The 144,179-nt window shown below is 38.2% G+C and overlaps 1 protein-coding gene and 1 pseudogene across 1 annotated transcript; both read left to right on the top strand.

Annotated features, from left to right (window-relative positions):
- The first annotated feature begins 42,696 nt into the window (after positions 1-42,696).
- Positions 42,697-142,505, top strand: SLC38A1 (solute carrier family 38 member 1). Its single transcript, XM_049783893.1, has 17 exons — positions 42,697-42,832; positions 80,667-80,774; positions 83,717-83,848; positions 90,263-90,341; positions 90,715-90,830; positions 108,228-108,301; positions 110,232-110,324; positions 111,829-111,910; positions 115,353-115,435; positions 122,387-122,445; positions 122,564-122,680; positions 124,053-124,132; positions 126,547-126,647; positions 131,943-132,061; positions 133,037-133,178; positions 133,267-133,364; positions 140,119-142,505. Exons 3-17 carry the CDS (start codon positions 83,730-83,732, stop codon positions 140,218-140,220), a joined length of 1,464 nt encoding a protein of 487 aa, XP_049639850.1. The 5' UTR covers positions 42,697-42,832; positions 80,667-80,774; positions 83,717-83,729; the 3' UTR covers positions 140,221-142,505.
- LOC126023743 (uncharacterized) lies at positions 77,310-77,409 on the top strand (annotated as a pseudogene).
- Positions 142,506-144,179: the final 1,674 nt, after the last annotated feature.

Here is a 144,179-nt window from a genome sequence, read left to right as displayed (position 1 = left end):
GAATCTAATAAGAAAAACTGACTTTTTTTTTTTTAAAGTGATTGTCATTTCTATTCAAAAGTATAAGGTTTTGATTGATTGTTCGTTTTGGTCACACTCTGCTGTGCTCAAGGCTTACTCCTGTCACTCTCTGCATTCAGGGATCACTCCTGGTTGGGCTTGGGGAACCATATGTGATGTCAGATATCAAACCCAAGGGGGCCATCTGCAAGGTAAGCACTGTACTATTTTTTCAGCCCCGAGTTTTTTTCTAGTTACAAAATTGATACATACTTAGAAAAAAGAGAAAGATAAATATAAAGAAGAAAATTAAACCACCCAAATCCTTTCAATAGAAATAGCCACTGATATTAGTCATATATTTCTGCCTTTTATGAATATTTCAAAATGTACATTTACATACATTTTTATCACTTAAAATCCTTCTGACTTATTGTTTGGTTTCTTATTATATTATCAGTAAACATTCCTTGCTTCTCATTTCATTAACTATGCTGCAAAATTCTTTTTTTAGGGGGTGTCACACCCGGCAGCCCTCAGGGGTTACTCCCAGCTATGAACTCAGAAGTCACTCCTGACAGGCTTGGGGGCCATACGGGATGCTGGAATTAAAACCAGGTCTGTCCTGTTTGGCTGCATGCAAGCCAAACACCTTACTGAGGTGCAATATCTCCAGCTCACCAAATTCTTTTTTTTTTTTTTTTTTTTTTTTTTTTTTGGTTTTTGGGCCACACCCGGTAACGCTCAGGAGTTGCTCATGGCTATGTGCTCAGAAGTTGCTCCTGGCTTGGGGGACCATATGGGACACCGGGGGATCGAACCGCGGTCTGTCCAAGGCTAGCGCAGGCAAGGCAGGCACCTTACCTTTAGCGCCACCGCCCGGCCCTGCCAAATTCTTATTTTATATTCATTATATCATAACATAAGAATTATTTTCTTTCAACTTGGTTAGAATATTAGCACCATCTAACCTGGGAATCTAGAGGCAAGCTTCATGCCACCCTGGCAATAATTTGCAAACTAGGGCATGCTTCATGATGACCTGACAATGACACAGGACTTGTAAGAACCCAAAAGACTCCAGTGCTATGCCTGACTTTATGCCGTGAGAACTTTTCCCAGGACCTAGAAGAAAGACTTTCTGGGGTTAGACAAACTTAGACTGTTTGAAGCCTGCAGTTGGAAATATGACCAAATGCTTCCTGGGAAAGGTCATCCTGCTCTTAGGTAAAAGTTTTCTTCCTTTTATTTTCCCCCTTTTTACTATGCCTATAAAAAATAACAGCCACTTTTTAAACTCCTATATAGGGGTTCCTGCCTCTTGTAGAGAACATTAGAACACAATCTATTCTTATTTTTCTCTTATTTCTACATTTGAGTAAACAGACAAGAGAGTTGTTAGGTTATACCTGGTTTCACCCTAAACAAATGGCTCTTTCCCTGCCATCACCAAAGACTCAAATAGGTGAGATAAGTTCCAGATAGGCCCTTCACCTTTTCTTCCCCTGTCAATGGGGGTGGTCTTAGTTCCTAATAAAACTGTAGTTTTGGGAGCTACAAGGTGGAATCTTCTGGACCACAAGTGTTTCACCCTCATTGGCTTGGTTTTATTTATTTCTTTTGGTAACCCCCACTCCGGATCCATTCTCCCTTGGGTGGGATTATTCTCTCTGGACCTTTACTTCTTTTTTTCTTTTCTTTTTGTTTCTGAAGGAGAATAATTTTTGTTTTGCTTTGTTTTGTTTTGGGTCACACCCGGCAGGAGCTCAGGGGTTACTCCTGGCTCTGTGCTCAGAAATCACTCCTAGCAGGCACAGGGGACCATATGGGATGCCGGGATTCGAACCAACACCAGTACTGGGTCGGCTGCTTGCAAGGTAAATGCCTTATTGCTGTGCCATCTCTCCGGCCCCCGCAAAATAATTTTTACTGAAAAAAAGTTACTTAGAGAAATGTGATGTGAGAGAAAAACATAAATTTCTCCAGAGTAGAAAAAGCACACTCTTTCTTTTTAATATATGTCCTCTGATTCCCCTACCCTCTTCCAACTATAATTGAGTTTCCTATGGGAGAAAAAATAATACTAAGTAGATAACTTGATAAAATTTTATAAACAAAAAGTAAAATTTCCTGCTTTGATTTATCATCTGGTAAAGAAAATATATTTGATGTTGGCATGTTTTTACTGTCCTCACAGGCAAAACCCAGTATGAATGGAACTCAACCATAAACTGGATAAAGATGTTAAGGAGAAGGGAAAGGGACAGATGAATTGAACCAAATAAACAGTACCTCCCTCCCTCTTCTCCTTAAAAAATAAAATGGGGGCCTGAGAGATAGCATGGAGATAAGGCATTTGCCTTGCATGCTGAAGTGGTTCGAATCCTGACATTCCATATGGTCCCCCGAGCCTGTCAGGAGCGATTTCTGAGCACAGCGCCAAGAGTAACCCCTGAGCTCTGCCGGGTGTGACCCAAAAACCAAAAAACAATAAAAAATTAAATGCCCCTCACCAGGAGGTTTCATGTATGACATTATCAACTAGTATCTTAGAGTTTTTACTTTAGCAAGGATTCTGCTGAAATTCATGCAAATATGGATTGGACACCGAGGAGAAAAGCCCTGAGAGGAAGTGGGAGACAGGAGTAGCAATGAATAAATAAATAAATAAATAAATAAAATAAAATAGGAAGGAGGTTGATATGAAAAGTGAGGAAGACATCAGGGATACCTTTGAATTGGGCTACTTCTGTATATACTTGCTGTACATTCCTCCTGTTTTAACTTGCCCTTAGATTCTACCTTTCCCAGAAAAATTCTGCTAGACTAAGTGTACTGCAGGTTCTCTAGAGAAGTAAGGGATTGTATTGCTTAGATCATTTGTAGTCGTGTGTGTGTGTGTGTGTGTGTGTGTGTGTGTGTGTTTGGAGTATGTCTGAGGGTTTGTGCATTTTTAAATATCAACTCACTTATGAATAAATATAGGCTTTAAATGGGTTTACATAGCTCAAAGAGTGACAATGGTGATAGTTTATAATTACATGTTTTTTAGTTTCTCTCCTAGAGGTTTTACATATACTAACTAGTTCAATCTCTCCAAAAATGCTGAGTAGACACTTTACTGAGTAGAAGATCACCGTTACTACTGCAGACAAGGAAATTGAGGTATTAAGGGGTTAATTAACTTGTCTATGGTTTTTTTTTCTTTTTTCTGGGGGGTCACACCCGTTTGATGCTCAGGGGTTACTCCTGGCTAAGCACTCAGAAATTGCCCCTGGCTTGGGGGGACCATACGGGATGCCGGGGGATTGAACTGCGGTCCTTACTTGGCTAGCGCTTGCAAGGCAGACACCTTACCTCTAGCGCCACCACGCCGGCCCCAGGTCTTCTTCTTTTTTTTTTTAATAGTATCTTTATTTAAGCGCCAACAAACATGATTATAATTGGGTTTACGCTGTTAATACTACTATTACAAGGCAGGAAGTGAATTTGAATTCAGTCTTTCTGGTTCCAGAAACTCTTTTCTTACACACGGATATGTGATATTGGGAACAAAACAGCTAAAATAAGAGTTCTAGTAAAGAATATTAAGTATTAACATTATGATAAGCACTATCAGGCTCTTTTTAAGTAATTATTCAGATACTCCACAAACTATTTATAGGGTACTCTATTTTCTAATTAAAAACATTCAAGAATAGGGGCCAAGAGGTAGGGAGTTTGCTTTGCATGCAGCCCACTCAGAATGGAAGGTGATTCGAATCCTGGCATCCCATATGGTGATTTCTGAGCTCAAAGCCAGGAGTAACTCCTGATCACCAGCAGGTGTGACCCCCCTCACCCCCCCAAATAGATTCAAGAATAAATAATATAAATAACTTGCCCACACAGAAATCTTGAAAGTGGAGTTTGCATCTGACCCAAGCTATAACTTGGACCCTATAGCAAAAGAAAAAAATAAATGACATCTAATTTATATTCTTCCATTTTCTTTGAAGTCAACAACTCAATAATGTTCCTTATATTTCAGATTTTATACTTCTTATATTACCACCCACCTTAAAAATATACACATTTTCTCCATCATAAAGTGGGTCTCCTGTCCATGTCAAGATATCTTTCGATCATTTCCAGATTCCCATTTCAGGTCATAATTTATGTTTTCAGGTTTTTTTTTCTTGGTTTTGGTTTTTGGGTCACACCCAGCAGCATGAGGGGGTTACTCCTGGCTCTGTGTTCAGAAATCACTCCTGGCAGGCTCAGGGGACTATATGAGATGCTAGGAATCCTATCGAGTTTTTTCCGGGGTTGACCACATGCAAGACAAATGCCATACCACTGCGCTATCTCTCTGGCCACTGCTTTCAGTATTTTAAAATGCTAGTTTGGCATGCAGTTACTTTGCCACTTGAACAGTGTTGACATAATTGCTACACTATAATCATTAATGGAACTAATAACTTTTCATCATTAAATTCATATTTTAGTCACATCTTTACAATACGAACAAATAATAAAGTGACTGACATGCAATAAATACATATTCATTAAAACAAATAATAACACAGAATTATATGAGAATAAATAAATGGCTAATTTCTATTCTATTCTTTATACTTACAACATGAAGCATATTGAGAACAGACAGAACTGAGTTTAAATTCTATCTCAACTACTACCTATAAAATGTCAACTAAATAAAATTACCTGTATGCCATCCAAATATTCCAAAATTAAGAACAGTTTTAGGGGCCGGGCAGTGGCGCTAAAGGTAAGGTGCCTGCCTTGCCTGCGCTAGCCTTGGACGGACCGCGGTTCGATCCCCCGGTGTCCCATATGGTCCCCCAAGCCAGGAGCAACTTCTGAGCACATAGCCAGGAGTAACCCCTGAGCATTACTGGGTGTGGCCCAAAAACCAAAAACCAAAAAAAAACAACCAAAAAAAAACACACAAAAAACAGTTTTATCCTAGGAATCATTCAAAATTATAAAAGGTAACAAACAAACACATGACTGACTGATTGGCACAAACTGATTAACCGTTTGTGCTCTCTTCCTATGCATTCCCCTTTTCTACCTGCTGTCCTCTCTTTTTTCTAAATGTAGAAGCAGTAACTAATATTAAGGACACATTACTCTCAGTCAACAGTAGCTATCTGTTTAAGAATGATATGGCTTTATCCCTCACTCTTCCTCCTGATCTCCTGGTGACTTTTTTGGAGACTGACATGTGATGATGCTCAGGGTTTATTTCTGGCTCTGTACTCAAGAATCACTCTTGGTGAGTTTAGGGGACCATATGGGATGTTAGGGGTCAAATACATTTTAGCTATATGCAAGACAAGGACACTTCCTGCTGTGCTATTTCTCTGGTTCCTGGTGACTTCTTTTATATTTGGCTTTTTGTTTTTGTGCTTCACTAAACAACATGGAGAAAAAAAGAAATGAGATTCAAATTCTTCCGTTCTAGTTTTCATATCCAGTCAGACAAGTCAGAACAATGGCAATCTAAAATAATTTTCTATTTCTTATGACTTATTTTAGTTAATCACACAAATTAGTAGGCTGTTTATATTTAAAAATACCTGCCTCAAGAATTGTTTTCTCTTTTATAAATGTTTCTTGTTTATACCTGTAAGAATTGTATGAATTCCTTCATCTCTATACCATAGAGTACACTGTCTATATATTTTTGAATTTGGAAAAGTCCTAAATTCAAATCTTTTTTGTTCTTCTTTTTTAAGGTTTTTTTTATTAATATCTTTATTTAAACACCTTGATTACAAACATAGTTTGTAGTTGGGTTTCACTCATGTAAAGAATACCCCTCTTCACCAGTACAACATTCTTATAACAAGTGACCCAAATCTCCCTCCTCCCCACCCTACACCCGCCTGTACTCTAGATAGGCTTTCTACTTTCCTCATTCATTCACATTGTTAAGATAGTTGTCAGTGTAATTATTTTTCTTACTGCACTCACCACTCTTTGTGGTAAACTTCATGTCATGAACTGGACCTTCCAGCACTCATCTCTTTTGTCTTTGAGAATTATTGCAAAAATGTCTAGGAACACAAAAATATAATACAAAAATTTCTTTATCATGCCTATATTCATTGCAGCACTATGTACAATAGCCAGACTCTGGAAACAGCCAAGATGCCCTTCAACAGATGAATGGCTAAAGAAACTGTGGTACATATACACAATGGAATATTATGCAGTCGTCAGGAGAGATGAAATCATGAAATTTCCTATACATGGATGTACATGGAATCTATTATGCTGAGTGAAATAAGTCAGAGGGAGAGAGATTGTTTTTGTTTTTGTTTTTGGGCCACACCCAGCGTTGTTCAGGGGTTACTCCTGGCTGTCTGCTCAGAAATAGCTCCTGGCAGGCACGAGGGACCATATGGGACACAGGGATTCGAACCAACCACCTTTGGTCCTGGATTGGCTGCTTGCAAGGCAAATGCCGCTGTGCTATCAGGAGAGAGATTTTAAGAAAAATAAAAGACATTTTTGCAATAAATCTCAGATACTTTCTATATTTAACTCCTCCTACTTTCCCAATCCACAGTACACACACAACCATCATCATTGCTAGAGAAGTCCTAGCTTATGCTCCTACTTTTGGAAGTATTACAGCCAAAGAAAGCAGCTTCACTCAACATCACACTCCCTTTCCAAGATAGCTTGAATTCCATGGCTTAAGTGGACACATGACTCTGGTCCTTCATCAGAGCTCAGGGGCATCAGAGCTCAGCTCTGGAACTCCCTGCTGAAGCCTTTGCTGCAAATTGCAGCTCAACATCCTTCCCTTCCAAGATCTTCTTCATTTCCTAAGAGCAATAAATATAGGTATGAGGAAGGGCTTTTTGTATTGTATTCTTGTATTCTTAGGGTATATCCCAAGGAGTGGAATCGCTGGGTCGAATGGGAGCTCAATTTCCAGATTTTGGAGGAATCTCCATATCGCTTTCCATAGAGGTTGGACTAGACGGCATTCCCACCAGCAGTGGATAAGAGTTCCTTTCTCTCCACATCCCGCCAACACTGATTGTTCTCGTTCTTTGTGATGTGTGCCAATCTCTGTGGTGTGAGATGGTATCTCATCGTTGTTTTGATTTGCATCTCCCTGATGATTAGTGATGAGGAGCATTTTTTCATGTGCCTTTTGGCCATTTGTATTTCTTTTTGATCAAAGTGTCTGTTCATTTCTTCTCCCCATTTTTTGGTTGGATTAGATGTTTTTTTTTTTTTTTTCTTGTAAAGTTCTGTCAGTGCCCTGTATATTTTGGAGATTAGCCCTTATCTGATGGGTATTGGTTGAATAGTTTCTCCCACACGGTGGATGGCTCTTGTATCCTGGGCACTATTTCTTTTGAGGTGCAGAAGCTTCTCAGCTTAATGTATTCCCATCTGTTTATCTCTTCTTCCACTTGTTTGGAAAGTGCAGTTTCCTCCTTGAAGATACCTTTAGTCTCAATGCCCTGGAGTGTTTTACCTACCTTTTGTTCTATATACCTTATGGTTTCAGGTCTGATATCAAGGTCTTTAATCCATTTGGATTTTACCTTTGTACATGGTGTTAACTGGGGGTCTATGTTTGCTTTTTTTTTGCAAGTGACTAACCAGTTCTGCCAGCACCATTTGTTAAAGAGCTTTTCCCTACTCCACTTACGATTTCTTGCTCCTTTGTCAAAAATTAGGTGTTTGTATGTCTGGGGAACGTTCTCTGAGAACTCAAGCCTAATCCACTGATCTGAGGATCTGTCTTTATTCCAATACCATGCTGTTTTGATAACTATTGCTTTGTAGTACAGTTTAAAGTTGGGGAAAGTAATGCCTCCCATTTTCCTTTTCCCTAGGAGTGCTTTAGTTATTCGAGGGTGTTCATTGTTCCAGATGAACTTCATAAGTGTTTGATTCACTTCTTTGAAGAATGTCATGAGTGTCTTTAGAGGGGTCGCATTAAATCTGTATAATGCTTTGGGGATTATTGCCATTTTAATGATGTTAATCCTGCCAATCCATGAGCAGGGTATGTGTTTCCATTTCCTTGTGCCCTCTCTTATTTCTTGGAGCAGGGCTTTATAGTTTTCTTTGTATAGGTCTTTGGTCAAGTTGACTCCAATATATTTGAGTTTGTGTGGCACTAATGTGAATGGGATTGCTTCTTAACGTCCATCTCTTCCCTATCATTATTGGTGTATAAAAAGGCCATTGATTTCTGTGTGTTAATTTTGTAGCCTGCCACCTTGCTATATGCATCTATTGTTTCTAGAAGCTTTTTGGTAGAGTATTTAGGGTTTTCTAAGTAGAGTATCATGTTACCTGCAAACAGTGAGAGCTTGACTTCTTCCTTTCCTATCTGGATGCCCTTGATATCTTTTTCTTGCCTGATTGCTGTAGCAAGTACTTCCAGTACTATGTTGAAGAGGAGTGGTGAGAGCAGACAGCCTTGTCTTGTACCAGAATTTAGAGGGAAGGCTTTTAGTTTTTCTCCATTGAGGATAATATTTGCCATTGGGTTGTGGTAGATGGCTTCAACTAGATTGAGAAAGGTTCCTTTCATTCCCATCTTGCTGAGAGTTTTGATCAAGAATGGGTGTTGGACCTTATCAAATGCTTCCTCTGCATCTATTGATATGATCATGTGATTTTTATTTTTCTTGTTGTTCATGTTTTGTATTATGTTGATAGAGACCAACTTGCTCTTAAACCACTTAGCAAACACAATTACATTTTAATTTTTATCTTTATAAGAGGAATGTCCAAAGATACTTTGTGAGTAGTAAAAATATTATCACATAGGTAGTTATTTATTATTCATTAATTATTAATAAATTTATTTTGTTTTTTTGACCACACCCCATGATGCTCAGGGGTTACTCCTGACTATGTGCTCAGAAATCACTCCTGGCTTGTGGGACCATATGAGACCCAAGTTCATCCTGGGTCAGCCTCATGCAAGGCAAATGCTCTAATGCTGTTCTTTCGCTCCAGCCCCCAAATAGGGAGTTTTTAATTTATCCTTTTGCCAAAACAATAATATGGCAATTAAAATGTCCATGTTAGTTCTGGATGGCTACCATAATTTTAATTGGACTTTTTATGCAGTTGACTTTAAAATTTTTTATTAAATCATTATGAGATACAGAATTAAAATGTTGTTGATGATTGAATATCAGTCATATAATGTTCCAACACCCAATCCTTCACCACTGTTCATGTCCTACCATCTATCTCCCCAGTTTCCAAATTTCCCTCCCACACTCTGCCTGCTTCTGTGGCAGACACTTTCTTCTCTCTCTCTCTCTCTCTCTCTCTCTCTCTCTCTCTCTCTCTCTCTCTCTCTCTCTCTCTCTCTCTCTCTCCCTCCCTCTCTCTCTCCCTCTCCCTCTCCCTCTCCCTCTCCCTCTCCCTCTCTCCTTCTCCTTTTCTCTCTTTTTTCTTTTAGAGAATATGACTTGCAATATTATTTACCTTAAGGATATCATGCATATCACTTTACCTCTTTTTAGTACCCTGTTCTTGCCAGAGGGATCATTTCCAACATTTATTGTAATAGTGGTCTCTTCTCTGATTTTTTTTTGTTTTTAATGCAACTCAGTTTTTTTTTTATTTTGGCTTGGGTGCTACACCCAGTGGTGGCACTCAGTGGTTACTGAGTTCATTACTCAGAGTTCTATTTCAATAGTTTCTTAGAAGATTACTTAGTGATGACGATCAAACTAAGCTGCCCTATCACATGCAGATCTTATGTTCCAGCCTTTTGAGGCAGCTCTCTAGTCTTTTGTGGAAATCTTTTTTATGAATTAATATAGAAAAATTTAGACTCAAAGTCTTTTTATATTTTTATATATTTTCAAAAGTTTATACTTCAAAATATATAAAGAAAGCCTTTTGTCAAGGAAATGAATAGATATTTAGTGTGGACTTGTTGTAAATATTGTATGTATATTCTTAATTGATTAACATGTGTTTGACTTATTAATAGCATAATAAAAATCAACTTCTAATATTGTGGTGACTAAAATTAGTAAAAAAATAACAGATAGATAAAATAACTAAAATTTTGAAAGGGCTTGCACTCTGGTTAATATTAAAACATCTAGCAAGTTTTCAACATATAAGTATAAGTAATAAAAGACTTCACAGATCAGAGAACATAATAGTTATATCAGTATTAAAGCCTTGTTAAATATTTATCTAAAGTTGTAAACACATTCAATAAAGGAGGCATGGCAATTGAGAAGAAAGAAAAGGAATTTTTATAACTGTTTCTATAATAATTGGTTAGCTATTTGGAACAAAACAATTTTTACACAAGATACATTAAAAATTAAATGGGGGAAATGAATATGTCTTAAGAATTAGAACCAAATTCATGTAACTATTACTTCTGTATAAAAAATAAATTTGTAGGGCTGGAGGGATAGCATGGAGGTAAAGCATTTGCCTTGCATGCAGAAGGACAGTGGTTTGAATTTCATATAATCCCCCAAGCCTGCCAGGAGCTATTTCTGAGAATAGAGCCAGGAGTAACCCCTGAGTGCTGCTGGGTGTGATCCAAAAAAAAAAAAAAAGAAAAAAAAAAAAAGAAAAAAAAAAAAAGAAAAGAAATTTGTAGACCTAAAGAAAAAACATCAATATATAATTGACACAAAATATAAAACTTCTGAACATAAACAAAAGGCAAACTAAAATATTTAAATGCATCTAGAATTGGGACTTAAAATATAAAAACATACAAAATGTATTTTAAGACTGTTAGGAACAAATGACTAATGCATATGTAGTACTGTTCATCAAAGGAGTAAAAGATCTAATAAAAACATTAAAATGTAATAATCTGGGACCAGAGAGTTAGTAAAAATGTTAAAGGATTAGTAAAAAAGAATTAGTAAAACAGCTACCTTACATGCACCTGACCCCAGTTTGATCCCCAGCATTTCATTTGCCATTTGTTGTAACAAGCACTATGAAGTTAATTTGTTTGTGCATTCTAAGGTATGCTTGGGTGGAGGGATGGAAAGTTGGTAGAAGGAAAGTTACAGAAGTGAAAAAGTTGGTATTGGAACATTAAGTGCCTGAAACTGTATTTTGAACAACTTTGTAAATCAAGGTGTTTAATTTAACGACATAAAATGATAATGTGAAATAATTGAGGATGATGAAATGTATCATACACATACATAAATTCTGAGATTAATGAATATGATGCAAGACAGTTAAAGGAACATTCTACAGCTATTAATTTTGTTTTTAAAATGATTTTAATGCTATAATAAAATAGTCATAATTTAATGTCACAGAAAAATACAAAGTTGGGGGCCAGAGCAGTGGTGCAGCAGTAGGGCATTTGTCTTGCATGCAGCTTGACCTAGGACAAACCATGTTTCCCCAGCATCCCATATGGTCCCCCAAGCCAGGAGCGATTTCTGAGCACAGAACAGGAGTAATCCCTAAGCATCATGGTGTGATCCAAAAGCCAAAAAAACAAACAAAGTTAGATAAGTTGAATAATATTGTGAACTCACATTATCAAATGTTATTTCCTATTAAAAAAGCATCAATACATGTAAAATTATTCCATGATATGGAATAAGATTCTATATTTATTTCAATTATTTAATCCCATTGACCAACTGAATGGAAGCAAAGAAAAATGGCATTACATCAAACTAAGAAATTTCTGAATTGCAAAAGAACAAGGACCAGAACACAAGGGCTCATCACAGACAGAGAGGATATTTTTTTTTACCATTCATCACATAAAGGTTTAATATCCAAAATACTTACAGCACTGATAGAACTTTATAAGAACAAAAAAAAAAAAAGCAGCACCATCAAAAAAGGGCAGGATTTGGGAGGGAGATGAACAGAAACTTCCTTAAATAAGACATACAGGTGCCAAAAAAAAAAAAGACATATGAAAAAATGCTCTACATTGCTTATCATCATGGAATGAAAATCAGGATGAGACATCACTTACCACCAATGAGACTGGCACATAGCTCTAAGAATAAAAGCAATGAGTGGAAGTGTGGAGCCTCATTTACTGCTGGTGGAAGTGTCATGGAAGTGTAGGCTGGTACAGTGTTTTTTGAAAACAATATGAAACAGCTCAACAAAAACGAAGAAGAAGAAGAAGAAGAAGAAGAAGAAGAAGAAGAAGAAGAAGAAGAAGAAGAAGAAGAAGAAGAAGAAGAAGAAGAAGAAGAAGAAGGAGGAGGAGGAGGAGGAGGAGGAGGAGGAGGAGGAGGAGAGAAGATGCAGAAGAAGAAGAAGAAGAAGAAGAAGAAGAAGAAGAAGAAGAAGAAGAAGAAGAAGAAGAAAAGAAGAGAAGAAGAAAAGAATAAGAGAAGAAGAAGAAAAAAGAAAAGGAGGAGGAAGAAGAAGAGAAAAAGAGGAGAAGGAGAAGGAAGAAAAAGAAAGAAGATGAAGAAAAAGAAATAAGAAAAAAAAAGTGCTCTCATATGAACTAGCAACTTCATTTCTTGGCATCTATCCCAAGGACAAAACCAATATGTACTATTGCTCTGACCCCAAGAGAGGAATGTTTTAATTTAAAAATTAAGTTAGAGGGAGGGATAGAGTGAGTTCTGTGATAGAAAACCTGCCTTGCAAGGCTATTTAATCTCTGATGCACCACATTCAAGTGTGTGAGCCCTCTAAGCCAGAAACATAGCCAAAGTATGTGTTACCCTCATGCCATTGTATAAACAAGAGAGAGAGAGAGAGAGAGAGAGAGAGAGAGAGAGAGAGAGAGAGAGAGAGAGAGAGAGAGAGAGAGAGAGGAGAAAGTAGCCAAGAGGTAGAAATATCAGATATTGGGATTGGGGCCTGAGCAATAACACATCAATAAGGTGTTTGCCCTACCAGGAGCAAGTTCTGAGCACAGAGCCAGGAGTAACCCTTCGGTGCTGCTGGATGTATACCTTTTGGATATTTGTATTTCTTCTCTGAGGAATTTCTGTTTAAATCTTCTCCCCATTTTTTTTTTTTTTTGGTTTTTTTTTTGGGCCACACCCGGTAACGCTCAGGGGTTACTCCTGGCTATGCGCTCAGAAGTCGCTCCTGGCTTGGGGGACCATATGGGACGCTGGGGGATCGAACCGCGGTCCGTCTCCTAGGCTAGCGCAGGTAAGGCAGGCACCTTACCTCCAGCGCCACCGCCCGGCCCCTTCTCCCCATTTTTTTATGGAATTGGATTTTTTTATTGTAAAGTTCTACAAGTTATATATATTGGATTTTATCAGATGAGCAGTGGGAAAATAATTTCTCCTAGTCTGTAGGCTGTCATTGTATTTAGGCCACTATTACCTTTAAGGTGTAGAAGCTTTTTAACTTAATGGAGTGCATTTGTTTATCTTTGCTTCTACCAATTGCTTGGCCAATGATGTTGCATCCTTAAAGATTTCCCTAACTTCAATGTCATGGAGAGTTCTGTTTTTAATGCTTTCAGGTATTTGTCAGAATGTTGCTTTCTATCACATATATAAGAACTTATGTTTTTCCTCCATGTGATTTATGGACTCACATCTTATATAGAGGACTTTATAATACTTTTATTTGGTCTTCTAAAGGGGTCTGAATTATTCACTTTTTTAGTCTATTTTTGCATATAGTTTACCAGTTTTCCCAACACCACTTATTGAAGAGACTTTTCTTGCCCCACTTCATATGTTTTGTTCCTTTATAAAAAATGTAGTGACCTGGGGCCGGAGAGATGGCATGGAGGTAAGGCGTTTACCTTTCATGCAAAAGGTCATCGGTTCGAATCCCGGCGTCCCATTTGGTCCCCCGTGCCTGCCAGGAGCAGTTTCTGAGCACAGAGCCAGGAAAAACCCCTGAGCACTGCCGGGTGTGACCCAAAAACCACACACACACAAAAAAAATGTAGTGACCATACACTTAAGATCTGTCTCTGGATTTTCAAGTCTATCTTAACCCAGTACCATTCTACTGGTACTAACATTCTACTACTTCTTCGCACTTACAATTTGAAGCTTTTCAAAGAGATGCTTCCCATCTGCTTTTCCCCTGAATTATTTTTGCTATTCAAAGGGTGATAATTGTATCATGTGAATTCCAAGAGTGTTTGATACATTTCTTTGAAAAATGTCACGGATACCCTTACAGAGTTTGCATTGAATATAGTTCTTTACTTTAGGGGAGCATGATCATTTTGACAATGTTTATTTTTCTAATTAATGACCAGGGAATTTGTTTTTAATTTAATTTTATTTATTTAAAAATATATCACATGGTTGACATAATTTATCATAATGTATTTATTTCAATATAAATGAAAGCAAAGTTGTTAAAAAAGAAAATAAAAATTAAAAAATGGAGGAGAAGAAGAAAAGAAGACAAAAGAACATATTTTGAATTATTGAATATTTGAAAAATTATTGAATCACCACTGAAGTTATTAATTCAATGGTAGAACATTTAGTAAGCTCTCTTTCTTACATGTCCAGTTTATTAAAAAGCTATGTTTTTTTTTAGGGATGACAGCATCAAAGAAAGATTGTCCAGAAATTCAAAACTATGATATTATGAATTTTAGGGGTATATACTCAACTGCAGGGCCTCCAAAAGAAGTCCCAGTTTGAACATGGCTGGCTGTAAAATAAAAACTATCCACAAGTAGTGAATCTGCTTAAGCACCATGTTTCTTGCCCCTTAGGTGGACAGGTCTGATGAAACACAGTAGCAGTGGAGAAATAATACCAAGCCAGTCAGGACAAGATTTATTGCAGTCAGTCTGCTTTTTGCCTGCTTGCTCTCTCTCTCTCTCTCTCTCTCTCTCTCTCTCTCTCTCTCTCTCTCTCTCTCTCTCTCTCTCTCTCTCTCTCTCTGTCATGTGCTCTGTCTGCCAAGTCCAAAGCCAGAACTTCTCTCTATTCTTCAGAACCTAATACACCAGGGTGAGGGGAAGATCCTGTAATCCAGGGTTTTTTTTTCATATCAGAGGAAGAGATTACGTGAAAGTCAGGGGAACACCTTTAATAAGGATTTCAACTAGGTTCACTTTTACACATGGCAATTGTGTTTGTGGGTGATGTAACAGCTGCCAGACTTATCTGGAAGAAGGAAAATATTTAGAGGAGGATATTCACTCTTATCTAAAAAATGCCCTGGTGATATCAGCCCAACAATCGACATACCTGAAATGTGGTCATATTGGCATCCCTGCACGGAATTGGAGAGGATCAGTAATGAGACAGGCCATTGGATAAATAGTGATTTTGAGTGATGGAGGCAGCAAGCATGACTTCAGCGTGATTGGGACTTGGGCCACTCTCTTCTAGGAGATGAACAACTTTGTGCTGCATGGTCTGGTGTAGCCATAATCTTTCATAGTTCTGTTTACATCTCATTGGAGAAAAGAGTGAGTGTATGGAGCTGGTCAGGTTCAAATATGGTGACTGTGTTTTTTTCTCTTTTATTGTTTTAGTAGTGGTCTTTTATTTCTTATTTTTGGGTCACACCAGTGATGCTCAGGGGTTACTCTTGGTGGTGCTCAGAGAACCATAAGGGAGATGGGATGCCAGGGATAGAACTAGGGAATGCTACATGCAAGGAAATTATCCTACCACTGTACTATTTCTCTAGTTCCTGTGGTTGTTGTTTATTTTTATTTTTTAAAGAAACTATGGTACATATACACAATTGTTGGTGTTGGAACAACCAGTCTTCATTCTATTCAGGTTAATTCTTCTTTGCTGGTGCTTGTCATTCTTTGAATAAAAGCACCTTTAGGATTGGTCCCTTACCCTACCTGTTCTTCACCCCAGGGTGTGGTCTTTCACTTCCCAATAAAGACCCCGGGTCTCAGGAAGAAACTGCTTGCAGTTCTGTTTTCTACTACTGAGCTATCCATCTTCTTGCCTTAGTGTTAGGAATGGAATGCTTATGGTGAAAATTTTCCTGGACTTGTATCATCCCCTTCAAATTTATGTGGATTATTTCCTGTGTTAGTATTTGCTCCCAGACCCACATCTCCCCAATTCCTGGGGATTGTACCATGAGGTTTCAACTTCACACAATGGAATACTACTTGCTGCAAGAAAATATCAAATCATTCCATTTGCTTTTTTGTGAAAGATCTGGAGGTTATACCATGAGAAGTTAGTCAGAAGAAGAGGGACAGACAAAATTACCTCTCTCCTATGTGGAATTTAAATCACAGTTGGAGAATACTAAATTTCCAAAGAAAAATTTAACAAATGGTCTTCCATAGGAAAGTCAGGAAAGGTAACAGTACAACAGTAATAGAGGGAGGTGGTAACTCTGGAAGAAATAGAGTGCCTACAAGAAAAGGAAAAATATAAATGAAAACAAACAAACAAACAAAAAAACGTACATGCCATAGAAGCATGCTAGGGGCAGGAAGGAAACTGAAGAGAGAGATAGAGGCATGTGGACTTTTTTTTTTTTTTTTGGTTTTTGGGCCACACCAGGCGGTGCTCAGGGGTTACTCCTGGCTGTCTGCTCAGAAATAGCTCCTGGCAGGCACGGGGGACCATATGGGACACCGGGATTTGAACCAACCACCTTTGGTCCTGGATCGGCTGCTTGCAAGGCAAACACCGCTGTGCTATCTCTCAGGGCCCGCATGTGGACACTTAATGAAAGAACTGGTATTGGGACATTGTAGGACTGAAAATCATGAAAAACTTTGTAATTTATGGTGAAAATAGGTCCTAAATAGAAAGTGATGATAATTAACTCTTATTGCTAGTGGGTTTGCTGCTCTGTTCAGCCTCTTTGGAAAATGGTTTTGGGACTTCTCAAAAAACTTAAGAATAGAGTTACTGGAGCTGGAGCAATAGTACAGTGGGGAGGGCATTTTCCTTGGAAGCAGCCAACCCAGATTCATTCTCCAGCATCACATATGGTCCCCCAAGTCTGCCAAGAGTGATTTCTGAGTGCAGACCCAGGAATAATTTTTGAGTATTAAAAAAAATAATAGAGTTTCTATAAGATCCTGAAATTGTACTCCTGACTATCAACCCCAAAGAAAAAAACCTTTTGCTCAAAGTGCATCACTGCATTATATACAATAGCTAAAAATAAGGAGACAACCCATGTCCTCAACAAGAGATGAATGGATATGTTGTGGTGTACATATACACATTAGAATGCTATTCATATTTGAGAAAAGATAAACATTTTTCATCTTGTTACAACTTGGATGACATTATAGGTGGTTGTGCTAAGTGAAGTGAGTCAAAAAGAAAAAGACAGAAACCAGATAATCTTGCTATATGTGAAGTACAAAGAAACAAAGCAAGATTTTAGACAATATTGCAATAGAAACAATGCTGAGATAAGTTTAGAACTATCATCTGAGGGTTTTGGGGTACAAATGGGGTGGGAAGAAAACTTGAGGTAATGGTGGAAGGATTCTGGCTTTCTGGTGAACATGGTGCAGCAACACTGCAAATATAAAAGAATAATATTGGCATTATCATAGAAAACAACAAAAATAATAAAACCCACAAAATTTGTTAAGGATGGGTAGCTTTTAAGTGCCTGGGCTCTGAATTTACCAGATCACATAAACTAGAAAATAAACTAAAAATATTACTTTTTAAAAACACTCAGCCAAATGTATATTTGATGCATATTTTTGGGGGGGCCACACCGTTTGATGCTCAGGGGTTGCTCCTGGCTAAGGGCTCAGAAATAGCCCCTGGCTTGGGGAGACCATATGGGACACCAGGGGATCGAACCGCGGTCCTTCCTTGGCTAGCGCTTACAAGGCTGACACCTTACCTCTAGCGCCATCTCTCCGGCCCCTTTGATAGATATTTTATATTCTTACATGCTTTGACTTTTTAGTACTACAAATAATGTAAAAGAATTAATTAGACTTAGCTGTACAGATTAAGTCCCTGTGAACCTTGAAAATTATTGGGAAAGATAGTTTTTCAATTAAATAACTTCAATATTGAGAAACATAAAAACTAGCTGTGTTGCAGAAGCAGTCATTTCCAAACAAGTATATTCTATGCTGCAATGGAGGAAAATTAGATGGCCTTAAAGTAGATTGAAGATTCCAGTCAAAGTTTTCATGGAAGGCTAAGTGGGATAACAAAGTGTGCCTAGAGGGGAAAGTACTGGAGCTCCTGTTTAGATCAACATATGGGTAGGACCCTCCCTTAATGCATACCTATTATCTGTAGCACACAAAGTATCAAGGAAGTCCATGCTAATTTGTGATTTTCCTATACATGGATGTACATGGAATCTATTATCCTTAGTGAAATAAGTCAGAGAGAGAGAGAGAGAGAGAGAGAGAGAGAGAGAGAGAGAAAAGCAGAATGGTCTCACTCATCTATGGGTTTTAAGAAAAATGAAAGACGTTCTTGCAATAATAATTTTCAGACACAAAAGAAAGAAGAGCTGGAAGTTACAGCTCACCTCATGAAGCTCACCACAAACAGGGATGAGTTTAGAGAAATAACTACGTTTTGAACTATCCTAATAATGAGAATGTATGAGAGAAATGGCCTGTCTAGAGTACAGGTGGGGGTGGGTGGGGAGGAGGGAGATTTGGGACATTGGTGATGGGAATGTTGCACTGGTGATGGGTGGTGTTCTTTACATGACTGAAACTCAAACACAATCATGTATGTAATCAAGGTGTTTAAATAAAATATATATACCATATTTTCTGGCATATAAGACGACTGGGCGTATAAGACAACCCCCTAATTTTGCATTTAAAACATAGGTTTAGGCCTATATTTGCTGTATCAGACAGAACGTTCCTGTGCTGCAACTCTATGTACCACAGTGAGCCAATCACAACAAGCAAAGGTTCAGAGGTTATACTGTAGTAGACTTCCTCTCCGACTCTGGCCAATCTGAGCAGGCTTTTGACAGAGTAGATTTGGGTCCAAAGCATTGTCTAATTTACATGAATAAAGAGCCTGCTTGGATTGGCTGAGTTAGAGAGGCATCCGAGCAGCCTGGCAGTGATTGGTGCAGGATCGAGTTGAAAAATGTGTTTTGTGGCAATATTCAGACAATTTGCGTTTAGCGGCATATTGAAACATTTTTTGGGATATACTTGGAGTATAAGACGACCCCCGATTTTCGGTTGACTTTTTTTTGCTTCAAAAGTCGTTTTATATGCCGGAAAATACTCTAAAAAATTTTTTTTTGACTTTTGGACTACACCCAATGGTATTTATGGAAACTTTTAGCTCTGCATTCATGAATTACTCCTGAGAGTAATCAGGGTAGCATATGAGGTGCAGGAATTGAACTCCAGGTCAGTAGCATGCCAGGCAAGTATTATCTGCTGTATTATCTCTCTATCCCTAATTTGTCCCTTTCCTATATGTTATGATTTAATAAAGTGAATTTATATTGTATTATTTTTTATCTGATAACTTTGTTCTCCATATACATATATTCATGCATTAAAAGAACCTTTTTTTGTTTTTGTTTTTTGGGTCACTCTCAGCAGCGCTCAGGGGTCACTTTTGGCTCTACGCTCAGGAATCAACCCTGGCAGGCATGGGGGACCATATGGGATGCTGGGATTTGAACCACTGACATTCTGAACGCAAGGCAAATGCCTTACCTCCATGCTATATCTCCGGCCCCTTAAAAGAACCTTAATAGAAATTAGGATTAAAATTAATTAATAATGCCTAAATTTATAAAAAAAATAACTTAAATTCTAACTAAATTAAATTTATATTAAATAATAATAGACACATAAGGATATGAAAATTGTATGTTGACACTTTGTCTCTTAGTTTTGGTCATTGTAAAGGAAAAACAATGACCTTATGATCAAGTGGGAAAATATATTGTCAAGATAAATTCAGAATTCTCAGTTTGTGAGTTCACTAACCATTCCAGAATGAGGACCCTTATCTAAGAGTACAACTATAAACTAACAATACAAACATTTTTTAATTAGCGTATGGAGATAAAGAAATGATGATGTGTTGCCTCCCAGGCTTCATGTATCTCTTTACAAATATTTCCTGCCACAAAAGTCATTAAATTCAAAACTCAAAAAAAAAATGAGATTTGGATTCGGATTTGATAATTTCTATATCATGCCTTTTTAGCAAAGATTTTACAAAGGAAAGAATTATGAAGTAATTTATAAATTTAATAAATTTATAAATATAAATTTATAAATTTATTTAAAGTAAATGTATCACATTGTTAACATATCTGATTATAATATATTTTTTTCAGGCTGACAGAAAGAAAAGTTATTAAGAAATAGAAAGAGTGGGGCCAGTGAGGTGGCGCTAGAGGTAAGGTGTCTGTGAAAGGTCCGGAAGTCCTAATTTTAGCTGCCCGGCGCAAAGAAATGAAGAGGCGTATGAGTTCCAGCAGATGCTTTAAAAAGTGCTTTTAATACTGACCATTATGAATGGTCAGGGTCTATGAATTCCCACCAGAATCAAAGACCTCGTGGGTCCCTCGTTACCCCCTTATATAGGATGGGAAGTGGGAGGGGAAGAAGAGTCCTTGAGGGCTGGACTTCCGCTACGATAACACCAATGATTCGTGAGGTAGGGGTAGAGGTGGGGCCGAGGCAGTGACGACTTCCTTAAGGGGCAGGGCACCCACCAAGGTTGGTGGGGGGGGGGGCTGATTTCCCTTTTCAATCCCCACTTCTTGTACTGGAGGCTTCTAATCCTAGAAGCCAATGTGATTTTGGGGCCTTTACTTTCTGATATTACTGGTCATAATTATTTGCATGAGCTAACCCTGCATGGGCCAATGGCTACCAGAAGTAAAAAGGCTTAGGAGGGGCCCCAGTAGGAGTATTAGATAGGGGAGAATTCCATGCCATAAAGACCATAAGGGACCATTTAATAGCTTTGTATCTTGGCCAGCTACTCTTGATGGTGCTTGATTTTGTTTTACACATTTGAAATTAACTTTTGTGAGAGTTTGTTATTTTTGTTTAGCCCTGCTAGTTTTGCTTTTCCAGTTATCAATTTTCCTGCAACTTCTGAGCCCTACCAGTAGAGTGCTCAGACCTAGGAGTGCCTAAGAAATGTATGCTAGGCAGAGGGATGGGCTCTGTTCCTGGGATGATGTTAATGTTGGGGAGCACTAATGCTGGGATGCATAAGCCAAATTTTTACCACATATTTATATCCGTTTCGGAGGTAAATACCCTGGGCTAGAGGGATCAGGCAGGACTTTTGAGCACTGAGTACCTTCTACCTGACCCAGGTTTACAGATTTGGTGCTGTTATGAATAGCAAACAGAAGATTTAAAGCTAAACGGGATTACCTTTTGACATAAGTACAGCTAGAAGAAGCAAAGGTTAGATTACCTAGTGAGACAGGGACAGCCAGAGGCCAATTTCCCCCACCCCCAAGAGGGAGTTAAAGGCTGAGGTTTTGCTTTACACACCCATTTCGGCTCCCCCAAACACACACATGGGAAGTAGAGGACCGGAGGTAAGCAGTTCGAGCCCTTCCTTAGCAAGTGCCAGGGAGAGCATTTTCAGAGTTAGTGAGTGCATTAGGGCTGAAGTGTGCCCGCCGGACCCGTATCTTGAGAGGATTCTCAGTGTGCTTCACTTTTCAGGTTTTAGATGGAAGGCGTGAACCCAGGAAGCATGCAGTTCACCTTGACAGCAGTTCTTCTCACATAGGCTGTGAATTCCACAACGAAAATAAGGAGGTTTCTGCTTTCTTTTCTTCATTTTTGCAACTTAAACAGCTGTTGGGGTAGAGAGCCCTAAACTCCAGTTGCCTTTCCTGCACTGGGTTAGACAGAGATGAAGAAATTTTATTTTTATTAATGACTGTTTTACTTTTTAACATTACCAAGAGAAGCATAATTTTTGCTACCTGCTTTAACCTCTGGGATAGATAGGCATAATGTTATTCTTAGTAGTTAACTTGGCTTATTAATTTCTGCGGCCTTTATTTTCCCCTTATAGTTTTTTTTTCTTTGATGACCATTTTGCTTTAGAGATTTCATTACCCTAGAAGTTATTAGAGGGAACGTGGTCGAAGATCAATCTTCTGTAGCTACTTCAGGCTGACAGGGGACTGCAGTTTCAATCTCTAGATAGGGTGAAATCTCATATTTCCCTAAAGGAGCAGTTAACTGGTTTACTTTTACAGTTTTAACACCTGAAAAGGATTAGATTAATTATACAGGGGAATATTACTTAACCCACTCAGGCCTTGGAGCAGTAAATAGCACAACTTGAATGGCATAGCTGTTCTTATTGTCTGTAATGATAGCACAAATTAATTAACAGAAAACAAAGCATAATAGCATTATGAATAAACAGTTTTGAGTTACTTCAGTTAGACTAACATTTGCATTTGCAATTTATGATTTGGTTTAATACAACTAGTAAGAGCATTTTTACATGAGTTACTTTAAAGAAGTGGGTTTTAAGTTAGGCCCACTAGAATTTTAATTAGCTACCAAAAATGGTTTTTCTCTCCACCTTTACCTTGTACCTTACCCGGTATTTGAATAACTTGGCTTTTTTCTTTGCACATATACAGCACTGTTGGAGAAATCTCCATCTGGGGCACCCCCATTACTTACAGAGCTTTTTTGAGGATAGGTTGTGGACACTGCAGGTTTTTCACAGTCACTCAGGTTTGGCTGATGAGTTGGTCGGTTCAGCATGAGGTTCTTCTGGCTGGGCATCTCACCCTCTGCAGGAATTTTTAGAGGTGACTTGTCTGTTCCACTCCTCTCCAGGTTTGGAAGAGACTGACCTCGAATTCTCTTCTGAGCTTGAGGGAGAGAGCAGGGCCCACAGGCTGTGATAATCTTCTAGGAAAATCTTCAATTTCCTTACTCAGGCCATTTATTTCAGTTTCTCGCCGGTGCCTGCTTGTCACACCGCCTCAACTCCAATTATTCCTCTGAAAGAGGGCTTTGGGGTTCCCTTACTAATTTTTTTGATTTTCTGTTTGCATGAGGACTACTCCCCATGCAGAGAGAAAAGCCATTTGCTTGTATTCTGTGCAAAGCAACATGATGCCATGACATAAATGGTACTAAAAGGTTCTGGGAGAAGAGAAAAAGCAAATATTACTTAAATTACTTAGATAATTTTAGAATTTTTTTTTCTGCAACGAAACATTTTATACATTTTCAAATAAAACCATGACCAATTTTATAAAACCTCCTGTGATACAAATATTAATGTTCTTGGTAACATATAATGAAAAATTGCAAAATAATATTTTAATTATGCTTAATTCTAAATATAGAAATTCACTTAGTTTTCTAAACAGAAAACACCAGGAATTTACGTTACACAAATTAATGTTGAAAACCAGAAAGAATGAATACTTACTACTTTTGGTAGAACATGCTTAAAAACATTTACATTTTTTTTAACCTAAAGACATATTAATAATTATTTAGATTGATTATACACATTTTTTATTACACATTTTTAATTTCTTTTACACCACTTTCCTTTTTGCATGCAAGGCAAACGCCCTACCATTCGGCTTCTTCTCTTTTTCCTCCCTTTTTTTTTTTTTTTTTTTTAAGCTTCGCCACTCATTGTTTTGCAGTGGTTCCGCTGCTAAAAATTTTCACGTGCACCGAAAAACAAACAAAAATAACAACAGTAATTTGCAACATTTTCTTATTAATTTTTTTAAGAAACCTTTAAGTTAGAAATTTAAATGCTTAAAAAAAAATTTTTTTTTTGACTTTCAAACCATTTGCTAGATTTTTCTTTGATATGTAAATGACCTACATTCCTCAGCCAGGTGGAGCTGGGAGGACAATAGTTTGCCCTGGGGCGTGGTGAATTTCTTCACCACGTGGTGAGTTAAAAAGCATTTTTTTTTTTTTTTTTTTTCGGCTAGAAAAAAAACGGCCAGTTGCTCTTTTTGGCCTGAACGCATGGCAGGATAGTTGGGGAATTGCAAAGTTCAGAAATTTTCCAGGAAAATTTATTCCCGATGGCCATTTGAGAAATCTGGGATTTGCAATTTCCAACACCCCCCGCCAAGTCCCTAGTGTGGACCTTGCATGCGCCAGCTTCCTGGTTGGGTGGGGAGCGGGTTAGGCGGGTTTCGGGCGCCCTCTCGCCGCGCCGCAGGCAGCGGGGGGTTGCGCGTTTCGCTGCTGGGACGACTGACGGGCGAGGGAGACGCGGGCTCACCGGCGGTCGGCCCCTTTCCCCAGGGGTCGGCCCTTGAGAGGGGGTCGGGCTTGCGTCCCGTGGTTAGACCAAAAAAAAAAAAACATAGAACACACAGACAAGAAACAGACAGACAAACAGACAGCGTGGCGCCACAAATAACCAAGCAAAATGCGTTCAAGTAATCTCTGCATTCCACAATAAATCCTAGACAGACAACTATGCCAATGACCAAGTTCTTGAGCTCCAAAAATCACAGACAGACAACCTCTTCAGCAGCTCGGAACGTCTTCCAGCTGCTCTTACTAAACCCCTGGGGTACCACCAGGGTCGTGACCTAAGCAGCCAAAGTTCGTCAACCTCTTGCCCATCTGGTATACGCATCAGATGGGGAACCACACACACCTGGAAACGCATCAGGTGGAAGATTCCTTAGTCACCCGGGGGGACTTTAACCCCCCTATGAAACAAAGTCTGCTTCTACTCGGTTTCCACATCGAGCAAAGAGCTCATAACATTTGCCAAACCACCACAAAGCTAGCTTCCCACTGGACACAGAATACAACATAATCTCAGACTAAGACAGACACGAAGCAAAGCGTGCTCACACACACACATACACACATCAGAACTCACCAGACACCTTTTCATAGCTTTGTGCCGGGCAGAATGAGTGAGGACTCCTGGTGGCTCGCCAAAATGAAAGGTCCGGAAGTCCTAATTTTAGCTGCCCGGCGCAAAGAAATGAAGAGGCGTATGAGTTCCAGCAGATGCTTTAAAAAGTGCTTTTAATACTGACCATTATGAATGGTCAGGGTCTATGAATTCCCACCAGAATCAAAGACCTCGTGGGTCCCTCGTTACCCCCTTATATAGGATGGGAAGTGGGAGGGGAAAAAGAGTCCTTGAGGGCTGAACTTCCGCTACGATAACACCAATGATTCATGAGGTAGGGGTAGAGGTGGGGCCGAGGCAGTGACGACTTCCTTAAGGGGCAGGGCACCCACCAAGGTTGGTGGGGGGGGGGCTGATTTCCCTTTTCATCTGCCTTGCAAGTGCTAGCCAAGGAAGGACCAAGGTTTGATCCCCCGGCGTCCTATATGGTCCCCCCAAGCCAGGGGCAATTTCTGAGCCCTTAGCCAGGAGTAACTCTTGAGCACCAAATGGGTGTGGCTCCAAAAAACCTAAATAAATAAATAAAAAGAGTAAAAAGGCCCAGAGACAATAGAGTTAAAGGCTGAAAGGGCCAGAAGGACCAGCTCACAATTTGGAACTCAGGACAAAGAGCGGTGAATGCTGTTAGGGAGATAAATACAATAACAACTAGCATGACAATGTTAAAGAATGAGAGAAATAGAATGCCTGTCTCAAATACAGGCAGGGGTGGGGGAAAGGAGCATTGGTGGTGGGAATGTTGCACTGTGAAGAGGGATATTTTGTTTATAACTGAAATTCAACTATAATCATGTTTGTAATCATGGTGCTTAAATAAATATTTATATATAAAAAGAATCAATATTTAAAGAACATAAGTATACATAAATAAAATGAGTATTGAGCAAAGAAGTTGTCATCTCTCATGGGAATGATGATACAAAGAAATAATTATCAAGCTCATTTTAATTTTTTGAAAAATAATTGTTTAATTTGTTTCAATGTTGATTTAATAATTTTTACGTTTTTACTTATTTTTACAGTTTTAACAATAGCACATAGTGCTTGTAAATTGTTTATTTCATTGACTAATATCATACTTATTAATAATATTATACAATGGGGCCGGAGAGATAGCATGGAGCTAGGGCATTTGCCTTGCATGCAGAAGGACGGTGGTTCGAATCCTGGCATCCCATATGGTCCCCCGAGCTTGCCAGGAGTGATTTCTGTGCTCTGAGTGTAGAGCCAGGAGTAACCCCTGAGCGCTGCCGGTGTGACCTCAAAACAAAACAAAAGAAAAAATATTATAAGAAAGAAAGAAAGAAAGAAAGAAAGAAAGAAAGAAAGAAAGAAAGAAAGAAAGAAAGAAAGAAAGAAAGAAAGAAAGAAAGAAAGAAAGAGAGAGAGAGAGAGAGAGAGAGAGAGAGAGAAAGAAAGAAAGAAAGAAAGAAAGAAAGAAAGAAAGAAAGAAAGAAAGAAAGAAAGAAAGAAAGAAAGAAAGAAAGAAAGAAAGAAAGAAAGAAAAAACAGATGATTAAAATATAAAGTGAAAAAAGAAGGGGAGAGAGTTCATTAACAGTTATATTTGTGAAAATTGTTATATCACCAATAAAGTAGTTAATATAATAGCCAAAGGTTTAGTATGCTCCCTTTTTTTTTCTTTAGAGATGGGAGATAAACTAAAAATAAAAGATGTGTGTGTGTGTGTGTGTGTGTGTCAGTTGTAATTTGTTAGGCACAGCAAAATATGGAAGAAATTGGAAAGACCTTTAGCCTAAAAATACAATGTAATTTTATAATGATTATATAAAATCAAATTTATATCATTAAAATCTTATTTTAGTAAGTGGGAATTTATGTTAGGGACATATGAAGAGAGCCCTATGGTTTAAAGCTTTTGTCTATCATTTACAAGACTGAGAGTTCAAATCTCAGTACTACCTGCAACAAGTATAGTGACTTTGATATTTCTGCCTTTAGTGATCCCCCATGAACTTAATAGCTGAGAAAGCAGCAAGGGTGAAATGCGATATCCCAAACTTAATCCCTGTTTCATGTATGTCCTGAATGGTATTTGATCTTCATTGAGAAAATAAAATAATTAGTAATATAATGAGGCCAACATAAGGATGGAGAAAAAGGAAAAGATGACAGAAATAAGTAGGGAGTAGAGTAATAGAATTGATATTTGAAAATGTACATATAGATGTATGTACACATACATGTAGATAATAGCTTTATTAGGTAGAGCATAGAATCTCAATAAAACTCATTCCACAAGGGAACTTTCCTTAATTCCCAGGGCAATGTGTCTTCCCCATTATTATCATAGACCTTTTCTCTATGTGTAATTTGTATTTAGAGAGGAAGAGCATTTGAGGAACAGTTGTTACTCAAATTTCAAGTTTTATAAAAAACTAGCATAATGCTTGGAATTAAGTAAATATTACTGCAAAGAATGAATTCATTAGACATGAAGAATGAAGAAAATGTACCAACTATCCTCAATTGAGCAATTGTACCCATGATAGTGCTGTTTCCCTAGAATCTGTGAGAAGAGAAGCTTTAGTTTAGAAAGAAAATATAAATTCAATTTTAGGACATTATATTAGAATACAGACTTCTGAATATTTTATTTTAGAAGCATATAAATAACCATAAATACTTATCAATAGATCAGCTTTAGGTCAGTTGTTAAAATTATCTCCTTTTGGTCATAGAATAGCTTTGCATGCTTAAAATATAAGAAATCTAACAGTTCTCCCTGGGACAAGAAATTGCTCAGTTGTTAAGCATTGCAAGCTTGAGGATGAAAGGTCAGCCCCCAGTACTGCTCACATGTACTGAACATGATTTTCTGGTCTTTGAGTTTGGTAGCTGAACCGATCACTGGAGTTACAAGTGATTTCTGACTACACCATAGAGCATCACCACAAAAAAGAGCATGACTATGACCTCTAGGGAGCATGTATGTGAACACTGAAACTAAAATTTAAAAAAAAATGGATGGCCGTCCTAATAAAAGCCGCAACTAGACTTGTATCACAGCCAAGACTTTGTGATTTCCAGCCATTGCAATATTAACAGAGGGAAGGGACCATTGAAAGAGGGAAGAGGTGGGCCCGGAGAGATAGCACAGCGGTGTTTGCCTTGCAAACAGCCAACCCAGGACCAAAGGTGGTTGGTTCGAATCCCGGTGTCCCATATGGTCCCCAGTGCCTGCCAGGAGCTATTTCTGAGCAGACAGCCAGGAGTAACCCCTGAGCAACGCCGGGTGTGACCCAAAAACCAAAAAAAAAAAAAAAAAGAGGGAAGAGGTAAGGTGAAAGAACAAGTGAAGCAGATATGGCATTTGCCTTGCACCTGGCTGATCTAGGATTGATCTGCAGTACCATATATGGACTCCTGAGCAACACCAGGAGTAATTCCTGAGCACAGAGAGGCAGGAGTAACCCCCTGAGCATTGTATTCCCCCCACATATACACAAAAAGGGAGGAAAAAAGAAGGAAGGAAGGAAGGAAGGGAGGAAGGAAGGAAGGAAGGAAGGAAGGAAGGAAGGAAGGAAGGAAGGAAGGAAGGAAGGAAGGAAGGAAGGGAGGGAGGGAGGGAGGGAGGGAGGGAGGGAGGGAGGAAGGAAGGAAGGAAGGAAGGAAGGGAGGAGGGAGGAAGGGAGGGAGGGAGGGAGGGAGGGAGGAAGTAAGGAAGGAAGGAAGGAAGGAAGGAAGGAAGGAAGGAAGGAAGGAAGAAGGAAGGAAGAGAGGGAGGGAGGGAGGAAGGAAGGAAGGAAGGAAGGGAAGGAGGGGAGGGAGGGAGGAAGGAAGGAAGGAAGGAAGGAAGGAAGGAAGGGAGGGAGGGAGGGAGGGAGGGAGGAGGAAAGGGAAACAAATAAAGCTGAATTGGAGCATATTAAAATTACTAGTGTTCCTTATTTTAAGCTTATTTAGTATGAAAACTTGTAGCAAAGCATGCAATTTTGCTTGAATAGGATTTTTTCTTCAATACAGCCAATAATATAATCTTTGCTTCTTAAAATTCCCTTTCAGTTAAAAAGACAAGTTATTCCCACCAGCAAGCATTCCATGAGTGTATCCAACCCCTAAGATGACCCAACCCTGCCCCAAACTGTGATAGCTCATACCTTTATGAGGTATAACTTGTTCCAGATAAGCCTGCCTTCTGAACTATCTTCATTTCTTCATTTTATCATCTATTTGCACATGTTCCTTGAAGCTTCTAATTATTACTTTCATTTTATTTTCACTCTTTAAGATTCTTCCTCTGGGGGCCGGGCGGTGGCGCTGGAGGTAAGGTGCCTGCCTTGCCTGCGCTAGCCTAGGACGGACCGCGGTTCGATCCCCCGGCATCCCATATGGTCCCCCAAGAAGCCAGGAGCAACTTCTGAGCGCATAGCCAGGAGTAACCCCTGAGCGTCACAGGGTGTGGCCCAAAAACCAAAAAAAAAAAAAAAAAAAAAAAAGATTCTTCCTCTGGGTATATTGCCTTTAGACACTCAAATTTATTTATAGCTATATCTATATCTATATAAAGCAAGAATAATCATACTAAAATATCTCTAAGTGGAAGGTTTGTAACCCTTACCAAATTCAGTTGAGTGTATAATTTTGAATCTATCATTTATATATCATTAAGATATCCTTGCTTTGTATGAATATTTTTAAACATGCTTTAAATGTTGGGGACAGATTTCCAGAAGTGACAACAATTTGATCTAAGTTCTCTCTACTTATTGCTTCATTGCTCTCCAGTAATAATTATTTAGGAATAGATACAGAATATATTAAACATTAATACATATTTCAAATAACTTTTAAAGTTGAGGAAGCTGAGGCATAGAGAACTTGAGTAACTTGCTCAACATCACAGGTCTAGAAGACTCTGGAGCCTTGATTAGATCTGGGAAAATCTGATCCCTAAGGATATGCTCTTAACTACTTAATTTTTGTTATTGTTTGGGGCCACTTCCAACTATCTTCAGGGGCTACTTCTAGTTCTGCATCAGGAATTATGCCTGGTGGTGCTCAGGGAACCAAAAGGAATGCTGGGGATCAAGCTAAGGTCAGCTTCATGCAAGGCAAAACTCTGACTCCTAATTTTCTGACTTATAAAGTTATACTCAGAATAATGGTCTTGCATGCATCCAGCCTAGGTTCAATCTTCAGCATTTCATATCCTGAACATCACCTAGTGTATCCCCCCCCACCTTCAAATTTGTGCCAATTTTCCCTGGCACCATTTGTAAGGGAAGATGGTATACTTATTTAGAAAACTCACTTTTTGTAGGTTTTAATTAATATGAATATTTTTTCTTCCCCTGTAGTGGTTAAGAGTGCCAGGCAATACTTAACCCAATTCTGTGGGCTGGGCCATTTAATGCTTGGGTTTGTGATTTGATGCTGTTGGGCTCAGTGTTGCTGGGAGTCACCAGGGCACACCCACCAGGGTTAGGGTTAAGTACAATGTGAGAGATAAAACTCAGGGCCTGCTGCCTGCCAGACATACTTGCTAGCCTTTAAATTCTCCCTACCTCTCTCTGTTCACTTTTAAAATTAGGGTCATTGCTAGTGTTTATAGTGGCTGAACTCAAGGTCATACACATGCTAGTCATCTGTTCCTATCACAAAAACTATTTCTCCCACAACTTAACTAATGCATTCTTTTTTGTTGCTGTTGTTTTCTTTGGCCACACTCAGTGGTTCTTAAGGGCCATGCCTAACTGTGTTCAGACAACATATATGGTGTCAGGAATCAAACCAAGGCTTCAGTCAAGTGCTGCAACCTATGTATTACCTTTCTGTTCTCCAAATTTACCTTGCTTAGTTTAAAGATCATATCAATGTTGGAGTTGAAAGGGAAGAAAATATTATCTAATTTGACTCCTTATTTCCACATGAGAGGAATGAAAGTAGAGGTGCAGATTTTGGGTTTGTGGATGCTTCGGATTGGAGTGAATATGATGTACCTAAAATATAGTAGTCTTTGTAAATTCACCATTGCACTACTATTCAAAGTGTACAGAAATAATAACAGGTATCTTTTGTTGAGTATGTATTTACAAGGCAATTTTGTGCATACTCTATAGATATTAAGTCATTATATTATCAAATACCACCTCATTTGGCAACAAGTTAGGGATATATATTCCTACTTGACTTACAAAATAATGCATGTCAGGTAAATTAGACACTGAACTTCCAGATCTACCATTGACCCTAATTCTTTTCTTTAATTTAAATGTGTAAGATTGTCTGGTTTAGCCATACTCACATAATATCTATTGAATTTTATTCCAACTATCCCTCAGGTAAAATGTTTATAAACTTACAAAGCTCATCCTGGCCAAAATCATAGTCAATACATCTTTTTAGAGACATACTCTGGAATTCTTATTTCACTTACATTCAGTTTAGAGTCAGTGGAGGTTGTTAATCTGTCAGAGCCAACTACAAATCTGGCATGGTAGAATATTTATCATCATGCTACAAGAGGCACAGTAATACTGCCAAAGGTGAGATAAGACTACAATACTACTAAAGTGAGAATAGATATACTGGATCATTGGGTTGAAGGATGCCCACAACTTGAATTTCCTTTGCATAAAAATTTACTTTTCTTAAAAAAAATTCTGTTGTTGCTTATTTAACTCCTAGTGTCAAGATGCTTCCATGTATGCATAAGATCCAAGAGACAAAAAGAATAGTAAAAAAAAAAATAGTAAAAAAAAATAGGAAATTGCATCTGTAATTGCATCATAAAAGAAAAACTAATAATTTAAAATTGACACATTATTTTAGAGTAGGGCATATAAATAGAAATAAAATAATTATTTTTAAATTAATATCATCTTCTAGTAAAGTCAGATTTGTTCATAGATGGACAAGTAACTTCTGTTTCAAGTAGAAAAATTACAAGGCATTTTATTTTTAAAATAGCATTCACCGGTTGACTTTTCTACTTTTCATCACTGTAAAAATTCAGAATGCTTTAATAGTCCCCTTACATATTAAAAACAAAACAACTATGTAAATATTCTTGATGAAGTTTTGATCCTATAACTCCAAGTTAATACACAATAAGTCTTAGTACAAACTTACTCGGAAAAAAAAATGAACACTCCCCAGGAAAAGCATATCTCACTGTCAAATTTCCATTTTGGACAATCAAGATGGGGAGTGAGCACTGTTATCCAGTCAGTCCAGGACAGAGCTCAGATGAGATCAGATGTGACTTAAGTTCAGGCCAAATATTCTTTGGGGAGTCATTTTCACCACAGAGTTTCTCCATTAGGCTGGAAAAAAGAAGATGGAACACTGAGCCATGAGAAAACTCCCAGGAGACCTGAAGCTACTTAATTCAACTTTCACAGTTCTTACTCTTTTGTTAGCTTCACTTTCGGAAAAGGTACAGAATTTTTATTTTCTTAATTCCATAATCACCCCCAATAAAGTTAGTATTCTTATCTTATTATTTTGAAAAACTGGCTTATTTGAGAAGGTTCACAAATATCTTCGATACTATTGATAATAGTTCTGGATCTCATGTATATGCTATTGAGCAAATATGCCCTCGTAGACACTCTAGAAAGAGGGCAGCAGTTCCATTTGAATAGTGACGGGAGACAGTATCACCTCCTGGTGTTCTAAAAAAAAAACAATTCAAAATCAAACAAAGAAAATGGACAGGAGTTAGGTCTGGTATCACAACCTGGATATGCCAATTAGAACAATATGAACTGTAATAAATTCTTAATCTCTCAATCAGATTCAAATGGCTTGCATCTGTTAGGAATGTTGTGAGAATTAAGGGAAGAGGTCATCTATAAAGCTCCTATTCCATTGCTTATTTGGACACAGTGAAAAAAGTAATATGCCTTCCTCCTACCCATTTTCCTCATTTAAGATCACAACAATAGGGATTTAGTGCTGAACTTTAAAAAAAAGTATCTCTGATAGAACTTTGACTTACATGCTCTGGCTTAAGTTCTCAGGCACTTACCCTAAACTTCTTCCTTCCACCCCACCAGTTCTCTAGAATAGCAACCTCCATGCTGATATTTATACTCCAAATCCAAGGTGTCAACTAAAATCTAGTGAGAGTGAAGGTGCTTTCAAATTCTAAGCACATGATAGCCTAATTACAAGTGGCTGAAGCATCCTGGATAGACTTCTTCCAGACTCTGACTTCAGATCTTAACAGAAACCATTTTCCTCAATTCTCCCTTTACTGCTTTCTGACTTAAGCGAATAGGACCAATTTCGCCTCTTTGAACTTGCTTTCTTGTTTATGCAGAATAAAAATGCTGAGTGGTTAAAAGGATAAAATGACATAGCATTTATATGTAAAGTGCTTTACAAAGAGAAGTAGTTCATTTTATCACTATTGAAAACAATTCATCTTATGCAAGGTAGCTAGTCTTTTGGGTGCATAGAAACTAGAAACTAAGCTGAAAATGTAAGCTTAAGGTCAGATGCTATCTATACAAATACAGGTGAGTAAACATCCTGTTTAGTATGACAAGCATTTTGACAAGCATTCAGTGATATTTATGTACTTTGGAGCACAGTTTAGCTACTTTGCCTATTCAGATTTCTTACCTTATTCATCAGAATTACTTATGCCAAGAAAATTGTGCTTTCTTAATTGCTTAAATTAAATTATTTTTAAAATTGCTTAAAAAAAGCAATTTCATACTAAGATTTGATACCTTTAGGAGAGGAGAATTTGCCTCCCCCTTATCTAAATTATGTCTTCACTCCCTTCTCCTTGGGTGATCCTAGTTCATGATCAATGTCCAGTTTTTTGTTTTTTTGTTTTTTTTTTTTGTCTCTTCAATTTTATATTATAATCCATACATTGCAGGCCAGGGTAGAAATTACCTGTCATTTGTCATTTCCCTACTCACTTATTTTCCTTCACTCTGAGTTCTTCCCTTTTGTTGCCAATGGCAAAATTTTATCTTTTAAAATACTTCAATACAATTCCGTTGTATAAATGACCACCAGTTCTTTATTCTGTCAACTATCTATAGACCCTTGAGTTGTTTCTTTTTTTTTTTTTTTAGTTAACATCATAATAGAGAAACAGGTAGGCAAAAACTTATTGTGTTCATGTTCTTGTTAATGTTTTGGGGCCATACTTAGTGGTGCAATAGGGCTTACTTACTGGCTCTGTGTTCAAGGATCTCTACTTCTGGTGCCTGAGATTGGGTCAGGTGTATGCAAGGAAAACTTATTCATGAGACTCTCTCCAGACTTTTTTTGTTTTTGTTTTTGTTTTTGGGCCACACCCGGTGACACTCAGGGGTTACTCCTGGCTATGCATTCAGAAGTTGCTCCTGGCTTGGGGGACCATATAGGAAGCCGGGGGATCGAACCGTGATCCATCCAAGGCTAGCGCAGGCAAGGCAGGCACCTTACCTCTAGCGCCACTGTCCGGCCCCTCTCCAGCCTTGTCTTTACATTTTTGTAAAACTTTTTGATGAGCTGTAGAAATATTGTTATAATGTGGATGCTATAACCCCCCTTTTTAAGTATTGAGAAAACAGAAGTAGGGTAAACTTAGCAGATAAGGGAAGTGGTCAGTCAGAATTTGGACATAGGTCTGTCTGAACTAGACAAACCTCCTGTTTATACTGACTTTTTACTTCTCAAATCAAGTTCATTGTTGACTAAAGGATTTCACTGTATATTGACCAAATGAGAATTTGGGTGGTGGGTGTGGGTGGAAGGGTACTCAGAGCCTATTCTTGTACTTGTATTCAGGTAAAGTGAAAGCATCATGCCCCATTCCCAAGGAATTGGGAAGTACAATTTTGGAAACAAAATATGACTCAGGAAATAATCTCAGAAAATAGAAGAGAATAAAAAAGTGTTAGAAAACTTCCACCCCAAGATATCAGCTCTCTAGCAAAAGATACCAGCAAATGAAGAGATTAGTTATGGAAACCAAAATCACAGGTAAAATTCACCCCGAGACCAAAAATCTTTATTGGGAAGAGAAAGACCACACCCTTCGGTAGAGAACAGATAGGGTAAGGGACCAATTCAGAGGTACTTTAAATCCAAGCAAAGAATAATTATCCTGAATAGAATGAAAACCAGTTACTCCAACAACTCCACCTTTTAATTTTACAAAAAATGAAGAAATATGAGGTAAAACAAAGTAATTCATGTCCCAAGGTTCTATGCAAAAGGTGAGAGCCCCTATCTAAAAGATAAAAAAAAGTTGACAGGTTTATTGCATAGGTGCAGCAAAAGTTGTGGAAAATAGAAAGGAAAAACCTTTGGCCTAAAAAAGGGTGTCTCCACTAGGAAGCATCCTATCATAAGACCAACTATAGGCTCCAAGCATACTAATTTGTCTAACCCCAAAGTCTTTCTTCATGGTCCCAAGAAAAGTTCTACTTATGACAGTTCTCACTGTCAGACTTTAGTAATTAAAGATCTTGGATTTTGCACTGATCTTATATTGAAGTCAGGGCATTATAAAGTGTCTCCTGGTTTTATCTCACCATTAGGTGGCATGGCAAGAAAACTCTCCCTGAAAGCAAGTTGTTGTTACTGATTTCAAAGTCATCATCAGGGTGGCATAGGAGCCCATCCTGGTCATGTCAATGCCAAGGTAGCACTAGGGCCTGCCTAGGTAGGAGGTCATATACGGGCTCTGGTGCAGAAACTGTACTTGTTCCAAAGATGGGACCCAAGGTTTAAGGGTACATGGCTGATGTCAGTGACTGAAGCCTAAGCCAACTCACTATGACAAATGCTCAGGATGAAAGGCCCCCTTGCAGCAAATACTTTTAGAGTTCCTATTCCTATTAGACAGGAACTTCTCTTTATGCCTAAAATATCTCTCATTTTATTGTGTCTGCAAAAAGGGAAATGCTCAAGAATACTATTGGTGCATCTGGGGGTAATAATAACAATCTAAACAATTCCTATAATCTGGTTCTATTTGAAACACAAAACCCAAGAAATACATATCTACTAGCAATTTTTTTATTAAATAAATCCAAAAAGGTGGGGGTAACTACATCTACATAAGGAAATACACAATAAAGAATTACAAACTTTAAGGAAATTCATCTAAATATATATACAAATGAGATAAAAATATTCCCTTTAAATCTTTTGAAATAGTTCCTAGAATCCATAGCATAACGTGACAAGTCAAGGTATTCTAAAGGAAAGACCACTTAGGTCTGTAGTTTTTTCATCCACTTATTGCCATAAGAAAAACACTTCATGGGGCCGGTGTGGTAGCGCTAGAGGTAAGGTGTCTGCCTTGCCAGCGCTAGCCTAGGAAGGACCGTGGTTTGATCCCCCGGCATCCCATATGGTCCCCCAAGCCAGGAGCGACTTCTGAGCGCATAGCCAGGAGTAACCCCTGAGCATTACTGGGTGTGGCCCCAAACCCCCCCCAAAAAAAAAACAACAAAAAAATAACCACTTCAAATGTGTTAGAAACACAGGTGGCAGTTTCCAAATTTTAAATATTTTCCCCTAAACAACTAATTCCTTTCATTCAAAAGCAATAAACGTGCGAATGGCAAGTGTAGAAACTTCTTTGGACCAACAGTCCCCATGGCTCTGATCCTAACCCCACACTCCCACATTGCTACAGATATTTTGCTTTGCATTCCTAGCACTTCTCAGGAATGGCTAAAATTTTTCAAACATTTTGCTAGTCTCGTTTTTCATACTTTCAAATTCATTCACACAATCAAATTTAAACATTTTAAAGAATCTAGCTGTGTGTTGCAATGACTGCAATAAAACCTATTACTGTCTCTCAGTTCTTTTTTGAAAATTGACTTAAGGAGATCTTTCAATGTGAATTTATCCATAGATGACAAAAGCAAAGATAAGTGAGTAAAAAATCTAAAATGTCCAAGGTTCTTTGTGACAGGTGAGACATTGGATTCTGAACTTAAACTGGCCTTGGAAAAGTGTAACAAAATAGATTCATTAAACTGCTTGTGTCTCTGCCAAGCTTGCTCTGTAGCTTTTAAGTCAACGAGATAATCATTATTTTCCTCTTTATGTCTTTTCTGCCTGTCAGCTTTGTTCAGGTCTTCATGGAGATCATCAGAAATAAAAGTAGTTCATGTGAATCTTGTTGACTGTACCCTGAAAACTAATCATTTAGCTTCCCAATGGTTATCTTAAAGTATTTTAGTTTGATAGACCTGTGTTGTCCTGCCCATGAGCTTTCATAATTTTACCAAATTCTTCTGCCACTTTGCCTTTATGTTCCAATGAATTTGTCCTGTTAATATCATCTTTGTAATGGTTCTGGTTAAAATAATCAGTCAAACTTGGAATATTACACAGGCATTGTAATATTGAGTTCACGTAACAAGTGTTTCCTAAATTATAAAGTCTGATGAGAACCAGGCCAGTTCCCTTATCTACAGAACTGAGATTCTGAAACTGGTCATTTCCAATCCCCATAGTTTCTGCCTCAGTATGAGGTATTAGCTTATTATCCCAGTTACCTATTAAGGTCAAAATTGGTTTCCTATTTTGGTCCTCTCATGTAGTCTGTGTTGGTTCTGGGGCTGGCATGCAGTCTTAGGTTTGGAGAATTCCTTACATGAACTGGTGCCTGATTTTTATTTTTATAAGATGCCTGCTTTTGACAAGGCATAGTAGTACTTAGAGTTTCTTGGCAGAGTTGCCATCTGTGGAAACATAAGAATATCCTTTTCCTCAAATGAGGGGAATACCAACAATCCATTCATTATCAAGTTTTACCCAAGTAGGTGATTTTTTTTTGTATCTGTTCATCCTCTTTAAGGTATCTTTCTGAAGCTGTGTAGGGGTGTCATTGAGGTAAATTAAAAAAGTTTAGTGAAAATAGTGTTAAGGATAAAATGTCCAACAGTGGCATGCCCCTTTTTCTGTAATTTAATAATTATGTTTTGAGGGTACTCTGAGATCTTTCAACTATACCTTATCATTGAGGATATAGATGATACTAGTGTTCTGTGTGATTTGTCATTCTTTGCAAAGTGACTGAAAAGTTTTACTGGTGTAGGTGGGGCCATTGTCCATTTTTATGTATTGGAAAATGCCCATGACGGAAAAATATAGTAGCAAGAAGGTGAAAAAAGCTTTAACTCATTCAGCAGTTATCAGAATTGCCATATAAAATTAGAGTAAGTATTCACAGCCACGTGGATATAGTGTGTAGAAAGAAGTTAACATGTGTAATATCCATTCACCATCATTCATTTGTCAGCAAACCTCGGGAATTGGCTTCAGCTACATTGTTCTTTTATAACAAGTTATGCACATGAGACATTTATCAACAATATTTCTGACTTGCCTCCATGGAATGTGATAGTCCATGTGATGGTGATGGGAATTTGTATGGAGTGTTGCATGTTATTCTGCAGTTGACTTAAACATTGACATGGCTAAATGGTCAGCAGTTTCATTTCTTGAACCATTGGCCCTGGAAGGCCAGAACGGATTTTATGAGCAATAAAATTGGCTCAGAATGCTTTTGTAAAAGGGCTTGTAATTGCTGAAGCAAATTTTGAACAACTTGGTTATGACCATTTAAAGAGGCAGTGACAATCACAGGAAAAAGGCTGAGTCACTTACTACTTTGCATTGTTATGAAACATGGGAGAGTAAGTAAATTAAAGTAGCAAATTTCACTTGTTGAGTGGTCTTGTAATTTGTAGACACTGTTGTGTTCAGTGAGGGACCAGTGATACTGCCTTTTCCTGATGATGATACATCAATATAGTACACAGAGGCATCAGGTGGTGGGAAGAAACGGATTATAGAGATTACAAAAATGCATCCTTCAGAAAAAAAATCTCAGGCCTTTCCATCAGGATAATGGGAGGATATCTCTCCTGAGAAGTCTGATAAAGCTCTTTGAAGGGACTCACTGATAGATAATATGCATTCTACTTCCTTATTTTAGAATTGGCAGGACACTTATTTAAAGATAAAAATCTAATGAAGAAACTGCTATTAGAGTGTGAACAGAGGCATCAAGGTTTGTACTTCCAAAACTTCCAGCCCAGGGATGATCTGAGTGGCCTGGCATAACATAAGCAAGTAATAAAATTTGAGCTATGTTTCACCTTTTTCTTTTTTTCTTTCTTTTTTTTTTTTTTGGTTTTTGGGCCACACCCGTTTGACGCTCAGGGGTTACTCCTGGCTATGCACTCAGGAATCGCCCCTGGCTTGGGGGGACCATATGGAACACCGGGGGATCGAACCGCGGTCCGTCCTACGCTAGCGCTTGCAAGGCAGACACCTTACCTCTAGCGCCACCTTCCCGGCCCCGTGTTTCACCTTTTCCAAAAGTCCATACTGTGGGCACAGAAATAAGAATGATTATTATATGGTCAGAATCTATACTTCCCTGATTGAAAAAAATACCTTTAATAGTCAGACTACTTCTCTCCATTATCAAGCCAACAGTTTCTGAAGGAATTGGGATAAAAATGATTCCTTAATTCCTTAACTTCATCTTTACTTGACTCCTTAATAAAATCATAACTTGTGAGGGCACTGTGCTGGTGTTGTACTTTTTTCAAGGCAGAGTATATTCAATGCACAGCTTCCTGCAGTAGCAGGCTTTAATGAGTCTATAGTTTGGAGCTCTCTTGGCCCAAATTGGGAAGCTTAATTGTTGATGAAAAGGTCCCCTGATATTGTGAAGCCTGGGATCGTCCTGACTCAATTTTCCAAGACTGAACAGTTAGGTCTTGACTTCAAGGAACCAGTCTTTGCTAATATTCCAGTTTGTCATAGTGAAAGCATCTGACCTGAACTCATGGAGCTGGGTTTGGAACTCTTCCTCAGTTACTCAAAACACAACAAAATGAGAAATAATCTCTGGCCCAAATTCCAGTTTATCTCCTTGTTTGAGGCCCACCATATCTACTAACAGGACAACTGGTTCCATTCTGGTTCCCTGGAATTTTCTTTGTATGGAGTAAGTCACTAAGGTGTCTCCCTAGAATTAATAGAAACTCTGAAACTGAATAAAGTGATGTTCCTACTAGCCTGTAGAAATCCAATGACATCTTCTTTCTCCCTTATATGACATATCATAGCCTGACAATCTTCACTGACATATTCAAAAACTAAAAGTTTTGTCAGGAGCTGTTTTATTTCTTTGCTTCTAACCTGCCTCCTGATAGCATCTATAAATTTCCCCAGAAAGTCTGTATATGTATCCAAAGAAGCCTGAAAGATTTTTTTAATCATGTCCTTTAATTCTGCATCCACATTAATCTACTCCTAAGCACATAATGCAATATCTCTGACCAGTTCTAAAACAGCACGGGGTAAAGTTGCCTCCTGTTGTGGGTCTTAGAAAGTCCCTTCTCCTATCAAAAGTTCGTAAGACACTGAACTCCAGAAACCATTCTTCCAGAATGATCTATTAATCTTGGGTTTTGCTCCATCAGAAAACCACATATTCCACTGCATCAGCTGGAGAGAACTTAGGCACGTCTTGATAACAGTATTACAGTCCTTCACTCCAGAAAGTGAGGAATTCAACACAAAAAGGAAAAGTGGACCACACTGAGAGCACGCCTTCTTAAATAGACTGAGAAATCTCATGTGTACTCCTATACAGGTTGAAGTTTGATTGTTTCTCTGATGGGAGGGAGCCAGTTCTAGATCTGTACTTGTCCCACACCATCTATGGAGTTGCACCAGAGGAGAAATGAGGATAATCTTATGACCCATTTTCTGATACAACATCAAAGTGGACTGTTGCTGGGTCATTTTTTCTTTCTTTCTTTTTTCATGTTTCGTTTTTATGGGGGGGGGGGTCACACCTGGCAGTGCTCAGGGGCCACTCCTGCTCTGAGCTCAGAAACCACTCCTGGCAGGCTCGGAGGACTGTTGGGGATGCCGGGATTCGAACCACCGTCCTTCTGCATGCAAGGCAAATACCCCACCTGCACGCTATCTCTCTGGCCCCTGCTGGCTCATTTTCAGCATTTGTTTCATCTGGTATATTCATCTCAGCAGCTGGCAATTCCTCTGGTCTTGCGCCAGTGGAGGGTGACTAATTACCAGCCTCAGATCTTTTGGCTTGAGCACTTGTCACTAGTGGGAAAGTGCTTTTGTTTTCCAAAGTTTGAGTCGTTTGGGAAGGTTTGGCTGGTGCATCCCACATTTCATGGTACACATAAATTATGCCAATTAGGATCAACACCAGAATAACCAATATGTAAATTTCTACTTTGGTATATTTTATATTTATTGTTGGAATAAAGAAGGTAGCAATATATGTGAAGATAAGCCAAGGTCCCTCAATCCAAAGTCAAGCCATTGTCAGAACTTTGAATGAAAGAGGAACTAGAATTTTTATCCAAGGTGGAATTATCCACTTGACTAACCATGAAATCACCCAAAGGACATCTCATTAGTAGTAGACAATGTCCAAGTTCTGGGTGTCAAGTGAAGGGGAATCCTCATGCCCCAATCCTGACGGATTGGGGGATGTGGGTCTGGAAACAAACACTGACACAGGAAATAATCCACACAAGACTGAAGAGAATAAAACAGGGTTAGGAAACTTCCACCCCAAGCTTACAGCTAACTAGTAAAAGATAGCAGCAGTCCAGTCCATGAGCGACAAGCACAAGCAAAGAAGAATGATCCTGAATAGAATAAATTTGGTTTCTTCAACACTCAGGGATCACTCCTGATCTAGAGGAGCCATTTGTGCTGCCAGAGATTGAACCCAAGTTGCAGACGCCCTACCCTCTGGAATCTCCCTGACCCTGGAATGAGGATTTGAGGAGTGGTGAAAGTGATGGCATTGAAGAGTCTCTCATTCAGGATGTAGTCTGCCTTCTTGAAATGCCCCAGGTAGCTTAATTTTTAAGTGATGCATTTTTTTTCATCCCTGTTTTGATGGATCACAGAGCTTGCACTGTTCCTGTGGAAAAAAAAGGCTGGTGTGTTTCCACCTGCAAATTCGCGCTAAACACTTGGGCACACATGTGGGTGATTTCTGTCACATTTTGAGGGAACCCAACTCCTCTGCAAAAGTATATATATATTATAGCTGGAAAGATGGGCTCAGAAGCAAAGAGCTGGCCAATGCAACCACCCTCAAGAGGCCACCTTTAGGCATGCTCCCTTGGTCCTTTGCAAGCATCACATCTGTCCTCTACAGCAGAACTGAACAGTTCGACGTCCGGGGAGCACTGGAACGGGAGCATGGCGTGTCAGGAACAAAGGTTTCCTATAGGTTCCGCTGGCTGTCACTTCCAGGTCACTTAGGTTGCTCTTCCTCTCACCAGAGCTGCAGGCGGAACCCGTCAAACGTTGCATCGCCACTCGGAACAGCCACTCCAGGAGTAGGGCCCCTTTCCTTTCCCACAATGCAATTTCCCATCGCTCCCTTCAAGTCCGGCCTGGGCTCTGGCGCGTCCTCAAATTGAGCCTTCCTTCACCCTCAATTTATGACCCTTTGGGCCACTTCTTGAGGCGCCTCAGCCGGGGTTATCCCCAAGAGCTCCCCAGGCTATTGTCACCGCTCTCACTGGTTTTGGGGCTCTGGGAGTGCAGGAGTGGGAGGTGCGGCCCGCGAACATCTGGGCGGCTGCTGGGTCTCCTATGAGCACTTCCGGCCCCGCCCCTCCCGCCCGGGTTCGCTACACACTTTCCCGCCAAGCTCCACTTCCGCCAGGAGGTGTCGCTGCTTCGTTTCCCGCCAATGCTCCACTTCCGCCAGTAGATGTCGCTGCCTCGTTTCCCGCCAATGCCCCACTTCCGCCAGGAGGAGTCGCTGCCGCGTGAGTGCAATTCGCCGCCACCTGGACAGAACAATTGCACCGCGCCGCGGGACTCGAAGCTCGGCTTGGAAGGCGGGCGGGCGACGATGCTCCGCGGGCGGAGGACGAGCCGGGGTTGCCCGCTGAAGCCTTCAGGAGCCATGCATGCCCCCGGGCGCCGCGCCTCCCTGTAGGAGAATGCCCCGGCTTGCACACTCGCCGGTCGAGGTAGGCGAGCGCGGGGCGCGGGGCAAGGATGGAGGCGGATGGGGGGAGATGCTGATGCAATAAGCCGGAACGCTGGAGCAGAGCCGGACCCGCCACGCCACGCCACGGGCATGAAGGTCGCAGGCCGCCAAAGCCCCTTCAGCCCCTTGCAGCCCCCCCCCCCAGACTGTGCCCCCTTTTTTGCTCTTTTTTCCTGATTCAGAGACAGCAGGGCATTGGCATCAAGGGCATCAGACATCTGGGGAGACATCTGGGAATGATTGAGGGGTGCATTGGGAAGGGGGGACCCCACCATGCTCGCCTCTCTCCACCTTTCCCTTTCTGGCCTGAAGAAAGGTGATTTTTATATCTATATCTATATAATTAATAGATATGCATTATATTATATATTATACTTTCATAATATATCACATTATGTATTGTAATATTGTATATACTTATTGATTATCGATTTTACACTCAATATAATTAATTTAATGATTGCATTTTTTCCTAATTTTGCTATTAAATAAGAAGCTCATTTTCTTTTTATGTCTTTTTAAATTAATCTCTTTATTTAAACACCTTGATGACAAACATGATTGTAGTTGGGTTTCAGTCATGCAAAGAACACCCCCCGCCTTCACCGGTGCAACATTCCCATCCCCAGTGTCCCAGATCTCCCTCCTCATATATATATATATATATTTCTGGCGAGAGGCTGGGCGGGAAGGCAAGAGACGTTTTCGATGGCTGAGCAAAGAGGAGGTCACCGGCCAGCCAGCTCTCTGGTGGCGAAGAAGGCATGAGCGCGGGGCCTCGTTCTCCTTTTTGGCTCAGAGGTGAGGACGGGGCTCGCTCCTCTCTGCTCCTGACCTCCCCGATTTCTCCTTAGAGGGGCCCTCGGCTTCCTCTTGGGGGGTCCAGTTTGCAAGGTGCCCGAGCGTGCCAGGCATGGGTCACGCGAGTCTGGAAAGGGATTCAGGAGACGTGAGGGTGCAACTGCAGATCTAAGGATTATTTTTTTTATTGGAACCCTGATTGTTGGGGGTGCATTGGGGGTTCCTGCGTCTCCGGGGTCTAGGAGGGAGCGTGTACTGGCCTCTTAGAGTGTGTGTGCATAAGGCCGGCTGGCTTTGGGGGGGACCCGGAGCAGGAACGCGAGCCACGCTGAACTCATTTGCAGCCCTGGAGGGAGCTCGGATCTTCTTGCAGGTTTGCGGGAGAGTTGGGGGGCGCGGAGCGAGGAGGAGGAGGAGGAGGCAGCGACTGAAGGACGATGGCTGGGGCTCACCGCCCTTTTGCCGCTTGCAAGAAGCTTTATCCCCACCCCAGTCCCCCCAAACCTAGAGGGGAAGCGCGCCGCAGCTTGCTAACAAAAGACTGTGCTTTGCCCGTACCCTCCTCTCCTGCAATTTGCTCCCGCAACGCATTGCTCGCCCCGGAAGGCTTTCAAATCGCAGGTTCAGGTTTAGCAGGAAAAGGGTTCCTTCACCGTTGCGCGAACCTGGGCCTCCCTTATCGCCCCACTCTGCGCCCCTAATCGGCTCCCCAATTGCGAGCCTTGCTTGATGCCGTCTGCAAACGTTCGGTTACGGGGCGGCCGGAATGCCGCGCCCTGCGGAACCGCCTGCTTTGGGCTGGGCTGGGCTGGCCCCAGTTGCAGGCTTAGAGGGTTGCAACCGGCGGAGTTTGGTTCTCTAGGCTCCTCGCCGCTCTTTTTTGCAGCCCGGATTGGCTTGGGAAGGGACCGGCTGCTCCGGGAGTCCTTTGTGTCTCGCTCGGCTGCGAGATAAAATACGTGGCGCTATTTGGCGAGTGGAATTCAGGTACCACCCGAATTCTGGACCGTCTCCGATGAATCCTCGCCCTTGTGCATAGCAAGAAGGTCTACAACCAGATCATCTTGGGGTTGCAAGGGAAATTAATGGAAATCTGGGAGCATGAGGGCAACTGGCAGAGCTTTAAGGACATAATTATGGGAGAGTGAAGGAAGGTGATGAAAAATTTCAGGCACACACAATAAAAAGGCCCAAATCACCAAAACGGAGCAGGTGAAGCAAAAACAGTTCAATGCAAAAAAAAAAAAAAAAATCCTTTGTTCTTCAAAGCCACATCAGCTTTAAGTGCAATTAAGCTTCTGAAAGGCTGCCTGCTTTCTTCCGCCTTTGACGACATCCGAAGGGACTGCCAACTTCTGGGCCCCAGAGTTGGCGGGTTACCTGAACTCTTGGTCTGGGTGAATAAACTTTCTCTCCCACCCACCTTAGGCTGCATTTTCAACCCTTGCATTTCCCTAACCGGACGTTTAGAAAGAAATCTGACATCTTTGCTGTGGATTTTATTATGATGCTTTTTAATGGAGAGGGAGGAAAGGATACGTGGCTTGCCGACTCCCAGGCTCTCCAAGTCTGTAATTTGTCACCTTGATAGAAGAGACTGTGCAGCAACTCGTGCCTTTGCTGACGTCAGAAAGACAATGGAAATAAAACCCAAGCTAGCCGGCAGGCTGGCCTCATTTGTTAAACATCTCTTGCCTGGGGAGTGCCCCAGAATTGTTGCGAGGGGCAGGAGTGGATTTGATTGAAGGACAATTTCAAGATGACTTGACTTTGGAGAATAAGTTAAATTCTCAGTAATTGCTTTAAGTATCTGAAATTTGTCGAGTTTAGTATATTGAGTTCTTTTCTTCCCTTATTCTGGTGTGAGTGTGTGTGTGTGTGTGTGTGTGTGTGTGTGTGTGTGTGTCCACACCAGCAATACTCAGGAGTTACTCTTTTCTCTATACTCAAGAATTTATCTTGGTGGTACTTGGAATACCATATGGAATGTCAGGGATCCAACCTGGGTCAACTACTAGGCAAGCCCCTTACCATGGCATTTTTTCATAGTAACTTTAATGATGTTGTTATATTCATTTATTTTCCACATTTCACCCCTTCCCCGCATTGTTTAGTAAATACTTCCTACCAAAGGCTTATTTGGAAGGCAATAAGTCATACTGCTGTTTCTGTGACCCTTCTGTTCTTGTGGAGGAGAACGTAAATATATGTATAAGTGAATTTTAGATATTGGTTGATGCAGCGAAGCAAGAAAGCAGGATCATGTGATGGGGTGTCTCATTTGAGTTTAGGAGGCCAGGAATCTATCTGACTATAACAGGTCTTGTCTTTTTTCTTTGACCGATTACTTGTAGTTGTTCTCATAATTCCCAGAACAAAGTAGCTGTTTAAGAAATGGATGCTGACTTGAGATCTTAGCCAAGATACCACCTTGTGAGAGGGAAATTGCTGGGAAACTGGCAGGGAGGGAACTTGGCATAAGGGGGAGTGAAGAAAAGATGATGAAGATTTATGGACATAGAGCAGCTCAGATCATCAGAGCAAAGTAGTCGAAGCAGAAGCAGTTCATTGGTTCTATGCAACCAAAAGCAGAAACAGTTGGTTAGTTCTTTGTTCTTTAAAGCCATATCAGTTGTTTTTTTTTTGTTTTGTTTTGTTTTGTTTTGGTGGGTGGGAACAACACCCAATGGCACTCAGGGGTTACTACTAGCTCTGTGCTCAGAAATCACTTCTGCAGGCTCAGGGTACCACATGGGATGCCGGGAATCGAACTCGGGTCTGTCCTGGATCGGCTGTGTGCAAGACAAACGTCCAAGGGCTGTGTTATCTCTCTGGCCTCTAAGCCATATCAGTTTTAACTACAGTTTAGCTCTTCTAAGCCTACTTGCTTGCTTCCACATTTAAAGGCATAAAAATGGAGTGGATCCTTTGTTCAAAGCTGAGGGGGCTGAGAGTCACAAACTTGGTGCATGCTAATAAACTTTCTCTGCTACCCACCTTGGGCTCCAGTCCTGATTCCTTGAACTTTTCCTAACATTTCACATCTTTGTTTTGTTTTTTTTTTTGTTTTGTTTTGTTTTGTTTTATTTTGGAGCCACACCTGGTGACACTCAGGGGTTACTCCTGGCTATGCACTCAGAAATCACTCCTGGCTTGGGGGACCATATGGGACGCCAAGGGATCAAACCTCTGTCCGTCCTAGGCTGGCATGGGCAAGGCAGACACAGCTTGAGCCACTGCTCCAGCTCCTAACGCAAGTACTTTTTAACAAATTTCCCTTTCTTTCCTACCTCCAGACTCTTATCATTGTTTAAACCTGTATTTCTATCAGCATTCCACTGCCCAAGTTCAGGTCACTGTCACTTTATCTCAATAGATATTGTAACTCAAATATTGTGTAGGAATACAGTAATCAAGAATAGACATGAGGGTACTATGAGGAAATCAACTGTTGGGAGACAAAGCTACAAGTTTAGGACATGTTTAAGAGTTAAGTGGTTTTGTATCCTAGTTATCACTTCCTTTGAGGTACAGAAGCTTCTCAGTTTAATGTAGTCCCATTTATTTATCTTTGCTTTTACTATCTTGGTCACTGGTGTTTCTTCCTTGAAGATGCCTTTAACTTCAATGTCATGGTGTATTCTGCCTACATTTCCTCTATGTATATTATGGTTTTAGGTCTGATATCAAGGTCTTCAATCATTTTTGATTTGATCTTTTTGTATTGCATTAAAAAGAGGTCTGAGCTCACTTTTTTGCATGTAGTTCACGTTTTTACATGTAGTTTTCCCAACACCACTTGTTGAAGAGGCTTTCCTTGCTCCACTTTGTATTTCTTGCCATTTTATCAGATTATTTGATCATATACCTGTCAGTCTGTCTCACAATATTCAAGTCTATTCCATTGATCAGAGGATCTCTTTACTCCAGTACCATGCTGTTTTAATAACTACTTCTTTATAGTATAAAGATTACCCACAGAATGGGAGAAGCTATTCACTCAATACCCATATGATAAGGGGTTAATAACTAAGATGTGCAAGGCACTGATAGAACTCACCAAGAAAAAATATCTAACCCCATCCAAAAATGTGGAGAAGAAATGAATATTTACAGATGCCCAAAAGGCACATGAAAAAAAAGTTCCACATAATAAATCATTAGGGAGATGCAAATCAAAACTGCGAGATATCATTTTATACCACATAAACTAGCACACATCACAAGAAAGACAGAGAGAAAGAAGAAAGGAAGGAATAAAAGAAAGAAAAGAGAAAGAAGAAAGGAAGGAAAGAAAGAAAGAAAAACAACCAGTGCTGGAAGGAAGGAAGGAAGGAAGGAAGGAAGGAAGGAAGGAAGGAAGGAAGAAGGAAGGAAGAAAAGAAAACAACCAGTACTGGAAGGAAGGAAAGAAAGAAGAAAAGAATAAAGAGAAAGAAGGGGAAGGAAAGGAAAGGAGAGAGAGAGAGAGAGAGGAGAGAGAGAGAGAGAGAGAGAGAGAGAGAGAGAGAGAGAGAGAGAGAGAGAGAGAGAGAGAGAGAGAGAGAACAACCAGTGCTGGCATAGATGCAGGGAGAGGGACTCTCTTTCACTGTTGGTGAGAATTCCAACTTCTCCAGCCTTTTGGGAAAACAATATGAACATTCCTCAAAAAAAGTGGAAATTGAGCTTCCATACAATCCAACAATACCACTACCAGGGGGTATATCCTACGAACCCAAAAAACACCATGCAGAAAAGCCCTCTTGCATTTCTATGTTCATCTAAGCACTATTTACAATAGCCAGAATCTGAAAACAACCACATGCTGGAGAACAGATGAGCAGCTAAAGAAACAGTAGTACATATACATAATTAATACTATGCAGCTGTTAGAAAAAATGAAGTCATGAAACTTGCTTATACATGGATGGATATGGAGAATATTATGCTAAGTGAAATGAGTCAGAGGAAGAGAGATAGGCAGAATATTCTTACTCATTATGGGATATAAGAAAAATAAAAGATAGTGTGGTAATAATATTAAAAGATAATAGAGAGGAGGGCCAGAAGGACCACTCCATGGTAGCTTGTCACAAATAGTGGAATAGTGCACTTGGGAAGGTGCACTTAGGCACCACTATGACAATGATAGTTGGAACTGATTACTTGGAACTAGAACTCGTTGTTGGATGGAGATAAAATGATATGCATTGTATCTCTTCATTAATAGAAGTGCAAACCATAGTTTCTAAAAAGGAAAGAAAAAGAAGAGAGAGAAAGAGAAGAACAAAATGCCTGTCCAGAGGCTGGCAGGGGTGGGGAAGAGGAAAACTGGGCACAATGGTGGTGGGAAATGTTCATGAGTGAAAGGTGGTGTACATTGTAAGACAAACTCAGTCATAAACAACTTTTCAATCATGGTGTTTAAATAAAAAAAAAAAAAAGCTAAATGGCTAACACAGTGTTTCTGCTTTCACTAATCTCTTCTATATCAAATTTTGCTGTCCCAATTCAATTTGATATACTGGTATGAGATTTGTGCTTTTAAACCTCAGACCACATTTTAAAATAACATTTCTTCTAAATACTTTCATTGGGTTCCCATTACCTTTTAATAAAGTGCAGATTCATTAGAGAACTCAGGACTCCCACAATATTTCTCTTGTTTCCCTTTCTTTTTTTCCCCCAAGTTTATCCTTTTCTCTCCTTTCATTTTTTTCTGCTCCAATATTGTCTAAGATCAGACTGGAATGCTTAGGAAATGCTATTTGTGAATGCCTAACCAAAGTGCCACACTTCTACTTAATCAGATCACCTAGAATTTTCGTAAACATTTATTTTTCAAGATATGTTGTTTTTTTTTTTTTTTACTCCGATTTTGAAAGGTGGAGTAAGAGGCCTTAAGCTTTGAATCAAATATAAATACTAAGGGCCAGAGAGAAAATACAATAGTAGGGCACTTGGCTTGCATGCAGCTGAATAAATTTCAATTCTTGGTCTCCCCATAAAATGCTGGGAGTGATCCCTGAGAACAGAGCCAGGAGTCACCCTTGAGCACTGCCAGGTTAGGCCCCAAAGTAAATACCAGATGTCAGCTTACTAGCATTAAAACCTTGCACTTTGTTTAGCATTTCTAAATTTCAGTTTGCTTTTATTTGTAAATGAAATGATGGTGATGGTAGCAGTGGCTCCCATCTTACTAAGTTGTCCTTGAATATAAAATTAAGGTAACGAGTATGAAGTACTTGACACTGTTTGCTTTCCAAAAATATTAATGAAAAGGGACTATAGTTTTTCTCCTCTATTAGAAGAGGTGGAGAAAGATGATCAGTAAAGTTGTCCTTTCCACTGCTAGTCTATGAATATTTCATCATCCAAAAATACTTTTCTGGCAGTACCTTAATGAAAACAATCTGATTGTTTTTAGTCTTTTGGAAACTATCCATTGATAAGAAGAGGTTGTGTGGCAGAAATCCATAGGAGTGTGGATTATGAAATCCTGTGATGAGAGAAGTAGGGAAACAATTCTTCCAGGAGTCTGCTAACTAAGTATTACCGGTAAGGGTCAAACCAAACAGCTAGTGAGAAAGGAGTGTCCTCAGTAGTACAATTCTGCATTTTGTGCAGAATTCTTTGTATGCCTCTAGCAAAACATAGAAAGAATTCTTGTCTGAGAACTTTAGAATTCTCGATAATAATCCTCAAAATCTTAAAAGGGGGTGAAGTTCACTGACAGGAGCAGATCCAGAAATAACTTACTCTACAAACCTCAGGGAGACCCTAAAACAGGCCACCCGAAGGAAACTGAAAATTGTGTCTTTGCTATGAAAAACAAGGAATGTCCAGATCTACAATAACTAGCCCTACCCTTGGCCCTGTTCTCAGCATCAAGAAAGGTCTGAGACTAGAATCTCTCTCAATCCTTTATTTTGCTAGGACATTCTTACAGAAAATGAGAGGCCTGATGTTACCTGTAGCCATTGTGTAGACCTGTTTGCTACATCTTCACACTGATAAAACCTGGATGATCCTAATGTGATAAGTGAAATGCCTTTATTAATATAAGTTAATGCCTTTATTGATATAATTATTCTGTCCTTGGACCTCTCAGAGAATAACAGTACCTCAAATAGAGTGTTCTCCAATCTTACTGTGTTTATAAAAAAGAACAATACAGGTTTTTAAGCCACCTGGCATATTTAACGTAAAGGTGTACTATGTAAATTACATATGTAAAGTAAAGTTGTACTGTGCTTTTGTAACTTGCCTTTTTGTAGAAATCAGAATCTAGTTCCATCAACATGATAGAACAAAATGTACCCTAATAGGTTACATTAAATGGTACCCCCTTGGATAATTCAAATGAAACCAGGTTTGCTGATTATAGCAGCCTCATTCATAAAGAGACCCTAAGAGGCTGCACATGTCACTAGTTTGATTAGAATAGTGAAAGCTAGGAACTTTTTGAGGGAGAATTTCAGCTGAAAAAGCAGTCATGTTCTTCCTTGAGCCTGCTAATAGACTGAAGGATAACTAAGTACACATCTATACTGGTTTTGAATATGCTTTCTTTGTCTTAATACATACTTATACTTAAGACATTGCTTTTCATTCTTATAGGACTAGGTATAGAACTATGTTGCTTTGGTTCTTGCTTTAACTTCTGTCTCTTCCCAGACTGTAAACGTCTCTGCTTTCCTAAGGATAGAGAAAAAGCATTTAACTCCTTCAGGTCTAGTCATGTTTTTCACTTTCAAGCTTTTATGCTGACAACTCTGAAACCCAATTAATCATTAGCTGGGCTCCATTAAAACTAAGGTGCATGAGGTTTTACCCCTTACGCAGATCTTTTTCTCATCATGAAGGAGTTAAAGGGAATTGACTGACCTTGCCCCATTTTCTGCTTAAAAGATTTTAAGGTGGTGAAATCTAGTAGGGAATGAAGCAGGCAGGTATATGGCAGGCAAGTTCCCTTTTTCCCCCATGGCAGTAAATTCTTGGGCTATAATGAAAGTTCTTAAGACATAATAAAAGGAAGAGATGGAATTTAAAGTTACTCTTGTAGTAACTCCTGTTGTGTTAAAGCTGCCAGCATACACCTTATGGATATTTAAACTAAGACTTTATAATCCAGCAGGATTAAAAGCCAAGAAAGGAAGGTCAAAGAAGATCAAAGGATCTCAATCCTTCCCCCTGACAACCACAGTAAGACTTCTTAGCCTAGGTAGAAAGCTCCAGTGGGGCAGGTTGGAAGAAATCCTTTACAAACCACTTTGGAACAAAGAAGGCATGCATATGTGTTCCTTGGGCCCATGAACATGTGCCCACATGCACATGTTGCTTGTATCTCTTTTGACATGTGGACTTTTCTGCTTTCATGCTGAATTGTATACTGGAGTCCTCTCCACCTTTGGAGAAGCCTGCACTTTCAAGCACATTACTCTTTCTCTCTTTCTCATCCACTCCTCCCCTTCCTCAGTACCTTTCAATAAAATCTGATTTTACTTAAAAACATAAAAGTTCTCAAAATCTGTGCCAACATGCCTTATAAAACTACTTCCTGAGGAAGCTTTCTTGTCTTAGTCTATTTTCCAAGCAACTTCCAACAGAGGGGCTGGTGGTGTGGGAGTGGGTGGTAGAAGTAAGCAACCTTGAACTACAGCCTAAGTTGAACACTTTGAAAGCATCATTGTACTTGCTGGTGAAATTTATAACACCATATATCTAATTTGTATAGCTAGTATCTCTGTGTTAGAATTGTTAACTACTCTAAAGGGATTTGGTGATTGGGAAGGCACTATGACTTGGGAAAGCTTTGCAAGCACTGGATTGTCATCAAGGAACTCAGCCTCAAGAGAGGTTCTAGTAGTGCTTTGATAATAGCTAGATATATGCACTTGGGAAAAATCATTTAACATTTTTGTTGGGTTCTTTTTTTTTGGGGGGGGTGGTGACTCACACCCAGTGACACTCAGGAGTTACTCCTGGGTCTAAGCTTAGAAATCGGTTTGTTCCTGACTCAGGGATCACATGGGATGCCGGCATCAAACTAGTGTCTGTCCTGGGTCAGCTGTGTGCAAGGCAAATGCTTTATCACTGTGCTACCAATCCGGCCCTCATTTAACATTTTTGTGCCTTGGTTTGCATCTGCTCAAAGCTAATAAGAATGTCTAAGCTGCCTAAATAAGCTCTGTGAATGAACAAAAAGAATAGAGTTGTGAAAATCATTTTACAAGTAGAAAAATTACTTAAGATGATAATCAGTGTGTTAAACACCCTTTGAATCTGCAAGTGTGGGGGTTAAATTGGTGATTCTTAACTCTAGCTTCATCTTAGACCAGGGGTCTCAAACTCATGCCCCGTGGGCCCTTTGTGGCCCTCCGTACAACATTTTGTGGCCCTGCCCTAGAGGAATCATTTTTTGTTTTGTTTTGTTTTAGTTGTTTGGGTCACACCCCCCAATGTTCAAGGCTTACTACTGACTTTGCACTCAAGGATCGCCCCAACTTTGCCTCCTGTGGCCCCCAGGTAAATTGAGTTTGAGACCCCTGTTAGACTCCTGGAGTCTTCTCTAGTTTATCTAGTGGTGGGTCCCAGAGAGGAATTTTAAAAACAGGCCAGGGTTGATTCTAAAAAGCAGTGGTTAAGAGTTAAAAGCAATGGGACCAGAGAGATAGCATGGAGGTAAGGCGTTTGCCTTGCATACATGCATACAGAAGGACAGTGGTTCGAGTCCCACCTTCCCATATGGTCCCCCGAACCTGCCAGGAGCAATTTCTGAGCGTAGAGCCAGGAGTAACCCCTGAGCGCTGCTGGGTGTGACCCCAAACAAAAACCAAAACAAACAAAAAAGAGTTGAAAGCAACAACACAGACTCATAAATTAAGTGGTAGTCTTCATATGTAGTTTGATAACTGATAAATTATAAGCTTAATGGACTGTTATTAAATTAACGGATGTTGACATCATGAAGTTGCAGCCTCAGGTTATAGTTTATAACCTGAATTTTCCCATGCAGAAAAACCTGTTTAGTGAGATAGAGAGAGCCATATAAAGATTTAATGTGTGGATTGTAGTTTCCATCTCTTAGGAGCATTGAAGAAGATTGGAAAAGAAAGAGTAGACAGGCAGGAGATTTGCTGTAGCCTGAGGTGTCAAAGAAGCAGCTCTGAGCATGAATACATTGTGGGTACAAAAATAGAATACAGAGGAACAAGTTGCGTTTGATTTATTGAAATGGTTTTGTTTATGTGTAATCTGGTGGGTATAGAACAAAATGAAGTCTGTGGCCACATTTTATGTGATCTGAACTTCCTGTTAAAATTGAAGACTGAAGTACATGGGTTAAAGTGTTTGCCTAACTTGTAAAATTCTGTTTAGACTCCCTTGCATTGCTTGGAGAGACTCCCCAAGCACTTGCTCCATGAAAACATAAAATAAGATAAAATATAGTTGTCTGAAACTAGATGTAGTGCTTACATACACAGTTTCATTTAAAACTTGACTCCTCCTGGTTCTCCTCCAGGCAATATATCTAACACTAGGGAGCATTTTCTTAGGAAGATTGGTAGTGTGACCTCACAGATGCCAAACATGCTCAGGGAACATGTATAATGCTATGATGCTTTGGTTTCTATTGTTTAACTTCTGTGTTATTATTCCAGAGGGAGCTCTGTCCTACCAAGGATAGAGAGGACCATTTACTTCTCCAGGGCCTGATTGGTTTAAGTAATATTCTCCAGTCTAATTGATTGGGCTATTTTCAGGTGTTAAAACTGCAGAACTGAACCAGTTAAAGATTTCACCACTTCTTATGGGTAGGGACCAGAATTTTTATCTTTTGCTAGCCTGAAGAAGTTATAAAAGATGGGTCTTCAAGAAAAAAAAAATGGGTCTTTATCCACACTCCCTTTTAATCATTTCTAAGGTGGTGGTGACATCTCTAGAGAAAATATGGGACAGGAAGGTCATCAGGAAAGCTTCCAGGAGAATAAGGGCAAAGAAAGGCTACAGGAATTCAACTAGCTAAGGCCATTGACATCAGTTAGAAATTACATTATGCTTATCTATTACAGAGGTTGGGACAAGTAGGAAGAATTAATGGGACACTAACATTTAAAGAGGATGGGTGGTATAAGAAAACAAGGAGCAAAAATTATGGCTTTCCCAATAATGTTAAAGGTAAAAGAATTAGGGCCGGAGAAATATCAAGGTATTTCTGAGCAAGGAGCCAGGAGTAACCCCTGAGCACTGCCAGGTGTGACCCCCACCCCCAAAGAAAGGTAAAAGAATTAGCACCAGGTGTGGTAAGCATTTCTTCATCTCTTTCTGACTGAATGCAAGGAAGGCAACTGGATTTTTAGGACCCTAAGTTGTTCTCTCCACAATAAGAGCTGTTTAAGTTGCAGGATTGAAGAAGCAAGAAACTCCTTTCTTTTCACGGTGGAGTCACAGCCTGGATAGGAAGGCCCCCTGCAGATCCAGCTGTGACTCATCTCTCAGGACCAGGACAGAAGGCAAATAGTCCTGGTGTTCCTGCTGACTGTGGTCGTGACTGCACAGTGACTGTGAGATGACCAGCAAGAATGATACCATCTTACTAAGACTATGGATGGGAGTTTGTGGGTCATACTGTCACCTCAAACTGTCATCCATCTCCTAAACTTTGACTTATATGATTGTTTGGGGTTTCTGGTTATGCTCCACATGATTTCCTACTGAGGTGTAAGTGTTAAAAGAAGTGTGTACCAACCCATGGGTTAGGGTTTCTGGACAGAGAAGTTGCCCTGAGAGCATTCTCATTTTATGCTCATCCAGGATGGAATTCCCCAAAATGTGGGGGAGAGAGATTTTATCTGAAGGAATGTGTCAGAGAAGCCACCTAGCAGCACTGAGGGAACCAGACCCTGTGGCTAAGGCTTAAGCAGAGTTTTGGAAGTATTGTTAACTAGAGTTTTCTGGCCCAAATATTAATAGGGCCTTTAAGAGAATGTGCCCAAACTAACTCTCTATTAGGGAAGCATAAATTAAGGCAAATAAGAAGTGGGGAGTCAGCAGATCAACATTGTCCTAAGGTGCCAGTATAAGCCCCACAACCCTATACTTCTTCTTGGCCCAATAACTGAAGGGGAAGAGGCACTCAGGACCTAGAAGCAACCCACCATTTTCTCAAAGCCACTAGGGCTAGGGCAAAGACAGCTGGTTGTGCTTGGACCTTGGACCCCCATATTTCATGAGAGTGGGAGAACTGGGAGTAGTGGTCCAGACAACAGACTCTGGCTGCCTTTAAACAGTCCCCTTGTCTATTGGGTACTGAATAGGACATGGCTTGCCATGTGTACCAAGAGACTGACCCCTGTGTGTTTGCCATTGCTTTTGCAAGACCAGGCAAGTTTTGAATCATGGTCATTTTCCCACCACAGGTGTCATACCTGGCTTAAGAAGGTGGGTGGGAGCAAGTTGAGCAGAGTTATCCTCACTATATGAGGGCAATTCCCCTTCTTATTCCTACTCTTATAGAACCTGGTATAAGATTGACCTCCAATGCAAGGGAGACATGCAACTTAAACAACTCTTCCAACAAGTGGACACTGATCAGGACATGAAAAGAACAAGTTGCCTCCTTAGCTGAAGTTGCTCTCCAGAACAGGCGGGAACTAGACCTATGCTCTGGGGGAGCAATGTTGTTTCTATGCTAACAAGTCAAGGGTCATCCATGAGACTCTGCAGTAGCGAAGTCTAATTTGCAGAGATGAGGAAGGTGATGGAAAAATTCTGCCTTCTGGTATGAATAGTGGGTCACTCAATCACTCTGGAAATCCTCTCTGGTAACAGCCCTGGCTGGGGCATTGTTCTTTTTTTTTTTTTTTTTTTAATGATTTTCTTAGTAGGTCCTTACATAATTAATTTCCTCACCTGTTTTATTCAGGCATGCATAGGTGCAGTTAAGATGCTTGTGTTAAGGTCTCAGTGTGTGCCCATAAGTAGAGACAAAGACTAGGAATCTCAAGGAGAGTCAAGGATTTGACTCCGGTTCATATGAAGAGGCGAGAATATGGGGTCCTGGATTCTGAGAGAGGGGGTACGCCATTTTGTAAAGGTCAGATGGCAGGCTTCTGTTCTGAACAGGAAGAGATGCCATTTTGTAAGAATCACATAGTGTAAGCCACAGGATAGGTTTCCTTTATTTTATTTTATTTTATTTTATTTATTTTTATATATATCTTTATTACAGGCATATTTGTAGTTAGATTTTACTCATATAAACAAAAAAAAGAACACCCCCCTTCACCAGTGCAGCACTCCCACAACCAATGTCTCCATGCTCTTCCTCCCCAACTCTTTGTCTTTATTCAAGACAGGTATTCTATTTCTCTTATTCACTACCATTGTCATGGTAGTTGTCCGTGTAGTTATTTCTCTAACTGAACTCACCACTCTTTGTGGTAAGCTTCATATTGTGGGCCAGAACTTCCAGCCCTCATCTCTATTGTCTCTGTGTATTATTACAATAATCTTTTACTTTTTTAAAAACCATAGATGAGAGAGACTATTCTGTGTCTTATCTCTTTCCTTCTGACATTTCACTCAGCATAATTGATTCCATGTTCATCCATGTATAGGAAAATTTCATGATTTCATTTTTTTTTGTCGGCTGCATAGTATTCTATTGTGTATATGTACTACAGTTTCTTTAGCCACTCATCTGTTGTCAGGCATCTAAAGCCTATTTCCATTAACACCACCCCAAGCTCTCTGGCCATACCAGGTAGCCTATCAGGGAAAGACTAAAGGGAGCAGTAGGAAGGTACCCCTAGACAATAGCCAATCATTTTAAAGATCATCAGAAAGCTAGAACCTCCCTATATCCCTTCCCTCTATAATCCTCTTTATGACCTTGCTTGGGGTTCATCTTCTTTTAGAGATGACCCTGTCTGGCCAGTTTGGAGGCTGTTGGCAGATGGATTAAAGTATTCAGCTTAAAAAAAAAATAACTTGACTCCTGGCATTACTTGTGGGAAATCCCAAGAAAGCTGCCTTGTTTCTACTGAAGTAGGGAACATGTTCTCTAGTTCTGTACACCTAATCACTTTGCTCAATTATTTACTTACCTGGGCCCGGACTGCATTTGTCTTAAATCTGGAGATCTTAATATTTATTTTATCTTGTAGTCCCCTCTATAGCATCTTAAAAATGCCTGTGTTGGATCAAAATTAAAATAAATCAAAATTATGTGTTGGGTTGTACAGGGAATGTATTACTATTTTGGTGGGAAGAGGCTAGAGGCTACACTTGTCATTGCTGATGCGATATGCCTGCCCCTATGCTCAGGGGATGCTTATAGTTCTGAATTTTGGGGACCTTGAGGTAGTAGTGGGAAAAATGCTAATTTTTTTCAATTTCCAGAGATCAGTATCTGTGGACTCAGTCACCTATTCAGAAGACTTTTTCAGTACCTATCATTTTATCTTTGAAAGTGATTCATTAAGAACAAGTGCATAGGGGCCGGGCGGTGGCACTAGAGGTAAGGTGCCTGCCTTGCCTGCGCTAGCCTTGGACGGACCGCGGTTCGATCCCCCGGTGTCCCATATGGTCCCCCAAGCCAGGAGCAACTTCTGAGCACATAGCCAGGAGTAACCCCTGAGTGTTACTGGGTGTGGCCAAAAAAAAAAAAAAAAAAAAAAAAAAAAAAAAAAAAAAAAAAAAGAACAAGTGCATAGAACCATAAATTTGGAGTAATAAAGAACAGGGAGAGATTTTTGAAAATTTTTAAGTTAATATGATATTTTTCTATTTTATGGTAGATGAAAGAAATATATATGGTATAAATAAGTTTAGAATGTCTAACATCATTTGGTACTTTATTATAATGTGTTTTATTATGTTTTCTCTTTTCAAATAAAAGCATGTGCTTAAATGTTTCTTTTTATAAATTATAGTTTTCCTTTATCTTTTAATAAATTATTCTTTTTTAAAGTCTTTTCTTTAAAGAAGTGCTTTAAAGTTTGCATTATTTCTGGGTTTTTTTTTAGCATGTTCTTTGAGGAGTGTGCAGCAATCCACAGGAGTATGGAATGTAAAGGAATATGAAGGCCTGTGGGAAGAGAAGAAGGGTATTCCAGGAGCCTAATAGTCTTATAAGGGTCTCTCGAATCAGTCAGTGGCAAAGGAATATTCTTATGTAGTAGAATTACATTTCCTATTTTATAAGCTTGCTTACTGAGGGTAAGATAGTTCTCTTGCTGAGTTGGTGCTAAGATTCTGGATAGGAATTCTTCAGACTGTATTGATACATTATAATAAAGCTGCTTCCTAAAAATAGCCTCGATGCCTATTTCTCTTGCCTGAGAATCCAGCACCATTTCTGGGGACTTATCTGGGGTCTTGAGATGGTGTTTTCAACTTCTTTTTTTTTGTTTTTGTTTTTTGTTTTTTGTTTTTTTTTGGGGCCACACCCGGTAACGCTCAGGGGTTACTCCTGGCTATGCGCTCAGAAGTTGCTCCTGGCTTGGGGGACCATATGGGACACCGGGGGATCGAACCGCGGTCCGTCCAAGTCTAGCGCAGGCAAGGCAGGCACCTTACCTTTAGCGCCACCGCCCAGCCCCGTTTTCAACTTCTTATAGCGAGGGTATGACCTATTCTATTGGAATGCTAGTTCCACCTGGCCACCATGAACTCTTATCTATGAAGGGCTGTGATCCATCTGCATGCTGGTATGACTTCCCCAAGTTCACAAAGAAACCCCAAGAGGGACCAGAGTGGTGGAGCAAGGCACCTGCCTTGCCTGCGCTATCCTAGGACAGACTGGATTTCGATTCCCCGGAGTCCTATATGGTCCCCCCAAGCCAGGAGCGATTTCTGAGCGCATAGCCAGGAGTAACTCCTGAGCATTACCGAGTGTCCCCCCTACCCCCCCCCCAAAAAAAAAAAAACCCAAAAGGTCCCAGGAAGCAGCAGAAGTGGAGTGCATAATCCTACCAGCAGGACTTAGTAGGAACCCAGGTTTCATAATGGACCCTTCAAAATTTACTATGGGAAGCCTGATCACTTTCAAAAAAATAGCCTTGTAGGAGATGAAGTTGTGTATTTCAGGTTTTAGGTTTGAGGTAAGGTTGTCTGTGGAGTAAGTATGAGTACAAGTGAGGTCAGAGTGTGAGTGCAGAGTCCTGATCTGTGGTTTTGTGGTGAAATCTGGCTGTTCCCTGAAGAGCCTCCAGTCTAGGATTTATCAGAGATGCATCTCTTTGAGGAAAATAACTGGAGACTGGCTGTGTTGTACTCCTGTACACTCCTGTGTTGTACCAATTAATAGGTGGAAATGGGAAGTAACTTACTCCCACTAGACTATATTCAAAATTTTCAAGGGTTTCTCTAGGTACTGTGAAGTCAAATTAACCCTGGAAAACTAAGAAATTTGTGAGATGGAATGACCCACCTTCAAAAGGGGTATCCTTTTGAAGAGTCACTTTATAAGGTCATAGTTGCCTGACTTTTTCCATATTTTTTTCTTTCTCTCCCTCCCTCTTTTCTGTCTTTACTTGTCATATATATTGGCAAGATGTAGTCCTTAACCAGACAAAATAGTTAACCCTGCCTCTAGAAAGCTTGCAAGGTTATGGTGGCTCATGTGACCATAGCCCATAATGGTCAAGAAACCAAGCAAGATGTTTCCCACACAATATGAGTGAATTTATTTACTTATGCCACCTCAAAAATGCTGTGCTATTTCCTTGGTCTGAGAATTTAAAATGGGTCGAGATGCTCTGAAGCCTCAAGAGTTCTGAGCCATCCACCTCCTTTTTTTTCCCAATCTAGTCAAGCAGCACCAACTACAAACATTCCTATCCTGATTCCTCCTTGGTATAAAAAAAGTCAGAGTTTTGCCTCAACTTTTCCAGACTTGCAGATACCCCTAAAGAAAACCTGCTAGTTTACTAAGACTTGCAGTATTAAATATTGGGAGGAAGATGAACTTTGATTTATCAAAGCCATTAGTGCCACTGATCTTTTGAATAAACCTCCACCCTTACTGAGGCACCCCTGGCTCTAATTGACCATTTACACTTAATCATCCAGACTCTTAAGCCTACTTGGACTGACTGCCATCAACTCCTTTTAACTAAAACTTAGGATTGATAAGACATTAATTCCAAAGGCTGTCAAATAGCTGGTACATCCTCTCTGGGAGTAACTTTCTGGAGGTATGTTCTGGGACTGTAAATAATCCACTACTCATTCCAGGGCAGTTCCCTGATGAAGATTCTCATTAGAATCTGAGTGATGCTAGCTACAATATTAAGGATACTTTGTAGGGGGCACTCATCTATTATCTAGCACTTGGGTTATTTCCAGATTCTGGCTATTGTAAATAGTGCTGTGGCAAACATAGGAATGCAGAGGGCCTTTCAGCATGTAGTAGTGTAGTTGGGTTCCCAGGTATATCCCTAGGAGTGGTTTTGCAGGATTATATAGAAGCTCAATTTGTAGATTTTTGAGGACTATCAATATTGTTTTTACAAAGGCTGGGGAAGATTACATTCCTATGAGTAGTGAATGAAACTCCCTTTCTTCTTGCATCGGTGACAGCACTGGTTGTTCTTGTTCTTGTGATGTGTGCCAGTCTGTATGGTCTGAGATATCTCATTATTGTTTTGATTTGCATCTCCATGATGCTTAGTGATGTGGAAAATTTTCCATGCACATTTTTGGCATCTATATTTCTTCTTTGAGAAAAGGTCTGCTCATTTCTTATTTTTTGGATGGTGCTAGATATTTTTTTTGGCTAAGTTCATTCAGTGCCTTGTATATTATAGAAATTAACCCCTTATCTGATGATTATTAGATGAATAGTTTATCCCATTTTATTTTATGGGTAAACTTTCCATTGAAATGTAGAAGCTTCTCAGTTTAATGTAATCTCATTTGCTTATATTTACTTCCACTTGCTTGGACAGTGGTGTTTCATCCTTGAAGATGAGTGTTTAATGTCATGGAGTGTGCTTTATTCCTCTAGGTAACTTATGCTTTCAGGTCTGATATCATGGTCTTTAATCCATTTTGATTTGATCTTTTGCATGGTGTTAAAAAGAGAGGTCTGAGTTCATATTTTTTTTGCATTCACTTAACCAGTTTCTCAACACCACTTGTTGAAGAGGTTTTCCTTGCTCTACTTTTTATTTCTTTCCATTTTATCAAAGATGAATTGATACTATACCTGGGGATCAGTCTCAGAATATTCTATTCTATTGATCTAAGGGTCTGTCCTTATTCTAATACCATGCTGTTTTAATGATCATTGCTTTATAGTACAATTTAAAGTTGCGAAACTGATGTCTCTCATCTCCTTTTTCCAACTATTGTTTCATTAATTCATGGACATTTATTGTTCCAAATGAATTTACAAGTATTTAATCCACTTATTTGAAAAATGTCATGGGTATTCTTAGAGGGATTCCATTAAAGCTGTTCAATGCTTTGGGAAGTATTGCATTTTTAATGATGTTAATTATCCCAATCCATGAGCTTGGTACATGTCTCCATTTTCTGTGTCTCCTTTTATTTCATGAAGTAGAGTTTTGTAGGTTTTTTTTTTGTGTGTGTGTGTAGGCCTTTCATCTCCTTAAGTACCTTGGAGTTAATTTTACTCCAAGGTACTTGATTTTCTGAGGCACAGTTATGAATGGGATTAGTTTTTTTTTGGGGGGGGGGACTTTTTATAACATATCTTTTTTTTTTTTTTTTTTTTTTTTTTGTGGTTTTTGGGTCACACCCGGCAGTGCTCAGGGGTTACTCCTGGCTCCATGCTCAGAAATTGCTCCTGGCAGGCACAGGGGACCATATGGGATGCTGGGATTCGAACCGATGACCTCTTGCATGAAAGGCAAACGCTTTACCTCCATGCTATCTCTCCAGCCCCTTTATAACATATCTTTTTGTCTGTTTATAATATAGAAAATCCTTCTTAAATTTGGGCCTGATTGATCTATCAAAAGATTATTGGGTAGTATTGAAACCTCCCACTTATAGCGATTTATGTCTTTAAGTCTATTAAAGGATTTTAAGGATTTTGCTGACTCCTCAGTGGGTGCATTAAGTTTAGGAGGGTAATTTCTTACTGATTTACATATTCATTCATTATTAAGAAATTATCTTCTCTGTCTCATAACCTTTTTAAACTTGAAGTCTGTGTCATCTGATATGTATAGTCTCCACAGCCTTTTTATAGGAAGTTTTTACTTGAAGGATTTTATTCTAACCTTTGACTTTGAATCTGTGTTTTCTCTGAGTATTCAAATGTGGTATTTTATAGGCAATAAAATCTTGGATTCAATTTTCTGATGCATTTGCCACTCTGTCTCTTAATTAGTGCAATTAGTCCATTATGTTGAGACATTATTGTTATGGGATTTTGTGCCATCTTTTTGTAGAAGTTTGGTGTGTTTGTGGGGCCTGTTTTGCCTTACAGTAGATCCTTCAGTTCTTTTAAGGTAGGTTTTGAGTCTGTAAAGTTCCTGATCTACTGTTTATTTGTGAAGCTGTATATCCTTCTTCCTTCAAACCTGAATGAAAATTTGGCTGGGTGAGATATTCATAGCAAGGTGTTCATTTAATTGAATTATTCCATTCTATTCTACCACTGTTTTTGGGTCTGAAGGGTTGCTTGTGATGAATTACAGTAATCTTAAATTTGCTTCTTGTATGTAATTTCCCTTTTTGATCTTGCTGCTTTTAGTATTCTATATCTATGGTTTTCATCCTTATCACTAGGATGTGACCTGGGATCATTTAATATATATCTCTTTTAGGTGGCATTTTGGGGCTTCCAGAATGTGGGTGCAAGCATTCTTTAGCTCTGGGAATATCTCAGCAATGATATCTTTGGCTGTTGATTCTTTATGAGGGTTTTCTTCCTGTTTTTCTTGGACCCTAATGATTCTTATTTTATTTATGCTGAATTTATCCCAAAGGTCTATTAATATTTTTTCCATCTTTTGTTCATTTATCTTAAACCTCTTTTCCAGCTTCTTCTATGTATGGAGATATTATTCAGCTCATCTTCCAGGTCACTAATTCTTTACTCAGCATCTGTTACACTGCTGACATTTTTGTTTGAAGTTTTGTCATTTTTATTCTCATATTCTCTTGCTGTCCATTACATGTTTTCTTTAAACTGTTTTAACATCCTCCACTTTTCCTTTCTAAATTCCTTATCACTGAGGCTTTATAGATGGCTGATATTAGTTAGATCCTAAGAAATATCATCTTCATTCACTGTTTGTGGGGTTCTGTGTTGCCTTCTTATGTGATCTTTGCAGTGTGGTGCTGTTTTTTATGTGTTATTATGGGGCTCCTGGTCTAGAAGAAATGTGCCACCACAGAGTATGGCAGAGTGGCTGCACTCTTTTCTTGGTTACTAGCCTGTGTTCAAAATAGTCTGTTGATTCCAAAACCTTCTCAATGTCACCATGCTGCTGGTTTCTGCTCTTGCCTGTTTTTAGGTTGTCCATTTCTCTGGGTGTGCAACCTTAGTTCAGAATGCAGGCTGTGCCTGAATCTGGAAGCAAAAGCCAGGCTGGACTAAAGGATGCTGGCAAGAAATTGAGGCTCCCAAGCTTCAGTACACTGCTGTTTGTCTGTAGTCAATCTCACAACCTGTATTTCCCTCTGTTGCTGGTGGTAAAGGCAGATCATGGGGCTTGCTTAGATACACTCCCTCAATGCCTCAGCTGCACTCAAAATGTTTGCATCCAGAGAGTGCAACCAATTGAAGGTACCTATGCTCACTGTGTCACTGCTGTCATGTTTTTCTTCTCCAGCAATCTCCCGAGGATTTATTTTACAATCTGATGATAGCCACTGTTTTATTTGGCACCGCATTTTTGGATTGGAGGGAGGGTGGTGTTTGGCACTCAGGGCCCACTGGGACAAGATGCTCTTCATGTCTCTGGATTCCCATGCTTCTACTGTGGCTGCTGCTATTGCTGCTGCTGACTTTCTGCCACTTTTGAAAGTCCCAAAGAGTTCTTTGTCTCTATACCTACTAAGAACTTAGTCCTTTCACTGGCTGAATGTTTCTTTGTGTTTCTTTTTTTTTTTTTCTATGATGGAACCAATTTGGGAGATTATTGGCCCTGGGAAGCTAGGGAACTGGAGTCTATTATCCTTAGCACTTACAGCATCTCCTTTCCAAAGGCCTCAGTAGTATATGATTTCCACCTGCTTAGGGGTGCACACAATTTCTAGAACCTCAAGGATATGCTGATCATATATAATCAACTGTCCCCTTTAATTAATCTATCTACCTGAAAGATATCTGGCTATTAGAATGTCAGTCACAGAGATACTGCATTTCTATGGCTTAGCAGCCATTTACTCTCCCTGTGGAGGATGTAACCTGTCTAGCTCAAAAATTCTTTAACAGAACTACTCAAGAAATTCAATGGCATGGGGGGGGGGGGACTAAATGAGCCAAATTCAAACTCTAACTTTTCCCACCTCCAAGAAACATGAAATGTTGCCTCTAATATAACTTAGAAAATTCCTAGGGGATTCTATTGGATCTGTGGGGAAGCTAATTTATACCAAGTTACCACAGAAACAATGTGAGTCCTGCATATGGGAAATATATGGCAGTGCTTTTTCTTACTACTTCTTTAGCAAGGGGAAGGACTGGGGTTACTGTGATACAAGTTTAAGCAGCAGAGGTGGCATAAGGGTGTGGGAATTACATGGAGGTTGCATACAGCCTACCATTCACAGAGTTTCGGAAAGATAGATTGAATGAACAGGATCCCTTTGAACCACTAAGGTCATGGTTGCTATAAGAGACAAGCCTTTAAAATAGGAATTTGGAAGGATGACGAATAGTCCTGTGAGAGAATTTTCAGTTGTGTTATCTGGTAGAGATAGGTTTTGAAGCTACCACACCCAAAAATGTATGCTGGATTGGATCATTCATCTCCAGGCAGTCATGGAGATGATGATCAGTCAAAAGTCCATGAATTGGGCTAGAGTGATAGTACAGAAGGTGGGCATTTGCCTTGTGTACAAGCAACCTACAACCTAGTCTTAATCTCTGGCACACTATATGCCCTCTCCCCCAAGCCTGCTAGAGTTTCTGAGCACAGAGGAGTAATCTTTGATATCAGTGAGTAAGGCCCAAACCCAAAAATAAAGTAGCAACAACAATAATAACAAAAAGCTTTTGAATTTTTAGCAAAGCAAAAGACGAAAGTGTAAAATGCTAACTATCTTCCATAGCCTTTTAGCTCTAGACTATTTGTCTAGACTATTTGTTAGCATCTGATGGGAGTATGATGAATTTATCTTAAACAAATTCTGCAAATAGAAAGGAAGGAAAGATCATAGAGGAAATTACTCATAAAGTGAAGTCAGTGGCCCATGCTACAGTGTAAGTGTGGAAAGGGTGAAGGCCCAATAATTTATTGGGAAAATAGTTTAATCATGGTTTTAATTAAAAAAATATAATGTACAGTCTCTCCTTTACCTAGGGCTACTAGTTGTTCTCATAGATTTCTGGAGTTTATTAGTATTTTATGTCTTAAAGCAGAGGCTCCCGGGCCCGGAGAGATAGCACTGCGGCGTTTGCCTTGCAAGCAGCCGATCCAGGACCAAAGGTGGTTGGTTCGAATCCCGGTGTCCCATATGGTCCCCCGTGCCTGCCAGGAGCTATTTCTGAGCAGACAGCCAGGAGTAACCCCTGAGCACCACCAGGTGTGGCCCCCCTCCCAAAAAAAAAAGACAGAGGCTCCCAAACTTATTTCATATGTCTTGCCTTTAAAATGACTCATTCTGGGGCCGGAGAGATAGCATGGAGGTAAGGCGTTTGCCTTTCATGCAGGAGGTCATCAGTTCGAATCCCGGCGCCCCATATGGTCCCCTGTGCCTGCCAGGAGCAATTTCTGAGCCTGGAGCCAGGAATAACCCCTGAGCACTGCCAGGTGTGACCCAAAAACCAAAAAAAAAAAAAAAAAAATGACTCATTCTGTGCCCTTGAATTTTACCTTCTTTATGCAAACAAGCAGGAAACAAACAACCAATTGCACTTGATACTATGACCAACACCTGAGTTTGGAAAATATGTCTTAGAAAAAATTATTGCGGTAGTTTCAAAACATCTAAATATGTATAGCTTAGTTCCCAGATGTCATAAACTTGGAAATTGATAGCAGACATTTGAGAGTTTTATGTATGAACCTAGACAGAAGAACAGAGAGGAAAGGTGTCAGGATACAGTGATCAGACTGGGAACAATGGACAATCTGTCCAAGGAAGAGACCAGTTTACCTCCATGTTCTTCACAGAAATGGTCACTCTTACTGAGGAATACCAAGTAAACTGTTTACTTTAGTCATTTTAAATCTTGCCTGCTGAAAGGCTATACAGTCAAAATAAGGTAATTGGAAAGCTGGGAAAGGGATAAAAGAAAGACTTCCAGTCAGGTATTACTTTCTTTTTTGTTTGTTTATTTTGGGGGGAGTTGGGCCACACCTAGCAGCGCTCAGGGGTTACTCCTGGCTCTGCTCTCAGAAATTACTCCTAGTTAAGTAATACTTTCATTTTGCTCTTGCTCACATGACTATGACCTAAGGCTAAGGAAAGACACAAGAACAGATAACACTAAAGTACAATCCTAAAATGGTCAAGGGAAAGAGCAAGTTTGAGCAAGTAGACACAAGATCAGGAACTTAGCTTCGGATTTCAGACTGGGAAATGGGACAGAAGAGAACACAGCACGTGAAGTTCTTGCCTTGCACATGGCCAACCGGATTCCATCCTGGGTATCCCATATAGTTCTTGAACCCTGTCAGGAGTGATTTCTGAATGAACCAGGAGTAATTCCTGACAGTAGTGGCCCCAAAACATATAACAAGAAAACAAACAAAAACACAAAACTGAACAAATGTTGGACTGGGAAACTGATCTCTCTCTCTCCCTCCCCCTTCTCCCTCCCCCCCTCTCCTTCTCTCTCTCTCCTCTCTTCTCGCTCTCTCTCTCTCTCTCTCTCTCTCTCTCTCTCTTTTCAGTCAGTCCTTGGTAGGTGGTCGATACGACTTGGCATTTTCTGAGTGGGCTTTTGGTCCCACCTGGCAGCCAGTTCCCATGGGCCCCTGACTCTGTAGCCTTTAGCTCTGGCAACCTTGGGCCCTTGAAGCTGAGCAGCAGCTAAGCAGCAGGTGCCACTTACTGCAGTAACCTGCAGAAGTTCAGCAACCTTGCAGTTTAACAGGTCAAGTGAACCCTGGGTTCTAAAAGGATTTTTTTATATGGAGAGTTATCCTCAGCAGTCAGTGGAGTTCAGTAGATGATGGTCTTCTGTAAAAGCCATGGTGGTTGTCTGCTCCATCTTTATTTTTGACAGTTCATTTAGAAGTTCCAAAACCTAGAGTCAAGTGTAGGGAAGAAATGAAACAAACATTAACTTCGTAGCTTTTTATAAAATCTATGCCTATCCTAAGATATTGAAATACTCCAATTCTTTAGGGTAAAGGGGTGACAAATTCTTTCTAGCTGCTTCCTGCTGATAAGGGGCAGTTGTGGGGTTATCAGAGTTTTTCTCTTTCTCTTTCTATTTCTTTCTATCTATCTATCTATCTATCTATCTATCTATCTATCTATCTATCTATCTATCTAAGAGGCAAATATCCTCTATTTAAAATTTTTCTTTGCCTGTCTCTGTCTCTTTTTCTCTCTATAAAAGAACTCCTTTGCTCAATTTTTCTTTGTCTGTCTGTATCCAAATATTTTTTCTCTATATAGTAAATTTATTTTTCTTTATTCTCAATTTTTCTCTTTTTTTAAGCACTTCTCTCTTACATTCATTTTTTTTATTCAATTTCTTTTTTCAAAATTCATCTTTTTACTTACATTTTTTTCCCTCCCTGTGCTTAGGGAGTTGAACATGTAATTATGGAAAATTTTATTCCTATGAAAAGTGCGTGCACACAGTCTAGGCGTAGGAAGAAATGTATTGGATTTTTTTTTTTTTATCAAAAGGTTTATGGAAGGGGTTGGAGCGATGGCACAGCGGTCAGGCGTTTACCTTGCATGTGACTGACCTAGGATGTACCACAATTCTATCCTCCAGCGTCCCATATGGTCCCCCAAGCCAGGGGTGATTTCTGAGCGCATAGCCAGGAGTAACCCTGAGCGTCACCAGGTATGGCCCCAAAATAAAAAAATAAAATATAAAAAAGTTTGGTGGGAGAGTATGTTTTGGGACTTGATAAGGAAGTGGTAACAGTAATAACAATGATGATCACAACAGCTTAGGATGAGTAGATCAGATACTATGGTTAATGTTGCACATGGACTCAATCTTTGTCTTAAAGAAAAACTCCTTGGAGGGCATTTCTATAGCAGTGTTCAGGTCTCCACCTTATGGTGGCCTGAGAGCTCTGCAGTGCCAGGGATGGTGCTTCTGGTTGTGTTCATGACACTTCGGCCCCTTTGGACTAGTTCCCTGGCTCCTTAAGCATGAATCTATAGTGACTGTAAGGCTGATGTTCACATTATCTGCATTTTATAGCTGATCTGAAGAAACGTTTTCCTGCTTTTCCAGGGTTACCCAACTTGAAAGTAGTAGAGGCAGAATTTGTCAGAGGATGGAAGCAAGTAGTTCCAAGATTATTGACCAAAAGAGGTGATAGTTTAAGATTCCTCCCACATTCCTCAAGGAACCTTAAAATTCCTTCCAGATCTTCAGCCTGATTGGTAAAAGTGGGGGAAGCCAAATGATGATACATGGCCTAAGTGGAGTAGAAATCTCTGGCACTAGTTAAACCACAAGCCCTGAGCAAGTAAAGAAAAATAAACTCTTTATCCTCCTGAAATTGGTTATTAGCTTCTAGCCTTCACTTTCAAAGGTAATTTTATTATTCTTCATCACCTCCCAATCCTAGTTTTTTAAAACGGTTAGTGTATAAATTTTAAGCTTTTATTTTAATTTTAATAAGTTCTATTTCAATAAGATTAAGTTAATTTATTTTAATAGAATTTTAATTCATATGCAATGAAATATACAGATACTTAGTATAATGTTTAATGCATTTTTTCTGAAAACTATAATGTATGATTTTATTTCCCATTTTTATTACTCCAATATGTGTAAATTGCCAGTCAGAATCTAAGATTTGATCACATCAAGTTAATACAGCCTAGCCAGATGTAATGGAGCCTAACTTTTTTTTGACAACTTTTTGAAGGTTGGTTGGAACTTAAAATTAGAAACAGTTAATATAACCATATTTGGGGGGGGTGTTTTTTGTTTGTTTGATTTTGGTTTTGGGGCCACACACAGTGGCACTCAGGTTACTTCTGGCCCTGTGCTTAGAAATTCCTCCTGGCAGGCTTGGGAGATCATACGGAATTCAGGGAATTGAACCGGCATCTGTGCCAGATTGGATTCTTGCAAGGCAAACACCCTACCACTGTACTATTACTCCAGCCCCGATAGAACCATATTTTAATTGTCAAAGAATTCTGTGAAACAAGAGCCTCAGTATATAAGCAGCTTAGTTGTTAATGGGAAGAGACGGTAAGAAGAATAGAATAGTTTTTTCCCTTAGGTTATAAACACTTCCTTGAAGCTTTCTCAGTTATAATACAGCTATTATAATCGAGTGTCAAGAGTTGAACTAAAACATGGTTATCATTATTTCTCATTACAAACAATGGTGATTTATAACATTTAAACATTAAATATACGTGGTTATATATCTAGTTAAATTAAGGAATTTTTGCTATCTTATTAGTTTGATAGGACTATGGTGGAATTGTTTAGAAAAGAATTCTTACCTTTTAGAGATAATGTGTTTATACATAGAGAGTATTACAGAAAATTGGATATCTGTTTTAAAATGCTGCAAGGATTGGGATAGGAGCAATATTGCAATGTTAGAGCATTAGCCTTGCATTAGCCAACCCTGAGTGGACATGGATTTGATCCCCAGCATCTTATATGGTCCCCCGAACCTTCCAGGAGCGATTTCTGAACCAAGAACCAGGAGTTACCCCGGAGCACACCAGGTGTGGCCCCCCAAACCCAAACTAAATAAATAAAATACTGCAAGGTGATAGATTAAACTCCATGATTGGCTTAAATTTATCATTTTACAGTTGGCATATGGGGGTTTGTTATACTCCCTATCTACTTCTATGTATACCTGAAACTTCTCACAAACATATTTAAAAGGAGGGGAAAATAAGACTATCAATTAGGCTTTACTTACATGTGTCTTACCTTTCTGTGTACAATAAGTGGAATATAAAGGGGAATTTAATAAGGAATATAAATTCCTACAACATGATTAGAAGAAATAATGGACCAAGTTCTAGGCTGAATGCCTAGGAATAATGAACATAATTCTGCCATTATTCAGCTAGCATGCTATTTTAATGTCCATCATGAAGCCAGGACACCAGGAATCACGTTCTTCTGTTGCATGTTCCATAAATATCGTGAGCTAAATCAGGTGACTGGGAATCTATTGTTGGCTCACTGTTGTTCCAGACCTCTCTGCTATACTTGCTAGAAATGCACCATCAAAATGCAAATTTTACCTCCACTATTACTGCACTCTGGTTGTTGGAATACAAGTCAGAGCCTCTTTATTTATTATTCGAAGTGCAAAATAAGAGGGAGGTGTAGTTTTCAATTTTCCATCCTCTGTGTAACTAAAATGGAAAATAATAGAAAAACAAATGAGTTAATTTTTACATGTATATTAACACTTGAAATTGTATTTTTGTTATTTTAAAAATAACTACACAATGTTTAATGTATTTCTATTTATTCATTTTTCTCTTCAGAATTTTCTCTTTTTTTTATGAGCTTTCACCTTTCTCCCCTCACCCCCAGCTTTCACTATCAAAGAATATGTAAAACTGCCAATCACAGAGCACATACCTTGTTTCTTCTACTCTAGTTAGGCCCATCTTAATGGTCATATAAGTTTCTTTTATATATTTGGTCTCTGTGTTTTTGCCTGTGCTTTCTTCAGGATAAATAATGCCTTTCCTACCCTCCTTACCTGCTTTTAAATACAGTGTAAGTCCTATTTATGTAAAGATTCATCTGATTTTTCCCAAGTCCCACCCTCCCTCCCTCCTTCCTTCTCTCCTTCCTTCCTCCCTCCCTTCCTTCTTCCCTCCCTCCCTTCTTTCCTTCCCTCCCTTCTTTCCTTCCCTCCCTTTTTCCTTCCCTCCCTTCTTTCCTTCCCTCCCTCCTTCCCTCCCTCCTTCCTTTCCTCCCTTCCTCCCTCCCTCCCTTCCTTCCTCCCTCCCTCCCTCCCTCCCTCCCTTCCTTCCTTCCTTCCTTCCTTCCTTCCTTCCTTCCTTCCTTCCTTCCTTCCTTCCTTCCTTCCTTCCTTCCTTCCTTCCTATGTGTGTTTCTGAAACTTTACTTAGTTATTCTTTTGTTTCATCATAAAGTTTGGTATCTATCCTACAAATGTTTTATAATGTATTTTATTATTTATTTAAATAGGCTGCAAGCAAATTAAGACAAGTTAATTTTTGTAGTCTGTCCTTTGCTACATAATGCTTTGCAGAGTGTAGAATAAATTTATGTATTTAAATCAATAAAATGCACTAATAAGTGTAATCAGATACCTCATACTCCCTTGGTGGCTCGTGGCTAGCCAGCTTTGAGGTTTTTCCTCTAACTGGAACTGAAGCCCCAGCCTCCTCTTAAGCCTGCCCAAGCATGTTAACAGCAACAACCCAAGTCTCAAAACACTGACTAATTGTTACTGGTAATCTAGATGCCACTACTCAGGCCCACTCAAATTCAATCCTGGTGCTATAACTAGTGCCTGATACTTGAGACCATAAATTCTTTGTTACTATCCAGTCCCGCTTAGTCTGGACAGCACTGGCCAGGCGCCTGTAACTACATTTCTAAATCACCTTCCCAGGCCTTCATGGAGAACCAGACATAATGAGGAAATGGAAGAATTCACCCACATGGTTGGACAAAGATAACAGCCTAGAAAGACCTCATAACACAATCGTGCAAGCTACCTGAAGAATATCCTTCCTTCCTTCCTTCCTTCCTTCCTTCCTTCCTTCCTTCCTTCCTTCCTTCCTTCCTTCCTTCCTTCCTTCCTTCCTTCCTTCCTTCCTTCCTTCCTTCCTTTCTTCCTTCCTCCCTCCCTCCTCCTTCCTCCCTCTCTCTCTTCCTTCCCTCCCCCCCCTTTTTTTTTTTAGTCCACCCAGTGATGCTCAGGGATTACTCCTGGTTCTAGGCTCAGAAATTGCCCCTGGCTCGGGGGACCATAATGGACACCAGGGGATCGAACCAGGGTCCATCCTAGGTCAGTCACTTGCAAGGCGAACACCCTACCATTGTGCCACTGCTCCGGTCTCCTTCCTTTTTCTTTCTTTCTTTTTCTTTCTTTCTTTCTTTCTTTCTTTCTTTCTTTCTTTCTTTCTTTCTTTCTTTCTTTCTTTCTTTCTTTCTTTCTTTCTTTCTTTCTTTCTTTCTTTCTTTCTTTTCTTTCTTTCTTTTTCTTTCTTTCTTTATTTCTTTTCTTTCTTTCTCTTTCTCTCTTCTTTCTTTTTTTCTTTATTTTCTTTTTTCTTTCTTTCTTTCTTTCTTTCTTTCTTTCTTTCTTTCTTTCTTTCTTTCTTTCTTTCTTTCTTTCTTTCTTTCTTCTTTCTTTCTTTCTTTCTTTCTTTTCTTTCTTTCTTTCTTTCTTTCTTTCTTTCTTTCTTTCTTTCTTTCTTTCTTCCTTCCTTCCTTCCTTCCTTCCTTCCTTCCTCTTCCTTTCTTTTTTTTGGTTTTTGGTTTTTTTGGGCCACACCCATTTGATGCTCAGGGGTTACTCCTGGCTATGCGCTCAGAAATCGCCCCTGGCTTGGGGGTACCATATGGGACACTGGGGATTGAACCGCGGTCCGTCCTACACTAGCACTTGCAAGGCAGACACCTTACCTCTAGCGCCACCTTCCCGGACCCCCCCTTCCTTTCTTTCTTCTTTCTTTTTCTTTCCTTTGTATACTTAATGGTACTAGGGGCCAACTACTCTACCTTTGGTGCTTAGTGTTTCTCTGGTAGTGAAATGACCATACAAGTCGCAGGACTAAATTCAGGCCTAAAGCAGCAGTTCTGATGATACTCATTGGAATTTGATCCGTGGGCTCTAAGTTTTACAAAGACTGATACTATATAAGAGGTTTCAAAAAGGTCCAAACAGAAATTCTAGAGCTAAAAAAAATATAGTAGCTGAACCTAAAAAGTAGAACAAAGCACCAGAACTTGTGTGCAGTTTTGCATGTAGGAGACTAAGGTTTGTATCTCTGATCAATATATCAGGAACATCTTCTGAGCACCTTGACATATGATCAAAAAAAATTTTTTTTAAATGATCTCAGGGGGCCAAAGAGATAGCACAGCGGCGTTTGCCTTGCAAGCAGCTGATCCAGGACCTAAGGTTGTTGGTTCAAATCCCGGGGTCCCATATGGTCCCCATGCCTGCCAGGAGCTATTTCTGAGCAGATAGCTAGGAGTAACCCCTGAGCACCGCTGGTTGTGGCCCCAAAAACAAATAAACAAACAAACAAGCCCAGGCACAGAATAGAAGAAGTTAAAGATAAAATCAGTCATCTTCAGAGATCTGAGAATAAAATTTTTGAGAAAAGAAAGCAAAAAGAACAGAGAATAACAATGACATTAACATTCTATGTGACAGAATCAAGAAGAGCAACTTTATTGGGGTTTCAGGAAGAGAATAATGAAAATGGCAGAATTCTTTTCTTAGGGGCCTTTTAACTCTTTTCCTACAAATTCACTAGAAGTTTTGTTAGAAGGTAATGTATTCTCTATGAAAGAGTGCTCCAACCTTAACTTATTTTGGCATCTTTCCGTAAACTGCATTAGGACTGAGACACTCCATATCCTACCTTATACTGCTGTTTCTGTTTTATTTTTCTTTTTAATTAAGTCACTTAAACATTATTAACTTAAACAACAATTATATAACTTATATATATATATATAATTGTTGTTTAAGTTAATAATGTTTAAGTGACTTAATTAAAAAGAAAAATAAAACAGAAACAGCAGTATAAGGTAGGATATATATATATATATATATATATATTATATATATATATATATATATATAGCAATTATATAACTTAAACAAGTGACTTAAACATTATTCATAATGGAGTTTCAAGCATATAAGGTTCTAACTTTTTCTTCTTTTTTATTGTTGTTGTTTGTTTTGTTTTTGGACCATACCCGGTGACAACTCAGGGGTTACTCCTGACTATGTGCTCAGAAATCGCTCCTGGCTTGGGGGATCATATGGTACGCCCATGATGGAATCTAGGTTCCTTCTGAGTCAGCCATGTTCAAGGCAAAAGCCCCTACCGCTATGCTATTGCCTCAGCTCCTTTTTTCTAACCTACCACTAGTGTCCTCTTCCCTTTCATGAGTGTTCCCAAGGTCCCTTCCACCACTAGCCTTTAATGTTACATATTTATCTTTAGTTAGTATTGCAATTTTGATCTCCTGTTTGCTGTGTTGTTAACTCTGTGATTTCCATCTCTGTACAGATACCTTACCTCTTCGTCACTATGATATGCTGAGATTTCTGGTCCCTCCCTCTGTTACCTCCTGCCTACTTCCCTCAATTTTTTATCTTCTTCCCTCAATTTATTATCTTCTCTCAATTTCTTTACTTCCCTGTCTTTCTCCTTTCTATAATCTAGGATCCAGAATAATAATTATCCCCTCTTCAATTCCAAACTTTTTCTCATCCTATATTCTATATATCATGGATGAAGATCATCCAATGTTTGTCCTCTGCTGACTTAACTTAACATAGTATTCTTCATTTCCATTAAGTGGAAATGAATTGCTTGATTTCATTATTCCTGTAGCTGAATATAATTCCATTGTGTGTATATATCAAATGTTAATTATATACTAATCTGTTGTTAGATACATAGGTTTATTTCTTGTCATAGCTTGTATGTTCAGTGCTGCAATGAATAAATGGCCATTACTATGTATAATGATAAATGTTTCTTCTAATCCTTTTGTGTTTAGGATTTTATCATAAATGGTGTTGGATCTTGTTGAGGGTTTTTTCTGCATTGATATAACTTGCAAATGAATCAATCTGGGTCAGAGGCTTTTGTTTATGGGGTGATTCTATATTACTATTGTAATTTTCTTTTTTTGTTGTTAGTCTGTTCAAGTATTCTGTTTTCTCCTTACTCAGTTTGAAACACTACATGATTCTAATAATCTATACCTGTCTTCTAGGTTCCCCATCTTAGCAGCATAAAGTTCTTCATAGTGAACTTTCATAATGCTTTGTTTTATGAAGTATCTGTTATGATTTCTTCCCTTTAATTTCTGATGTTATTTATATGGGCATTTCCCCCTTTTTCCTCATGAGTTCGGCAAAAGGGTTGACTGTCTTATTTATTCTTTGAAGAATCAGCACCTGGTGTCATTTACACTTTATTTCTATATCATTCATTTCTTCTCTAGTTATCTGATAGTTTAGGGAATCATTTGTTTTTTCCTTCTCTAAGTGTTAAGACATATGTTTAGGTTTTTTATTTGAGCTTCTTGTTTTACTCCCTTGTTTGAGGAAAAACACCAACAATGCTTTAGGTTTACTTCTTGCTCTATACTCAGTAACTACTCCTGGTAGTGCCATATGAGATGCCGGGTATCAAATCTGGTTGACCAACACTTAAGGCAAGTGCTTGAGCCACTGTATGATCTCTCTAGCCCCTTTTTTCTGCCTTTCTTATATTGGCCTGTATTGCTATGAATTTCACTTTTAATACAGCTTTTTCTGTATCCAATAGATTTTGTTAGTTATTTTTTTTGTTGTTGTCTAGTTTCAAGGAATCTTCCTATCCTTGTATTTTCTCTTTGATCTAGTTGTTATTCAGCAATATTTTGCATAGCTTCCAGGTATTGTAGTCCCCCCATCTTTTTTATGGCATTTTAATATGAGAGGGTGTTTGTTTTGATTTCTAAAATTGCGTATGCTTGAGTTATACTCTAGTTTGATCAATTCTGAAGAATGTTTTTATGTGCACTAAAGAAAAATATGTATTTGGTGTTTTGAAGATGGAGGTTCCTGCATATGTTCATTAATACCAGTTTTTCTAATTCCTCATTTAGGGAAATTAAATTTTTACTGATATTCAGTCAGGTTGCTCTCTCTAATGACAAAAGTAGAGTGTTGAAGTCTCCCACTGCTATTGGGTTTCTGTCAGTACTTTTCTTAAATCTGTGAGCAGAAGTCTTATATAATGTGATGTTCCTTTACTTGGTGAATGTGGGTTTTGTTTTTTTTTTTTGAGTCAGTACTTCTTGATCTACTATTATCTTAATAAATAATGTCCATCTCTATTTCTAATTACTTTCTTTAAATTGAATGTGATTTTGTCTGATGTAATATGACTATCCCAACTTTTCAAGTCTGTCATTAGTTTGTGTAATAGTTTTCTGTCCTTTTCATTCTGAACATTAATTTATCCTGTGACAAAAACACATGTTACTGTAAGCCACAAATAGATTGTTATTGTTTGATGATTCATCCAGTGACTCTACGCCTTTTGATGAGTTTATTCCATTGATATTTAAGCAAACTATTAATACAAAAGAGTTTTCTGTGCTCGTTTTGGCAGCACATATACTATATGTGGAATGATATAGAGAAGATTATCATGACCCCTGTACAAGAGTTTTCTGTGGTGATTTTGGTTATTTTTTCTACTTAGATAATACTTTTTGTTTGTTTTTGTTTGGGGGCCACACCCAATAGTGCTTAGTATTTACTCCTGTCTCTGCCTCAGGAATTACTCTTGGCAGACTTAGGGAAACCATATGGATGCCAGGGATCAAATCCATGTCAGCCACATGCAAGGTAAATGCCCTATTGCTATTGTATCTCTTTGCCACCCCCCTGATGTTTTTTTCTGTCAGATATCTTTTAGTATTCATGCAAGGGTGTATTAGGTATAGCAAATGTCTTGAACTCTTGTTTGTCTGAGGTTTTTTATATATACTTTACACAAATCTGAATAACATTTTTATATTGTACAGGACCCTAGGTAAAAGATATTTCTCCTGAATCTTTTTTTATTTTTTTTTTTTGGTTTTGGGGTCACACCTGGTGATGCTCAGGGATTACTCCTGGCTATTCACTCAGAAATCATCCTGGCTTAGGGGACCATATGGGAAGCTAGAGGATGGAACTGTGGTCTGTCCTAGGTTAGAGCATGCAAAGCAAACACCCTACCGACTGCATCACTGTTCCAGCCCCTCTCCTGAATATTTTGAACATGTCAGCCCATGATCTTCTTGCTTTCTCGGATCTCATATGAGAGAAATGTTGTGACATTGATTTTCTTTCCTTTGTGTATTTTAGACTTTGCCTGTCTCTTACCACTTATATTTGGTTCTTGCCCCTTATGTCTCCTACCACTTATGTTTTGTTCTTACCATTTTGATTGCAGCATGTCTTGGATATATATTTTTGGTGTCTTTAGACCTCTTAAATCTGTGCATAGATCTTTCTCCAATGATTTGGAACATTTTTTGCTATTTCTTATACTAATCTCTCAGTTTGGTAATACTCACTGGTAATTAACTAGAGGGAGATTTGGAAGGTATCTGCCATTTTTTCACTTGAAAGTCTCAGGGATGAAGATTCAAGATGACATAAGGAAGTTTCTGATCCATAGATGAAGTTTGGCATGGAAGTGGGGCTCCATCAGCTTTTGTTTGAACTAGGACTCTGCAAGTGATGTGAGTCCAAGATGGCACAGAGAGGACTTATTCAAAGCAGTAGAATTTTTACTAGAAAAAAATAATAGAAAGAACTTTTACGAAATGATAGAAGGTTTTAAGAAATAATAGGCAGAACTTTTATCCACATACACACATATACACACACACACACACACACACACACACACACACACACACACACACACTTGACTTTAGGGTCATATCCAATGGTGCTATTCTTAGTTCTGCTTGGCTGTGTTCCTTCATAGTGCTTGGGGACTGATGTGCAGTAGCAGGGATTGAAATAGGACTGACTACCCTTATACTGTCTAGCTCAAGAAATAATTGGGAGTAAGTGAGTGATGCCCAGTCATTACTCTTGGCTCTGCAGTCGGGAATTACTCCTGGTAGTGCTATGTGTACCATATGGGATGGTGGGGATCAAACCCAGGTCATTCATACAGATACCTACCTTTCTCATGCCCTACATGAACTAATTTTATTTCAAAAGCTGAGAAAGACACACCCAGAACCCAAAACCTCAGAGTTTCAAGTTAAATAACCAAACTAATGAACACAGAAATATTCATCAAGTTTAAATTGACAAAAATTGAAGACAAAGCAAGAATCCTCAAGACTGATATATTAAGCAGACTGATATATAAGGAAAATTTATAAGACTGTAAGAAAATTTTTTCATAGGAACTGGCCAGAAAGAAATGTGGCATGATGTATAAAAAATGCTGAGTTGAAAAGACTTCTAACCACAAATATTCTACATAACTAGTTAACACAGATTTAGGAGTGAAGAGTTTTTCAGAGAAACAACAATTAAGTAAATTACCAATAGAGCTACCCCTCAAGAAATCTGTAGGATGAATTCCATAAAAGGAAAGAACACTTGCTTGGAAATAGTAAGGATCACAAAAAAAAAAAGTTGGCAAAGAAAGAGAATAATAGTAGGGACTATTTTAATGAATCTTTTCATGTGATCATTACTCTTAGTTTCATAAATTTTGATTTCACATACTGTTTTTCAGTTATAAGCTTTGTTTTTTTTTTAATTGATTTTTATTTTCCTCTTAAATATTGCATTAGGAACACTTAAGGTTTTCTGTTTTATTTTGGGTAACTATTGATTAGTTTATAGTTTTATTTAATTTTTAGTACTGAATTGAACCTATAGTGAGTGCTAGTTTGAGTTCAGAGACTCACCACTTGTTTTATTTTCCTATTTTAGTCTTATTTGAGGTTTGCCAATTCTGTTGACCTCTGAAGTCTTTTATTTCATTGATTTTTCTCTATTGTTTTCTGTTTTTCAATTTTGTAGATTTTAGTTCTTATATTTTTCTATATTATTTTTTTTCTGCTTAAATGAGATTTGTTGTGCTCCTCCCTGATTAGATTCTTGAAGTGGAGACTTATATCATTCAGTTGGAAATGTGCCTTTCTAAAATGAAATAAATTGATGCTATGAATCTCTAAGTATTTTGTTTAATATATTAAAATTTCTAATTTCTAAGAATTTTTAATTCTTATTAAAAAACTTATTTTCTTTTTTACCCATGCAAAAGATAATACACACACAAATACCTTATACCCATAATTATATCATTTAATTTCTGTGTACCTAATTTCTTTGCCATATTTTCCTGTTACTAATTTACAGTTTAATTCTGCAATAAATAATCAAAGAATATATTTTGTGTGGACTAATCCTTTAAATAAAAATTAAATTAAATTTAAAAAAAGACCAACCATATGTTGCTTAAATTGAAAAATATGTTAGGGGCCAGAGCAGTGGCACTAGAGGTAAGTCATCTGCTTAGAACAGACCACAGTTCTATCCCCCGACATCCCATATGGTCCCAATCGCTTCAAGCCAGGAACGATTTCTGAGCACATAGCCAGGAGTAATCCCTGAGTGTCAGTGAGTGTGGCCCAAAAACAAAACAAAAAATGAAAACAAAACGAAAAAACATGTTAGAAAAACCTTTATAAGGTGGTTTTCATTTTCAAAAAGAGTATTAAAAAGATTTGAGCTAGAGACGATAGTACAATGGAAAAGGCACTTGCTCTTCAAGTAGCTGTAGTTGGTTTGCTTCCTAGCATGAAAGATTGTCCACTTCCCCTTATAATCATGTTAGGAATATGCTCTGAGCACCTCAAATTGTGGTTAAATAATATATATATATATACATGTTTTTAATTTGTATTCATGTTTTTCACTTAACAGATATTTATTGAGTGCCTACCATGTGCCAGGCGCTATACCTCTGTGCATAGAAAAATCCTGGAAGGTAATTTCCAACATATTGATCATCTCTACTTGCTGAGATAACAGGTAACATTTTTTCTCTTCACTTATTGGCTCCCCATATTTACAAAACTGCATTTTCTAGTTTTCTTCAAAGCCTATATTTCTTAAATAAGAAGCTAGTATGCTTTCAACATTTATGTTTTCTTCAAAATACTCAATGTACTATTAAGTGAAGCTAGATTAAAATTTTGATGCATTCTAAAATCATATATGTTACTGTATTGAATAAAATGGAAGGGAGAGGAAAAGGAAGATAAGAGAATAGAAATAAATTTGAAACTCATAGCAGTGCATTTGGATGAATGAATTTCTTTTTTTTTCTTTTTAAAATTTTATTGAGACCATTGTGAATTAATGTCTTTGACAGTTGTATTTCAAGGTATATAGTGACAGTGAAACTAGGGCACCTCCCCCCCCCCCCCCACTATCACCAGTGTTGACTTCCCTCACCATAGTTCCCAGCATGTATCACATATGGATGTAGGAATTTCTTTCATAGTGTCTTCCCTAAAGATTTTTGAGTGAGCATATGTTAGAATCAAAGCAATATTTTTCTTATTCAAGATTCAATCTAAATATATTTAAATGTAAAACTATCTAAGGATCCCTGAATTTCATGTGTTTCAAGGATTTTTTATCCTTTTTATCACAACACATTAAATATATGAATAATATTTTCTAACTGTGGTCTTCACTATAGTGACAGGTATCACTAACTTTCTAATTTTACTTATTTTCTAGTGTTCATTTCAAGGGAAAGTTAAATTTCAGGTAGATTATAAACAATAAAAGTTGATTCTATATAAAAAGATGAGACTAGGACACAAGAAAGATGATGTGACGACAATAAAAGGCACACAGAAAGAAGCTTCAGATAGAAACAAAGCTTGCTGAAACCTTGATCTTGAATTTCTAACTGTCAGAACTGAAAACAATAAAGGTTAATTTCTGGTTGAGTCAAAGAAAAACTTAATTTACATGAGTATCTTACTGTTGATATTTTCCCAGTTAAAACATTAAAACTATGTCTTAACTTCTTTAGTTCCAAGACTTCTGTTCTCTTGCTCATTTTACTCTTCCATATTTTATTTCTTAATTGACTATAGGGGGGTATATATTATTTGTATGAACTCATCTGTACAAAACACATATATTTGTTATCACTGTTTAAAATCAACAAAGAGAGATTTATTTAGCCTAACCTTTCTTCAGTAATCTTGGTTTAGTGTGCTAGTTCCCTTAGTTCCTACCAGATTTGTAGAAAGTAAAAGACTCCCACCCCCTAACTTCATTTAAATACAATGGAGAAAAACTCTTTACTGTAGATAGGAAATACTATCTACTGAATCAATTTTCTTTACTGCTACTACAGTAATAACCTCAGAGGGAATTGTATAAGAGTCTGTATAGCAAGATTTCTCTTGCCCAGTCTAGTCCATATCAGCACTTTCAATTAAATGGATTTAGTATGTCAGAATAGGGTATATGCATTTGAATTCACTTTGATTTTTGCAAATCAAATGTTACAGTTCTGTGAAAGCACTAAAGAACTAAAAGCAAGAAGAGATGACTAGGTTTCCTGCAGTACCACCATGAGTTGAAAAGTCCTTCAACTGGCTTTATAACACAAAAATAGCAACATCACCCTCCCCTTACCCCTTCCACATTCCTTTCTGCTTTCCAGTAGCAATCTAGACCTGCAGAAGCATGAAACTCTGAGATACCAGAAAGCATTTAAATGGGGAACTTTAATAAAGGACCTTGAAACAAAAGAAGTTTTATTTTAGATAGGAGACTGTCTATGAAAGAAATAATGTATGGTGTAGCTGTCAGGAAGAGAAGAAATTTTCTGGGAGAAAATAAAAGTGTAGTTATCTAGTTCTTTCTATAGCTCCCCAAAAATAATCTGGTAGCAAGATCTTTCTTGGGATGATTATGATGTATAGAGAGGTAAATTGGAATTTTGACTCAATTAGGCAAATAGTTATCATATGGAATTCAGGATCAGACAGAATATCAGGACTATCCAAGGGGTTTACCACTAGAAGGTTAAAAAAATCTCATTGGCAGGCTGCTGCATTCTCTGATTCCAGTGACATCACTCAAATTATTATGGTGAGGTTCTTTCCATATACAGCGCGCTTTGCTTTTGAAGTTGCTTCTCGTCATGTGCTTTTAGTTTGTTAGGCTATTGTCTGAAACGCTTCACCTCCGTTATGTACTTCAAGAATATAAATCACAATTATTATAAAATTGGAACTCTGCAATCAATCATTTCTGATGAGGAAAGGGAGTTTCAGGTGGATTAACATAAATCTCCTGAGTATGAGTTTTTAATTCCCTAATTCCCATGACATACAGCAATTTCACTGAAGAGATTGATTTAATCTCTTGCAACCAATGGATAAATGCTTTTGATATATTTCACATAGAGATTTATCCTTTGCTGCTTGACCTTATGATCCATTTATTAAGGATTTAGATTTTTATTCCATGGAGATTACTAAATTTGAAGGGCTTTTATGTTCATGTAGAGCATCCTGTAATATGTTATGTCCTGTGATTTGTCTCACTAAAATGACTGAACCACTTTAATTTTAGCCACACTCTTTCATTCATAAAATATATAATGGACAGAAGGTGACATGATATTTCTTTAAGTGTGAGCATAAATATTATGAGAAATGAATTAAAAATATTGTGAAAATTTGAAAGGTCATAAAATTTAGGGATAGCAAAAATAATTGGGACAAAGGTATTTTAATGAACATAACAGCAAAACAAAAATATTACCTTTTCAGTAAAATTATCTGCTTTTTTTTGTAATTACTTATTTTTAATCAGTAGCATAATTCATATCTTTATTTCTTTTTGTGCTGCATTTTAGGGGCATCAAGCTCATATTTTATTTCTATCCTATTGTAAATATACTTGGAACAAGAGTTTGTTCTAACTTTTGACCGCAGATCATTTCTAAACATGATGCATTTCAAAAGTGGACTCGAATTAACAGAGTTGCAAAACATGACAGTGCCTGAAGATGATAATATTAGCAATGATTCTAATGACTTCACTGAAGTAGAAAATGGTCAAATAAAATAGGTGAGTATTTTCCACTAACATTTTCTATCAAGTGAAAGAAAGGTTTTTAAATATTGTTCTGGTTTTTAGTTATTCTCCTGAATTATCATTACTAAAGTTATGCTCCATTTGAAGATATAATTTGAATTTCTTATGTGACATCTGTTGGGCATAGTCTGCAATAGCAGATAAAAAAATAGGAAAGTAATGTATTCATCCTTTCAAATCTTTCAACTGAACCTAATAAAAGTATATGTACATTAAATTTTAAACCAATCTTACTTCTTCAGAAGCTCTGTGCTTATGAATTAGATTGACTATTGGAATTTTACCAAATCTCATTACCTGGACATTAATGTGATAATTATATAATCTCATCAACATTTCAATCAAGTAATGATGAAAATTGTATTTGCCAATATCCCCTGGAAAAGCAACTACATCATTTATAATTATTATTTATGACATTGGCTTTCAAGAGATAATAACAATAGTTCAGTTCAAAGGACTATAGCAAGAAACTAATAGAGAAGTATATGAAACAACCACATATAGTATGAGTAAAAACAATTGGAGAGACAGGAATTGTATTGGTTTAAAAGCTCCTTGGCCTTGTGTTCTGAGTTTCTTATGAATTAAAAACTTCCCTTTTTTTGCTTCCTTCCTTTCTTCCTTCCTATTTTGTTCCCTTCCTTAGAACACCATTAGTACTGCATTTTGGAAATTTTTTGAAAGGAAATTGGGTGGAGGAAGTAACAATTATTAGGTAAAAATTATTAATAGCTAGCCAGGAATTTTCATTCTAATAAATTTTGTTTGCATCTTCATTATAGTAATTTATTTTAGTTTACTTTATGATAATGGTGATTGCAAGTCTAGTACAAAACTTAGCTGCTTTCAGTCCATGTTTGCTCAGAAATTTTGATCCTACTCTTTTTCCTTCTTTATTTTATTTTAATTTTATTTATTATTATTTATATTATTTTAACTTTATTTATTATATGTAAACCTCTCTCTACCATGTTCCCAGAGTGTATCCCAACCCATCAGTCTTTGTCCCCCTAGGCTGCCAGTATAACAGGCCCATTGAAAGTTTAGATTGTTAGATTTTGGGTTTCTTGATTCCATTGTTATTTACTTCTGTCCTTTTTTTAAAAAATTTTTTCCTTAATATTCTTAAAAATTAAGTATATCTCACTATCATCCAATTGTCATTTACTCTGTTAAGTATTGGATGAGAATGCATCTCTTTCACTGTTTCTGAGTTAATAATAACCCACTGTTTATTTTGAGTGGGTACTTTACATATAGTGCCACTTTTATAACATATGAAAAGTACATATTTTGCATATAAAGACAATTAAAGAAAACTATCTTTGCAAATAAGGAATCAAGGCTCAGACAAATAAATTGTGCCAAAACTAGTTTCTTTCTACTATTGCAACTTCTGATTATAATGCTCCTGACTAGTTTTGCACAATTTATTTTGCTCATGATAGTGGTGTGCATACATCCTTTTGGATAAGATTCTTTCTGTCCTAGGGATAGATACCTTAAAGTCACATTGCAATATGCACTTCAATATACCAGTTCAATTCTCAGAGTTTACTGAAAATGTTCCATACCATTTTCATAGGGGTCAGATGAGGCAGCATTTGTACCAGCAGTGGATAAGAATTCCTTTCACCATATCCCCGTCAACAGAAGTTGTTCTTAATATTTTTGATATGTACCATCCTCCCTGATGTAAGATGATATCTCATTGTTGTCTTGATTTAGATTTCCCTAATTTAAGTGATGTTGAGCATTTATAATGTGCTTGTTGACCATCCATCGGTCCTTCCTTCCTATGAGAGATGTCTTCAGATGATTGTCATTGTTATCTTGATTTAGATTTCCTTAATGATAAATGATATTGAGCATTTTTCATGTGCTTGTTGGCCATCTGTTGGTCTTCCTTCCTATGAGAGGTGTCTGTTCATTTCCTCTCCCCATATCAATGGGCTTTTTAATCTTTCTGACTACTTTGTATATCCTAGATATCAATCCTTTATCTGATGTGTTAAGTGAAAATATTTTCTCCCATTCAGTTAGCTGTCTTTTAGTTTTAGCCCGTTTCTTTTGCCAAACAGTAACTTTTTTTTGATGTAGCTCCATTTATTCATATTTGATTCTATAGCTCTTTCCATTGACATTTTATCACTGCAATCTCCTTTGAGGTCTAAGTATTGAGTTGTTCTGCTCATGTTTTCCTCGATGTACTTTATGGGTTCAAGTCTAATCTCAAGGTCTTTGATCCATTTTGAATTGACTCTTGTGTAAGGTATGAGATATGGATCAATCTTTAATTCTTACACATGGTTATCCAATCTAATTGTTAAGCACCATTTGTTGAAGAAACTATCTTTATATCTTTTTCATATTCTAAGTTCCTTTGTGAAAGATTAATTGATGATTTACTTGAAGGATTTTAACTGGATATTCTATTCTGACCCATTGGTTTGAAAGTCTGTCTTTGTTCAATACCATGCTGTTTTGATCATTACAGCTTTGTAGTACTGCTTCAAGTTAGGTAATGAGATATTTCCCAGTTTTCTGGTTTTCAGTATGGTTTTGGCTGTCCTGGGTCTTTTATGGTTTCCACACAACTTTTAATTGATTTTTTAAGTCCTAAAAAAATGATGTCTGAATTTGTAGAAGGATTGCATTGAATCTATATAGTAGCTTAGGTAACATGGTCAGTTTGATAACATTGATTCTTCTGATACATGGGCATGGAATTTTTTTCTATTTCCGTAGGTCTTCTTTGATTTATTTCTGAAATATTTTAAATTTTTCATAGCATAAATCGCTCTCCTCTCTTGTTAATTCCTATGTACTTGATTATTTGGGACACAATTTTAAATGGGATAGTTGTTTTGATCTCTTTCTTCTCTGAGTCATTATTTGTTTAAAGAAATGCAACTGATTTTTGTGTATTGACTTTGTAGCCAGGCACTTTGCTGTATTGATTTATTATTTCTAGGAGCTTTTTGTTTACTTTACTTATATTTTATGTGCATGAACTCTTTAGGGTCTTCAATTTATATGACATCTGCAAATAGAGATAGTTTGACTTTCTCTTTTCCAATTTGGATTCCTTTAATTTCCTTTTTTTTTTTTTTTTTTTTTTTTTGCTTGATTGTTACACTAAGACTTCTAATACTATGTTAAATGAGAGTGGAGACAATGGAGATCTTTGCCTTACCTCAGTGGAACTGCTTTCAGTTTTTTACCAATAACAATAATGTTGGCTATAATGTCTTTTTATGAGTAGCTGTTACTATCTCGAGAAAGGTTTCTTCCATACTGATTTTGCTGAGAGTTCTAATCATAAATGGGTGTTCGATCTTGTCAAATGCTTTCTCTGCATTGATTGATATGATCATATGATTTTTATCTTTCCTTTTACTGATGTGGTGCATAATGTTCACTTCTTTGCATATATTGAACAGTCCTTGTATTCCAGGTTGAAATCCACTTGATCATGTTGCACAATTTTTTGATGTGCTGTTTGCTAAGATTATTTTTTGAATATATTTATATCAATATTCATCAGTGAGATTGGTTGGTAATTTTCTTTCTTGAATTCTGTGTCAGCTTTAGGAATTTTAACTTCATAGAAGATATCGAGAGGGTCCTAACTCTGATATTTTGAAGGTTATAATTTGAACGTAACAATTCTTCCCTAAAATGCTTAAACAAACTCACTCATAAAGTAATCTGGACCTGGATTTTTATTCTTGAGAAGATTCTTTTTTTTTTTTTTTTTTAGAATTACATTTTTTTTTATTTTGATCATAGTGGCTTATATATTGTTGACAATGATATTTTAGGTACATATTTACATAAAATCAGGGGGGATTCCCATCACCAAATTGTCCTCCCTACACCTCCGTTTTTGTCCTACCTCCATATCCTCTTCCCTCACACTGTTTCAATTTTCTTTCTTGTGATTGGTCTGTTTAGGCTATCTACTTTCTCATTTAGTTTTGAGAAATTATATATTTCTAGAAATTTGTCCCTTTCTTTTAGGTTCTCTTGCCTATCAAGTACCAATTTTTTATAATAAGCTCTCCATAATGTCTTGGTCAGCTATGTGCAAGGAAAATGCCTCTCCCACTTTACTATCACTCTGGCCCAATTGTGTAATTTTTTAATCAACCCTATTCACTGCACTGAACCTTGACCTATATATCTATATCTTTTGTTTGCAATATTTTTATTCTTATTTTTCCATTCCTTTACTATTGCTTTTTTCAGTGCTTACATGCAATTGTACACTTGATTGTGGTATACTAGAGACCTGAACATTTTGATGAGTACTTGGGGGTCTCAACGAGTAAATTTGCTGAGATTACTCTTGAGTGGTGGCAGGAGACACACTCTCCATGATTATAATATATAGTATAGACTCAACTATTGAGCTGTTGGATGCACTTTTACTTTGTTTATGAATTAAAGACCTCCACACTCTAACTGTAGAGAATGGTGGAGGTCTGGCTTTAACTCAGAGTATACCTTTGCAGAGCCTTGCCCTGACTCAGCAGAAATAAAGACATTTCTTCTTTGGAGAAACTAAATCAGAGGGACCCTGTACTTAGAAACATTAGGTATGGCAGATGCAGATGCAGAGCAAGGACTTAAAACAGAATTATTTAATTAATGAAGGAAATGGCTAGGTTCCCTTTCATAGCCTAGAATAAACTGCCAACTTGATAGGCTCTCAGCCCTCATTCAGACTCTTCTAGTTAATTTGATTGTTAAAAGATTTTGAAAAGTGGAGCCAGTGAGGTGGCGCTAGAGTTAAGGTGTCTGCCTTGCAAGCGCTAGCCAAGGAAGGACTGCAGTTCGATCCCCCGGCGTCCCATATGGTCCCCCCAAGCCAGGGGAGATTTCTGCTTAGCCAGGAGTAACCCCTGAGCATCAAACGGATGTGATCCAAAAAAAAAAAAAAGATTTTGAAAAGTGGGGCCAGAGAGATGGCACAGCCCGAGACAGACCCGTTTCAATTCTCGGCATCCCATAAGGTCCCCCAAGCTTGACAGGAGCGATTTTCTGAGCACAGAGCCAGGAGTATCCCTTAACATCCTGGGTGTGGCCCAAAAACCAATCAATTAATAAATAAAATAAACTGCTTTAAATTTTTTTGAAAGGCCCTATATGCAGAGGAGAGCATAAAATGTACAGTACAAGGGTACAGCACCTGTAACTCCAGTAGCACACAAAGGCCAGAATATTATGTAGTGCCTGAGAGGTCACACGTAAAAATACATTTCATCCTAGTTAAGAGATTATCCCTTTATAAACACAGAATAGCAATTTCTGACCCCACAGTGCGAAGGAAAGGAAGTTGTACCATTGTGTTAGGGCTGAATAAAATCTGCGTTCAGCCTGAATTTCTGAAAAACTGGAGAAAACAGTAGATAAGGATACTAGTGAACCCTAAAAACATCAGGGTAGGCCCCAGGAGTGGATTTCTAGCAGAGGTATCAAAGGACTACTGATCACTGTGGATCTCTCCCAGATCCTAGGCCTCGTTCAGTCAGGATCAGAAAACTTATTGAAGTGAAGGAAGTGAGGGTATTCAACAAAAATCTTCCCTGCAGAGAAGGCAGGAATCTCCTCAGCACACCATCATGATCAGCCAAGTTGAGACAAGTAGCTGAGCTTGGACCACATGTGGTTAGATCATTCCTTCCTCAGGTGAAACAGAGTGCAAGGTAGTGGGCATGTTGGTGACACAAATCCCTCCATGAACCCACTGACTTCAACATCAAGCTCTTTTCCCTCCTTTCTCTTCATTATCATTCTGGCTAAAACTTCTTGGGGTGTCTTGCTCGCATCTTAGAGCACCTGCTTCTTGCTCTATCTTTTTTCTTCCAGACATTACTGAGCTTGTTGATTATAGTAGAGTTTTCTGTGTTATTTTCACTCATTGAGCTTGTGGTCTTCTATGCATCTTCCCCTTTGTGTTTGCTGTGGTGAGAAAACAAAATTTTAATATGTGGGGTGGTGAATGTTTAACCTATATTTATTATAGGGATCATCTTGCAATATATATGAATATCTTGTACAAATATCAAGTATTTACATTATATATCTGAAACTAATATAATATCAACTGCAGTTCAACAGAAGCAAAATAAAAATATTAATGAGTAAGGCAAAGTATTTTCCTTATTTATAATTTATTTGGTAAAACAAAAATATAGACTATTAACATGTAAAAAGAAAAATATAAGGGGATATTGACTAGGTATATAAAACATTAAATAACAGTTGATTACTTTTTATCTGATATTTGGGTAAGTAATAAGTTATTAATAATTATTATTATGTTATGCTTTGAATCAATTGTCATGAAGTTAAACATGTTACATGTGTCTTTGCAGCAAATTTATTTCTGACCGTGAAAGTAGAAGGAGTCTCACCAATAGTCATTTGGAGAAAAAGAAATGTGATGAATATGTAAGTGTCATTATAGAAAAATATGCTTAATATTTAATCACATGTGTTGAGATTTTTCCAACATGTGTAGCAGAGTACCAAGAGCATAGCTAAATATAGTCACCAAACTATTTCTCATATACTATGTACTTTTCTCCTAAAACCTACTAAAAAACTTGATTTCTTAGGAAGGATTTCTTGAAGTTTATTTCTATGTAGATTCCCTAATAGTTCTTTAAATCATAACTCATAAATCATATGGTATTCTTTAAATCATAACTTTATTTCATACTTTAAATTGTAACTATAATGTGAAAGTATGATGTGCTTTAAAGTGTGATCAACTTTCTCGAGTAAGAGCTTGCCTAATGTGAATGTTTGTCTCTTTGTTCAGATTCCAGGAACAACCTCCTTGGGCATGTCTGTCTTCAACCTAAGCAACGCCATTATGGGCAGTGGAATTCTAGGACTGGCGTTTGCCCTGGCAAACACTGGAATCCTTCTTTTTCTGTGAGTGTTGACATTTCAGTTCTTAGCTGCAATTTAAAATTTTAATCTGTATGCTTTTCTTTGTACTTATGACATTAGAAATATTTTAAGTAACTATATTTCTTTTTAAGTCTTTATAATTTTATCAGTACATATATTAATATGGTACATTTAAATACAAAGCTACACGTTTGTAAAAAGGATTAAAACATGTATTTAGCATTGTTTTTCTCATTTTGAACTCTACCCATAACTTAAAGTCCCAGTTCAGTAGTCAAAATCTTAAATGGTATTTATCCCAGTCATTTACCATCACCATAAACATAGCAACATGAATTACTATAGAGCATATATGCCATAGCCAAAGATAGTTGCAAGTTTCTTTGTAATACATATAAATAATAGGTTTTAAAAGTATAGGAGCATTCAGTGTTTTGAAGATGAGAAATTAGTATGCACTTTTACTGAGATTCAGTGAAAGGAATTCTTTTCTTTCTTTCTTTTGCTACTTAGGATGCCAGGACTTTTTAGGTAATTCTTGGTCATTTGGGCCAGTGGTTCAATACCAACACAAAAAGGCACAAGGATCTGGTGCTGCTCAGGCCTTTTTGGTACCAGGATCATCTAGCTCACCCCACTGGTGCTGGGGCTCTAGAATGCCAGATCTGGCTGTACTCAGAGGCCCTCCATTGGTTGTATCCTATGCTGCTTGGGCACTATGTGATTTTGGGCTTGAACCTTTCATCAAATGCATGCAAGACATGTGCCTTAACCCCTGAATTATCTCTTGCTCCATTAAGTAATTTTCCTTTTGAGCCAGAGAGAGAATAAAGAAGGTGCTTGCCTTGCATGCAGCTAACCTTAGTTCAATCTCTGGCACCAGTATGATTCCTTAGCACAACTAGGAGCCACCTTCAAGCACAGAACTAGGAGTAATCCAAGAGTACGGTGGGTTGGCTGTATGTGACCTATAATATGGAAAATAATTTAATATTTATGGCTTTAAATAATCACTTTACTGGGAGAGTAGGAAGAAGCAGAAATAAGTTCTTGTATTCAGTCTACTATTCCTAGAATTTAGGGATAAATGAGCTAACTTTTTGATTCTTTTTTTCTCCTTTTTTTTTCTTTTGCTTTTTGGGCCACACCCAGTGATGCTAAGGGGTTACTCCCGGCTAAGAGCTCAGATATCGCTCCTGGCTTGGGGGAACATATGGAATGCTGAGGATCAAACCAAGGTCCGTCCTGGATGGCCATGTGCAAGGCAAACACCCTACCGCTGTGCTTTTGCTCCGATCCCTCACTTATGTTTCTTATTGAAACAAAATAAACAGTAGATTAATGACTTTTCATAATTATAGAAAGACTTCTCCTAAATAAAACTGGTGTAGATTGTCTGGTTATTTGCAAGACATGTCAGCACAGTACACCAAATCTCCAGGTTAAGATTCAGAAAAGATACTGATAAGATGCGTAAAGAGCTAGATCACATATTTTACATATAGGAGCCCCGTATTCACTTTCAGGAGCCCTGGGTTCTCAATCTAGGCTAAGTACCATGAGCATGACCTTGAGCACCAATTGAGTATATTCCAAGAAGCAAAGCAATAAAAAGACTCATGTTAACTGTAAAAAAGAGCCAAATTTACAAGTTTTTCACAAAATGTAGGCCTCTCCTACCTCAGAACAAGGGCTCTTTCTATGACTGTTGTAAAACCAGCTGCTTTGCAGCTGCTAGGCCAAGAAGCAGTTGGCAGTCTAAGGATATCTGGGAAAAGGCCCTGTTCCAGGCACATATTGACCAATATGGGAAAGTAGTCCAACTTGTCTTTACTTCTTAAGAAAATCATCTGGAAGGCTCCTCTGTGTCTCGCTGAGGCTGAGTTACAAGTTCTTGCTGGACTTGTTGCTTTTTTGTTGGATGATTTGGGGACTCATTATTTTACCTGACCATAATGGCTGTCATCCTTGTTTAGCACACATCTAATTCAATTCCATTCAGTGGATTTTGACCTATATTTAAAATGCTCTTAAGTTTTGTGTTTTTCTAATTTTTATAGGCTTTTATGATTATTCAGAAGGTAAATGTTAGAGTACAGAGGCTGTATCCTGAGGGAAACAATTTGGGGGATGTGCTGAAGCACAAACTACTTTAAGTTAAAATGTTAAAAGGATCTCATTAAACTAATTTTTCTGTAGGACTTAAGAAAGGGACAGCAGGTGCTAAATAAAATCTTCACTGAAAACCCTTTCTATCTTTTTATAACTGCCTTTTTCAGACCACCTTCCAATAAACACATCGTAACAAAATTAGAAATTAAAAATAACTATTAACAAGAAAGAAGGTCTTGCTTTGTTTTTAATTTTATATTTCTTTATATTTCTGCACTGTAGCCCTAAGCAGGAAAATTCCTTTTTATTTTGGTTAAAGACATATTTTTAAGAAAATATGTCACCTCTGCAACATCATACTAGGTAAATAAGACACTTATTTTAGTACCAGAATTTGATAAACAGTAAATGTTTTAGTATATTTTCTATAATTTCTTTTTTTTTTTTTTTGTGGTTTTTGGGTCACACCCGGCAGTGCTCAGGGGTTATTCCTGGCTTCACGCTCAGAAATTGCTCCTGGCAGGCACGGGGGACCATATGGGACGCCGGGATTCGAACTGATGATCTCCTGCATGAAAGGCAAACACCTTACCTCCATGCTATCTCTCCGGCCCCTATTTTCTATAATTTCTTGATATGTGTTATGTATGTGTTATTTTAGTAATGTAGCCCTAAAGTTTAAATCATACAAAAGCAAATAGGAGCCCTAGAGATAGCACTGTGGGTAAAGCACTTGCCTTGCATGTAGCTGATCTAGGTTCAATCTCCAGATGTTCCCCCAGAACATCCACGAGTAAGCCCTAAGCACAGCTAATGTGGACCAAGATTAAAAATAAATAAATAAATAAATAAGGAGGAAAGGAGGGTATATATAGTATAGATTCAAATAATGTCTTTGAAAACTTTTTGAGGGTTGGAGAGATGAACATGGTGGGTGGGGTGCTTGCTTTGCACACGGTCAGCCAGTACTTCTTATTGGACCCCCAAGCTCTGATAGGAGGGAATCCTGAGTTAGAGCTAGGAGTAACCTGAACATTGCAGTTATGGCCCCGCCTTCAAAAAAAAAGAGAATTTATTGGGCCGGAGCAATAGCATGGCAATAGGCCGTTTGCCTTGCATGCGACTGAGCCAGGACGGACCTGGGTTCAATTCTTGGATTCCTATATAGTCCCCTGAGACTACAAGGAGCAATTTCTGAACGCAGAGTCAGGAGGAACCCCTGAGCGCCACCGGGTGTGGCCCAAAAATGAGAGAGAGAGAGATGAGAGAGAGAGAGAGAGAGAGGACGAGAGAGAGAGAGAGAGAGAATATGAGAATTTGTTGTGAGACAATGTGACAGTCCATATAATGTGTTTATTTTTATTTTTTTTTTGGCTGATCATAATTTCAGGTTCCTTTGATTTGTATCATTTTTTTATTTCACTTGGTTGTGAGAATAAAGAGATAAAATATGGGACTGGGAGATAGTGTAACTGGTTAAGGCACATCCCGAATATGCACCCAAACTCAGGTTCATTTTTCCAGCACTATATACAACCCAACCACACTACTTGGATGTGACCCCTGGATGGCCCTAGAATCAAACAATGGTAGCCCAGATATCTCCAGTACTGCAGGACCCAAGCAGCAGTAAATCCATGATGATGAGCTGAGATGAGTATTGAAGGAGGAGCTGAGATTCACCAGTAGGAGCCCCCTTATCTCCTAAAACACTGCTTGGGAGCTGACCGCTCCACACACACCAGAATGAAAGACAACCTTGAAAGGCAGCAATCAGAAGTTTTAGAGCCAGGAATCTGGCTCAGCAGTAGGCGTGAACAAATCAAAGCACTGTCTTTGATTCTGCCTCTGTAAAAAAAAAAAAAGAAAGAAAAGAAAAAGTCTTTTAGTACCATAGAACTGCTGTGAAAGTTAATATAAGGAAAGAGTAGGGAGATGGAGGTTATAAAGAGGACTAATGATGACTGGAAAATAGTAAAAACTATTGTATTTATTTAAATATTGATTGTTAAAGTTTGGGTCTAATAATCTCATTGTTGTTGACTCTGGCTTGGATTATTGGGGGGGGGATAGTGTTGTGGGGAACCACACCCAGTCGCACTTACACTGAGCCACACTTTGAGCCAGTTACTTCTGACTCCCCACTCAGGAATCACTCCAGGCAGGCTTGGGGGACAATACGGGATGGGATGCCAGAGATCAAAGTTGGGTTAATGCCGGGGTCAGTCATGTGCAAGACAAATGTCCTACCCACTGTGCTATTGCTCTAGCTATAGTTCTGTCCCTTCTTAATGCCACCGATGCACCTGAGACTCCTAGACTCCTCTCTCCTTTAATTTTTGTCTTTCTCATCCTCCAATCCAATTTATTTTCTTCTCTGAGACCTAGTGTATTTTCAACAATCCCATTTAAATCATGGCATTTCTTATTGCAGTTATCTTAAATACCACATATAAGTGAAATCATTCTGTATCTATTCTTCTGGCTTACTTCATTTAACGTATTTTCCACTTCCATCCATGTTGCAGCAAATTGCATGATTGCATCATTACTTACGAGATATATAATGTTCCAATGTGTATATGTACCACAATATACTTACATATATGTGTATATATATGTATAGTATACATCTTCATAATTCAATCATCTGTTGTTGGAGATCTAGGTTGGTTCCACTCTTACTATTGTACTGAGTGCGCTGTATGAACAGTAGAGTGCCATACATCCTTTTAGATGAGTGTATTTCTGTCCTGGTGATATATACTCAAAAAGCTGAATTGCTAGGTCATATGGCAGTTTGATTATGCATTTACACTGCTGTCTTTCTTATGTGTATGTATATTTCTTTTGTGTATTGTTTGCTATTATCTTAACCACAGTGATGAGCTCATTATTCCATTAGGTTTGTATCTGAAATAACTAACCTCAGCATAGCCTTTTTATTTTCAATATTATATATATATATATATATTATATATATATATATATATATATATATATATAAGAAAGTCTGACACAATCCCATTTGAGATGATCATTTTTCACTTAGAGTAACAAATATGTCTATATATAGGACTAAAGAGATAAGATAGGTGATTTTAAGTAGAAGACTTGCCTTGCCTTTGTTTGAACCCTAGCATCCTAAATGCCACTTGACCACCTACCCAGAATAATATTTGAACATAGAGCCAGGAATAAGTCTTAAAATCGCTGAATGTGGCACAAAAGCAAAGAAAATAAAGACAAAATGTTTATATGGGCCAGAGAGGACAGCATGGAGGTAGGACGTTTGCCTTGCATGAAGAAGGATGATGGTTCAAATTCCAGCATCCCATATGGTCCCCCGAGCCTGCCAGGAGCGATTTCTGAGCATAGAGCCTGGAGTAACCTTACCTGAGCGCTGCTGGGTGTGACCCAAAAACAACAACAACAAAATGTCTATATGATTATGTTAAATTATTGCTATATTAATATTAAGTTTTGTCTGAATATTTTTAAGTTATTTGCCTCCCAAGGAAAGACAAAATGGGATCTTATGATTTTAAAAATGGGATAGTCAAGAGGAAGTTCAGTAAGGAAACTCTGCTATGTCCCTCATGATCCTAAGCCCTTGAGTATAGTCTTGTATTCCATCTTGTAAATCAATTGTTTTTGTGTGTTTGTTTTGAGTTTTTATAAGTAAATTCTGTAATTACATCATCATGAGATTCATAGTTACAAAGTTGTTCATGATTGAATTCCAGTCATACAATGTACTTCATTGTCAATTAATTGAGGTACAATTGTGCTTCACCAGTTCATATATCCTACCATCCATGTCCCCACTTTCCCTTTTGTCCCTCTTTCCTCCTGCCTACAGCTCTGCAGCAGATAGTTACTTGTTTTTGAAATTTTCTAAGTTAATAGTCACTGTTACTTAGAAATATTTCAGAGAAAATATTTGTCCTTTATCTGGCATCAAAGTCTCTTGTTTGGGAATAATAATACTGGAAGGAGAGAAATGGAACATTTAGGCCTGCCATCATTTGAAATACATGCAAAAAGGACAGCAACAGAGCCATTGAACACTACTGAAATTCACTGACTTAAGAAACTTTTTGGAAATAGGGACGTGAGAAAGTAGCTAGCTTGCTAACAAGTGCCCATTTTGCAAACTGAAAGTTTTCAAGTGTGAAAGATGAGTCCCACCCATTGGTTTCAGAAGTTAGGCAGTTAGGGTTAGTTGGTGATTCATCTCTGATGTACTTGATAAGGGATTCCAAGAAAGTCTGACTTCTTAGCCCCAGAGATGGTTAAGTCGTGAGTGTGGGCACACTACCCAAAAAACAAGTGAGCACTGGCCTTCATATGTAGCACAGTTCTTTCTTAACCTTCAGAAAAGCAACTTAGCTGTACTGTCTATACACTTACGGTATTATTCATTTCTGATGCATAGAATGTATTTCCTATTCATGTGTTTGAGTTATAGTACTGCAAGTGTGTTTGCATAATAGGTCACTTGAGTTTTATATATTTAGATTGTGAATTTTATTACCTACAGGGTGATAGCTTCTTGGTTCTACTAAAAAAACTGTCCCTGCATGGGCCTATTGCTTTTCTATTGTTTATGGTTTATCGGATTCACCTTTTTATCAGGCACATGGTATCAGTGATCTACATCTGTATCAGGAACTGCAAAACTACTGCATGAAGAGTAAAGCCACCTGTAGCCCCTTTGTATAGCTTGCTAACTGAAAATGTTCTTTTAAGAGTAAAGAAAAAAAGGATGATAGTTATGAAATAGATTATTTCCTAGGATTTTTATACAACTCTACTATCACCCCTTATTTTATAAGAAACCTAAGGTTTGGGGGCCGGGCGGGTGGCGCTAAAGGTAAGGTGCCTGCCTTGCCTGTGCTAACCTTGGACGGACCGCGGTTTGATCCCCCGGCATCCCATATGGTCCCCCAACAGGAGCAACTTCTGAGCACATAGCCAGGAGTAACCCCTAAGCGTTACCGGGTGTGGCCCAAAACCAAAAAAAAAAAAAAAGAACCTAAGGTTTACCAAAGATGACATGATGAATTTTTGTGCCCTTACTGACAGCAATTGGTAGTGAAGGGGAGAGAAAAACAATCAAGCACATGTTATGTCTCTTAACCTCTTCCTCTACCCTTAAATATGCATTGTTGCCATGGAAACAGCTAAAACATTACTGAAGTCCCTAACCTGTGCTTTCCTACTAGAGTGGAACTCACCAAGCACCACGCACTTTTCTATCTCACTAATTATCAGCACGTTACTTTCTTCAGTATAACCTTATAACCATTAAGAACCATTCTAGTGGTTATTTAAATGACAGGAATTTTTCTGTCAATTAGGAGTCATTCCTTCAGCAATATGATAAAGATTTTGAAAGGTAAAGATCTACATTTGAGGAGAATTGAAACTATTTACATTGTGGAATGAAAGAAGAGGAATAAAAACATGTTAAGACATGTCAGTGGCACAGATTAAGAGAAATTATTTGCCCACCACTCATTTGATAAAGGATTAATATGCAGTATATTATATATTAATCATATATATTAATATCCAATTTATACAAGTACCTGATAGAATTGTATAAGCAAAAAATTCCTAATCCTATCAAAAAATGGGGAGAAGAGGTGAATAGAAGAATAAACCCAAATGGCTTTAAAGGCATATTAAAAGTGTTCTAGATCACTAAGCATCAGGGAAATGCAATCAAAACAGCAACTAAATGTCACCCTCACCACAGATGACACTCAACAAAAAGAATGGCAGTTAACTTAGTGTGGATACAACAGAAAAGAGACCCTCTTTCACTGCTGGTGGGAACTGTCAGCTGGTCCAGCCTATTTGGAAGACCATACAAATATTTCTCAGAAAGCTAGCAATTGACTTTCCCTATGAGCAAGCAATTTCATTCCTGAATATATTTCTATGGACTCAAAAACATAATGCAGAAAAGACATTTGTACTCCTATGTTTATTCCTAGCACTATTAACAACTAGCCCAAATCTGGAGACAACCCAAGTGTCCAAACACCAGATTACAGGATAAAGGAGCTATAATACAAATAATACAAATAAACATGGCCAGAGAGATAAGCTTGGAGGTAAGGTGTCTTGCCTCACATGCAGAAGGACCGTGGTTTCGAATCCCAGCATCCCAATTTGGTCCCCCGAGCCTGCCAGGAGTGATTTCTGAGCATAGAGCCAGGAGTAACCCTGAGTGCTACAGGGTGTGACCAAAAAAAAAAAAAAAAAAAACCACAATGAAAAACTACCTCAGTTATAAGAAAAAATGAAGCTCAGGCAATTTGCCTTATATAGATGGATCTGGAGAGTAATCATGCTGAATGAAATGAGTCAGAAGAAGAACAGACAATGATCTCACTTATATGTGACATATAAAGACAACATGGTAGGGAAAATAACTAATGTCACGTAATAATACATATGAAGAACAGGAGAACTAGTCCTAGGAGTTTGCCTACTGTGATAGGTGGAGGGATACCTTAGGGAAGGGACCACCATGACACAATAGAAAGCAATGGGTCTAGAAAAGGACTGGTGTTGAAAAGAGATAAAGTGATGCACAGGAAACCTTATCAGTAACAGTACTGGAAACCATCTTGCCAAATAGGAAAAAGACAAAACTGTCTGCCATAGACACAGGCTGGGAGTGGAGAGGAAAACTGGGGACACAAGAGGAAGAAAGTGGATACTGGCAAAGGGACTGGTGTTGGAACATTGTATACCTAAATTTAAATATTGAGTAACTTTTTAACTTTGTAATTCATTGTGATTCAATTAAAAAAAGAATAAACATATAAATGGAGCACTCATGAAATCCACAGCCTCTACCAAGATCTAAAGGCAAAAAAGGAAGTGGTTTTGTGTGGGCGGATTATTACTGGCACAACTTCTTCATTTAAGTTCAAGACTACCTACTAGCTTATTTTAGCCTCAAACTACATTAAGCAAACTGTAAATTTTATCCGCCTGCCTCTTTTAATGTCTCTTTCAGTTTAGGATTATATTAGATATTAAGTCAGCGGTGATCCCATCTTAATTGTCTTAGGTAAAATACCCAAGCAAGGACTAGTTTAAGAGAAACTTTGCACCAAAGAATTTAGATATTTTTACTAGAAAGATAGGAAAGGATTATAAGAAGAACTGTAAAAAAAAATTTCTTAGACTATCTTTTTGTTCTCTTGTTCAAATTGTAAATTCACAAATAATCGTATACTAGTAGATTGCTACCAAATATTAGATCGTACCAAATATGCTACCACTGGTCCCTCCGACCTTCAGAATGTTGAAATTTAATATAGGTTAAAATAATAATTTTAATAATAATTTAAAAAATATAGGTGATAAATCAGCTTTGGACTGAATACGTATACTTCTATTCTTTCTATAATATGTTGCTATCTCTTTAAATAAATAGGGACACATTAATGAGCTCTAGGATACAAAACCCACCCACTCAAGTGGTGGCACTTACAAAGGGCAAGCTTCTGATAACTGACATCTTCACCCTTAAGGGAAAGTAACACTTATAATTACTTATGTTACCAGCGGCCATAGAGTCTCTTTTCTTATATTTATTTATAGTTTTTTTTCATTTTAATACTTTTACTATAAGGACAATAGTCATTACAGAGTGTTATGAAAATGCATAAAAATAAATAAATCACCAAGGTTATCAGTTTTGAAACATAGTTCAGTTAAATATTTTATGTATTTTATTCTCTTGATCTTCTGCTCAGGTCTTGTGTTTTTACCACTGTTAATATATTCTGTGGATGTTTGTTTCTAGCAGACAATGTAGTGTGGTAGGTACAGACTTTAGAGTCTAGAGTTTCATAACTCTGATTTAGGAAAAATATAACACTCTTAACATCAATTTTCTTACCTATTAAAATGGAAAATAATACTACTATTACTTATAAGTGAAATTTTTTAAAGTGCTTAACCTGGACCAACATTGTGAAATTTATAATTGCTAATGATCAACAAAAAATGTTTTTGTTAAACTATATTAGAACTTCTCGGAAATACATTTTTGTATATAAAAGATAAGTTTGAATAATTTTAATGTTTAAAAACTATATGGCTATGGACTCAGGATTTCATCAGTCCCTTTCTTCACTTTCTGTATGAATTCTCATTAAAGAAATTATCTCCTTTGGGACCCCTTTCCTTTTCATATAAACCTCACACCAGCATGGCCTTCTTTAGGTCAGGAACCTTCCCAGATTACACCTATTATCTCACTGGGTTATGCTCCAGACATCCTTCTTCTGAACGTTCTCTTCTCTTTCCTGGGGACTTCCTCTCAGATAATCTACTATTTCCCTATCCTGGAATCTCATCAAGGTCCTCTTTGTCCTTGTCTGACATAGCTTAGCAGGCATAGTCCTTTATTTATACCCCTCTTTCCAAACATCTAAATTTCCCTAACTCCACTGTCTTTCTAATATACTGGGCAAAAAGTCACTGACTGTTTTGTTTTGTTTTTGAAAAACATTTATTGAGGTTCAGAGCTTTTTAGCTTCTAGCTTGTTTCCTCTATACATACATATTTTAAACTCATACCTGCCTCACTGTACCTTACTCCCTCCTTCAGGGACCCCAAATACCCATCCCTTTTTAGTCTCCTGAAACTTAGTTTTCTTATCAAGCATAGAAAACCACTTTAAATTCTTGGTCTTCATCTTCAGTTGAGTTCTCCATGTTGACGAGCCCAACCTTAACTTCTAGGGAACATTGTCCTAAGCAAGCAACTCGTTCTGCTACTGGAAATTCTTTTAGGAAAAGCTGGGTGTGAAATGAAAGAACTGGGGTGAGTTGGGGGCCGGGAAGGTGGCGCTAGAGATAAGGTGTCTGCCTTGTAAGCTACTACCAAGGAACGGACCGCGGTTCGATCCCCCGGCGTCCCCATATGGTCCCCCCAAGCCAGGGGCGATTTCTGAGCACATAGCAGGAGTAACCCACTGAGCGTCAAACGGGTGGTGGCCCAAAAACAAAAAAAAAAAAAAAAAAAAAAAGAACTGGTGGAGTTGTTGGAAAGAAAAAGCTGGAAGGAAATATGCAGGAGGAAAGTACAGGAAGATAGAGAGAATGTGGAAAGGTAGAAGGCAAATTCAAGAGTGAAGGAAAGACCAACAAGACGAGGAAAAGACTAGAGAAAGATAGTTGGCCAGGAAATGTGATATTTCTGATAGTTTGTAAATTTATTTGAATAGTTTTTTAATTTTCTTTTAAATGTTGGCTTGACCCTCATATATCTTTACATATGTGAATTGGCAGGAGATGATAACAGATAAAAGCAGGACTAGTAATAAGAACTTTTTCTTTTGGCAAAGAGAATTTAATAGTTTTATGGATGTAACTCATCAGGAGAGCCTCTGAATGTATGACATCTTGGATTAGACTCCCAGCACCCATACACGCATATATTAAATTTTAACTGGCTATTAGAAGAAGAAGAACTATATAGTGATAATGAGCCCCTTTTGTACTAAGGAGTGCAAATAATTTGTGGGATGAGGGTAGGTGTAAGAGTTAGAGACTATACAATTTTAATACAATTTAATCTAAGCAAAAGTATGACATCATTGTTTCATAATTCTTCATGCTAGAAAACTAATCTTAAGTAATCTTTAAGATTACTTTAAAAATAATCTTAAAATAATCTTGATGCAGAAAATATTACCCTAATACACCTGAGGAAATCAGCCAATTAACAGTAGCTCAGGTCTGAAGTTCATATTAAGACCTCCAAGCTGACTCTGATGCTTCTTTTGTTGTAAATCTAGGTTTCTGTGGGTTTATGTTCTAGGTATAGTGATACAGTATTTACCCACAGGTCATGTGGCCAGCAATTAAGTACTAGTTCAATGATGTTGAGAACTAGACTCACTGAAATGTATAGGCTCAAGTTTTGCCCTTTAAAATCATTATGATTCCTCAGGGCTGGAGCAGTGGCACAAGTGATAGGGCATTTGCCTTGCGCACCTAGCATAGAATGGACTGAGGTTCGATCCCTGGCATCCCATATGGTCCCCAAGCTAGGAGTGTTTTCTGAGCACATAGCCAGGAGTAACCCCTTAGCGTCACCAGGTGTAGCCAAAAAACAAACAAAAAAAAGTACTAAAAGACCATAAATAATATTATTGAGCAAATTATTAAATAGCTTATGGTCAATTACTGCAGAATATTTATCCCTAGAGGATTTTCTTAATTAGCTATACTAAACTAATTATCTTTGACATAAGAATAGATACTGGATCTTAGGACTATCCCAGGATGTATTATTTTGACAAGATATTTAGCATAGGGCTTACAAATGAAGTTCTAAAATTTGTAAAGTCACTTATTTGTAGCTAAGTACTATGTTTGTATCCTATATAGATAGACAAATAGGACAGACTGATTTGACACTAACGGCCTGTCCTGTGGTCTAGTAATAGAAAATATAATAAAACAATAAAAAAAAGATTATTTTGACTTCTGGGTGGAGGGTAAATTAAAGAAGTCAATACAAGGGAGTCTTGACAAGTAACTGTTACAGTATGGCAGTGAGATGGGAATAAAAGCATATGGATTTGATATATATTTTGGAGAGAAAAGTGTTATGAGCCTTGTAGTGAATTTGGATTTGATTTTAAATTTGGATTTGATTTCAAATTTGGATTTGAGAGATGAAAAAGTAGACCAGAAATCAGGGATGATTGGCTTGAGCAGTTGAATGGACCACAGGTCATATCACATGTCAGAGTTGGTACCCATGGCTTGGATAAAGCATCCTCAAGATATGAACCTTGATGAAGTACCGTATTTTTCATACCATATCTCACACACACACACACACACACACACACACACACACACGCATCTTATAGAGCTAATGCTGCCTGGAGCTGAAGCCTGAGTACAGGGGAGGAGAGCATCTAAAACCTATTTGCGTCTTATGGTCAGATGTCTTATAGAGCAAAAAATACGGTAATTAATACTTAAATAAAGAGGTTCAGTAACTTAAAGAGATAACACAATTTTAAAAATATGAAATGGTACAAAATTAAGATCATAGTCCTGCACTTAGCTTAAGAAAACAACAACTAGGAACCAGAATGTTAGTACAGCGAGTAGGACATTTGTCAGGTTTGATCCCAGGCATCCAGATAGCCCCCTACCCTTGCCAAGAATGATCCCAGAGTGCAGAGTCAGGAGTAAGCCCTAAGCATTGCCAGATATGGCACCCAAACAAACAAACAAACAAACAAAAAGGCACAAGAAATAAAGTATCAAACCAGGAATCTTACTTAACCAGAAAGCAAATAAAAGTGCAATAAGAATGAAAAGTGACGGGCCCGGAGAGATAGCACAGCGGTGTTTGCCTTGCAAGCAGCCAATCCAGGACCAAAGGTGGTTGGTTCGAATCCCGGTGTCCCATATGGTCCCCCGTGCCTGCCAGGAGCTATTTCTGAGCAGACAGCCAGGAGTAACCCCTGAGCACCGCCGGGTGTGGCCCAAAAACCAAAAAAGAAAAAAGAAAAAAAAAAGAATGAAAAGTGTCATGGCAACCATAGAAAGGTGAATGACAGAATAGGCTGCCTTAAAGGAGGAAACCCAACTCAATTAAGTAATCTTACTGCACTTTGTTCTGTAAAGAATATATGGGATAGCATTATGCTTTTCTTATCCTAGATCATAATTGACATGTGAGGAACAAGATATTCATAGGATGATTGCTGAAAGAATTGTGGATGTTTAAGATAGAACAATCTTAAAATGAACATGCCCAGGATTGTGATGTAGAAGAAAGTTTTTAAGTATTTCCATATAAATACAAAGAGTAAAATGAGGATCCAAGGACAGAAATAACATCAATTATTTTAGGTCAGTCTCAGTTCTAGTGCACAGAATTTTCAAGCAATAGTAGGCTGCACAATATTTTATTTAGTCTCTGACAAGTAACTTTTTTTTCCTCAGGAGGTACAGAATGTCCAAGTATATCCCTCTTTCCAACCTTTTATTGACATTCAGGTTCTCAAAACCTGAGTTTTGAGAGTGTTTCTACAACACTCTCCAAAATACTAAGTGCCCTTTCCTTTTTTCCAACATCCCATATTTAAATTAATATTCTAGCTCCCTTTCTCTTTCAGAATGTAAGTCTGAAATGTATACCCCATAACAACTCGACTGCTTTTTGCTGAAGTTTTGTTTCCATTGGGGAAAAAAATGCCCTTTTCAATAACAAGCAGATCTTGTCCCAACCATATTTAAAACTAGTAATGGCTAGCAGTGTGGAAATTTACTTGATATTCAGAAGAACTGCAAATATATGAATCACTAGGGTTTCTCTTTATTAACACGAGAACATGAACTTATTTCTTCTTCTAGACCACAGTTTTGTGTGCTTGTATCTCATTGGTCAAACTGACTAATAATCATGCTCAAAATAGAACTTAGAATAAGTCATCGCACACGTTTGAGTCATTCCTCCTTGCATTTTCTTTTGGATGCCATGTTTTCTCAATCTCTAACATCTTTAGTTTTCTTAAGTGATTTCAAGATTTATTATAGCAACTTGGAAAACGTTCTGCTCTTTCCAAGAATCTAAACAAGGAGGTGTTCTGCAACTAAATGTAATTAATTTTTTGTTGTCTAAAGCATTCTTAGAGTTTTATATACATAGTTATCTATTAGGGACTTGATAAAAGAAGTTTTCCTTCATATTAGATTTCTATCTTTGAGGAGAAAGCTTTGTATTTTGAAAAAGATGGAAAAAAGTCTAGAGAGAGTGGGTGATGGGTAGAGGTTATCAAAATCACTGAAGATTACTTTTCTCTGGGGTGCAGTATGAGGTTTGAAATGGGGGGGTTTAAGTTCTTAGGATTGTGAGAGGATCTTGTTTCCTGATTTTTATTTATTGTGAGGAAAGCACTGTGAGCACCCTGGTAAGATCTTTTCTGATCAACACTTCTCCCACTAAAAAAAAAAAAAGACGATAACAGGAGTTTATGAAGCAATTCTTCACCTTTTGCCAATGACAACTGGCCAGCTGAGCATCAGCTACAAGAGTCAAGCCATTTGTTAAGAGGCGACAGATATTTTGTAAGGACCAAGTGGGCTGAGAGACAGCTAACAGAGAAAACAGGGAATGTTTTGCCTTGGAATGTTTATTTTATTGTTAAGTACCCAGTCCAAGGGGTTTAGAACCATAGACACATAGTTCCTCTGAGATCAAATTTCTTATTCATTAGCTGAAGGGCAGCGCTAATGGCTTTTTTTCTCTTCAGAAGGAGAATCTACCTGACACTGGCTTGTGGTCACTCCACAATAACATGTGGCTAGTCCAAAAATTGCAAGTATCACCAATGCTATTTTGTGCCAGCAGAGATCACTAATGACTTTGGAGAAGCATATCATTTGTGGAGGTTACCACTTAGTGTCAGTGACCGTAGAAACAGCAAAATGACTGAAAATCAAAGCTTGTTTCTTCAACTTAAATATGATTTGCTTTATGAGAGGGAAAAAAATTTACACCACAGTTATGTGTCTTACTCTCTGAGCACTTCCATTTCCATCACACATCCAATGGCTACTGGATTAGTTGGTGCCTATTTTCAATTTCTCACCTTATGAATGTGCATCAACCAGAATAAATACTAAGGAACTTCTTAATTGGCTGATTAAGATCCTATTCAAGGACCTTAGTTAATACATATTTGAATGTTCTTCCTTACAGTCATATCTTCATCTAAATTCCCCCTTTCTGAGCTGTTCAGTTTGATCTTAACACAAAATTTTAGGTAGTTTTTTATATTCATTTTTTCCTATATTTTAGTTTGGTTTGTTTTTTTCAATCTATTGAGCTCTTGCTTCCTGACTAATCTCTGGTGGCCATGTGCTGTGCAGTTGACCATTGTGTACTTCCCTATTTTCCTGTCTGTACTCCCACATGACTACGTTGCACACTAGAGGGATTTTTATTTTAATTACAATAACAAAACCTAAGACTCCAGAGAACTAAGGAGCAATTTCTTTGCCTTCACCAAAGGAAGGCACTGAAGAAGGTGACATCTAAGCTGGTACTCTGAAGTATAGTGGTTCAACAGGTGGGATAGGGAGGAGACAAAGGTGGATAGAGTTGCATGGATGTGTGGTGTGCCGTGTCTCTCTGAAGAAAAATAATTGTTTTATATACTCAGTTATAAAATCTGTTGTAGTCATGGATTATTCTAGTCACATACTTCCCTTTAGCAGGAAGTAAGTGGTTTTCTTTGTGGACTACAATTCTTCTCTTTTTAATAAACAGACTTTCTCTTCTAGTCTTGTGTCTGTTTTTAATCAAACAGTCCAGAAATTATGGAATTTCTCACATCTTTTTAAATGTATTTTTTCTTGAGGAGGGTTTAATAATAAGCCAGATGTAGTAGAAAAAAAACAACATGAGCTCATCACTCAAAGAAGTCTTTTTATTATGCTTGATTGTCAGGTTTTCCCCCACTAATTAATCAGGCATTTAAGAGGAACCAGGTGTGGAAAATTGTTTTCTCTAATCTCAGTGATCTAATATATCAATTAAAAAATAAGCATAGGACATTTGGATGAAAAGAATCTTAGACATGATTTTTCTTGTATCTCTATATTATAGATGAGGAATCTAGGAAGGAAGAAATTCGCCATGCTGCCCAAGTTATATATCACTGATGACTTTTCCTTCAACTTTCTCCCACTTTTTTTTTTTACCTCAGACTGGATATGGCAGGGACTATACATACAGAACCAAAATTCTGTATCATAATGTTATTTTCAAGTCACCTCTACTGAAATGTTCCCAGAGAGCTCTTTAGGCTTTGAATTATTCAGATTCTAACAGATCAGTTCTTTATTCGGTAGCATTTAAAAGAAGGTGTGAGAACAAGGTAGCAGCAAAGGCCCAAAGGCAACATAGCAGGAGAACTGACACCCACAATTGAGTTAAGGTGTGAGGGGCTTGAGAAAGAAGGATGTTGGGGTCCTTGGGAGAGGGAGGTGGTTACACTGGTGATGGGTGTAGTGTTAGAATTATGTGCATGAGAAACCATTACTAACAGTATTGCAAACTAGAGCATCTCAATAAAAAAAAAAGTTAAAATTACTTAAAATAAAAGGTGTGATTAATAGGTTGCAAAATTCAGATATGAGCAACAACACATAGTGCTAGATATATAAATAAACCTTTGTCCTTGTAAAATATAACATTTATTTAAATAAGACCACTTATTTTCTTTTCTTTAGCATACTTTTGACTTCTGTGACACTGCTATCTATATATTCAATAAACCTTCTGTTGATCTGCTCAAAGGAAACAGGTAAGTTGAGAATCTGTCTAGTTTGTGACATGAAAGCCAGCTGAAATGTGTTCATGGTAGTATTATGAATAAATGATGTGCTCCATGCACTACAACTTAATCATTAAAGACAAAGAGTACTTTGACCTATAGTCACTGGGAGATCTGTGGTAGTATTTATTTAAAGAGAAATAAATTGTTATGAACAAAAGCAAATACCATTGTCATTTAAAGTGAACCCTCCTTCATTCCTGTTTTTCTAGTTTAAGATAACTGACTCATCCTAAGGGCTTTTTTTCCCCCTTAGGTCTTTATAAACTCAGAACAATGGTACCATGTTTCTGTATTGCAGTATCTATGATTATAAAAGTATATATTTTTGTGCATAATCTAAGGAGAAAATATTCCAAAGGCTATGTGGACCTGTGTGTACTATAAAAAGACATAAGGTTTTAATACCTAATGTTTGTCTTCTATGCCTGGGATATTGGGTTAGATTTGTAATCCTTTGATTTTTACATTAGTTAATACCACATTGGTCAACATCTCAGTACAGATGACTCCGTTTGCCTGGGACATTCTGTAATAAATTAAGCCTGTAATGCATTGTCTACTTTAAACACTAGTCTTATGAGATTACCTCTCATAGGTAAACAAGGGTTTAATTATAACCTGACACATATTGCTTTCTGTGACTTGAACATGTGAACTGAACTGTTATAAAGAATTAAGAACATTTTATACATGAATTATTTAGAATTTCCGTATTTATTGAAATAAGTTGTTGAATAATATTGTTGAATTTTTGTTTGTACCAAACTATTATTTTTATTTGTTTATTGTTTTTGTTTATAGGGGATCTATTCTCAGTGGTACTCAGGGGTTATTCCTGATTCTGCACTCAGTAATTACTCCTGGCATTTCTTGGGTGACCATATGGGAAATCTGGGCTCAAACTAGGTTGGATACATACAAGGCAAACACCCTGCTGATTACACGATTGCTCTGTCTTGATAGATTCAGCTGCTATTCCCCTTTGATACTTAGTATTTTTGAACTAAATTCACAAATGATCAGAATTTAGTTGTGAATATCAAGTACTTCTAAACATGTTATATTTATAATACATGAAGCATGGGTAGGATATTATTAAGGTAATCCTTTGATCAGCTAAGCCTTTCTTTCACATTAAGCCTTCTTATTTTAACAATTAGAATTTTTAAACTTAGATCTTTATTTTAGTGGTACACATTAGACCAGAGAATATGATCGCAATAGAAATTTCCTTCCAATAAAGTAAAACTACTATTTAAATAGTTAAAAAAAAAAAGTCCTCTTAGTTTAATTAAAATGCTTTTGTAGTCAACCTAAAATAAAAGAAAAATGCTAGCTAAATCTAACAGTTAAAAATGACAAAAGGGGATTGAAGAGAGATAGCACAGCCTTAGGGCATTTACCTTGCCTGAGACCAACCTGGAACTGGCCTGAGTTTGATTCCTGATATCCCATATGGTCCCCCAAGCCTGCCAGGAGCGATTTATTAGCACGGAGCCAGGGTAATCCCTGAGTTCTGCTGGTTGTGGCCCCAAAACCTAAATAAATAAATAAATAAATAAATAAATAAATAAATAAATAAATAAAATTTATTTTTAAAAAATGACAAAAAGGGCTAGGGGAGAGTATAGCCAGGTAGAGCACTTACATTGTAGCAGGCAACCTAGGTTCAACCCTTGGCATCACATATGATCCCCTGAGCACAACCAGGTATAATTCCTTAATGTACAGCCTGAAGTAACCCCTGAGCAACACCAGATATGGCCCCAAGCCAAAAGGGGGGCGGGGTAAAGATTGTTCTATAATGAATGTGTCTTAGGTTCTACACAGTCAAAAAGGAATTTATAACTTTTAGAGCCCTATGATTTCTTATTTTTCAACTGCTGTTTTTAAATAGGTTGCATGGTTTATGAAAAGCTGGGAGAACAAGTCTTTGGTACCACAGGGAAACTGGTAATCTTTGGGGCTACATCTCTGCAGAACACTGGAGGTAAACAAACATGTTTCTCAATGTATAACAATAAAGTATGTGTGAACGTTGTGTTTTTTTTTTCTGATTTTGGATTTGGGTGTCCATATGAACTTTATTTTATTTTTAATTATTTATTTGGTGAAGCAATGTAGTTTTGGAGGGAGGCTGTTTGTTTTGATTTGGGGCCACATCCAGTAGTGCTCAGGGCTTTTGGCTGAGTTCAAGGATCTCTCCTAGCATGCTTGGGGACTATATGTGGTACCTGGGATCAAACCCAGTTTAGTCGCATGTAAGGTAGGCACCCTACCCACTGAACTATTTCTCCGACGCCTAAGTAATTTAGATTTTTATGTTGTTATTTGTTTGTTTGGGGGCTATACCTGGCAGTGTTCAGGGTTTATTCCTGGCTCTGTAGTCAGGAATCACTCCTGGTGGTGCCCAGAGGATCATATGGGATTGAACCTGGGTCAGCTGCATGCAAGGCAAGCACCTTACCTGCTCTACTATCACTCTGGCTCAATAAATTTGTTTTTATTGAACAAAACTTGCTTAGAAAGATTTGAAAGGAAAGGAAGAGTGGAAATATGTGATCAAGAAAGAACACAGACGGGCCCGGAGAGATAGCACAGTGGCGTTTGCCTTGCAAGCAGCCAATCCAGGACCAAAGGTGGTTAGTTCGAATCCTGGTGTCCCATATGGGACAGGAGCTATTTCTGAGCAGACAGCCAGGAGTAACCCCTGAGCACTGCTGGGTGTGGCCCAAAAACCAAAAAAAAAAAGAAGAAAAGAAAGAAAGAAAGAAAGAAAGAAAGAAGGAAGGAAGGAAGGAAGGAAGGAAGGAAGGAAGGAAGGAAGGAAGGAAGGAAGGAAGGAAGGAAGGAAGGAGGAAGGAAGGAAGGAAGGAAGAAGAGAAGAAGGAAGAAGGAAGAAAGGAAGAAGAAGAAGGAAGAAAGAAAGAAAGAAAGAAAGAAAGAAAGAAAAGAAAGAAAGAAAGAAAGAAAGAAAGAAAGAAAGAAAGAAAGAAAGAAAGAACACAGACTACTCCAGAGTGGAAATAAGCAAGCAAAGAAACAGACAAGTTAGTAAGATACTTGTTCAAGGAAGAACATGGGCTTGAAAAGCAACCTTGCCATATGAATTTTAACATTAATTCAAGCAGTTATCATATTTTGGTTTGAGGTCACACCCTGAGGTAGTCAGGCTCCGTGCTCAGAATCACTCCTGGCAGGGTTCGGGGGACCCTATGGGATGCCGGGGATCAAATCCGGGTCGTCTGCATGCCAGGCAAGTAGCCTAACCATTGACTGTGGCCCAACAGTTTTCATTTTAATTGCTCAAATTGGTCTTGGAAAGTTAAGCAGAGACTCTTATTCAAATATTCAAAACCAAAATGCTTAGCAAGTAATTAAAATTAAAGCTGTCTTTGTGTGTTATTGAAGGTTAATCTAAGAAAAGGCAGGTATATAACTTGTAACCTGAACCTGAGTATCTTCTTTCTAAAAATGTTCTCATCTTCCTCTAGCAATGCTGAGCTACCTCTTTATAGTAAAAAATGAACTGCCCTCGGCCATAAAGTTTCTAATGGGCAAAGAAGAAGCATTTACGTAAGTTTTGAACAAACCATTTTCCACCCATAAAATAATTGAAATATCTTTTTGTTTGTTTTGGTTTGGGGGCTGCATCCAGGGATGCTCAGAGATTACTCCTGGCTCTGCACTCAGGAAAAACTCCTGGCTGGTGCACGGAACCATATCTGACATCCCAGCGATTAAATCCAGGTTGGCTGTCTGCAAAGCAAATGTTTTACCCACTCCCACTGTACTATTCCTTTGGCCCTGATAAGTTAAATATCTTAAGTTTAAATGAGAGGTTTTTTTTAAATTTTTAATTATGAGAACAAAGATGCAAAGAAAGAGGACAAAGTAAAGTTACAGTGGAAGGACAATCACCCATAACATAATTCTCAGAAGAAGTCCCCTTGCTGATATCTTAACTTTGAAGTTTCAGCCAAAGAACATTAAGATAAATAAAACAGAATCCATGTACAATTACTTTGTCCCTCAAGTCCCCAGATTATAACACATTATGGTATTTCTTAATAGCACACAAGCCCATCTAAAGCCATAAACTTACATAACTCCTTAAACAGTAGAGGCATAGTATTTTTTACATTTCCATGTACATGCATATTAGATTAAGTTAACCTCAAATTTTAAGTGTTTTTTTTTAAGGATTAGAGTCAAAGGAGCACAGTAAAAACGGTGTTAGAGTGGCAATTGTTGTTTGCATAGGCCCACCAAAATATGAGGGGAATGGAAAGGAATAACCTTGGCCTAAATACAAAGAGACCTTACCCCTGAAGTTTCCTGGCATAAGACCAACTCTAGGCTCCAGGCAAGCTAGATCGTCCAATCCAAGACATTGTCTGTAGTGCCACCACACTTTTATCTTTCACACAGTCTCTGTTGTTGGTATCATGTTTCTGTATTAAATAACCTGAAATCTGCATATCCTACATTGAAGTCAGGATGTGGAGCATCCTCTTGTTTCACCTCACCATTAAAGGGCAATGCAGAGAGCCCTGTCCTGTAAGCAGGTCATTGTTGTTAAGTCTTCTCAGTGTTAAGGGAAGTCTCTTTTGAGCAGGTCGATGTCTGAGCAGTGGTAGGATCTTCCATGGTAGAGGATTGCTTCCAGGTGATGTTATAGACAAACCTGGATGTTTCGTGGATGGCTTCCCTGGTTCAGGAGTGAATGGAAAATGCCCTTCAGAGGCCTGTGCCAGGTTGTTATGTCAATGTTCAGGGTGTAAGGTCCTTTTGCACTACAAGATTTGTGTGTTCCAATCTCTATTAGATAGGATCTTATTTGTATGTATAGTATTTTCCCATTTTAATGTGCCTATGCAAAAAAGGAGCAATGCCACGTGGCGTTATTGTCGCATATGGGGGCCATAAGAACAAGTCCAAAAATCCCCATGACATGGTTCAATCATAAGCATTAAACTGGGGGACTCTTTCAACAAAATTCCTTGTTGAACAGCTCATAAAGAGAAGATAAAAAGTGGTTAGAATCGTCACTGTATAGGAGAATATTTAGTAAGACTTATAGCTGTCAGAGAAAAAACACAAAATATTCTAAAGAAATACATGTCCATTTTATGTCTTTTGAAACAGTTTAGGGTTGTCACACACAATGCACGGCTTTGGTCCGTGATTAGGATTATGCAGTACTAAAGTTAAAAAGAGTAATGTGGGTTAGTGATGTTTGGGGGGGGTGAGAGAGTTAAGGAGTAAAAATGAGCTTTGTAGGGGTGTGGGAAAGGGAAGAATACAAAATGGACATTCTGGATACGCAAAACAAACATAAAGATAAGGGATACTCTTAATACATGCAATGCGCAAGGGGGCACTAGCCCCCGCGCGGTTTTCCATATGTGGACTAGTCAGAAATTGCCAGTGACAAACAGCACAACCGAGCAAATCTCAGCACACTCCAAGTTAAGACCCACCATTTCTGGCCGCCTGGGCTGCCACCCCAGAAGGCCTGAAGGCCGGGGGCAGAAGAGGGGAAGGCTGGGGGCCTATCAAGGCTCCCAGCACACTCAAGTTAGGGAGAAGGCCTTCCACATGGGGTCTCCCCAAACCCCATGTGGCTAGAGCTAGCCTCCAGCTCAAGAGAGGATGGCTAGAGAGCCGGAAGCCAGGATCTGCCTGCCCTACACCCTGTGCCCTTCCCACCCTAGAGCTGGGGGAAGGGCGGGGAAAGCTTGGGACCCCATCCAGGAGGGACCCCCCGACACCCACCTTGTCTGGCCGCCTGGGCTGCCACCCCAGAAGGCCTGGAGGCCGGGGGCAGAAGAGGGGAAGGCTGGGGGCCTATCAAGGCTCCCAGCGCACCCAAGTTAGGGAGAAGGCCTTCCACATGGGGTCTCCCCAACCCCATGCGGCTAGAGCTAGCCTCCAGCTCAAGAGAGGATGGATAGAGAGCCGGAAGCCAGGATCTACTCGCCCTACACCCTGTGCCCTTCCCACCCTAGAGCTGGGGGAAGGGCGGGGAAAGCTTGGGACCCCATCCAGAAGGGACACCCTGTCACTTACCTTTAAATGAGAGTTTTAATCAAAGATTTTGCTTTGTAAAAATCAATGGAACGATTTTTCCAAGGGGACTTTTCCTTTTGTTACTGGAGCAATAAATTTCTTTGGGACTATGCAAAGGAAAAAAATAGGGAGAATTTGAATATGAGTGCTTAAAAGGTAGATTCATCTGTCATGCTGTAGATGTTAGATACTGCATTTCCCCCAAGAGCCTGAAGTCTATATCTAGTTACAGTCAAATAGAACAGATAGGGAGTATTTTTACCACGGAAGTGGAACATGCAAATAAATTAAGACCCTAGCCTCTCTTTTAAAGAAGGGAGAAATAGCATTTTGGAAGCAAAATTTTTTCTCATTAAAGATGCAGCTAACCCTGGAAATGTTGCAGCTACATTTGTCGTGTCTTTATGTTTTGACTCTTTTTTTTTTGTTTAACAGTTCTTGTCTGTTTTAGTTTCTGTTTTGTTTTGTTTTGTTTTGTTTTTTTCATGGGAGAATGGTACAAGCCGTAATTCCTAATGTTCTAGTCTCAGGTTTGAAGGTCAAATATAAAAAGCATGTCTACCTCTGATGACTTGCTTCTTGTTGATTGGTTATAGGCCCTCTAAGTATTGGTCAGACAGGTTATAATCTGACAGAATGAAAAGTCTGCTTTCAGCTTTTAAAAATAAATAATTTAAAGTAATGATACATTTAGCTGATAGGAAAGGTCAGGAAACCCTATATCCCTTCTTCTTTCACATAGTAGGGAGGATAGTAAATAAATGGTAGTTGGATTAATGCATTTGTGTAAAGCATAATTAAATAAAAGTAATTTTAGTAATTACTGTAATCATGTTGAATTCTATTGTGAAATTTTACATTTGAGAAAATATAATGTCACTTCTTGAGTAAAATCTAGAAAATGGATTTAAATACCTACTGGTCTTAATATTTCACTACTTTCCAGAGCCTGGTATGTGGATGGCCGTGTGCTGGTGGTGATAGTTACCTTTGGCATTATTCTTCCTCTATGTCTCTTAAAGAACTTAGGTAAGGAAAAAAATCTGACTTTTATCCTGGTTTCTATGGTGATCAAAGAATCAAATAATATCTGCCTGTGCTTCTGAATCCCCGAAGGTTTCCTCAGAGGCCTAGGGAGCGCACCCCAAAAAAAACAGCATTTTGAAGCTGCTGAGTAAGTACATTCTGGCTGCGGGGGTCGCTGTCCAATAAGTTGAGGTCTCTGGCCTGTGGAGGCTCTGCCCTGCTGTGCCTTTGTTCACTCTGAGGACTGTCAACTAGAGGCAGCAGAAGAGCGCTTTTCTTCGCGGCCGCGCACTCTTTCTAACCAATAAACCCCACCACAACATGCAGGAAAAACCACACAAGTGTGACAATGGGGAAACCTCGCAGGCAAACACCATCCACAGAGAATGAAGACGAAAGCTCGGATGACCTAATAAATTCCAACCACCTGATTATCCTTTCAGATAAGGAGTTTAGAATAGTAATATGGAATATGTTCGTAGAACTCAAAAAAAAGCATAGATTGATCTGAAGAGAACACAAAGACAGAAATCAGAAAACTCCAAACTGAAATAACAGATATGAAAAACATGGTTGCTCAACTGAAAACCTCAGTGGATAGCCTCGCCAACAGGGTATCAGCAGCTGAGGAGAGAATCGGAGTACTGGAAGATGTGATGCAGAAAAACTCAACACAACAGAAGAAAGTGGAAAAGAACCTTAAGACAAACAAACAGGCAATGGAAAAAGTACTCAAGGCATGCGAACAGATGAAAATAGAAGTCTTTGATAAACTCAACAGAAACAATGTAAGAATCATTGGATTACCAGAAACCCAGGAAGGACATCTCCAGGAAGAATCAACTGTCAAAGACATCATCAAAGAGATACTCCCAGAGTTAAAGACTACATGCAGTCAAATCCTGCATGCCCGAAGAGTACCAGCTAAAAGAAACCCAAAGAAAAACACCCCAAGACATATCCTCGTTACAATGATAAATCCCATAGATAGAGATAGAATACTGAAAACAGCAAGATCAAAAAAGGCAATTACATTCAAAAGAGGATCCCTAAGACTTTCAGCAGACAAGTCACAAGAAACTCTCAAGGCCAGAAGACAGTGGTGGGATATTGTGACAAGACTGAATGAAATGAATGCCTCACCGAGAATACTGCACCCAGCCCGACTCACGTTCAGGTTTGAAGGAAGAATACACAGCTTCATGGATAAACAACAGCTCAGAAACTTCACAGATGATAAACTAGCCTTCAAGGAAAAACTGACAGGTCTACTCTAAGACAAGAGAGACCAACAAACACAGCAAACTTATCTACAAAGATGACATTAAATCCTATGACAATCATCTCCCTCAACGTCAATGGACTAAATTCACCAATTAAAAGACACAGAGTGGCAAAATGGGTCAAAAAGATAAATCCAACCTTCTGCTGCCTACAAGAAACACATCTGAATAGTCAGAACAAACATAGACTCAAAATCAAAGGCTGGAGGAAAATCGTCCAAGCAAACAACATCCTCAAAAAAGCTGGGGTGGCCATATTAATATCTGATGACACCAACTTTATACTCAGAAAAGTGGTAAGGGACAAAGATGGACACTATGGACTAATCAAGGGATATGTGCAACAGGAAGAAATCAGACTATTAAACATATATGCACCCAATGAGAGACCAGCAAATTATCGAATACAATTACTGACAAATCTGAAAGAAGAAATCAGTAATAACACAATCATTATGGGAGACCTCAACACGGCCCTATCAACACTTGATAGGTCAACCAGACTGAAACCCAACAAAAACGTACTAGCCCTGAAAAGAGTTATGGAAGAAAGAGGACTAGTAGATATATACAGGACACTCCATCCCAAAAAACCTGTATACACATTCTTTTCCAATGTACATGGGTCATTCTCCAGAATAGACTATATGCTGACACAGAAAACATACCTCCATAATATCAAAAGGATAAAAAATCTTGCAGGCTACCTTTGCTGACCACAAGGCTCTGAAATTAGATGTGAACTACAAAGCCACACGGAAGAAAAAATTTAACAATTGGAAATTAAACACCCTGCTACTGAACAACCAGTGGGTCCGAGATGAAATCAAAAAGGAAATAAAAACTTTCCTGGAAACAAATGATAATGAAGACACAAACTGCCAGAATCTATGGGACACAGCAAAAGCGGTCCTGAGAGGAAAATTAATAGCTCTACAAGCACACATCAGGAAGGAAGAAGGAGCATACCTAAATAACTTAATGATGCAGCTCAAAAAATTAGAAAATGACCAACAAAAGGAACCAAAAATAGGGATACAGAAGGAAATAACAAAGCTGAAAGCAGAACTCAATGAAGTGGAAAACCAAAAAACAATTCGAAAGATCAACGAAAGCAGAAGCTGGTTCTTTGAAAAAAAAAATAAACAAGATTGATAGACCATTGGCAAAACTCAGAAAGAAAGAGAGAGAGAGAAATCTGATAACCCGTATTAGAAATGAAAAGGGGGAGATCATGACAGAAATTGCAGAGATCCAAAGGGTAATCAGAGACTAATTTGAGAAACTTTATGCTACTAAATATGAGAACCTAGAAGAAATGGAAAAATTCTTGGACACGTATAACCTCCCACATTTAAGTAAGGAGGATGTAGCATATCTAAACACCCCCATCACTACTGCAGAAATTAAAACTGTAATCAAACATCTGCCCTAAAAGTAAAGCCCAGGCCCAGATGGTTTTCCTAATGAATTTTTTCAAATCTTTCAAGAGGAGCTACTACCAATCCTAGCCAAGCTCTTCCATGAAATTGAAAAAACGGGAACACTCCCAAACAACTTTTATGAAGCCAACATCACCTTGATACCAAGACCAGACAGAGACGCTGCCAAAAAAGAAAATTACAGACCAATATCCCTGATGAATGCTGACGCAATGATCTTCAACAAAATCCTGGCAAATAGGATCCAATGCATCATCAAGAAGATCATACACTACGATCAAGTAGGTTTTATCCCAGGAATGCAAGGGTGGTTTAACATCTGTAAATCTATCAACATCATACACAACATCAACAACAAGAAAAATAAAAATCACATGATCATATCAATAGATGCAGAGAAAGCATTTGATAAGGTCCAACACCCATTCTTGATCAAAACTCTCAGCAAGGTGGGAATGGAAGGAACCTTTCTCAATCTAGTTGAAGCCATCTGCCACAAGCCAATGGCAAATATTATCCTCAATGGAGAAAAACTAAAAGCCTTTCCTCTAAATTCTGGTACAAGACAAGGCTGTCCGCTCTCATCACTCCTCTTCAACATAGTACTGGAAGTTCTTTCTATAGCGATCAGGCAAGAAAAAGATATCAAGGGAATCCAGATAAGAAAGGAAGAAGTCAAGCTCTCATTGTTTGCAGACGACATGATACTCTACTTAGAAAACCCTAAAGACTCTACCAAAAAGCTTCTAGAAACAATATATTCATATAGCAAATTGGCAGGCTACAAAATCAACCTACAGATATCAATGGCCTTTTTATACACCAATAATGATAGGGAAGAGATGGAAGTCAGGAAGGCAATCCCATTCACAATAGTGCCACACAAACTCAAATATCTTGGAGTCAACTTGACCAAAGACGTGAAAGACCTATACAAAGAAAACTATAAAGCCCGGCTCCAAGAAATAAGAGAGGACACAAGGAAATGGAAACACATACCCTGCTCATGGATTGGCAGGATTAACATAATTAAAATGGAAATACTCCCCAAAGCATTATACAGATTTAATGCGATCCCCTTAAAAATACCCTTGACATTCTTCAAAGAAGTGGATCAAACATTTATGAAGTTCATCTGGAACAATGAACACCCTCGAATAGCTAAAGCACTCTTAGGGAAAAGGAAAAATGTGAGGCATTACTTTCCCCATCTTTAAACTGTACTACAAAGCAATAGTTATCAAAACACCATGGTATTGGAATAAAGACAGACCCTCAGATCAGTGGAATAGGCTTGAGTTCTCAGAGAACGTTCCCCAGACATACAATTACCTAATTTTTGACAAAGGAGCAAGAAATCGTAAGTGGAGCAGGGAAAACCTCTTCAACAAGTGGTGCTGGCAGAGCTGGTTAGCCACTTGCAAAAAAGCGAACATAGACCCTCCAGTTAACATCATGTACAAAGGTAAAATCCAAATGGATTAAAGACCTAGAGATCAGACCTGATACCATAAGGTATATAGAACAACACGTTGGTAAAACACTCCATGACATTGAGACTAAAGGCATCTTCAAGGAGGAAACTGCACTTTCCAAACAAGTGGAAGCAGAGATAAACAGATGGGAATACATTAAACTGAGAAGCTTCTGCACCTCAAAAGAAATAGTGCCCAGGATACAAGAGTCACCCACCGAGTGGGAGAAACTATTCACCCAACACCCTTCAGATAAGGGGCTAATATCCAAAATTACAGGGCACTGACAGAACTTTACAAGAAAAAAAATCTAATCCCATCAAAAAATGGGGAGAAGAAATGAAAAGACACTTTGATAAAATAGAAATACAAATGGCCAAAAGGCACATGAAAAAATGCTCCTCGTCACTAATCATCAGGGAGATGCAAATCAAAACAATGATGAGGGGCCCGGAGAGATAGCACAGCGGCATTTGCCTTGCAAGCAGCTGATCCAGGACCAAAGGTGATTGGTTCGAATCCCGGTGTCCCATATGGTCCCCCGTGCCAGGAGCTATTTCTGAGCAGACAGCCAGGAGTAACCCCTGAGCACCGCCGGGTGTGGCCCAAAAAACAAAAAAACAAAAACAATGATGAGATACCACCTCACACTGCAGAGATTGGCACACATCACAAATAATGTGAACAATCAGTGCTGGCAGGGATGTGGAGAGAAAGGAACTCTTATCCACTGCTGGTGGGAATGCCGTCCAGTACAGCCTCTGAAAAGTTATATGAAGATTCCTCCAAAATCTGGAAATTTAGCTCCCATTCGACTCAGCTATTCCACTCCTAGAGATATACCCTAAGAACACAAGAATACAATATAAAAACCCCTTCCTCACACCTATATTTATTGCAGCACTATTCACAATAGCCAGGCTCTGGAAACAACCAAGATGCCCTTCCACAGATGAATGGCTAAAGAAACTGTGGTACATACACAATGGAATATTATGCAGCCTTCAGGAGAGATGAAGTCATGAAATTTTCCTATACATGGATGTACATGGAATCTATCATGCTGAGAGAAATAAGTCAGAGGGAGAGAGAGACACATAGAATAGTCTCACTCATCTATGGGTTTTAAGAAAAATAAAAGTCATTTTTGTAACAATCCTCGGAGACAATGAGAGGAGGGCTGGAACACCAGCTCACTTCATGAAGCTCACCACAAAGAGTGGTGAGTACAGCTATAGAAATAACTACACAGAGAACTACCATAATCAAGTGAATGAATGAGGGAACTGGAAAGCCAGTCTAGAGTACAGGTGGGGGTGGGGTGGGTTGGAGGGAGATTTGGGACATTGGTGTTGGGAATGTTGCACTGGTGAAGGGGGTTTCTTTACATGACTGAAACCTAATCGCAATCATTTATGTAATCAAGATGTTCAAATAAAGAAAAATAAATAAATAAAAAATAGAAGAGGAAAAAAAGAATCAAATAATATAAAAATGTTCCCTAATTTCACATATATGGTAAAGATTAAGTGAATGATAACTTAAGAGTATTAAGTCAAGCTCAGTTTTGATACAGGACATAAATCACTGGCCTTCATATAATTTCCTAAGAAACTTCTCTGCAAAACTCTTAGAAAGGCTATGGTCTGCAATATGGTGCTATTTCCAGTAGCACAACCTAGAGGCTACTGTAAGAAAAGTCTAGAAAACGCATTTAAATACCTACTGGTCTTAAATATTTTGATTTATACAAATAGATTTTTCAATTATGTTACGATATAAAGTTGCTAATATTTATGCATTGAAGTTTTTTGAATCGCTTTTATTATCAAGGTTAATTTAATCTCAATCATGTCCCTCATTGAAGAAAGTGAGAAAAATTACAATTATCTTGAAGTTACATCCAAGTAGTCTTGACTTTTTTTACGGTGTGTGAGTTAATATTTAGAGACAATTATGCCTGCTGCTTTGGTGCATTTTTTTACATTGTATAATGAAATTAATTTGTTGTTCAGTTCAGGAAATGTCTTTAAAATTTAATACCTAGGACCAGAGTAGTAATACAGTAGGTAGAGGATACAGAGAATAGAATGCAGCAATCCAGGTTTTGACCTCAGCATCCCACATGGTCCCCTGAACACTAGCAGGAGTGACCCATGAGCATTGATGAGTATGGCCCCCAAACTAAAAATAAATAAATAAATAAATAAATAAATAAATAAATAAATAAAATTAATTGTCTTTAATTTTGGCTGAATTGAAGGCTCAAATTTAGATTAAAGTTCTTCAACTTTAGATTAAAATTCATATGGTTGGGAACCATATTTTATTTTGCATGAGAAACCATCAAGTCTGTGCCAATGTTTTGTAAGATCTATTAGTAGTTTTATTTTATGGGCCACACACAGCAGTACTCAGGGCTAATTCCTGGCTCTGCATTCTGGGTTCACTCTTGAAAGGCTCAGAGGATCATTTGAATGCTGAGGTGAATTTGGGACAGCCAATGCAAGGCAAGTGCCCTATCTCTCAGCCAAGAATCTGTATCTTAATTCTGTTATAGAAAATTTGAATCGAAGAAAATAACATAATGTTTTTATGCAAAGTATTATTACCAAATAAAGTAATATTGTGATATAATAAATCTTTTATTCGCACACTTGGGTATACATATATTTTATTAGAACTCCAAACTATGCCTAAAACAATGCCCTCAAAAAAACCAACTGACAATTGTTAAAAAATATTTTTTTTTAGGCTATCTTGGCTATACCAGTGGATTTTCCTTGAGCTGTATGGTTTTTTTCCTAATAGTGGTAAGTTCTAATTAAAATATTTTATATAGCTTTTCACAGTGAAACGCATGTAATAATTTTTATTATTTAGTTTTCTTTGATAACATCTGTATTGTATTTCTTGAATTTTTAATATCAGGTTATCTACAAGAAATTTCAAATCTCCTGCGGTGTTTCACCATTAAATGCAACACTGAGTGCTAACTTAACAAATACTGATATATGTACACCAAAGTATGTTACCTTCAATTCAAAGGTAGGTATTTTTGTACTTAAGAAATGAAAGAGTGTCTAGAGAGATGTAGTACAGTGGGTAAGGTGCTTGCCTTGCATGCAGCAAATCGAGGTTTGATCTCCAGCATCATATATGCTCTCCTGATTCCCTCCTGTCCCTGAGTACAGACCCAAGAATAAGCCTGGAACACAGACAGGTCTACCCCCAAAACCAGAAAAAAAATAGGATCATTTTTATCAAAAGCATTTTATTTCTCAACTTGTAATTAAACTGCTGTAATTATATTTTGTCCTAGGAAAGCACAGTAACATTGCTTCCCAATTTTACAACCCATTTGAAGTTTAAGAAGTGTATATATCAGGTTTTCTTACTTAAGTCAATAAGCTATCTCTGTGGAAATGTCTTCATGGATAATTGAGCTCTTTTCTCGTGTGTAAACAGATTAATGACATTGTTAGCTCACTATTTCTCATCTGATGATAACAGAGAGGAATATTTCAAATACTTCCAGTTTGCACAGTGGAAATACAGATACCACCACAAAGCAGCACTTATAAACTTTGATACTATTGAGATATTATTGATAATATGGGGAAGAGTGGAGCGTGGAATCAGTCCAGCAGGAATTTGAATCCCTGTGCAAGTTACTCAACCTTTATAAAATCAGTCTGTCTCTCACTCACTCACTCACTCACTCACTCACTCACTCACTCACTCACTCACTCTCTCTTTTCTTAAGGATATGGCCACTGTAGTGAATATTGAATAATTTTCTATTTTAGGTCTAATTTGCTTTTTTAAGAGATTAAAACTTGGGGCCAGAGAGGTGGCGCTAGAGGTAAGGTGTCTGCCTTGCAAGCGCAAACCAAGGAAGGACCATGGTTCGATCCCCCAGCCTCCCATATGGTCCCCCCAAGCCAGGGGCGATTTCTGAGTGCTTAGCCAGAAGTAACCCCTGAGCATCAAATGGGTGTGCCCCCCCCCAAAAAAAGAGATTAAAACTTATATAGAACAAAAACCAATAAATTCTGTTGTAGAGAGAAGTTATGGATTATTTACTACACATTGTGGGGAGTTTAGCAAGATTATATAGAACAAGTACTATGTAATCAATCAACTTCTGCTATATACTCTGAAATAATGCTATGCTTAGATCATGCAAATATTCAGTTGGGGAATGAAATAAAGCCCTTCTGCGGCAAGTACCTAATGTCGCGAGTTAGATAAACTCTCAGAAAGCTGTTTCCATTTTCGATCATAAAGCCTTCCTAATAACCAAATAATCTGCAGATTCTGAAGCATTGTCAGATTAAAAAGACAGTTCAGAAGTACCAGAGCTTTATAATTTTTATACAACAAAAATGTGTTTTCTTAAATTCTTTTTTTCATATAGACCGTGTATGCTCTACCAACTATTGCATTTGCATTTGTCTGCCACCCATCAGTGCTGCCAATTTATTGTGAGCTTAAAGAGTAAGTGACTTGTTCAACTTTTATCTCTTAATCATTTATATCCCCTTATAAGTAGTCAAGAACTGTAGTAAAGAGATACGCTTGTGTAATTAAACCCTGAGGACACAGCACACAGCTTTGGCTTCTGATAAAATACTTCTTCATAAGGAAAGAAAAAGGAACAGTCAAAAATCTGTATTTTAGTCATAAATTTATAAAATGGCCAGAGATATAGAGTTTTATTTATTGACATTCCAAAAATGATATTACTTAAGTTCAAATATGTGCTATTTGATATTTCTTGTACTTTTTAAGATTTACATACAGTGTGTCTGCTTTTGCCTGTTAGTTTGGGAAGAAAAGCTAGTCAAGCAGGCCAAAATACATACTAGACAGTAACTATATTGTTCTTTTTTTGTTTATTTTGTTTTGTTTTGGGGTCACACTGGGCAGTGTTCATGGGTTACTCCTGGCTCTACACTCAGAAATCACTCCTGGCAGGCTCGGGGAACCATCTGGGATGCCGGGACTCAAACCACAGTCTTTCTGCATGCGAGGCAAACACCCTACCTCCATGCTATCTCTCAGGCCCCTATATTGTTCTTTAAATTACTAAGATAATTCCACGTGTTCTTTTTTGTTATTTGTTTTGGTGGTTTTTATGGAAAGGGGGCCCATACTTAATGATGCTCAGAGCTGATTCAGTGATTAGGGATCATACCTGACAATGATTGGAAGACCATACGTGGTGATCAGGGATCAAACCAAGCTCAAGTACATACAAGACAGTGCCTTACCTGCTATATTATCTCTTTGGCCCTCAAGAGATATTTTTTTCTAATAACTATTTTACTTAAAAACTAACAGCCTGCTTGTATATTTTTTCATATGATTCTTAGCATATTGTTACCAGATTTCTTTTTTTTCTTTTTTTCTTTTTTTTTTGTTTTTGGGCCACACCCGGCAGTGCTCAGGGGTTACTCCTGGCTGTCTGCTCAGAAATAGCTGCTGGCAGGCACGGGGGACCATATGGGACACCGGGATTCGAACCAAGCACCTTTGGTCCTGGATCGGCTGCTTACAAGGCAAACGCTGCTGTGTTATCTCTCTGCTCCCTTATATGTACAAGATAGCTATCAATTCCTATTTTGAAAAAAAAAAAATGTTTCTCACTTAGCATGTATTTAATTCATTACCATCACTACTAAATTTAATTGAGACATGGTTAGAAATTGGAATATATATGGCTACCAATTTTATATGCATCATTTCTACTTTATACTACATATAGGCTAATAACCATGTCCTAGCATCTTTTACATTTAATAACCTAGATTTTAGGGGGTGAAGCAATAATACAGCTGGTAGGGTGCTTGCCTTGCACGTGACTAACCAGGTTTGATCTTTGGTGCCCTATATGGTCTCCCATATGGTCTCCCTGAAGTAAATTATCCTGAATAGCCAGGAGTAAACCCTGAGCATGTGTTCCAAATTAAAATAGAAAAGAAACACTCTAGATTTTAATCTGTAATGTTTGTTGTGTATATTTCTCACTTTTTTGTTATTTTGTTTTGTTGTATTGTGTATTGGCGACATATTGGCCCATTCCTGTAGTGTTCAGAAAACCAGGGCTTACTTCTGGATCTGTACTCAGGGATCACTCATGGTGGGCTTGAGGGGACCTTAAGAGGTACCAGGACTTAAACCCAGGGCAGCCATATGCAAAGCAAGCACCTTATCTGTTGTAATATCACTTTAGCCCCTCATTTCCTTTTATGACACGTCACTGTTATGAGGCCTGTTTTGAACACAAGTTTAATTATTTGGAGAGTTAAGAAAACTTAAAGGTTAACTCAAACTCTTCGAGTAAATTAAACATTTGAAATAAAAGGCTCTTTATCACTAAAGTTCTGAAGACTTATCAGCTTCATCTATATTCCTGAGAATACTCAGGGGAAAACAAGAACCAGAATTTAAATTAAATAGCAACAATATTAGCAATGAAACACCCGAGGTCAATTTTCAGCTCTACTGCTAATATCTGACACTAGGAAAAGAGCCTTGAACTTATACTTGCCTTTTTTCATATATATATATATGCTGAGTACAGAGATAATATCAAACACAAATACTGACAAATATTCTGCCCTTCAGATGAGATCTTGATATTCTTATAAAGAATGAGGAAGAACGCTCAAGTTACTATTTGTTAGATTTCTCTGCCACAATACCCATTTGTTGTTAAAAAAAAAAATTGCTCTAAAATGAAGTAATGGCAGTTCAACTGATCATCTGCTTTAGTTTGGCAGAAGAGAAGTTAAATTTATAACTTTCAGTGTTAATGCTGGTACTCAAACTTAGTAATATAATTTTTAATTGTAATTAAATTTTTATTTTTTAGTTTTTTTTTCAAATATATTTATTTTTGCTTTCAGTCGATCACAGAAGAAGATGCAAATGGTTTCAAATATCTCCTTCTTCGCTATGTTTGTTATGTACTTCTTGACTGCCATTTTCGGCTACTTGACTTTCTATGGTAAGTATATCTGTCAGCCAGAACAAGAAAAGAAGCCAATATACTACAATTTTTTAAAAAATTTTTTAATGAAACTGCATTTTATAAGCATATTACTTGTATTGAGAAAAGTTAAAAACCTTAACAGAGGAAATTTTTCTAATGACTGGAAATTGGGTCAGATTCTATGAATAGAAAAGAAAGTCAGAGACAGATGTTAAAGAGTGAGAAAGAGCAGTGATACACTCATGAAACTGTGCATTAATTAAAAATAAAATGCCTACTTGTTCACCAGAAGAGCCTTGCAAATATTTGAAGGAATGCCATTCAAAATGAAAAGAAAGTGAAATATGAAAAAAAAATTAGAACAAGGTTTTAATTGTGACTTTTACTGTTAGTGAATGGATTAATTACTATGACTCCAATCTCTCTTGTTCAACTTTTATTTTTCAGCTTTAGATTCTTTCATTTTTATCATAACTGTGGCTTAATTTAAATACATATTTTTTACGTTATTTTCTGTTAAATTTTAATTAGGTTATGGTTTCCTAAATACAAATGCCTCCAAATTTAAGCATTTTTAGAAATTTTTAATTCAGCTTGTAGAGAAAGGCTACCCTGATTATATAATTATTGTGTTACCATTTGCCTAAACAATGTAAAAGCATTATCTATTGAATTCATAAATATTGCATATAGTGTTTGCATATGAAAGGCTTATTTTCAGGCCTGCAGAGTTTCAGGGCCAGAAGGGCAAAACAGAATTTAAGTTTATTGAGCATGTTACCATAACCTTATTCAAGCTATGATTTTTCTGTGCAAATCTCTCCCTTCACATAAAATCCAAACCCTTGTGTAGGTTTAAAGAAGTAGAATCACTCATTTTTTTTAAATGGCCATAAATTATGAATCAAGGATATGAGAGCTAGTAAGATGATAAATTATGGTCGTTATTTCAAAACTGAAACCAAACTATGGTGCATTGACTTTTGGATTTTATACCCAGAATCTTGAGATGGTCATTATGAAGCCTGACAAGAAAGAAATAGCACCAAAAGAACAAGCATTTTGATGTTCTAAATCTAATCATTTTGGCTTTGGCAGTCTTTGAAATAGCACTTTCCTAAAATTAAGTTGTGTATTACAATGATCAAGTCTGAATCTAAGTAATTTGAAACTTTTTATTTGTATTAATTATTATATTTAAACACTGTAGATACATGATTGTTAATAATACAGTTAAATTTTTCAGATACAAAGTTATTCATGAGTTTCAGTCATGTACAACACCCTTCGCTAGTACATATTTCCCACCATGAATGTCTCTCACCAACTTCTCTTCCACCCTCCCTCATGCCTGCCTATGGTGCAGTTTCTCTCTCTCTCTCTCTCTCTCTCTCTCTCTCTCTCTCTCTCTCTCTCTCTCTCTCCTCTCTCTCTCTCTCTCTCTCTCTCTCTCTCTCTCTCTCTCTCTCTCAATCTCTCATATCTCTCTCTCTAAATCTCTCAATCTCTCTCATTCTAACTCACTTTTTCTCCCTACTTTTAGAAACTGTGATTTGCAATATTGTTACTAAGGGGTATCATACTTATCAATTTATCGCCTTTCAGCACTCATTTCTTGTTCAGAGAGATAATTTCCAACTATCATTATCATAGTGGTTACTTCTCTGCCCTAATTGCATTCTCCCACTATTATTTGTAGGAATCTTCATTCCATAGACTGGTCCTCCTGGCCTTTATCTCTATTTTTTTATATTGCTACTATACTTTTTATTGAGTTATATACAACAAATGAATGTGATAATTCCATATTTATATCTCTCCCTGTAATTCATTTTGCTCAACATAATAATCTTCATTTCCATCCATGTATAAGCAAATTTTATGACTTCATTTTTCCTAAAAGATGCAGAGTATTTCATTGTGTAGATATACCACAGTTTCTGTAGTCATGCACCTGTTCTTGGGCATTTGGGTTATTTCTAGATTCTGGCTGTTGTAAATAGTGTTGTGATGAACATGGGGAAAGCAAAAGGCTTTTCTACATTATTTGTGGGCCCATAGGTATCTAGGAGTGAAATTACTAGGCCAGATGTAAGATCTAAGTCTAGCTTTTAAGGAAAATCCATATTGTTTTCCAAAAGGGCTGAACCAGTCTACATTCTCACCAGCAGTGAATGCCTTTCTCTGCACATCCACACCAGCACTGGTTGTTCTTTGTCATATGCTCCAGTCTTTGTGGTGTGAGATGATATCTCATTTCTGTTTTGATTTACATTTCTCTGATGATTAATAATGTGGAGTATATTTTTTTCAGGTATTTTGGACATTAAAAGTTCTTTGAGGGCTGCTGAGAGATAGCACAGTGGTAAGGCGTTTGCCTTGCATGCGGAAGGACATTGGTTTGAATCCCGGCATCCCATATGGTCCCCCGAGCCTGCTGGGGTGATTTCTGAACATAGAGCCAGGAGTAACTCCTGAGCGCTGCTTGGTGTGACCCAAAAGCAAAAACAAAAACAAAAAGTTCTTTGAGAAAATATCTCTTTATTTATTCTCCCCATTTTTGGTTGGGGTTAGATGATTGTTTATTGCTATGTCTATCAGTACCTTGTATATCTCAAATATTGACCCTTAATCAGATGAGTATTGGGTAAATAGTGTCTCCCATTCTGTGGGTTGTCTTTGTGTCCTAGTCACCATTTCCTTCTTAGTTTAATATAGTCCCATTTGTTTATCTTTTTTTTTTGTTTGTTGGTTTTTTTTTTTTTCGGGCCACAGCCTTTTGATGCTCAGGGATTACTCCTGGCTAAGCACTCAGAAATTGTCCCTGGCTTGGGGGGACCATGTGGGACGCCGGGGGATGGAACCTCGGTCCTTCCTTGGCTAGCGCTTGCAAGGCAGACACCTTACCTCTAGCACCACCTCGCCGGCCCCCCATTTGTTTATCTTTAGTTGGCCAGTGATGTTTCTTCCTTGAAGATACCTTTAGATTCATTGAGTGTTCTGCCTACATTTTCCTCTATGTTTCTTATGGTTTCAGGCCTGATATCAAAGTCTTTCATTCATTTTGATTTGATAGTTTTCAATAGCTCATCAAGAAATTCATACACCATGGCCAAGAAGGATTCATTCCAGAGATGCAAGGATGGCTTAATATATGCAAGTCAATAAAAATAATACTTCATAATAACAAAAGAAAATATAAAATCATATGATCATAGCAATAGATGCAGAGAAAACATTTGATAAGGTCCAGCACCCATTCATGATAAAAACTCAATATGATGGAAATTGAAGGAATCTTCCCCAATGTAACCAAAACCATTTACCACAAGTCCACGGCAATTATTATACTCAATGGGGAACAACTAAAAGGCTTTCCTTTAAGATCTGACACAAGACAAGGTTGGCCCCTCTTCTATTAAATATAGTGCTGGAAGTACTTGCCCTAGTAACTAGTCAAGAAAAAGATATCAAGAGCATCCAGATAGGAAAGGAAGAAGTCAGGCTCTCACTGTTTGCAGATGAGATAATACTGTATTTATAAAATCCAAAAGCTGCTACAAAAAAGCTGCTAAAAACAATAGATTTCTATAAAAAAAAGTGTCAGGATACAAAATTCATACTCAGAAATACATGGCTTTTCTTTTTTTAATTAATATCTTTATTTAAATCTTTATTTAAACACAAACAAATATGATTGTAGTTGGATTTCAGTCATGTAAAGAGCACTCCCCCTCTTCACCAGTGCAGCATTCTCATCACCAATGTCCCAAATTTCCCTCTTCCCCAACCCACCCCTGCCTGGCTTTTTCTATATACAAATAATGAGAGAGAAGAAAGAGATATTTTTTAAAAATTCCATTCACAATTTTGACTGAAAAAAAAAACAACAACAATACCTTGGAATCAACTTAAGTAAAGAGGTGAAAGACCTAAATAAGAAAACTACAAAGCACAACTTCATAAAATAAAAGAGGACACTAGGAAATGTAAATAAATCATTAATTGGAAGGATTAACATAATTATAATGGCAATACTTCCCCAAAGCAATGTACTGATTTAAGGCAATTCCTTTAAGAATACCCATGACATTTCTAAAAGTAATAGATCAAACACTCATGAAATTTATGGAATGATAAGCTTCCATGAATAACGAAAGCAATCCTTGAGGAAAAAGGTTGAGAGGCATCACTTTCCCCAAACTCAAGTTGGATTATAATGCAATAGTCATTAAAACATCATGGAATTGGAATAAAGACAAACCCTCAGATCAGTAGAATAGACCTGAATATTTTGAGCCTGACCCTCAGGTATATGGTCGATTAATATTTGGTAAAGGGGCAAGAAACATGAAGTGGAAAAAATAAATCTGAAATGGAGAAAGGAAATCCTCTTCAACACGTGGTTCTGGGGAAACTGGCCAACTACATTCAAAAAAGTGATTTAAATCTTTCTTTAAAAAAAGAAAGCAGGGGGCTAGAGAGATAGTGTGGAGGTAAGGCAAATATATATTTGCCTTGTATGCAGAAGGACAGTGGTTCGAATCCCAGCATCCCATATGGTCCCCCGAGCCTGCCATGAACAATTTCAGAGCGTAAAGCCAGGAGTAACCCCTGAGTCCTGCAGGTGTGACCCAAAAACCAAAAAAAAAAGGAAGAAAACAGAGCAATAGCAAAGTGGGTGAGGCACTTGCTTTGCATGTGGCTGAACCAAGTTTGATCACCTGCATCCCATTTGGTCCTCCAGAGCCAACCAGGAGTGGTTCCTGCATGCAGAGCCCCTGAGTATCGATGGGTGTAGAACAAAAACAAAACAAAGCAATAAAATTATAAATACATGAAAGACAAAATTTTGTAAATTCCATTAGTGCCACTCCTGCAAGGCAGCTGGCATTTGATTTATGGGAGAAGAGTTTTAAAAAGGTACTATGTGAGGTGAAGTCTGTTCACAAACTTTTGGGCTTGTTTAATGAGTAGCTCCAAATAGAAGAAAATCTACATTCAGAGAGTCTTTATATTGCAACTATTATTTTGACCCAAATGTATTCCTCGATTTAATTTACTATAAATTAAGTCTGTTCACTCTGAGTAGCTTTTCCAGTGCTTACTATAGACAGGTGGAACACAAGTCCCACGATTTTTCTTTCCAACTTCACAAATTGTTTTAATAGACACTTAACACTCAGAATATTGTTTTTTTTTTCTTTTGGTTCTGTGGTATACAGATTCTGTTTTGTTTTGTTTTTTCAGCAAAATTGTCACTCAAGTGATGTTTCTTTTAAACACTATCTTTACTTTTTCTTTCTTTAGAAACTGTGCAATCAGATCTCCTACACAAGTACCAGAGTAAAGATGACATTCTCATTCTGACCGTTCGGTTGGCTGTCATTGTTGCTGTCATCCTCACAGTGCCGGTATTGTTTTTCACGGTGAGTAAAGACCTTTGCAATCTGAGAAAAGCTGAGGTCTCACTTTACCTCCTGCCTTCAGCAGCAGCCATTCCAGAGAAAACCTGCCACAGGTGGATTTTTTGGTATCATTGAAACTGCATTAGGGAAGAATTCCAAGACACAGTTTAAAATCTTTCAGAAAGAAAGTGGTAGGGTGAGAGAGAGATAGTGAAGAGGTTAACTTGCCTGGCATGCTGCCAATTTGAGTTTAGTTCCCTAAACTGTAGGATGTGGCCCCAAATCAAAAACAAAAAGCTATTAGAATGTGAAATCAGTGAGATTAAAAAAAACTGCTGATGGGGTAAATAATAACTTTGATTAATCTCTCTTTTCCTCTAACTCAGTTTTTAAATTGAGATAGCATTATTTTTCAATACTATTTATTTCAGGGGGATAGGTTCATGTCTCTTAAAATGTACATATTGGTATACCACACCCACAAATAAAACCACTATTAATAAAAATACTAATACTACACTGGATTCTCTGCCTGTTCCTTCCACTGTCCCTGCTATCATTCTGGTTCTGCAGTACATGTATGCAGTTCAGCATACATGATTTGGTTTGCAAGGCTTGCATGCAGAAGGACTGTGGTTTGAATCCCGGCATCCTATATGATCCCCCAAGCCTGCCAGGAGTATTTCTGAACATAGAGCCAGGAGTAACCCCTGAACGCTGCCGGATGTGACCCTAAAACTAAAAAGAAAAAAATGAAAAGAATACTCAGTCATGGATAAAAGCAAATGATTACCCCTGTGAAAAGAACTACAAATTTATAAATAAAAATACTTTAATTTTAAATCAACTTTTTCTGCTTCTGAAACTGAAGTTATTGATATTAATTCATTAGTTATTGTAAAATAGTTCAAAATTTCTGTGCATCAGTAAACCAGTTGTCAAGAAGAAGATTGGCTTGGTATAGGAACAAATCTAAGTTTCTTTTTTTCTTTGCAGGTTCGTTCATCTTTATTTGAACTGGCCAAGAAAACTAAGTTTAATTTATGTCGTCACATCTTGATTACCTTCATACTCTTGGTTATTATCAACTTGTTGGTCATCTTCATACCCTCCATGAAGGATATTTTTGGAGTCGTAGGTATGACTTTGCACTTAATAATCTTCTGGGTATCAACTTAGAAAACTAAAATATCACAGTAACGACCCTAATTTTTTTTACTTTACAGGTGTTACATCTGCTAATATGCTTATTTTCATTCTTCCTTCATCTCTCTATTTAAAAATCACAAACCAAGATGGTGATAAAGGAACTCAAAGGATTTGGGTATGTTTCATCCAACAGCTCCCATTAGTCTGGTTAGTTTTTAAATCATAGTTACCAATTAAATAGTCCTCCTCTCAATTATTTGATGCTGCTTTTAGTTGTCCCAAAAATAAATGGCTGTATGGTGTATGGTAGTTTTTCAACAAAGGAAATTCAAAACATATTATAGAGATCTTCATTTTCAAAATACCTTTACAGATTTTATTCTTTTTTTTTTTTTTTTTTTTTTTATTTTATATTAATTATGACAACAAAGATGCAAAGAAAGAGGACAGGGTAAAGTTACAGTGGAAGCCCAATCACCCATAAACAGGATTCTCAGTAGTTCCATCGATGATATCCCAGCCTTGAACTTTCAGCCAAAGAACATTAAGAAAAACAAAACTGAACCCATGTACAATACAATTACTTTGTCCCTCAAATCCCCAGTTGTAGTACATATTGTTTCTTAGCAGCACACCATATAATCTAAAGATATTAGACTTATGTAACTCTTTAAACATTGAGGGCAAAGTACATTTATCTAGTTCCATGCACATGCTTACTAGTTTAAGTTAACCTCAAAAGTTTTAATGGGTTGTTTTTCTTAAGGATTGGAGTCAAGAGAACATAGTAAAAATACGATATTAAAGTGGCATTTGTTTGCATAGGCCCACCAAAACATAAGGGACATGGAAAGACAAATTATGGTCTAAATACATGGAGACCCTACCCCTGAAGTTTCCTGGCACAGGACTGACTCTAGGCTCCAGGCAAACTAGTTTGTCCAATTCAAGTCATAGTCTGTAGTGGCAATACACCTCCATTCCTCACATAGTCTCTGTTGTTGGTATCATTCTTCTGTATTAAAGATCCTGGAGTCTGCATATCCCATATTGCAGTCAGGATGGTGCAGAGCATCCTCTCGTTTCACCTCACACTTAAGGGCAATAGAGAGAACCATGTCCTGTAGAGCAGGTCATCGTTGTTGTCATGTCTTCTCGCAGGTCATTGTTGTTGTCACGTCTTCTCAGTGTAAACGGAAGTGTCTTATTAGGAGGTCGATGTCACACCCTTGGTAGTGTCTTTCCTGGTAGAGGACTGCTTCCAACTGTTGCTATAAAAGACCTTGGATGTTTCGTAGATAGCTTGCCTGGTTCCAGCGTGAATGGAGAATGCCCATTCAACTGAGGCCTATGCCAGGTCATTATATCAATATTCAGGGTGTAAGGTACATTGTAATGAGATTTATTAGATAATAACTAATCTGTATGTATAGTGTTTTCCCATTTTAATGTGTCTATGCAAACAAGGATCAATGCCACGAAGCGTTATTGGTGCATCTGGAGGCAATAGGAACAAGACCAGCAATTTCCATGACATAGTTCAATCATAGGCATCAAACTGAGGGATAGTTCCACCACAATCCTTACTGAACAGCTTACAAAGAAAAGACAAGATGAAAAGTGGATAGAAACATCATGGTAGAAGAATATATAGAGAGTTACAGCAGTTAAAGAAAATAACCATAAAATATTCAAAAAATATATGTGTTCAATATGTGTTCGATTTGTGTCCTTCTAAATAGTTCTGGGATTTGTAAGATCTACTGTATGTCTTTGGTCAGAGATTGAAGCTGTGTGTTACTGAACTTAGAGAAAAGTAAATCTGGGGTACTGATGGTTGGGAGGAGCATATGATCGCGCGGGGGCGCTAGCCCCCGCGCGGTTTCAAAATGTAGACTGGTATGAAATTGCCAGTGACAGCCTGAGTATAGCTGAAAAATTATTTGCCTCCCCCAGATCAAACTACACACCCTGATCCACCCTCTAGAGCCGGCCTGGGAGTGGGGAAAACCCAGGGTGCCCCATGAGCTCCTCCCAGAAACCCACCTGGAGATCCGGAGGAAAGGGGGAGAGGGGGTTCGGGTGACCCAGGTCCGGGCCCCCCACCCTAGGCCAGGCCAAAAGGCCGCTGGCACATACGGAGGTCTGCCAGCTGCCCGCCCGTGCTGCTAAAAATCCAGCTCCAGGAAGGGAGAGAGACCCTCCCAAGCCCGAAGGACAGGGATTTAAGCCCAACCTAGGCCGGTCCCCAGACCCGGCCTGGGAGTGGGGAAAACCCAGGGTGCCCCATCAGCTCCTCCCAGAGACCCACCTGGAGATCCGGAGGAAAGGGGGAGAGGGGGTTCGGGTGACCCAGGTCCGGGCCCCCCACCCTAGGCCAGGCCAAAAGGCCGCTGGCACATACGGAGGTCTGCCAGCTGCCCGCCCGTGCTGCTAAAAATCCAGCTCCAGGAAGGGAGAGAGACCCTCCCAAGCCCGAAGGACAGGGATTTAAGCCCAACCTAGGCCGGTCCCCAGACCCGGCCTGGGAGTGGGGAAAACCCAGGGTGCCCCATGAGCTCCTCCCAGAAACCCACCTGGAGATCCGGAGGAAAGGGGGAGAGGGGGTTCGGGTGACCAGGTCCGGGCCCCCCACCCTAGGCCAGGCCAAAAGGCCGCTGGCACATACGGAGGTCTGCCAGCTGCCCGCCCGTGCTGCTAAAAATCCAGCTCCAGGAAGGGAGAGAGACCCTCCCAAGCCCGAAGGACAGGGATTTAAGCCCAACCTAGGCCGGTTACAGATTTTATTCTAATTGTACCTTTTCTTTGCACTGAGTGAGGGCAGATCATCTGAAAAACTTATTTTTGTTTTTTGGGTTTTGTTGGTTTTTTTTCATTTTGTTTTGTTTTGGTTTTGGTTTTGTTTGGGGATGGAAATCACACCTGACTGTGCTCAGGACTTAATTCTGGCTCTGCTATCAGGAATTACTCATAGCCTGCTTGAGGTTCTAGATGAGATTCTAGCTATGGGACCTGAGTCAGTCGTGTACAAGTCAAGCACCTTACTAGATATTTATTAATCTCCATTCCTTCAGAGTAAAGACAAGACCAACTAAACAAACTGTCTACTGTCTTTGTTCAATTCCTTGCCATGTTAACTTCTCTCTACAACCCCAGGAACTTGTGTTACCCGGAATCATTGAGTTAGCTCTAGGAGTCTTTTTTTATAATTTGGCAGAAATAAATGCTTTAGAGAAACAGATCTGGATTGAGAAACTAACTTTATATACTGGGATTCTTGTTCCCAGGTCTAGTAACGTTCAAGCAAGGGCATCTACAGTTAGAATAAAGCAGTTTGTAAGATCTACTAAGTAGCATTAGGGAAGGGTTTCTTTCTGTGTGAGGACCTGGACTCCCCTGGGAATTGGATCAGATTCCTATTGGTATGACCTTGTGTAGCTCCATCTCGCTCAGCCACCTTGAGCTCTCTCCCCATCAGAATATATAGTCTCTTTGTCTTATATAATTTGTTCTCCTTACAGAACTCTCACTATAATCTCAAGGTCAAGCAATCTATTCTGTGTTTTGCAGATCTGTAGTTAGTAATCCATATCTCATTGCTATCGGCAGCCTTTGAAGTAACTTAGTTTTGATGCCATTCCTATATCGTCCCTTGCCTATATATTTGACCATTTTCCCACTTAAAAATTTTGTTGATTTTGGAGCCACACTCAGCAGTGCTTTCAGCAGTGCTCTGGACTTATTTCTGACTGCACTGAGGAAGTACTTCTGGGTTGGAGCAATAATACCATTAAGTAGGATATGTATTTGCCTTCCATGTGGCCAACCCAGGTGAGATCACCATCATCCGATGTTCTCCGAACCCTGCCAGTGCTAGGCCAAATGAAGAACCAGGAGTAATCCCTGAGCATTGCTGGATATTGCCCCCACACATACACTCCACACACCAAATTACTTTTTTAAAGAACCGATTCTTGGTTTCATTGACTTTTAGGATTGTTTTTTGGCTTTCTAGTTCATTAATTTCTGCTCTCAGTTTTATTTTCTTCTGTCTATCTGCTTTTGGCTCCTATGTTTGCTAATTTTCCAATTTCTTAAACTGTGCCATTAAGTTATCTTTATCAGCCCTTTCTTCCTTCCTAATGAATGCTTTCAAAGCTATAAATATTCCTCTTAATATCACTTTTTGCAGTTTTTCATGAATTCTGATCATTCATGTCTTTATTCTCATTTGTTTCCAGGAATCTTTTGATTTCCTCTTTGATTCCCCCTCCCCTCTGACCCACTGGTTTTTGAGTAGTCATCTATTTAATTTTCAAGTGGTAAAGTTATTTCTCCATGTCTATTTTAATTAACTTCTAATCTCAGTCATCATGATTTGAGAAGATAGTTGGTACAGTGTAAATCCTCTTGATTTTTCTGGAGACATATTTTATGGCCTAGCATGTAATCTGTCTTGGAGAATGTTCCTTGTGCATTAGAGAATAATGTATAAGTAACTTTGGGTGGATGACAAATTACATATTTGTGTATATAAATACATACATCTACTAAGTAGCTCTCATCCACTTACTCTTTCAAAACAAGTATATCCTTGTTGAGTAATGTCACCTACTACTACTGTGTTGTTATTTACATCTTTCTTCAAGTCTCTTAACACTTGTTTAAAGTATTTTTCTGACCTCTCATTGGGTGCATATATGTTTATGAATATAATTTTTTCCTGATGTAAATATCCATTGATTTTTAAGAAATGACCCTCTTTGTTTCTTATAACCCTTTTAAGCCTGAAGTCTATGTCATCAATATTAGATGGCCACTCTGGCTTTTTAAGTGAGTTGTTTGCTTGAAGGATTGGCTTCCAATCTTTGACTTTGAATCTATGTTTGTTCTGACTATTCAAATATGCATTTTGTTGGCAGCAGAATGTTATATTCAGCTTTCTGATTTGCTACTCTTTGCCTCTTAATTGGTGCATTTAGTCTGTTGACAATGAGAGAGATAATTGTCATGGGATTTTGTGGCATCTTTTTGTAGAAGTTTGATGTATTTGTGGAGCCTATCATACCTTAAAGTAGACCTTAACTTCTTTTACGGTAGGTTTTGAGTCTGTAATATTTCTGAGCTATTGTTTATTGATGAAGCTATGTATTCTTCCTTCAAATATGAGGTGTTTGTTTCATTGAGTTTTTCCATTATATCCTACCACTGCCTTTGGATTTGGAAGGTTGCGTTAAGTACACTTCTTCGTATAATTTCCCATTTTGATCTTGCTACTTTCAGTATTTCATCTCTCTGGTTTTCATCATTGTGACCAGGATGTACTTTAGGGTGCTTTTCTTTGGGTCTCTTTTAGCTGGTACTTTTGGGGTATCCAGGATGTGGATTTTAACACTCTTAAGCTCTGGGAATTTCTCAATAATGATGTCTCTAACTGTTTTCATAGGGGTTTTCTTTCTTGCTTTCTGGGACCCCAATGACTCTTAGGTTGTTCTTGCTGAATTTATCCCAAGGTCTATTATCATCTGTTCGCTTATTTTGAGGATTTGGTCCATCTGCTATTTATTTTAAGGCTCTTTCCAACTTCTTCAATTATCTAAAGATGTTACGCAGCTCATCTTCCAGCTCACTGACTGGAAGTTACTGTGACCTACTGTGACACTGTTGGTGAGACCTTCTAGTGAGCTTTTCATTTTGTCTACCTAGTTTTTCAGACCTATTATTTCTGTTTGAAGTTTTCTCATTCCTACTTTGATACCACCCCAAATAAAATTTAAGGAATTACTCCTAGAGGGTAAGGTGACAACATGGGAAGCTGGGGATCAAACCTGTGTCAGTATATGCAAGGCATAAGCCCTACTGCCTGTACTATTACTCTGGCCCCTCCTATTTTTAAAATGCAAGTGTTTGTCAGTGGTAGTTTGTTGGTAATGTAATATCTAAAAGATCTGTCTCTTTTACTTTAAATTGTTTTTTATTTATTTAAGCACTGTGATTACAAAATTATTCATGATTGAGTTTCACTCATACAATGTATACCAACCACCCGTCACCAGTGATCATTTCCCACCAATGTCCCCAATTTCCCTCCTAGCCTCCACTCTGCCTGCCTTTAGGGAAGATATTTTACTTCTTTCTGATATACTTATACTCTCTTCCTTTTTCCTTTTCCTTTTTAGCACTGTGGTTTGCACTATTGTTAATGAAGGGTACCGTGCATATGATTTTATCTGCTTTTAGCACCAAGTTCATGTCCAAAGTGACCAGTCCCAACTATCATTGTCATAATAAACTCTTCTCTACCCTACTGGTATCAAGATTCCTACCATAGACTAGTCCCTTGATCCTCATCTCTGTTGTCCCTGAGTATTATTACCATATTATCTTTTTTCTATCTTATATCTCACAAATTAGTGAGATTATGTCTAGCCCTCTCCCTCGGGCTTACTTCACTCCGTATAAGCTCCATATCCATCCATATCTAAGCAAATTTTATGACTTCATTTTTCCTAACAGCTGCATTAGGAATTTCCATTGTGTTAATGTGTACCACAGTATATTTAGCCACTCATCTGTTCTTAGCCACTTGGGTTGTTTTTATTTTCAAGTACACTTTGCTGTTGCTATAAGTTTAAAAAGTTTGAAAGAAATTGTAAGGAGAGATAGATAGCCAGTCAGTTGTACGACAGATTCATTCCATGGTGAACATGAGGTCAAAGAATAGAACTGTGGTTAGTTTGTTCTTATTTTCTGTCTTTGCTGAATCAGCTTTATATGTTTTGGGAGAGGTACACAGTTCACTTGTGATTGTAAAAAACTCCAAATACAAGGGGACACAAAAGGGAAGAGATCATTTGGCTTTCTTTCTGTGGGTGAATGTTGGAAATGTTTGTTTCACTAAAGTAACCTGTGCTTTTTTGTTGCTTTAGGCTGCCCTTTTCTTGGGTCTGGGAGTGTTGTTTTCACTGGTCAGCATTCCTTTGGTCATCTATGACTGGGCCTGCTCCTCCGGTAGTGATGAAGGCCACTGAGAAAAGGAAACATTCGGTCTGCTGTTCAGTCAAGTCACCACCCATCAGCAACCCCTCATCACTTCCTTTGCAAGTTTACAGAAGCAAACAGAAATAACAAGATACAAAATGGAAAAGCACTTTGGCAGCAAAACTGAGGCTGTTTGTATTATTTGCATCCATGATTTGGGATGACTCAAAGAAATTTCTTTTTAAATTTCATGCAATCACATTTCCTGGAACTTTCCACAATCAGTTTTCACTCTACATTTTTTTCATGGCCTCATGGGCTCATAACTTCACGAAATAATCATTAATTATGTTAATTATACATCCAGATTTATATATAATTTTCCTACTGATACTTAGCTCATACTCTCTGTAACCTTTCTAGAAGATAAAATTGAAATGTATATAGATATATTTATTTTGCTTTACAGAAAAATGGTTTCGTAAATAATTTGCTTATTTTGGTTAACATAGCACACAGGAATAATCATTTGAGAGACAGAGGCATGTGCTATTGCTGGATCAGAGTGTGCCCAATATTTGAGGCGGCTTTGATTACATGGGCTCCTGCAGTTCAGTGTATAAATGGTTACTTTATGCAGAGAGATTCCCTGGGGAGTGTTCCCAACTGGGATGGAGAAAGGAATAAGTTGTACCTTGGTAAATATGTTTAACACATATTATGTAATCTAGCAGATGAAATTTTGTTTTCCTCTTGGCAATTTGTGTTGAAGTTGCTCTCAATCTGGGTTAACTTCTATAGGAATCTTGGTACACAGTTGAGAGGCTACAGTACTCCATGCCTAAGAAAATATCCCTCTGGCGCAGATAGTCTTCAGACATATACCTGTATTGCTGAAGGGGGAGATCATTTTATTAAATGTTAAACTCAGTAGCTTTTATTCATGACTACCAGCTTTTTGCACAGAGAATAATGTGTATCTAGCCAAGGATGATTTAAGACCAGTAATTCCTGTTTTATATTTGGGTACTTTAGAGGGGGGGGGTGTCTTTAAAAGACTTGTTTTATATCTATAAATTTAGGTTATTACCAATACAAGAATTTCGTACCTTAAGTATCTTCATTCCTATTTCTTGTCTGTTAACAATTCATCCTGAGTCTTGGGCAAGAGAGATAAAGAACCACAAGAGAGAGGTTTTGAGAAAACTTGAAAGAAGTAATTGTGTACCTTCCTTCCCTCAAGTGCGGATCTTGGTGCCTGTATACCAGGATTACTTGTTCCTAACCAAGAAGTGGGCATTATTGCCCAGCCTACATGACCCACACAGAGAACAGGTTGTCTCACTCTCCTATCCTTTCACTATTTAGAACAGAAGAAAATACACAGAAACTGTATAAGAAGAGAGTTGTAGGAAAAGGTAACTTGGAAAGGAATGGGGGACAGCAAAAATTCCCAGAAACCTAGCCCTAAATTGAGCCATTACCTGTAAATGGATTTTTGGACATCTGTGTGCTCTGTGAGCTACTCTTTTTGAAAGAGGGCTGGGGTTTGATCTGCATGCTGATTGCATTTCTCAAACATTTAAATTCACTGAGCACAGATTTCTTATCCAGAGAGAAGTAGATTCAAACCACACTCTTGGCAGAGTTTCCAGGAACTTACCTCTTGTCTATGTTCCTACCACACTTAACTCTCCAAAAGCCTCCATATTCCCTGTAAGTCACATGAAATTGTCCTCTTTCTTTTGCCAATTAATGTTCTATCAAAAAGGCAGACTTTAGACCACTTTGTCACAGTCCTCTTGGGTGAAACAAAATGTTACTTCCTGCATTTCTTGGTAAGCTCATCAAAGCTTTCAGTGTCATGCTTCAGAATTATATTCATATTAGTTATTAGAGAATACCTTGCCTATTAAAATTCACAGCCATTTCTCTCCTTTCAGAAGAGTCTTCCATATTGGATGAATTGGAGAGAAACTGAGCAAAACAAATCATTGATCCTTTTGGCTTCACTAAAGAATGAAGTATGAAAATGAAGTAGCTAGTGAGACAACCTTCCATTAAAATTTTTTTCTGTTTTTCTTGTTGGTGTGTAACAATTAATTTTATACTCACAAGTCAGTTTAGAAAATTATTGTTAAGTCTTAGGAGATGTAGTGATATCTTTGGATCTCTGGAACTTATGTGTCAGCACAAGAAATTTTTTTATTTAAAATGTACTTAGGGGGTGCACAATATTGATGTTTGTGATGTGACAGATTTTCAAAATCTTATGTTTATCTTAACTTACTGTTGACTGAATATAATAAACCCTACTGTAATTTTTCAAATATCACTGATGAATTAGAATCATGTGTGTGAGATTAGTTATAAAGTGTCCTGCTCTTACTCTTGTTCAGAATAGTGAACTGGTAGCCCAAAAAATACACATATTGAAGATATTAGTAGGATTTAAACAACACGGTCATGTGCTGTAGAAGTTTTTCTCCTCAACAATATTAGTAGACTAAACAATATTATATCTTAGCTGTCGGGAGCAGCACATTTTCTTTTGGTAGATAAGAGTTTCACTGTAGTGAACAGTGACTGTTTTGTATTTTGGATTTAGAACTGTTCTCTAGCTTTTATAACAAACTATAGTAAAACCCTAATTAATTGCACTTCCTAAAAGTGGGTATAAAAACATGTTTATAAGAAAGAAATCTAGCTTTTTTAAGCATGGGCCAGCCCATGATTTATAAGCAAATGAAATCACAAAATTCTGTAAGATGGGTGTTTGCAAAACCTGTGATGCATTTTGGTTTAGAAAACGGGTTGTATGTTTAGAAAACGGGTGGCCTGGCCCCAAGACCAGCTAGAAAATTCCTAAGTTCATAATTTAACTGATATAGGAAAGCATAGGGGAAAAAATCTAATCATTAAAAGTAAACTTGTATTTAGAGGGTGTTTCTTCAGTAATGCCAGGAATATGCCACTGCTTTCTTAGTGGAATCTGGACTGACCACCCCAACCACATACCACCTTCTGGTGGGTAGGGGAACCATCGAGTGACCAGTGTGATCTGAAGCAGAATCTACAGGTAAAGCGGGAAAGTCCAGTGGCCCCTGTGGTAGGAAGGAGAATGGGAAACCCATTATACTGTTTTACTTTGGGAGGGACTGGGGCAGGTTGGGGGCACATCCAATGAGCTTAGGGCTTTCTCAATGTTCAGGGATCATTCCTGACCCAGTTTGTAGAACAATATGGATAGAACAAGGCTCAGCCAACTGCAAGCATGTTAACCTCTGTGCTCATTCCAGCCCCATGAAAGGCCTTTATTGGTTGGGAAACACAAAGGATGAACCTTAGTGAGTGCCCATTCTTCTTTATAGAAGTCTCAAATTGACCTACTTCCATTTTAGGGCCTTTTATTTGTATACTTTATCTTCCATTGCTGCATCGCTATTCCATATGCCAGCCACTGAAGCCAGCACACAGCACTTTTAACAATTAGTGTTATTAGTCTCTGTTGAGAACAGCACGTCCAGACATAGAGCAGATGCTCTCTAGGTGAGGGCTTAGAAAACTAGTGTAACCATCCTTCTATGTGACTAATACCCATCATGTTTGAGAACCACTTTATGCCAGTTAGTCTCCCTTTTTTTTTTTAAACCCATTAGCTTTAACACAGAAGATGGCTAGGAGTAGCACCCAGGGGGCCAGAAATGGGACTAGGTCTTTGTCAGGAAAGGATCTTAGGAATGAATTGCATCTTTCTTTTCACTGGAAATTCTGGCCCAGGGACAAGTTGTGAAGGAATGCCTTCTGCTCTCTAGTGAAATTTTAGAAAAAAACAGAATAAATAAAAAGTGAAATGTTGGAGAGGTAGTGGTTGATTGTTTTGAGAGGACTCAAAAGAAAACATCCTTTGTAAATGCAACCTTTGAGGAAACACAGCATTCCTATCAGGAGTGAACTCTGCAGTGTGTTTGAGGTCATTGTGTGGTGGTCATTCCTGTTATCTTTTTCA

This window comes from Suncus etruscus, chromosome 11 (genome assembly GCF_024139225.1).
Source record: "Suncus etruscus isolate mSunEtr1 chromosome 11, mSunEtr1.pri.cur, whole genome shotgun sequence".
NCBI classification, from domain to species: Eukaryota; Metazoa; Chordata; class Mammalia; order Eulipotyphla; family Soricidae; genus Suncus; species Suncus etruscus.
The sequence above is the reverse complement of the archived record's forward strand: the minus strand, read 5'-3'. Positions and strand labels throughout refer to the sequence as shown.

What these genes read in the sequence shown, in the direction of transcription:
- SLC38A1 (XM_049783893.1), top strand. Translation starts at nt 83,730, where the DNA reads ATGATGCATTTCAAAAGTGGACTCGAATTAACAGAGTTGCAAAACATG. An exon ending in ACTGGAATCCTTCTTTTTCT is followed by an intron (nt 90,831 to 108,227) that starts GTGAGTGTTGAC and finishes TCTTTTCTTTAG; the next exon opens with CATACTTTTGACTTCTGTGA. An exon ending in ATTTATTGTGAGCTTAAAGA is followed by an intron (nt 124,133 to 126,546) that starts GTAAGTGACTTG and finishes TTTTGCTTTCAG; the next exon opens with TCGATCACAGAAGAAGATGC.